Below are 144179 nucleotides of genomic sequence, written 5' to 3'. Positions count from 1 at the left end.
CACTGGTGTCCATGGCAAAACGAACCAACTCTAAACTAACCAGAGCCTGCGAGTTCTCCACCGCTCCAGCGATACCAACCACGCTCAAGGCGGGGCTTGTGATACAACAGAACAGGCGCAACGACATCAGCGAGGGGCTTAATAAACTGCGAGAAAAGCCGGCAATCTTCATCTTTCATCAAGCTCTGATCACGTCTATGGATAGGTCGCTGATGACCGTGTTGCTCTGCAGCGCTGCCGTAATGCCGCATATGTCTGGTAGATGATACTGCCTATATGGCCGCACAAAGTCCTTGATCGCGAGCCGATTCACTTTGCCTTTTGTCCTGATTACCTGAGCTAGGGCACTCATGTTGTTGTATCCTATGCCGGCGTTGAAATCATCACAGACGATCTCCTCGAACTTGGGCAGGGGCTGCACCACATCCAGCAGCTGCTGGCAAGCCGACGTCCACAAGTAATGCACAAGAACCTGCAGGTTTCTAAGGCCAGTACATTTAGCCACAGAGTCGTAGAAAACGTTTGTGTAAAGGATGTAATAAAAGACTCCCCATGCTTCCATCCGGACCGCCACAAGGCTGAGCGTATCCTTCCGTGTGTGTTTGCATACGTTGAACTAAAAGTGGGAAATGGGAGAAGTGCTGTAGCGTGCCGAAAAATACGTGCGTTTAGCGTACATGATAGTGCATACGCTTTTGGCACGTAGACAGCGTCAATTGTTCTTTTCTAACCATATCTGTGTACGTCGCGAGCGCCGACGTTGCTGCTAATTTCGCTCGCTGTCGCCGCCGAATGCCCGATTATGAGCGAGCCATCAAGCTGTACTAAGGCTAAAAAGTGAAACGTAGCGTCGTCCGACCACGTTGACATGTTAACAGTGGAAACAAAACTACTTTCGCTGATGTCGCCTCGACTGCCGGGAGCACCGAGCCGAGCCGGGAAAGACCAGTGTGGTGTAGTTGCCAGACTCGATGTGTGCGAGTAGGCTAAAAAGTCCGTGGTCCGCCGCCAGAAAAAATGCTCGCATTTCTCGCGCAATCCGACCCGCGGACCATGCGCGGATCTCGTAGACCGGAAGCGAAACCCCACGTGATCGCTAGTCCGCGGGCCAACACAGGTCCATGGTCCGTCGTCTGGATACACCTTTACCTCGGCGTCCCGCAATGACCCCCGTGGCCCCGCGGTCAGCCGTGAGGCTGCCTCCCCGAGGACATCGATTCCGAGAACCCTGGCTGCTGTAAACCCCAGCGCGGACCTGGCCTCTCCGTAGCCAGAAACCGTCGCGCCGGACGGACGGACGGACGGACGGACGGACGGACGGACGGACGGACGGACGGACGGACGGACGGACGGACGGACGGACGGATGGATGGATGGATGGATGGATGGATGGATGGATGGATGGATGGATGGATGGATGGATGGATGGATGGATGGATGGATGGATGGATGGATGGATGGATGGATGGATGGATGGATGGATGGATGGATGGATGGATGGATGGATGGATGGATGGATGGATGGATGGATGGATGGATGGATGGATGGATGGATGGATGGATGGATGGATGGATGGATGGATGGATGGATGGATGGATGGATGGATGGATGGATGGATGGATGGATGGATGGATGGATGGATGGATGGATGGATGGATGGATGGATGGATGGATGGATGGATGGATGGATGGATGGATGGATGGATGGATGGATGGATGGATGGATGGATGGATGGATGGATGGATGATGGCAGTTGCCACCGTGCTCGGTTTTTTCCCTTATTTTTGTTTAACTGTGTTGTAAACTGTAGTTCAGATTCGCCGTTGTCTTTAAATACATTTTCCTACACTTCTAACCTCATATTACCTCTCTGTTTTTGAGCCACCAATCTTCCAATCACTTTTTTCTAATTACCACCGCAGATTTATTTAGATGACTATTGTTCTCGCTAAACCCTAGGGCCTTATAGGAAGAGTGACTGTGCCTCATCGACATCGGGATAGATACCATCACATTTTAGTATGAGGTGCTCTATTGTTTCTACAGATTTACCACACACAGCACATGTGTCATCTTCGTTAAATTTTTTTTTATAGCTGCGCGTTCTAAGACATCCTGACCTAGCTTCAAAGAGTAGGGCACTGCCTCTTGAGTTATCATAAAACGCATCCTTCCTGATCTACTGTTTCCAGTATCGACATAGTTCTACACTATGTTTCTTTTCCATTCAATTATTCCAATTTTTACCTTCCGCGTTTTTAGCCTGTCGTTTAATGCTCTGTTTTTCTCCGGCCTCGTGCCTGGCACACTTACTGGTTAGCTTCCTATTCCTTTCTGCTTTTGTGAGTCAATGCTCTTTCTGTATAGGTAAATACCTTAGCTGCCTACCTGTTATCGTCGAATTATCTCAGGCGTTCTTCGTATAGTATTTTACTCTGAGCTTCCCGTGCTTCGAACGATGCCCAGCCTATATCCCCCTGTACTGCCTCGTTTGTGGTTTTCCCGTGGGCACCTAGTCCTAACCTTCCAACAGCTCCCTGATTTACTTCTAATCTCGACTGAATTAACTTCAGCCCCTAATTACAGAACCGCATTCCCAAAAGTAAGTCCCGACACAATTATTCCTTTCCAAATACCTTTCAGTACTTCATACCTGTTGTACCCCCGCAATGCCCTATGTTTCATTATCCCGGCCTCTCTTCGCCCTTTTGCTATGAGGGACTGTTCGTGCTTTTACAAGTACATCTGCCCTTTATTTACTCATACCCCGAGATATTTGTATTCGGCCACTCGGGTCATTTCATGGTCTTGTATTGTAAGCTTTTGAAGAGCTGTATAGTTGAAAATCATCACACCGGACTTGGCTGCGCTAAAACTAAAACCTAGACTGTCGCCTTCATCTCAACAGCAATTTACCAGAGTTTGCAAATTTTCCTGGCTTTCTGCAAACAGTACAATATGCTCCGCATACACTACACCAGGTAGTCGTTGCTCAAAAACCTTTCCGCCTAACCTGTACGACATATCATCACCTAGATTGCTTCCTGGTAGCCTTCTTTCCGTAACTATCATGTACAGCATGAACAGCTGTGGTGATAGAGGACAACCTTGCCTTATACCTTTGTGTACCTCCACAGTTGTCGTAGTCCTAATTCCTTCCCATGTTATTTCAACTTAAATTTACCGTTATATTTCTTGTGGAAAATCAATTACCTCATGACCGATACCTTCATCTTTTAATATGTTCCACAGGAGTTCCTTGCTCACGCTGTCGCATATATGTACCGCTTATGTCCAGAAAGGCTGAATACAGAGGTCTGTTTTCCGCCTTAGCTTGGACTGGGTAAGCACGAACAGGCTATCATCTTAGCGCCTACCACTTCTGAACCCGTTCTGAAGTTCTCCGAGTATTCTATTACTTTCTACCCATGACTGCATTTTTAATTTTACCGCCTGCATCGCCAGCCTGTATATAACCGGTGTTATCGTAACCGGCCGGAACGACTTTATGTTCGTCTTATCGTCTTTTCCTTTATAAATCAATTTCATTTTACTATGTTTCCAAATGTGCGGAATTTGCTTATTTGTTATGACATCCTCTAATGCTTTTATCAGCGTTGCCTTGCCGCTTGGGCCAAGATCACTAATTAACTTGATAGGAATTTCGTCTATCCCTGCGGAAGTGCATTTTGGAATATTTGCTTCCGCCTTTTTCCAGTTAAGATTAGTCAGTTCTAAGCTGTTTTCTATTGCGCTATCCTGTGCTGTTCTCTCATTTGGGGCGATTATACCCTATCGGCTTTCCTAAACGACTCAGCTATAACTGACGCAATGTAGTTCACAGCGTCATCTCCCTCTAGACATTTTCCCCCGGCATCGCGAATCTGTTCCTCTATACTATTTGTGATTCACTTGACCCAGCCAGCTTGTATAGTTCCCGAATTTTTTTCACCCCCTTTTAGTTGCATTGCAAATTTTCAGCCAGCCAGCGATCAGAGGACTGATTTATTTTAGCCAGGGCGGGGATGTGCACTTGTTGCTTTTGTCGATAAGATTCCCATTTTCGGTCTATTTCCTCTTGAGACCTGGCCGAGACCCCGCAACCGGTCGTCCACAGCGTCAAGGGCCCCCTGGAGACACTCTCTCACGCGAGAAGTCTCGCCCGGATGTCCCGAGCACCACAGTGCGACGTCGCCCGCGTATATGGAGATGTACACGCAGCCCGGCACCGCCTACATCGCCGCATTGAACAGGAACAGGGACAACACCGACAGGGACAACCCTCCTACGCGGACGCGAATAATGCGCGCTTAAAGGAAGCCCTACATATAACGCAACAGACGCCGGGCTAGGCGCGCCTCTTCCAGCCTCGCGAGAATTATTGCATGGCGAACGTTGTCAAACGTACTCGACACGTCTAGCAGGAAGACCAGTGCTACCTGCCGCGCCGCCACGGCGTGCTCGAGTGCGGAGACAAAGTCCGCGATTGAGTCTGCCGCGCAGCGCATCCCGCGGAAGGCCTGTCTGACGTTCGTCAAACAAGTCCGACTTGCCTCCGCGGCCCGCGCACGCAAGCGTTGAAGCGTGATGTGCTCCATCGGCTTCTGGCCGGTTCCGCTAACCTCCGTGTTCGAGCGGCCTGGCTTCGGTATCGGGCAGACGACCACTGTCAGTTGCCGCAAGAGGACCTGACGTTGCTCCGCGTCCAGGTTGTGCAGCATCTGGTAGCTAACCCAGACGGGCCCGGGCGCTGATGTGGCTGATGCAGCGGCGCAGCCCGTCGTTTAGTCCCGCCGCTGTGAAGAGAGCGTTGCACGAGCCGTCATCCGAGGCGGGGGAAGAGACAGTGGTGTCGAGACTGGGGCCCGATGTCGTCACTGCAAGGACAGCACTGCTCGCGGGGCGCTGTGGCGCAAACCGGTCAGCGAACTGCTCAGCCAGTTGTTGGTTTGTTTGACCGCTCGAGATGGCGAGAGCGGCCAGGGGCTGAGGGTTCGCCTGAGGTGTAGTGATCTGAGGTGGGAAAATGCCCTCCCTCACCCTCACTTATCAATCCATGGCCCTCCCTCACCCTCGCCCTCCCTTTTGAAAAGTTTTCCGGCCCTCCCTCACTCTCACTTCGAAAAATTTGCTGGCCCTCCCTCGCCCTCACTAAGAGTCGTTTTAAAACTAGTTATTTTTGTAGGCGGCAACTTCTGGCCGATATATTGAGTAATAAAAATTACAGTAATAAACATAAACAGTAGTAAGACAAGCCGTCAAGGCACTATTCGACGACAGTCTAGATGCTTATATTGTTGCGTGTGCGCGTGTACGTGTGTGTTGTTTGAGCCAATACGTGAGAGAAAACCGAGGCAGCTACCAGATGAGCCTCAATATACCACTCTGCCTTTACTTCTGGCACGCAGTGCATGCATACATGTGCCCTGCACCTATAACATTTCATTGTTATCTGTATGCACTGCTAAAACGAGACAACGCATTATTTGTGTATTTGTGTCTGTGAAAGAAAAGTAATGCATGCCAAAAATATTTATAAAGGAATGCAGTATCGTTTACCGCGACACTTGGATTAAATGCTGAGCACAGAATAGACTCAGAACAAGAAAAGTTTGTAGGTCGCTTAATTATCATTTCCCGATGACACTTCGATAGCACTAAGTGTTCTGAATTTCACTGCTTCTAATCTCCCGCCATTTTGTGCCGTTTACTGCATGCTCTTCTGATGACCCTTCCATGCGCACAGATGGAACATCATGAAGACCGCTCTTTCAAACTACAGCATGGGAGACTGGCAATTTAACACCGGCGAACGCGTATACGTGACAAAGATGAGGAGATTAATTAGCAGTTGTTTTTTATTCGAGATGTTTACCTTTAGGCATAATGAGAAAGGGAGAGAAAAAAGATGGAGTGTAAACAAGCCTCGCTTAAAAAAGTCGCAAAAGTTCTCTATAAAGCGATTATCCAAAGTCCACTTGCGATAGTCGTCTTCAACGTCCCCTTGCAGGCCTACCTTCCTTAGGAAGCGTCGTCTCACGGAGGCTGTGGGCGGGCAAGTCCACAGCAAGTGTTTTGCGTCCCACAGTTCAGGCGCAGCACCACAATGGAGACAGTTGTCAGTCAGTTCTGAGCGTTTGTCACGCCACCGATGACGCACAGAGGAAGGCACAGCCGCTCCTGCCCGAATCCGGAGCAGATTCCTCCTCCTTTTGAGTGAGACTACGAGGGAGAGGGTGCGAACACGGAGGAATTAGAGCGCGTGTTCGCTGACGCAAAGCTTGTTACTCGGAAACATGAGACAGGAACGGATCTTGGGGATGAGGGGAAGGGGGCGGGATGTCCGTTGGCTTAAGGTGTGTATCCACATCAATATTAAGCGGATCGTGAGCTTGGCTTCGAATCCAGTGTATACGCACAGGACAGGGGTATTTTTTGCCGATTTGGTGAATGAATTGTGTAATTTGGAATGCGCGCCGGACAGCCTTAAGCTGCATAAGGGCGGCAGTGGAGTCAGTGTAAATGTGAACAATATCGAAACTGGGTACGAGTGGAAGGGCAGCAATTGCACTGAGTATCGCTTGATGCTCCAAGGCAAGGGGGTGCAAATATCCGCGCCATATGTAGCGCGGGAGTTAAGATGAAAATGGGAGGGACTGCAGAGCTGCAGTAACTCCCTGCAGTGCTGTGTGTGATGCATCGGTGTATGTTATGCACCCTGGAGGTAGGTAGGCAAAGCAGAGGAGCGATTGTCGGTGAGTTGACGGTATGACCGCGGAGGAAGAGCCTGTAAACGGTGAAGCTGAAGCGACATCTTGCGTGCTCAGTTTGCCTCACGGTGGTCGATGATTCCACTTAATATATTAAGTTGAGCGCACTCTTGCAGAGTGGGTATGGGTGTGTTACGAGGCAGATAAGTTATGGAGTGCATGGCCTCACGATTGATTGCTTCGAGGGAGTTACACTGTCGACGGGTGAGGCGATGAAATTGGGCCTGGCACGCTATCCGCGGCTGGAGAATGGAGCGCACAAGCTGGCGGGCAGTATCAGAACCCGCTCCGCCTGAGCGCATAGCTACGCGTCAATAGGATCGAGAGTGGCGTGAGCTGATTTACATGTCGCGTTTAGTCACGGAGTCCCAGTCCCAAATGTATGAAGTAGAAGACCTGGAACACGCCCACTTTCTCCCTAGCAGTTCATACAGGAAGGATGTTAAGATTTCTCCCAAGAGGAAATTGTATGAACCGACCGACTTTAAATCGGAGTGGCATTCCCTCTTGGTGATGTGCTCAGCCCTAACTCGCGTCCAGTACTCTGTTGCTCTGCCTTTATGCGATGTGTTTCGGGGGTATTTCCTAAAAGCTTTTTAAATAATTTAGTTAATGTAAACAGTTAAATATTTTCAATGTAATAAATATCATGCTTAAGAAAGCTGTGGCGATGGCGTAGTGGTCTGATGCAGCGGCCAGCGGAACTGATCTTTAGCGCCGCCGCGGGTTCGGATCCCGCTCCCCCAGCTAGGAAGTTTTTATTCACGTCTTCCCACAGTGCGATGTCGGTTTTCCGCTGCAGTGAGGTTCTTAAGCTGCCGCTTGAAATAAAAAAAAATATCCAGGCGACTAGAAGATCAAACTGATAATTGAAATACAGAATATCGACTGAATAATCCATGGTAATCACTAAATCCTTGAGTCTGAACTGAACGATTCCCATGGATTTGTGAAGGAAGAGAATAGACCAAATCTACCGCAGTAAAAGTCTAAAAAGATGCAATAGACTCAAATTTACATCATATAATATATGAACCGAAGCGAGCCAGTACAGGTCGAGCAAAAGCATAAAGTCAAGGCACACGATGCAAAACTAGGACTAATGGTGCTAGCTTAGGGTTAACCACGACAATTCGTGGTTAACCCCAAGCTAAACCACCCGTAATTTTTTGCTTGCACGGCTACGCATAACCCAAACGCAGAGTGTCAATTCCCAACCAATATAATCAGGCGCGCGATTAGGTGGTCACACGTGTGACCGATAAAAATAAACCGAGAGATGTTCCTGTTATTTGGAGAGCAGTTCAACTATTCCTTTTGTAGCACCTCGTACAAGGCGGAGCGAGAGATGATACTGCCCAAGGGGGCTAAGATGCTGCTTTATTTCCATAGTAAAACTACAATGGTTGGCTTTGCCCACTCCATTGCGGCTATACCGCAATTCCAGCGAAAATAGAAAGATATACGACTGCACTGAACTCCTCAAAATATGAATGAAAAAATTCTACGCCGTGCAGCCAACAGGCTTCGATTTGACAGTGGAATTTCGCAGAAGCATTTTTTGCTCTGGAGGCAGTTCTTCGAAACCTAATTGAGCTGGAATCGCACTTCGTTCCAGGAAGCAACGCTTAGAATTTGGGAATTAAAAGCCTTAAAGGTATATTTTCTACATGTTTTACTATACACTTTGAGACTCGAGGCTGACAATGAAAATTATGACTGCGGTACCACCATTCCCGTTGGACCGGCGGCCGCCCGCACGGCCCGACGAGTGCCTCTTTGTTAGCACACTATACAGATTGCTTCACTAAAACTTTACACAATTTTTAAAAATCGGCTTTTTGAGTTTGAAGAGTTCTTGTTTTCGGCGCAGCATTGCCACTGGTGTAATAATCGCGGCGAAGAAGAAGGCGTGCGGCTCCCCGTCTTTTGTATTGGCCTCCTGTTTCTCCAGACTGCAGAAACTACGTCTTCGGCGCGTTTCACATGCTGCGGCTGGACCGAAAATATTCGGTGCAGTCGGTGTGGCCGCAGTGCGATCTTCGGTCACTGCTGTCACATGCAACACCGACGCAGCGCATTCGGTCGGAGGAACAGGCAAGGTTTGCAAAGGCAACCCATTATTAAACGCGACAGAAAGGTCACACGAAATGTGCTGATGATTTTATGACCAGCGTATTTTTAGATACAAGGCAATGTTTCGCACGTTTTGATTAGAATAAACAGTTTTTCTTCCACCGCGGCAACAGCTCCGACGTGACCCCACGTCGCACGCCGTCTCGGCGCTCCCCAATGGTGAGCCGCAGAGCGAACACATCGACGCTGCGACTGAATACCAACTAGACGGAACTCGATCGCAAGCCGCCTGCGACTAGACCGACTTCCCTCCCAAGTCGCAGGCCGACTGAATTCGCAGCGTCGCAGGCGAAAATCGCATGGATGTGAAATGGGCCTTCCCCGGGAACCTCCTCCCTAATAACTGGCCCTTTAGAACGGGAATCTATGGACCTCCTTCACCCCGCGACGTCACGAAGATGCGGTGGCGCTGATGTTAGCAGCGACTTTCGCATGGTAGGCAAAACAGGTTCCGCTTGCCCGTGCCTACCGCAGCTGCCGCAGCTACCGGCTGCTGCTTCAAGCCTGTGCACTGCAGAAGCAGCATATATTGACCAGCTGCGTCACTGCTGGATCCGCGTAGTAGCATAAAAAATATTAAATTAGCCTCGATAGGTTTCTCGCGCATAAATGCCGCATTCGGAAACTGGCTAACAGGCATTGGGCCACGGTAGTAAAGCGCGAAGTCTGGGAGTCGATAGGCACTGCCACTCAATGCACTTAATGCATGCAAGTTACTGCGTTCATTCACCTGAACTTCAGGATAGTAGGCTGATAATTGCTCAAGGAAAAAAAAGACATATGTAGCTGCACACGTACTTATCACCTTGAGCCGGAGTGCACGGGGCGCCGACAGGTTCACTCGCCCCCAAAGGAATGCGTTTTTTTGTTAATAGCACACCATGTTTAAATGGCGCGTTTTGTGACATTTAATAGTTACTTGAAACTGTTTCTTGATATGACGACGTAATTATTTCATTCGAGTAGAAAGAAGTCTGGTAAGTTGTGTCAATCTTGCGCGGTCGCGTTGGTGTGCTTAGAATAGCGTACCTTAAGTGTGCTAAACGCCATATGCTTTTTCATTGCATCATGCATGTGTCATGTTTTATGAGGTAATACATGATCGCGAAGCTTGTTTGGAAAGAAGCAGCCGCAGGCGTGCTACTAACAGACACGTGGCGAGATTGAGAGGGGACGCGGCATGAAAAGTGTTTTCGTTGTAACTAAACTTGGTGCAAATATGAAATTCCTACGCTAGTTTCAGTCATTTCTTTTATTTATAGCTATACCTGGCGCAGTTCTGGGTAATTATAATTAACACCGTCGTCAAGTCCCCCCAAGCTAGGTCTCTAATTGAGTAGATAGTGCGCAGTTTTTTTTATGCCAGCATGTGCATAAAGCCCTGTTCTGTATGATGACGCGATTAGTTGTTTTTCTATATGGTCAGTACTTATGCATGCATAGTTACATGAAAACGTTTCTTACAAAAAATAACTAACACAATACTGCACGTGTAGGAAAAAAAAATCGAGAGATTTATTACGCTCCTCAACGTCTCAGGAATAGTTTGCGACAAATGGAATCATTTGATTTTCATGCGAATTACGAAGGTGAGTGATCCAGTCGCAGAAAATGTGAGAGGTCAGAAAACGAACCTTAAAGTTTATTCCCTCGTTTATGGCATCTTCGCTTTCGCTTTGGTCAAAGAAATGCGGCACTGAAATCAAAGAAATTACCTCACAATTTTTGACGACCACACTTCTAAAAAGCGTAATTTATAAATTTGTGCTCAATATTTTGCTATAATTTTTCGTCACGAAACTAGACTTCAGAGCTAGGAAAGGAAATAATTCTAGAAATCAAAAATTTTCACCAAATCGACCAGCTTAACAAGAGTACAGGTCGGCCTGGCTGGTGCGTGGTCATGCGGCTAAAAACAGCGCTAAGCGAGACAGGAGATCGGGGACACGACTCTGTCCCCACTTTTCGCGCAGCGCGACACGTACGTATGTCAGCAGACGATGAGCGCATGTCTGCTCCGGCGAAACAACGCCAGCACTTCCCCTCACTAGTGTCCCGAAGTACAATCATTCCGGCTAGTGCAGAGTGTCAAAACTTGTTTTATTCAATGCCTAGCGCATAAATAAACGGCAGGAACGCTTTCTACATGTTTACTACTAACCATATATACAATACACAGTGGCAAACTATTTCTCTTTATAGGCCGCACGTGGACAACGCGAGCTCGTGTACTTCGACAAATTACTAAGTTGGAAGCATCGACCATTGCTGTGATTCGCAGAAACTGGAAACGCGCCTACAAGCCTTGAAAACCCGCTCACAACACATATCCGCGACGCCACTCCCCGACCTTTTGCCTACCACGAGCTTGCTAGCGACTGCAGCGCCACCTCGTTTGTTTACAAACATGAAGGAGGTCCATAACGGGCTGCACAGACAAAAAAATATTAGCTGGGAGTACGGCTCGGGCCACCACCCTCGCCCTCACACAGTGTATCTTGCCCTCCCTCACCTCACCATGCCTTTCCTCCCTCCCCCTCGTCGTTATGAATTTTCTTGCGCCCATCCTCCCTCACCCTCACCTCACCGAGCGAAACCCTCATGAGATGAGGACGCCCTCATGAGGGCTCGCCCCCGTGAGGATGCCCATCTCTGGTAGTGATACGCCGCAGGGTGGTGAAGTGCCGCCGCGAGCTGCGATCCATCTCCATCGTGTTGCAGAGAGAAGCCCGCTGCCGTCGGTAGAGCTTGTTTGCATGACGTGTCCTGTCCGTCCGTTGCGCTCGTCTCTTTTGTCGCGCAGATCGAGCAGCTTATAGTCGCGTGCGGGCTGGCCTGCCCGCACCTCTGCGCGACGCGTGGCTGCGAGGGCGCTCCGGACAAGACTGGTGAAGTAATCGGCGCCGGACGCAGAGGCGGCGTCCACCGTCCTGACGTCCCGTGGTTTCATTCAGCTCAAGAACGTGCTTTTAGCAGACCGCAAAACTCTTTACTGTCAAAATTTGTAATAAGGAAGACGGCGTAACTTAGGGGTAAGACAGAGTTCCGCTTGTTAATTCATGTTTTTCTTCACAAAATCGTTTAGCGCAGATCAAGGACTTGTTGAGAGCCAGCACTTAGCACACGCAGACTCGTTTCTCATGGCAAAATATGGATTCGGACGGGTTTGTCAAGGCATTATAACCACAGCCTACGGAAGAACACAGGCGCGAACACGGAATAGCTGACGACACCAGTGAAATGCTTTTATTTTTCATAATGCTAAAATAGAAGCTACTATCGCGTCATATTTTAACCGCTAGCAATTTCTTTGACAGAATATTTGCTGTGAAACGCGTGTCTTTCAAACAAACACAAAAAAAGATGTTTTCGACGTTTACCTATATTTGGCGAGATGAAGATGAAGCCCTTTTTCGTCATGGGTGAATTCGGTACTCATTTACGCCCATCTGCTTTTCTGCTCATTTATTGCAATGTAGTGTAAGCATGTTTTATCAAAGGACATATCTGTTTTAAAGACGCTTTTCCTTCAAATATACCATCTAGGGAAAATGTGTTAGAGTTTCTAAATATTACCTATGGGGGAAGCGGCGCCGCCATCTATGCGAGTTCCTTAAAGGGCACTTCATCCACTGTGCGAATGCCGGGAAGACAGCGGTGTCGTACTTGGATTGGCTAGTGTTGGCAATAAAACATAGCTTGTGGGCGCACATATGTGGAAGCACCTAGTGGAAGCACGAATGATAAGTTATACCGAAAGTTTAAACAGAAAGCTATAATTACTCCTATCGTGAGCGGCGCAGCGCCCCACATTTACTTCTAATCTGAATTTGTACATAGTGTATATAATGCCTTACCCCTGTCCTTTCTTACTATCGCTCCCTGCTTTCTTTCATGCACCCTGTCCTTTTATTCCCACTAGACGCAGCTCAGATGCTTCATGTTGCGATGGCCGATGCAGCGGCTAGCAACCTCTATTCCTTTCACTGTTATCTTTTTAATAAATACCCACTAACAACAACTATAATTCAAGAATGATCTAACTCTCAGCGTTATGCATGACCCGAACAATTAATTGGTCGTCTCATGTCAGCAAGACGTGCATATGCTGCGTGTTTCCGGAATATTGTTTTGTTTTGTTTTTTTGGGGAAACAAAATGACTCAGTATCTGTCTTAAATATCGGCGGACACCTGAACCGCGCAGTAAGGGAAGGGATAAACGAGGGACTAAGAAAAGAAAGGAAGAAAGCGGTGCCGTAGCGGAGAGCTCCGGAATAGTTTCGACTACCATGCATGGGATATTTAACGTGCACTGACATCGCACGTGTGAGCGTTTTGGGACAACTTTCCTCCGTATTTTCTATTTCGAATTTGGAGCAAGGGTATCTGAACTACTGCGCACCATACTGAGATAGATCACGAAAAGCGCATTTAATCCGTGAATCGAGTAAAAAATATGCGAATAAAGATAATTATTTTCTTCAATAAGAGCAGATGTTTGAAAACGCATTTTCAGTTCATTCGTGTAATTCCTAAGAATTCGTTTACGTAACAAGTGCACAGCAGCTAACAACAGCTGCTATTCACCTGTTAGCAGGAATGATTACGATCGAATTTTGTAGTTGCATGGTTCTCAGATATAGAATGCTGCATCCAGAGAATTGAAATTACCACGCAGTTTCTCGGCGTGTCCTTGAAACATTGACTGATCCGCGGATATTGCGCTGACACATCTGTGGGTTGCTGTTGAAGTCTCTAGAATACGAGCTCGATGCTTTCAATGTGATATTTCTCTCACTGTATTATTTCTCCGAGACGAATTATTCAAACACATTTAACAACTGGGCGCCGCTAGTAGCGAGCCACGTTATGGTTCAAAGCATGTTTTGAAAAAATTTGGAAGACAACTCCAGCTTTAGATAAGAAAAAGAAAGAAAACAAGTATTGAGGCATTTCTAAAGCACGAAGGGCTATGTGCTTGCAGGCTTGATTTTTTTCTATATTTCGGGCGCAAATATCGGTTCAACTTTTTACTCCCAATTCTACTACAACTAGAACTTAATCCTTATCTGACATGGGGTCGTGTTGGTGGTTCCCACAAAAGCCTCCCACACTAGCTCTCCCATTGGCTGCAGCCGCGTGACTTGTCGCCATCTGCTTATCTATCTCACGCGCTTCCAGGCCACAGCGCGGCTAAAGAGTGCGGAAGTCATGCCCATGATAATACGGTATTCCGATTAGAGTAGCGCAATTGTGCTTTTTAAGGTATTGCTCCCCTGTCTTACTGGCCCCTGCAGACTAACATCGCCTGCGAGCGTTGCGCTGTTCAGTGTCATCGGCCGCAGAGTGCAGTTACTCGGTTAAGCAGGTTTCTCTACTTCATGCGAGGACACTCGAAATCGTGCACAAGCGTCACTAAATAGCGTCATGTCATCGCTATCGAGACGATTAGCGGCAGCTCCTACGCAGTCGCCAACGCGACTACCACGTGATGCCCTGCACAGTGGTGGTCCAGTCATTTCAAGTTCTGGAGCAACTTTCGGAGCAGAAAATTATTCACTTTGGAGCCTCTTTGTATCAGTACGTAGCAGGGGGCGGCAGAATGTTGGGTGGGCGGATGAGATTAAGAAGTTTTCCGACAAAGGGTGGGCGCAGCTGGCAAAGGACAGGGTTAATTGGAGAGACATGGGAGTGGCCTTTGCCCTGCAGTGGGCGCAGTAAGGCTGATGATGATGATGACGTTTAGCTGACAAGAAAAACAAAACAAGAAAGGTGCTCGCAAAAAACAGTCACAAAATATTTTATTAATGCTGGCAATGTATCGCACACAAGTTCAGCCTAGCAAGCTTCACTAGAAGTCCAAACGACGCATTCACTTGAACCATTCTTTTTTTCACGTTGCCACTATCTGAACGCTTCCTGGATTTTTTTACAAAGTGATCAAGCGAGCAAAATGAATCAGCAAGGCTGACATTATCTTGTTCCAACAAAGCTTGACGTCGTTGGACCTGCTCCAAGCTTTTGTTCTTCAACCCAGAAGATATGACTTCTTCAGCCCGCTTCAGGGTTCACTGACATGCAACCTTTTGATGCAACCGACATGATGCCCGCACACGAAGGAAGGTAAATTCGGAAGAGGCTCTCGCAATCCGAGCTGCACGCCAAAAAATATGCCGCAAGTCAGGCACTTTTGCAAGGACTACGAGGAATCTTTGGACGAAGGTGCAGCCAACAACACTGGGCGCAGTAGCGTCGTGTGCTGCAATGCCTGCTGCGCATGCGCAAGCGCGCGGAAACGGCAGCCAAGAGGGGGAGCAGGGGGCAGCCGGCTTCAAAAAATATTACTTTACCACCTCTGCTGAGTTTTTCATTCCTCCACGGGGCGAATGAACTGCCTGCTAATTCCTAACGCAAGCCAGCCTACCCTGGATTGCCAAATGCGGAAACGGTTTTCTAGGTTGACATCTGAACGCCTGAATGGTTCCAAAAAAAAAATTGTCGTTTTCACGCGAGCACGTCTTTTTTTTTAAGGGGGGGGGGGGGGGCAGCTAAGACGCAAAAATGATCAATTTGACGCTGTTGTACCAGACTGAAGCAGCAACGTGCGAATGCATCATTATGGTGCAAATGGAGCAGCTAAAGCACCACTGCCTGCACTCTCGCTCAACATAGCGCGATAGCCCAGCGAGACCATGCCTCGTTGTAGACATCAACTTCTACTTGTGTTTCTGCCTAGAGGTTCTCATCCTCTACCAACCAATATTTTTGTTTGTGGCGATCATTCAGGAACAGCCGATCAGTAATTACCGACCATTCCGGCTTTTATTACTGCTAAATCTAATGTTCAGGCTGACAAAACGCCAAGATAATCTGTTAAGGACTTTTGCTTTGTTAAGTACCTCAGCAGACCCAAGTACATCCATGAAATTTTTGTTCATTATAACTGAAGGCTTTTTTATACCCTGGGGTTGCGTGAACACAGCAGAATTCCAGCATATTATGACCGCGAGTCACTGCGTATCACGTAGCTGTAGTCGGATGCAACTCAAGAACGAAGCGGCTTTTCCCCATCAACGGACCCCCTTTCCAACCAGAGGCGTCCACCGGTTCTCGCGAATCTTCTAGCATTACAATCCAGGTAGCGACGTTACAATGCAACAATGCAGGCTGCAACGTGGGCCAAGAATAGAAAGCGCGCCAGTGGCGGGCTTTCTTTGCTCGACCACGCTAAGCATGCAGAGTGACTCCCCCCATTGACAAAGCAGCACTGAAATGCACATTGCCGCCACGAACGTAGGTTTTTTCTGCGTGTGCAAAGGGAATAATACGTGTGATGCTGAATTAAGGAATAATCCAAAGCAGAGCGAGGAATCAGCATTTATTACCAGAAAAAAAACATAACGAGCTGAAATGATAAAGCTTCAGAAGCAAACGTTCACGTGTGCAGATTGTTATCTGTACATTGGGGACAGCTATAGAAATTACGTGGTGAAAAAATAATCGTAAAAACAAGCACTAACACCAAACATTTAAGACCACAAAGGATCAGTCAAGTGTGGTCCATCTTAGACGCCGTTCCTCGGAGTAGCTGGGCAAAAAAAATAAAAAATTACGAGTTTACAAAATGGCAGAACCCCGGCATATTGCAAGTGCGAAACCCCAATCAGCGCAGGTGCTGCGACGAAGCTGCGTCTCTTCTTCACGGCTCTTCTACAACGTCCGCCAGGCGCAAATATTGGCGCAAGTGGTGCCAGCAGAGCCACGGAAGTGCATCAAGGCCAGGGCTGCCGTCGGGGCTCTCTTTGCAGACGACGCTGTCCCGGACAACACCGGCAGCTCTCATGAAGGCGTCCATGTCGTCCAGATCACGAAGCCTTTTTCGGATCATGTCCTCAGCTTCTTTTTCATTCACTGCCGACATTTCTTGAACTCTTTCGACGAGCACAGGGTCCAAGCCGATTAATTCGAGTGCCTCTGCGCCAATTTTGCCGAAGGCGCGGCCGCTGACGAATCGTGCGGCGTGAACCAGCAGCTGGTTGTTGCGCGATAGGACTTCGTGAATAAGGTCTAGTTCCCTCCGTGGAGCAGCGAGTGTACCCGTAGTCATCGAAAGGAGGGTGACGTTGTTCCGGATAGACTTTGCGAGCGTAGAGCAGAACGCTCGTGATGTACTCACACTGATGTCTTCGTACGTAAGCGACCGAAGCTTCTTGCTCGAGCAGACGACATCTGCTAGAAGACGCCCTGCCCGCCTGCCGGTACGATAAAGCTCAATGAAGAGAGTCATGATGCTGGTGTTGCGTGACAGCCCGTCGAGCAGTAACATAAACTCCACGTGTTTCGCTTTCAAGCATATTGTCAACTCTCTGAGTGACTTGGTGAGCCTCAGGAACTGAGCAATAATTTCCGTTTGCTCGGGTTTAATCAAAGTAGTAAGTCTCACCGTCAGAGTTGACAGTTTGTGGAACGCGTGCAGCTGCTTAAAATGGCCAACGGTTAGCTCTTGTTCCCGATCCTGCAGGCGAAATCTTACAACTTGCGCCCACTCTGTTATCCCCTTCAACGGCTGGTCCTCTCTATAAAAGTCATCGATTGTTACTTGGACGCCAGTGCCTGCCTCACTGATGGCGCTGCATGAGTTGATTAGGTAAGAATTAATCTTGCACTCCCAGCGCACACTTTCGACTGAGGCTTCATTCGCTAATGCGTCGAAACACGCCCGCTCATTCTCCGTTGTAGAGGCATATAAAGGGAATCTGAGCCTCCGCAACGACTTGACATTACGCAGCATGTGGACAAAGGGCTGCATTGCCAAGGGAACCCTGCTGCGTGAGTCGCCTTCCAATTCTAATCCTGTGCTAGCCACACTGTTCGGCTCTGTGACGACGTGTCTGCAGGAGACGAGCTCCAGCTGCTGCAATTTTTGGGAACATGACAGGGACCTCGCCAGTGCCCAAGCATCACGAGTGTCGATGAAAAAACGAGTCAACTCTAATCTAACCAGTGCCTTCGAGTCCTTCACCGCTGCTGCGACGTAAGCCACCCGCAAGGTGGGGCTTATGTAATAACAGCACAGCCGCAACGTCATGAGCGAGGGCCTTTCTTTGATAACCTGCAAGAAAAGCCGGAAATCTTCTTCTGTCATCCAGCTCACGTCCATGGAAAGGTCGCTGACGGCCGCGGTTCTCCGCAGTGCTGCCACAATGCACCCCATGCCTGGTGGATGAAACGGGATACTTGGATAAGCACGAAACCTCCCAATCACGAGCCGATTCAGCTTACCTTTTGTCCTGATTACTTGAGCTAGGGTGGCCATGGTGTTAAATCCTTTGGCGGCGCTGAATCCTTTGACGGCGCTGAAATCATCACAGACGATCTCCTCGAGGTTGGGCATGCATTGCGCCGCATCCAGCATCTCCTCGCAAGTCGTCGACTCGAATCTCGCGCAAAACTGAAGGTTTTTAAGGCCAGTGCACTTAGCCACAGCGTCGTAAAAAACGTTTATGTAAGCGAGGCATTCAAAGACTCCCCACGCTTCCATCCGGAGCGCGGTGACGCACCGGTGATTCATCAGCAGCCAATGGAACAGAAGCACGGAGCGTGGAATGTGGCAATCGGTATACGTAGGGGAGATATTTTGGAAGCAGACCAAGGCCAGCTCGCCACAGCTGTTCCGTTCCCTTAGCTGCACGCCTATGATTCCCAAGACTCGGTTCCATTGTTGCAGCTGTCGCGGCAATTCGCAGCTGTGGGTGCTGTCTTGAACGCACTGCGCTTTCAGGTTGGCTCCGCGGTCGGACAGATTGGTCTTCAGCTCCAGTAGCCTGGCGTACACTTCGTTGGCGGAAGAGAAGAGCTTCGGCCTCAGACCACTCATGTAGGCCGCATACTGCTGCAGACTCGTGTCTTTCGGAGCCATCGTCGGCTGCAAGAAAGGATGGTGGGTTCGAATCATTCTTTCTCTCAACGTGTCCTCAACGCATATACAATGTTTTTTTTTATTCTTGGGGGCAGGCTGAAGCATCAGAATGCGAATCAGAAAGATTTGATTGTTATTCCATAGTTTTACGCCCTCCTCTAAATTTTAACTAGGGGAAACTGTGTACTTAGTTTACCGATATCGTCTTAATGCAGGATGCATTCTAAGCCTCCAGCCTCACAATTTCATGCCCCTGAGCTATACACGCATCGTGGTCGCTGGCTCGACTAAGCCTCCCGCAGGATAGAACCCTCTCCTATTGCGATTCAATCAACCCTGATCTGCGCCAGCTACGATCAGCTCACATTGGCACACATCCTAACCTCAACAGGCCCCGACTCTGTGCCATTCCCTGCTGCTTTTACCTTCTGGTCGAATCCACTTCACCACCCTAAGGCATATTCAGTTATATATGTATTCTGCGCACCACGAGCACTGCCAAAGTCTATTTGCTCTTCTTGACGTCCCCTCGGTCATTATGAACTAAACTACTCTCACTTTTTCCTGTCCTTGAGCATATCGCTCTTATTTTACTTTTTACAGCTCGCTGTTTTTACTTTCTATAGCTCAGCCAATCACAAGAGGGCGTTAAACGTGTTTCTCCTCGACTGGTTTTCTGCTCGCGGCATGCACAGATATGTTTACAAAATAGAATAAATCGACACTGTCTGCCTACAATAAGCATATGCAAGCTTACGTGTGCTAAACGCAAGAATCTTGCGGGATGTTGTGCCATTTGTCACGTTCGTATATGTAGCTCGGCTGTAAGCAAACGCAGACGCAAAGTTAAGCATTCCCGTTGGAGCCATCTGCTTTTTAAAAGCAAGCCATTTTTGTCAACGAACCGGTCCAGCACTTGGGACAAGAAGCGGAGGAATCGTCACTCTAAGTAAAAATAAAGGGAATTTATTTCTCATATATTTAGTTACAGGCGGGATGAGACGAAGCAAAAGTCCAGTGGCACTTTTCCGCCCAGTGAACATGCTTTTGAAAACCGCAGCAACAACGGCGTATTCTGTCCGAGGAGAGAGGTCCCGCTCCAAAGGGGGCCGCCATTTTGGAATCGACATTATGGACTGCGCAATAGTAGCACGTGCTAAACTCAGGAAATTGTGTTCGGAACGCGAGCCTGTGTTACGGCTCGATATGTAATAGCTTTTAGCGCATGTTCGCTTTAAAGTACGCATTTCCGTATACTCTATTATATGTTATCATACAATCCCATATAACCTATAATATACTATTATTCTATACTATTATACTATTAGCCAATTATATACTGGCATATTCTGCGGCGCCGGAACGTCGCATGTGCACTCACCCCAGCTTTAGTAGTACTGTAAGGAACTAATAATACGGATTTTTGCATTCTTATCTGCGTTCTGAAAAGTTCTCTACTTCCCCACTGAGCAGCGTTCCGTGAAAGTGATATCTCATGACACGAAGTGCACTTGGTGGATGTGAAACTAAATGTGCCCGTCTGGTATCCGCACCAGATGAATTCCCTAGCCAGTTCTAATGGCTCAGTGCTTAGCGCAGGAGCAGGTTTATGGGTGATTTTGGAGCGGGTGGCCCTATTTGCGTAATGCGTTACGCAATACATATTAGATGATTACGTAGTATATCCAAAAACATAATTAACCACGCGTCTAAAGCTGCAAAACATAAAAATGAAACAAACCTAAAGAAAACCGAATTTTAAACATGCCAAATATATACCCGAAATGGGGTAAAAGGGGCAGAAATTTTTACGTCCCATATATTAGCAGACAAAGAAATGAAATGAGGGGCTCGTTTGACATAATAAGGAAACCAACAGTCGCCAAAAACCTAGGCGCATAGGGGAATTTTTTCTATTTTTTTTAATTTCTAGTGCCAATCAATTTCCTTTAAAGAAAATTACTTATAAAGCAGCAGAAAAAACAACCATGCCGCCGGTGGGATCCGAACCCACGACCTCCGAATATCGCGTCCGGTGCTCTCTTGATTTTTCTGCTGCTTTATAAGTAATTTTCTTTAATGGCAATTGATTGGCACTAGAATTTAAAAAAAAATAGAAAAACTTCTTCTATGCACCTGGGTTTTTGTAACTGTTGCTTTCCTTACTATATATATATATATATATATATATATATATATATATATATATATATATATATATATATATATATATATATATATATATATATATATATATATATATATATATAAACAAAATCATGGTAAGCTTTCAACACTTTTGCAGCTACAAGACTCTATTCGGAAGCTCTCAAAGCATAGGACAGCGTAGCATCGCCATTTCGGTCAGTGTCGCAGTATTTACTGAAGCCGTACATGCTTTACCGTGGTTCGGAGAAATACCAACAACAAGGGGATGCAACGGTGATCCCTTTGCCACGAATTACTGCCCTCTAAGATACAAGAGCAGCAATTTAATTTGATATATAGCTCTCGTGCTTATTGTCCTGTACACGCACTGTGTTTACGATATGAGCAATGGTAGGCCCGACTAACCCGAAGTCTTCAGCTTGCCCAACCGCATACCTCTTGCATATCCATACACCATCGAGTTTAATCAATGAATCTACATTCAGATGCATAAAACCATCCACAGTTTAAGGAATGTAGGCCTCCATGACATCTACCATTGATGGTGGCGCTCGTAAAAGACAGCAGCAGACAACCAACCAGCGCGGGGATCGGCTCGTACTGGCCAGTTTTCAGTTCGTTGCCCTCCTGGTCGACAGTACCTCCGATATCAGGACTAGTAACAATACGCGCTATTTAACTGTAGTACTGTTTGATAGAAGGAAAATGTAACTGGTGATGAACAGCACAGACGTACATTCGTTGCGCGGTAGACCAGACCCAAGACAAATGAAAAACCCGCGTTCCGACGAACATGCGTTCTGTGCGCGCCGACGACAAGGGTGGCCCTTGTCGCCACTTAGCCGGAGTTAGATGTGCAGGGTGCCTAAAACGAAAGCTTTAGCATAAATTAAAGTAAAAAAAGGCAGTCTGCAGACATTTAGCGTCAAGAGCTTCGACAGGTGAGCTGTTACATTTTGCGAATTGCTGTCCCAATACTGAGCACATTTTATTGTGCTGAAGACGCGTTCTATCAAGTACCTACCGTACCTTCACTTGTTTAGCAGCCGCTATAAGTGTACACTCAAAGGAAACGCACGATCGGCACGAGAAATTTCGGGATGCGGCTGTGCGGAAAAATTTTTTTCTCGTGGGCGTCACGTTAGCCGGAGACTTAAGATTTTAAGAAGACGTCCGTGCCGAAACCACGATGACACGCCACTGGCTCGTGAGGCAAGGTACAATACGTTTTTTTCCCGCCCAGAGTACGCGTCCCGTAAACTTTTTCTTCCGACTGCTCAGTTCGTTCGTCTCACCATATTTGCCGTACGACCAATGAATGACTCACTGTTTCAGACGTCCACAAGCTGCGTCGACAAACGCTGCTCCCTGCACACGCTGGATGTGACGGCTGAGGAATGTCGGCTTCAGACAGTCTCGACGGTGAGCAGGAAACCGCCGGCAGGTTGCGATGCTTTTCAGCCCTTCATGGGCACGTCGCCTCCAAAAGTCCGCCTTTTTATTCCTTGCCAGGGACCAGCCAGGACGAAGGGACCGCCTGCGATTGTACAGGGTAGAGAGAATGCACTGAGTCCACAATGTGTGCATTTTTGGTGGAATGGAGCAAGGCATGCAGTGTCCCTTTCTTCGGATGGATTTCACCAATCTCACAGCGGTCGCGATGTTCGACCAGCTGTTTGAGACAACAGCACTGCAACAGCCTGTGTGCGTGTGCGTGTGCGTGTGTGTGTGTGTGCGGTGTGCGTGTGCGTGTGCGTGCGTGTGTGTGTGTGTGCGTGTGCGTGTGCGTGTGTGTGTGTGTGTGTGTGTGTGTGTGTGTGTGTGTGTGTGTGTGTGTGTGTGTGTGTGTGTGTGTGTGCCTGCCTGCGTGCGTGTGTAAATGTTTTCGATGTTTAGCAATATTTGGCGAGATGAAGATAAAGCCCTTTCTCGTCATTGGCGAATTCAGTCCTCATTCACGCCCATCTTCTCCTCTTCTGCTAATTTATTGCGATGTAGGGTAAGCATGTTTTATTCCAGGACATATCGATTGTAAAGACGGTTTTCCTTCAAATACACAATCTTCCGAAAATTTCTTGAGTTCCTCAATACCACCTGCAAGGAAAGCGGTGCCGCCGTCGATGCGAGTTCCTAGAGGGCACTTCGTCCACCGTGGGAATGCCGGAAGACAGTGGTGTCATACTTGGATTGGCTAGTGTTGGCAATAAACGTAGCTCGTGGACTTACATATGTGGGAGCACCTTGTGGAAACAAAAATGATAAATTCTACGGAAAATTAACAGAAAACTATAATTACTCCTGTCGTGAGCGACGCAGCACCCACATTTGTTTTCTATTCTGTATTTGTACATAGTGTATATAAGACCCTGCCTCTATCCTTTCTTACTACCGCTCTCCCTTTCTTTCCTTCTATATATTTGGTTTTTTGGGTAAGGGAATGGCGCAGTATCTCTCATATATTGTTGGACACCTCAACCGCGCCGTAACGGAAGGGATAAAGGAGGGAGTGAAAGAAGAAAGGAAGAGAGAGGTGCCGTAGTGGAGGGCTCTGGAATAATTTCGAGCCCCTGGGCATCTTTAACGTGCATTGACATCGCACAGCACACGGGCGCCTTAGCGTTTCGCCTCCATCGAAACGCAGCCGCCGCGGTCGGGTTCGAACCCGGGAACTCCGGATCAGTAGCCGAGCGCCCTAACTTCCTATCCTATTCTTTCCGCTTGTCGCAGGTTTCGATGACCGATGCCGAGGGTAGCAACTTCGTTTCCTTCGATTGTTATCTTTGTAATAAATATCCACTAACAACAACAACTATCAATTCCAGAAGGCTCTAACTCTCAGTGTTGTGCGTGACCCAAGGATGAATTGGCCGTCTCATGTCAGCAAGACATCGATATGCTGCGTGTTTCTGAAAGATAGTTTTGTTTTGATTTTTTGGGGGAAAGAAATGACGCAGTATCTGTCCTTATATATCGGCGGACACCTGAACCGCGCCGTAAGAGAAGGGATAAAGAAGCACTAAAAGAAAGGAAGAAAGCGGTGCCTTAGTGGAGGGCTCCGGAATAATTTCGACCACTTTGGGATCTTTAACGTGCACTGACAGCGCACAGCACATGGGCGCCTTAGCGTTTCGCCTCCCCAGCCTTCGCGGTCGGGATCGAACCCGGGAACTCCGGATCAGTAATCGAGCGCCCTAACCACTGAGCCATCGCGCGGGTTCGCCGGCGTCAGCCCTGAGTGAAAAATCTCTCCTCCTCTTCGCAATGTACGCCACTTCCCCAACCGATAGCGCGCGACGGCAGCGCCTCCCGCTGCGGGACTACTGTTCTGCGTATTTTCTATTTCTTTTTTGTGCAAGGATATCTGAACTACTGGACAGTATTATGCAAGAGTTCAAGAAAAGCATATTTGATCCGTGATTTGGCGACGAAAGGTGAGAATAAGGGTGATTATTTTCTTCAATAAGAGCATATATTTGCAAACTCCAATTTCAGCTCATGCGTGTAATTCTCTGAATTGCTTAACTAACAAGTGCACAACAGCTAAGAACAGCTGCTATTCACCGATTGACAGCAAACATTACAATCTAGTTTTGTAGTTGCATGCTTCTCTCATGTAGAATTCTGTGCCTAGAGAATTGAAATCATCACGCAGTTTATTCGTCTGACCTCGAAATAGTGATTTATCAGCAAATATTTTCCTCTCACATCTGTGAGTTGCTTTTGAGCTGCGTAAATTACGAGCTTGATGCTTTCAATGCGATATTTCACCGAGACGAATTATTTAAAAGCATTTAACAACTGGGCGCCTCTAGCATCGAGCCATGTTATGGGTCAAAGCAAGTTTTCGAAATTTTGTAACACAGCGCCATTTCCAGTCGCCAGCAACCAATTTTCTTTTTTCATAATCCCTTTGCACGTGCGGCGCGTGTGGCAAAGCGCAAGCGGCTATGTGCTGCAAAGCGAGCACGTACGCGGTGGTGCATTCGCAGCTGCACTTTTTCCTGGCGATGCCGCGCACACAGCGAACTGTGACGGCAGCTCTCTTGGCCATTTGAGCAAGGTCTTCCTACCACAGGTTGGCACGTGCCCTGTTCTCAGGAACCGGAGAGCAGTGGAAGAAAAGGAGAAAAAAAGCAAGAGAGAGTTCGTTCCGACAATCCTTTCGTTATATCTCAACCCTGGCATTTTATTTGAAAGTTATAGATTGTTCATATCAATCCATGACGCTTCATTTGAGCTTGTAGTTGTTTGCGCAACATATTTGAGCTGTAGCTAATTGTACGATCTGAACATTATGGGAGGCGCTGCAGGAGGTTCCGCGTGTACAACAAAGGGTGTGTACATATACAGTGTGTGACCAGGCAGTACGCCACCTGAGGGCACTGTGTGGATGTTCCTAGTGCACGCCTTTTACAAGGAAAGGCGCTTTCTTAATTATAGACACCCTGTGGGACCAGAATATTTCACCGGTCGTGACACCGGCATGAAAGAGTATCACCTTTCGCTGTGGCTCAGTGGTTAGAGCGCTCGGCTGCTGAGGCGGAGTACCCTGGTGCGAACCCGACCGCGGCGGCCGCGTTTCGAAGCAGGCGACACGCAAAGGCGCCCGTGTGCTGACCTTTGTGAGTGCTCTTTAATGATCCCCAGGTGGTCAAAATTCTCCGCTATGGCACCTCTTTCTCTCTTTCTTCTCTCAGTCCCTCCTTTATCCCTTCCCTTAAGGGCGATTCACACGACGGTCCGTTCGCCCGCGGCCCGCGCATCACGCCACTAAAAACTGGCCTGCGATCCGATGGCGTCAAGCGGATGCGACGGACCAAAAGAGCAGACGACGCGCTGGGTGTACCACTGTTGCCAGATTATTTTAAAGCGTTTGGCAACGCTGGTCGAACTGGTTTTTCCTCCCGAACCCATGACTGCGATTGAATGGGGCAGGTGTGGCCCTTTGTCCAATTCCTCAATGGCCTGGGCGCTCTTGCTAGCCCAGTCGATCAATTTGTCATGGTAGCAAACGCAGTGCAGCTTGTCAAAATTGCGCGCCAGCTCAACGAAATGCGGCAGCCGAAATATTAGCAAGAGCGGTGGTTGCCAGAGCTAACCTTCGCGCGCCGCCGCTAATTCCCGCGAGGGGAGAGGCACTTGAACTCCCTTGGTTGTCCTGTCCGCGGGCCGACAGCACGCGTCTCAATTTGGTGGCGCACGACTCGTGATGCGCAGGCCGAAGGCGACCGGCCCGCCGTGTTAATCGGCCTTAAGGCGCGGCTCAGGTGTCCGCCGAGATGCGAGACAGATACTGCGCCATTTGCTTTTCCCCAACAACCAATTTGCAATTTTTTTTTGTCATATTTTCCCACTGCCGGGAGGGGAATGACGTCACTTCCTGTAACAGTATCAATAGCTGCTAATGTTGTCACATGCCAACACATGAGAGATCTGGGAGTCTCCGAATTTTTTGTAGGGGCTGGTACAGTATACACTCAGCTGCCATACAAATTACAGTCCATAGATCCGCCCAAAGGGTCACGCGCGACAAGTGAAAAAATTTCCCCGAAAAACAGGTTTGGAAGCCATTATTTCTGTGAAAAATGTTCAAAGGAGCGCATGATGATAAAGGTTCACCTCGCCCCCCCTCTTTTTTATATTCCCATCCATGCCGCCCGTAAACACCCCCCTAATGAGGAATAACCACGCAGGTATTTGAACGGGATCACTAGCATTTGATTTATTAGCTACTGAAAGTAAACGCGGGGGGGAACTGGACGATGTTTTTCAGGTTAAATTCGGGTAGAAATCAGTGATTCAGAAAACAGTTCCACACTTCGGGTGCGGTTTTGCAACAAAATAGAATTCACTATAAGCGTTGATTTAGTACAGCGCTTCATACAATTATGCCAAACGATATGTCTGGTCATTTCCTGTGTTTTGGCATCTCGCTTTTAGAACGTATTATACGAACTTATCTTCATATTATGCGAATTTCACGGATCAAATAACGTTCTTACTTTGTTCAGCCGGTTTAAACCACTGCTAATTTTTAAGATGAGCAGCTTCCAGGAAAAATTCCTCCGTACCAAGCAAAATATATAATCTAATACGCCTAGAGTGTTTACAGCTTGCTCCAGGAAAACGTGCGTTCTCTAAAAGGGCTTTTCTCGGCTAGAAATCGGGTTGAACCCGATCTTTAAGAAAACAATTTTGGTGGGGCAAGAAGGGGGGGGGGGGTACAATCGGGCTTTATCCGAAAACGGAGAGCCCTGTTTATATTCGCAGCCACGTGTCGGCGACTGCAGTAGGACGGAAGACGAACGATGCAACCGGCATGCACTGCGAGAAGCTCGTGCACGCGGTGGTGGCCGGAACCAGAACGGGCGAGGCTCACGGCCGCGCCCGACATTTGAGCATCACTCACTTGGTTACTGGCCTTGATCTTTGTGAAATCTCTGCCCTCAAAGTCCAAAATGGCTGGTCGACGGTCCGCAGAGAGGGACTGCAACCGTTTGAGGTCCTAGGAAGGCAGCTCTGCGCACACGAGGAAGTCTTGTTCAGTTCGCATCATCATCTTAACTACGTCCACTGGAGGACACAGGAAACTCACACTGACCTTAAGTCAGTTAACGCTGCATGCGCTTTCCTTTGAGCTCTTTCTGAATTCGTGTCAATTTACTCAATGGAATAATGTGCGCGGGCGATAGCCAGACAGCTCGATATACACATCCAACAGATACCGTTAAGCCGTGATAAATAGAGCGGCAGCGATAAACTGATTATCTCCCTTCTGTTCTCAGCTGTCTGGCACGTGCTGCGATTACTGGCGGATTAAGCCCGCGATCAGGACAGCAGGCTTTTCTCAGCATGTTTCAGCAAAGCAGGCCACGTTTGCGTAGAAGCCTACTTTTAGTTTTCATTGTTTGGCGGTCTCTACTCAAACGCTCTTCCCAAGACAACAAAAGGTTAACAATCGCAATGAGGTTGAAAACAAGGCCCTCGCTTCTAAAAGGCCCTCTCAACGAAAACAAAAGAAAAATGAAAACGAGATTTTAGCTGCTCTACTGCGCGCTGAGTGCACTCAGATTTCGGTGTGGAGAACGCGAAAGCGCCGACGTACGAATCAACACGGAACAAGCGAGAAAACATAGGAAAAGCAAACATCGTCGCTCACGTACCACGCTTAAGAAGTATTCCAGGGCTCCTTTCGAGATGCAGTCGTGTAGTTCTTCCCAAGGCTGGTTGTAACCGAGGTCGAGATGTCCAAGGAAGCACTCCTTAGCGACGTACAACCACGTGCTGTATAGGCTGGCAGTGAGGTCTGCGCCACGCTGAAGAGAAAACTGATCTGACTCTTCCAGGCGGACAGGGGCGGTTATATAGGCGTAGCTCTTAAATGGAGGGGGGGGGGGGAGGGGGGGGGGGAGGAGTTTCTTGTAGAACGCAGTCTGTCAACATTTTTCATGGGCAAAATGTAGCTGCTGCACCACTTCCCCAGAAAATCTTTCTCAATGGGTTGGAGTTGTCACCTCCTTCACTTTCCTTGAAAAAGTTAAACTGCTGTCGCTTCAGTTGTCGGCGGGTCTGGGGGAGGGGAGGGGGGGGGGCACAGTCTGCAGATGTTTGTTGGTCAAGTATCGACGCCGATACACGTGAGTCGGACAATTGGAGCCATCGACGAAACCGGCCCATCTGCCAGTACCGGTTCTTCCACTTTTCTTGGAAAAACGCGTGGCTCTACTTGAGTCACCGGAAAGGCACGTGGGAAGTGGAGCCTCTAAACAAGCGCGCATTTCTTAACAACCCGCCACTGCCATGTAGTTCTGGGGAAAGCGAGTCTGAAGGCGAGGAGGACACGCCCAAGTCGAAGCCCTGTCAGTACTGGGGGAGGGAGACATGCGACTGTGAGCTGATCTCTGACAGTAGTTATGAGTCACCTCTCGACTAACCTGTCGAGGACGGGGATAGAGCTGCCCCTCAGTCGTCTGACTCAGACTGCAACCCCCCTCCCCCCCCCGTGCAGTCGCTGACGTTTCCACGAACTAGTCGGTCTCGTGTTCGCGAGGAAGGCCGCACCAGTGGGTTCGCAAATGGCTGCAAGGTGTTCATTCAGCGCGTCCCCAACAAAGGGACCCATGACGTCCCTGCTTCCCTTCTTGCAGCAGTCCTCGTTTCCTCCCGTTTTGAAGAAGCCTAACCATGTACAGCTGTCGACATGTGTGGGTCGTCAAGGGGTTGCCCAGGCTTCGGGAATGCATATAATACGGATGGGTAGGAGCCGAGTGACCGTGAAGCGCATTCTTCCCTTAACGACTGTCCTCTTTTTTTTATCTGTAAACAACTTCAGTCATCGTCTCGTCGGCATAAGTTTGTCTCGCATACACGTGTGCGAAGGGAAATCAGATGACGATGTTGGGAATGCAGTAATGGTGGTGCTGTGGGAAATGGTAGTCCTTGTTGGGATGTTTGTCCGTTTGATTGCAGCCTCTCATTTCCCAAATGTTTACTATGTTTAATCAGTACTCTTCCCCAATCTGTGATTAGGTAGCGGAAACCTTTTTTTTTTCGTTTCCCTAAACACTGATTGCTGAGGTTGGCCGCTTGTTATTTTAAAGGTTGCTGTCCTCGCTAAGGACGGATACAGAGGGTTTGAAAGTAAGCGCTCTGGGTTGAACCGTAGCTGAATTCTTCTGATCAACGGTTTAGTCATGTTGTAAATAGTTTTTTCCTTGCTTGTTTCTTCTTGTTCTATTTATGTTGTAAATAAATAGTTCACCATCTCCTTCCCTCGAGTAACGTGAATATTTGCGAATTAGAACCGCCGGGTTATCAAGAAACACCGATTTCACCATCAACAAGGTGGTTCCTCTCATTGCTTCATGAAGGGGATTTCAACTAGTGCAGTCTGAAGGGGAAACTCAACTCCTTCTCCCATATTTCTTCCGCTCGCCCCACACAAGCATGGCTTTCTCCCTTGTATTATGCACGCGCAATTGCCGCGGACTCACAACGGCGGCCAAACGAGCGGAAGTCGTGGATGTAGCGCGAAGCAAACGCATCGAGGTGTTAGCCTTGCGAGAGATGTAAGTCGCCATAGGCAGGAGCAAATTGCTAACTTTGACACGTCGTTCCGTCCGAAATGATACTGGAGTTTTGGCAATAGGAGTGGTGGGGGTGTCGCCTAAATGTTCCTTCGCGACATCGGACTGAAGGTGCCGCGTCATGACCGGAACACTGAAGGCCGCATCATTTCCGTGGATTTGAACAACGACATGCGCGTGCTAAATATTTACGCGCCTTGCCGCCATGATCAACTTCAGTTCTTTGAGGGGTTACAAATTAAACTGGTGGGCCCTGCCTGAGTCCTACTCCTTGGCGATTTCAATGGTGTCTTGTTTCCGGATGATCGACAAAACCCATCGCGGCACAGCACTCCGCCCTTATCGCGATCAAAAAAGCACGTGGGCATTGCGTGCTCTCGTGGACGAGCCTCGACAGACTGCCCTGTCTTCAGTTATTTCATCTAGCCCGACAAATATTTCTATTAAGAAATATCTCTATCGTTTGTCTTCTCTTGCCTCATTTCTTTTCTTTCATATCCGCGGTCACTCCGGAATTTTTGGAAATGAGTTAGCCGACCAGGCTGCTGGTAGTGCTGGGCAATATGACCATTTACACACTTCTACCCTTTCACGCCGTTGCGTGCGTTTCCGTTTACGCCACTCTTCACTTCTTTTATGGCGAGCTTGTTGGCAAGAAAATAATGGCGGCACAGAATTATTTAACTGGATCCCCGATACGCTCAATATTCCTTCCATCCGTCTATTTAGGAGTCCTCTTATTACTTTACACACTGGGCATATGGCAGATTCCCTTTCTAGTTTAAAGAAATTGGCTTATCTCCTTCTTCAATTTGCTCATGCGGTGTTTTGTGCGAAGATGTTAGTCATTACTTCCGGAATTGCTCCCTTACTGCTCCTTCAGTTTCCCGTTTAAAGTCTCTCTGCTCATCTGACATTGCACTGTCTGCTTACCCTCCTCTTTTGAATAACCCTGCTGCTTGTGCTGTTCTGATTCAAATGGTTCATCTCATCAGCAGCACAATTCCCACACATTCCCGATGAGTACCTTCATCACTATCATTTCTCCTGCACAAGCTCTGTACAGAGAAGTGCTCTGTGTTCCTTTGCTGGACAATTATGTATCTCTTTGTGGTCTGACATTGTGTTTGAACCAACTGTGCCTGTGACTTTATCTGTGCTGACATTTTCTGTGACTTAATCTGTGCTTCTGACTGTCTGTGGTGTCTGGACCAACTGTGCCTGTGACTTTATCTGTGTTGACATTATCTGTTACTTTATCTGTGCTTCTGTCTGTCTGTGGTGTCTGGACCAACTATGCCTGTGACTTCATCTGTGCTGAAATTCTCTGTGACGTTATCTGCGCTTCTGTCTGTCCTGCGCCTTTGGAGTTTGTATTTTTGTTTGATGTTTCTATTTTCCTGCTTTTCTCTTTAAATTAAGTTTTCTTTTTTGAGCGTTTAGCTCCTTTCATTTTTCTTTTATTGCCTTTAAGCCGGGTAAAGCGTTGCTGGCCCGGCTCCTTCTCTCTTTCATTTTTTTTTTAATTTTTTTTTGAGAGGACCAATAAAAGGGTGTACGTCTCGCCGAATGTCTCGTGCAGAATTCAGTCCGCATGTGTTTTTGCAACTGCCCTAAGCGACCACAGGTTGCTAGTCACCAGTCTGTGTGCCCCAGACATTTCAACACGCGCCAAGGGGTGCTGGAGACTGAATGTCAGCCTCTTCGATGACGACCGAGTAGCCCAAGATGTCGCACTTGTGACAAAACAGCACATCGTCCCGTTCGGGGGAGCACAATCTTTGGATCAGAAGAAGCAACGCGTTAAGGAAACTTTTAAAGAATGGGGGGGAAATCTAGCAGGGAAGAGTGAGAGGAGATTTGAATAGTGTCTGATAGCATTATCGCGCTATACGCCCCCCTCTCGCATGGACCGAGCATTGCTCCAGCCCTGACGGCGCTGCGCAGGAAACTGCATCACCTGCGCAACCGCCGCTAGGTCCGGCTCCTTCTAGGGCAAGTTCCCTCTAGAAAGTCCAGCGATGAGGCCGAAGTAGACGCGACCTGGATATTCGAGAACGAGCTTTACGCGGTGCTGCAATAATGAAGCTGAACTGCAGCCTGGGCATTGACGGACTTCCGCCAGCCTTCTATAAGATATTCTGGTATCTCCTGTCATGCGCCAATTTACGAACCTCCTACCCAAACTGGTAGAGCAAGGCGCGCTAATGGAGAGCATGAATGAAGGGCTGATTACCTTCCTACATGTGCACGGATAGAAGCAAGTCTACCGGCCTAAGACGTAGGCTGTCTATAACGCTGTTAAATAGCGATTATAAGCTGCTTACCAAGTGCCTCTCTTTTCGGCTAACGCCTGCTCTCTGTACCATCGTCGGGCAGCACCAGGCTTGCTGTGTCCAAGAGCGTTCGGTAGAGCTGCACGAACTGGCGATAAAGTGTTGTTGACGTTACTGAGGACCCGCGATCTGGGAGGCCTTTTGCTCATACCTCGGTCAGGACAAAGCTTTCCATCGGCCCAACCATAGCTACTTAATCAAGCAGCTAGAACGCACGCACGCATAGGCGAAGACTTCAAAAGCATGGTGCGAATTCTCTATGCGGCACCGCGAGCGGTAGTAATCGTCCAGGCACGCATCTCTGGGTGGTTTCCGGTTGCACGTGGTGTTAGAGAAGGCTGCCCGTTCTCTCCGCTTCTGTGCGTCCTAGCTATCGAACCTCTGCTGCAGCGCCTAGTAGCCGACATGCGCGTTAAACGCACTGTCCTGCCAGCGTGTCCCCATGCTGTGCCTGTGTTCGGATACGCGGACGATATCAACATCGTCGTCCCGGACGCATCATCGGCAGCAGCGCACTGGAGATAGCTGAGCAATATTGCGCGGCATGTGGAGCGCGACTCAACGAGCGCAAAAGCGCCATCATGTTGCTACGCGATGAGAGTCCTCCAAACATACCTCACGTACCAGCGGTTCGCGATACGCGGGTGCTAGGTTTTTTCTTTGATATGAAGGGGCCCTCGGCGCGCAACTTGAACCAGGTAGGCGGAAAAGTAGCAACGAAAACCGCCGACCTTGGTCAACTGCGGTGCCCGGCCACAGTACAAACTACCAACATTCGGACCCTGCTGATCGCCATCCTAAGTTTCAGCGCAGCATCTTGGAGATCCCCGCAGGAGTTAGAAGGCAAGCAGCGAAATTAATCTACCGATTTCTTTGTCAAGGAGTGCCAGACAAGATCAGGTGCGCGGTTGTCAAGCAACCTAGACTCTAGGGACGACTGAATATTCCTGACCTGGATGCCCTGGCCAGAGCGCTGCACGTGCAATGGACACTCTGCGTGGTCCAGTGCGACAAGCCGCTAACAAGAACACGGTATTCGTTCTTTCTTTCCACGTGGCTAAGTGCATTCACGCTGCAGCCGCTGCCGCACCACTCGCATTTTACAGCGCCTTGGCCTCAGACATGAAACAGCTTCGAACGAAGTTCACCGAGCCCCCGCTCGAGATCGCCTTCAAGAACATGCTGAGCTTCCTTACACCTGCTGTTCCCAGCCGTCTGCACCGGGAGCTCATAGCGGCCGAGAGACCAGCGTGGAAATACCTGACAGTGCATCTCCTGGACGCGCGCAGCGCTTCATTCATGTGGCTCTTAGCGCGAGGAATCCTGCCGATCAAACGCCGCACCTTTGTCTCGCGAAGCTCCGGACTCGTACACTCGTGCCCCCTACGGCGGGACGAGCGACGCACATTTTCCAGGACTGCGTGATTCCAGCAGCGCTTCTAGAGCATCTTCGCGATCAGTTCAGCCTCGCTGGCATCCCGTGTCAGACCATCCGATACTCTAACCCGATGCCCAGCGAGGCACGAAATCACTTCGCGCTGGCGCTAGCAGAGCTAAACTAGCATGTTTGGGTGGCTCGATACCACGCGGCTTACAGTGGTCGCATCCCCAACCTAATGGAGTTTTAAAAATAAGATCAGGAAGGAACTCTGGTTTCACCTCCAGCGACAAAGAAGACATCTCAGACGCAAAAAGTTCTGCGAAGGATAGGGACGGCCGATGGTCATCTTCGAAGAATGCAGCGCAAGATTAAGCATCAAGTATTATGGAGATCTGCTCGGATCGGGCTTCTATCCGCCGGTGTGGAATGAGTGCGGCGCACTTGTACCGTCCCCCCTTCCCGATGGCGACGCCCTCGATTGGTTGAGCCCATTGGATGGGAAACCGCCCGCGCCCCCAAAACAAAACTTCCCTCACCCGCATGGTGCGGGCGGCCTTGCCCGGGGTTGCGCTTGAGTGATGACAGTTGGCTGAGATCTGTATTCTCAACGGGGGACAGCACCTATAGGCCTGTCTTCCCTTCCATGTGACAAGGCAAAGCCCAAAGTTTGCCTTAGAACCAAATGTGAAAAAGCACGAACTCCTGGCTGCAGTCCACCCTGTTGCAGGAAAAGCTTCTGTCGAAGACAGGAGATGTATTTTTGGCGGAAGGGGGCTCACTGCCTTTTGAAGAAGCTTACCCATCGTGTTCACAGTGTAATTATCCTTCGTGATTTTACTGAGCACTTTCAAAGCCACCTTAGTTTGACGATGTCCGATAACGAGGGCTGTTTTGTGGTGATGCCCACCGAGGTGTTTTCCACAAACGCTAACGACGCTATCAAGACAAATTTCAAGCAAGTGTCCGCTAAGCCATCAAAAGTAAAAATCTGCGCTCTTCAGCTCTTGAAGAACCTGAAACACGAACGTATGCTGAAACAAGTGGGGATAAAAGAGAAGACTGATGTCCTGAGAGTGTTGTTTTCCACAAAAACGCACAAGACCGGCGGTCCCCTCAGGGTCATTGTCACCGAGGGCGATACGTCGCAAAAAACTGTGGGCCAATTCCACAAAAGGTCACTGGAACACTTGGCACCCGATGACCCATTCGCAGTCCAGTCCTCAAAGAGCGTAATGTAGTTCATCTCCAGTACCCCAATGGGTGCCACTTCTGCCGTATCGATGGACGGCGAGGACTTGTTCTATTCGGTACCGCAGACTACGCCTCAGACTTTTCAGGCTATGCGTGGCCTCATCGATAGCAGAGGTTCAGTTCCTTTTCAGAACAGTACGCGTCTATCTGTCGGCTCGTTTCTGGAACATTTAACGTATTACTTGTCATCTACTGTTGTGGGGCATGAGGATCGCAGATACATACATAAGCAGGGTTTTCCTATTGGCTCCAGCATAGCTCCTCTGTTGTGCCAAATATTTTTATCTTGTCTTAATGTGTTAGTTAATAAGCTTGATACTGACGTTCGGGTTATGACGTTTTTTAGATATCTAGATGATTTTTTAATTCTTTTAAAACAACTTCCTCTTGACAGAGTAGACGCTGTAGCCAATGGCATTATATCTTTCTTTCCTCACACTTCCACTGACCTGAGCATCACTCATGAGGTGCCACTTTATAACTGCATCCGGTTTTTAGACTTGCTTTTCACCTTTTCTAAAGACGGTCACGTTTGCTGGAAATACGCTCCTCGGACTAAGAAAGGCATTTTGCTCTACACCTCGCCACACGTAAAACTAGTGAAAAGGGGCATAGCCAGGCTCTTTCTAGGAAATGCCCTGCGAAAAAGCTGCCCTCACGTTATGCAGAACAGTTACTTTGAACAAGTTGGTGGTCTGCGGTCAGCCGTTTACACCGCACAAGGGTAAGTCTCAGTTGCATGAATCACTGTAACGTAAGATTAGGTTACAGCACGAACCTCACAACGAAGAAGCGTTCCGCCAAGAACTGAGGCCTGCTCTTATACCTTACATGCGCAAAGTCTGCCATAGTATCAAAAAGGTGGCAATGAAACACGGTGTGAATGTTGTATTTTCAGCACCCACAAAACTTTCGCCATTATGTGCCCGCATCTCTGCAAAGAGCACAGAAAAAGATTGTAAAGTCAACCACCAAACAATGTCCCCCAAATGTGCAACAAACGTTGTTTATTCCTTCTCGCCGTCATGTGGTAAGGCCTATATCGGCCAGAGTGGTCAATGCATTATTTACCGGTGAAGACAGCATCGCACATCGCTGAAGCCGGATAGTACGGCCAATCTCCAGAAACATTGAAACAAATGTCAAAACTGTGCTCCACTGTTCAGCAGTGTGAAAATCATCGGCACAGGCGAAACGCAGATGGAACGAGAAACCTTGGAAGCTTTTAGAATAAAAAAAGCCAGGCACTGATTGCGTTAGGGATACGTCAGTCAAGAGAGAGAGACGAACGGAAAGGCACGGAGGTTAACTATAGTCGGATACAATTAACTTAAGTCTGCGGTGAAGCTCCGCCCACATTCAGGACCAGCGAACAGAATTCCTCCACGACAAAAAAGTAGTACGTTGTTAAGACTTCTCTTATCACATAAACAAGAAGCTTACCACGAGAATAAAGTTATAAGCTCTAGAATTTTGATACCTGGATTGTTTAATAAAGGCAAACATTAAACAGCTGATTTCGTTCACTGTTGTGACTGACTAGCGAAGTAATACAGTACGCCGTGGACCGTAGCCAAGAGTTAACCACTGCTGATTTTTTTTAAAAGTTGTATGCTACACCCCACGTGGGAAGGGGAACGGAGGGGGAGATTTGAATTCATTCCAAGTTTCTTCTAAAGAATACCAATTCATGAATGGGACATATAGTGTCCACGTGCAAGATAGTAGTATTTTTTAATGACTAACCTTTTCTTTTAATTTCTTTCTTTTTGTCGCGTTGCTTGCTAACGCGCATATGCGCCTTAAGCCCTTAAGCCCCAACTCGATGCACACATCCTAGGCCTACGGCGGAGCGCCTACGCGCAACACCCTCTAAACTACGCGCCGCGACGGGTGTCGAAAAAAGGCATCCACCTCCATGCTCCCTGTGCTGACGAGTTCCCCCTCTCGAGCCGACCGAAGGAATTTCAAGCGTGAAGAAAAAGGATTTGTGGGGGGGGGGGGGGGGGGGGGGGGGCGCTGAAAGGACAACTTAAACCGCGAAGAAAAGTTCCAGGAACCTGAAAGAGCCTCAAGACACGAAGAAAAGAGTCCCCGAGCGCCCCGCGGTCCTCGTATTGTTGTAAACCGGACCTCGTTTCCGATGCCCGCGCAAGCGCGCGCGCTCAGGCGCGGATATCTGACATGGACAGATATCTGCCCCTGCTCGCGCCTGCGCGAGCGTCACGCTTTGCGCATGCGCTGACAGGATCCAGCGTACACCCGTGCGCGTAGGCGCTCCGCCGGTACGCGTAGGATGTGTCCATCGAGTTGGGGCTTTACTGTGCTCGATTCTGTGATCAAGTGAAATTTTCAGTGGTGTCACAGCGTTGTCCGTGTGAATCGACCATTTTCATCTGTAAGTCAGCTTCTCCAAAAAGGCATGTTTTCCAACCAAAAGTACGGCGCTCTTGCATTGTTTGCGGAAACGAAAAGAATCTAGTTCCCCCTTCTCAGCAAACTCAGGAATGTCGCCAGGTTACTTCAAGATGGTAGAGAGAGTAGTCGAAAGAGTAGGACGGTACAGTACAGAACAGGGGATTGCAGTCAACCTTCTTTAGCACTGCAGTAGAGGCTAGACAGGAAATATAAGGAAATGGGTATTTGTTCCTGTGCGGGCAGTAGAGAGCTACCTCATACTCAACATTCTATACATTCTCAGCTGAACAACACCCTCCCTCCAACTTCCTCCCTTCATCCCCCCCCCCCCCCCCACATTCCTAGCCATAACGAGGTACAACCCATTCCCTACAGCGCTGTGACAGTCTCCCTCCTTTTCCCGCCAAGACTCTGCGGAAGGCAGAGTGCGACCATCGGGAGCTTGCATTCGCTCGAGGAATGTGTGTGTACTCAGGGTTCGAGACCTTTTGGTTGGAAAGGAAAACAAGCCTTACAGAGAACACGACTTACAGGTTTCCGGAAATGGTTTTGTGTACTCGTCCTGTCATGCTGCTTTCTCTAGCTCGTACCATGCACCGACTGGCCCGACAAGCTAGGTACGTTTCCACAATTATCGCAGTCTGCAGATTGTCAAGTTGTGACGCTGCGGACTTCGACCAAACCGGCCGTCTACCGTTTCGGCTCCTGCCCCATCTCTGTGAAAAACGCATGGATATAAATCGAGGGAAAGGCACGTGAGCGGCGTGGACTGAATGTGAGAATACTATTCAGGAGGTATAAGAATGGGCTGAAAACAATCAAGAGATGGCAAGAACGGAAAAATAATAAACGCCATTTTATAAGCTCTTTCATTTAGAGACTCTAGCTACTTCCTTTCTGCTATATAGTTCCTTCGTCGTCATCTTCCTCGGCCGATCCCCTCCCCCCACACCTCAAGTTTTATCTCGCATATCTTACCACACTCAGAAATACATACACTGATCACCACCGCCATGAGATCACTACAAGCCACTGGGGCCACTTCTGACAATGAACATTAATTAATTAATTCATTCATTCATTGCCGTGTTCTTTATGAAAAAAAGTAATTTATACGACTAATACACACCACAGACATGCCCCTGGCTCTTAAGAAAGGAAGGATACCTTTAGTGACAGTGATTGAAGTTGTAACAGATTGAAGATTACAAGAGGAATGATCAGTTGTTTATACTGCCCGGGGTGCAATATGAATGTCCTTTTGCATGAAATGATCTCTATGCACTAATCTCTACCTGATGGCGTAGAAAAATGACGGCGGGTGTTGACGACAATACAGACTCTTTGCATTGGTCATGAGTTCATCGTCGCACGCGATCATAGCGCTCACATTTTTTTTACATGTCAAGGAGCATACAAAAAAAAATGCGATGGCGACCTTTGTCGACGTATCGCCTTGGGCGGAGAATCGCAGTCACCCGCTGCTTAATGCGAAGCTGCACAGTGATAAGTTCTTAAGTTGGTGTGGCGACAAGATGTCCACTATTGCGATTGTCTCTCAGATTGTACGTAGCAGCAGTGATCTGTACGCGTGCACAGTCCGTATCCACATCTTGACGGAGATAATGTGATGCTGGCTTCACGCAAACGGCACTCATTCCGTGTAGGGCCTCAAAAAGACGGCATAGCTTCGAGACTCAGAAATTACGTCATGACACGCTGCTCTAGCGACGTGTTCATGTAGTCCCCCATATTGTAAGGCCAGCTGTTTCGCGGCACTCGCATGAAACGACGTCGTCAACACGTGACCAGGTTACAGGCCGTGATGGCGCACTTAAATGGGCCACATAACCTAATCAACCTTTCACATGTGGCCATAGGGACCAGAGCATGGGGTGGCAAAGTATGCCCTTGTATATGCACTCCGTCTCAGTTGCCGTACGGTGTTTTTTTCTACACCGTTCGGAAGGTTTCGAAAGGCGACAACCACTCCGTTAGAGACGGCTGATGAACTATTGCGGACCTAGTTAGCACACCGTCAGTTCTAGCTGGTGTTGCTTCGGTGTTTATGATATCATGTGCCCCGTTTTACCGGTGTTCTCGTCTGGCGATGCGGTGTTTTAAAGCGGACGAACACCGCTAAACCTCCCATCTCGTGTCACTCGAGTTTAGTGTGTATCTGACCCTCTTCGCCTTCAGGTGTGTCTCATGCTCAGTCAGGCGCTGAGCTGCACTATTCAAGTGCACACACAGGTATTTTGCCTGCTCAGAGGGATGGATGGATGGAAGGTAGGAGTGTCCCCTTTGGAACGCAGTAAAATTTTATTGCTCTGTTTCGATTTCTTCTCTCTTTTTTTTCGCTTGTTGTTGTTGGTTCTTTCTTCTGCGTAGGTCCCGCTTCCCTGCTTCGCCGAATAAACCCCCGAGTTGGCCGGATTAACTTATTTAATTATACACTTGATTACAACAATAAAAAGGTACAGTGCAGTTAAAATGATGACAGCAGCATAGATACAGAATAACTGAGCTGGCCCGGCCTGGGACTTAGGACAGTCTGTCGTCCTAAGCGAGCATGCGTTAGGAAGTCCGCTTCCTACCGAGCTCCGACCTCAAATGCCGCCCTGCCCAGAGCTCGCGGCCGTCGCACGGTTTCTTCCCAAGAAACAATTGTTCTTTCGGCACCTCCACATTCTCAAAGGTACTTACCCACGATTTCGGGGAATGCATGTATATATATATATATATATATAGCAGACCGGGCTGGGATGCTCACTCGTCTGGGCCTTGGTCCGCCATGTTAAGACCCCGGTGCCATGTGGCCATGTGAGCCCCAATCCGCCATTCCCGCGGAGAAGCGCAAATTTACGGCAAGTACTCTGAGGTTCGGCAAAGAAAAACGCAGGCCCAGCCACCTAATGGCCGATTCACACGACGGACTGTTCGCTCGCGGCCCGCGCATCACGTGTTCGTGCGTCACCAAATCGCGAAGCGTGCTGTCGGCCCGCGGACTGGGCAACCAAGGAAGTTCAAGTGCATGTCCCCTCGCGGGAATTAGCGGCGGCCCGCGAAGGTGCGCGCGCCAGCTCTGGCAACCACCGCTCTTGCCAGTAATTCCGCTGCCGCATTTCGCTGAGTGGCGTTGAGCTGGCGCGCTGTTTTGACAAGCTGCTCTGCGTTCGCTACCATGACAAAGTGATCGACTCGGCTAGCAAGACGGCCCAGGCCATTGAGGAATTGGACAAAGGGCCGCACCTGCACCATTCAATCACAGTCACGGGTCGGGAGGAAAAACCAGTTTGACCAGCGTTGCCAAACTTCTGTTCGAGAAATGCACAGAGGCTCACCATGGTTCGCTCACGGGTGCGCGCACTGCCCTACAACCACAATAGCGACTTGAGCGAGTCTGGGAGTATTCCAAGCGCCCTGCAGGCCGCGAGCATATCTCGACGAGCGTCAGCGAACGCGGCACAGCGAACGAGCAGATGCTCAAGTGTCTCCACTGCAAAGTGACAAAGCGCCGATTGACTAAGTGGTGGGCGCTGGTTGGACACTAGAACTGTTTTCATTGACACTGTTTCCTCGGTATTTGTGTGTGTATTTGCCGCTTCGCTCTTGATAATGTGATTGTTTTTATGTGTGTGTATCCAGCCAGGCCACCCTTGTTAGGAGCCCGCCGGTAACAAAGGGAAGGCTACATCATCATATTAGAAGTGATTTGGGTGCCACGTTGGCCAGCGCAGGCGAGCGTGCATCAAGGCACTATAAGACTTATCAGTGGGTCTTTGTTTTGTGCCGGCGTTCAGCGTGCGTAAACGTCCATACACTGCATAGATGCCAGAATTTCTTATAGAAGGCTGGCGGAAGTCGGTCAGTGCCAGGGCTGCGGTTTAGCTTCATTAATTGCAGCTCCGCGTAACGCTCGTTCTCGGATATCCAAGCCGCGTCTACTTCAGGCTCATCGCTGGACCATCTAGAGGGAGCCAGTCTCAGCGGCGGTTGAGCAGGTGATGCAGTTTCCTGCCCAATGCCGTCAGGGTTGGAGCAATGCTCTGTCTCTGCTAGAGGGAGGCGGATAGCGCGATAATGCTATCAGACACTATTCTAATCTCCTCTCGCTCTTCCCTGCTAGCTTTTTCCCCCATTCTCTAAAAGTTTCCTTAACACGTTGCTTCTTCAGATCCAAAGATTGCGCTGCCACGGATGGGGCGATGTGCTGTTTTATCACACGTGCGACATCTTGGGCCACGCGGTCGTCATCGACAAGGCTGAAATTCAGTCTCCACCACGCTTTGGCGCGTGGTTAAATGACTGATGACTAGCAACCTGTGGTCGCTGAGGGCGGTTGGAAAAACTGTTGCGGACTGAAGTCTGCACGAGAGATTCGGCGAGACGTACACCCTGTCGATTCTGCTCTCGCTACCGCGGCCCGCCCAGGTGATGCCGCACGACCTGGCTGCAGCGCGCGCCAGCAGTCTCTCAAGTCCAACTCGTCCACGAGAGCACGCAATGCTCGTGTGCTATTTTGATTGCGATAAGGGCGGAATGCTGGGCCGCGATGGGATCGGCGATCACCCGGAAACAAGACACCACTGAAAACGCCAAGCAGTATGACTTGCGCAGGGCCCACCAGTTTATCTTATAACCCCTCAGAGAAATGAAGTTGGTGGTGGAGGCAAGATGCGTAAATATTTAGCACGCGCAGGCCGTTGTTCAAATCCACAAACATGATGCGGCCTTCAGTGTTCCGGTCATGACGCGGCATCTTCAGTCCGATGTCGCGAAGTAAAATTTGGGTGACACCCCCGGAACCCCTCCTGCCAAAACTCCAGTATGACTTCGGAGCGAACGACGTCTCAAAGTTAGTGATTTTCTCGAAACTCAACACCCCCCTCCCATATTTCCTCCGCTCGCCCCACATCAGTACGGCTTGTATTAGGCACGCTCAATTGCCGCGGCCTCGCAACGCCGGCTAAACAAGCGGAAGTAGTGGATGCGGCGCAAGCTAGTGCATCGACGAATATTAATAATTGGTTTTTAGGGGGAAAGGAAATGGCGCAGTATCTACTGCGCCATTTACCTAAAAACCAATTATTATTATTCGTCGATGCACTAGCTTCGCGGCGCATCCACTACTTCCGTTTGTTTTTAGGGGGAAAGGAAATGGCGCAGTGTCTACTGCGCCATTTACCTGAAAACCAATTATTATTATTCGTCGATGCACTAGCTTCGCGCCGCATCCACTACTCCCGCTTGTTTAGCCGGCGTTGTGAGGCCGCGGCAATTGAGCGTGCCTAATACAAGCCGTACTGGTGTGGGGCGAGCGGAAGAAATATGGGAGGGGGGAGTTGAGTTTCCCCTTCAGACTGCGCCAGTTGAAATCCCCTTCAGGTGGCGATGAGAGAAAACACATTGTTGATGAAATAGGGGTTTCTTGAGTACCCGGCGGTTCTAACTCGCAAACATTCACGTTACTCGAGGGAAGGAGAAGGTTAGCTATTTATTGACAACATAAATAGAATAAGAAGAAACAAGCAAGGAAAACTCTATTTACAATATGACTAAACCATTGATCAGAAGAATTCAGCCCCGGTTCAACCCAGAGCGCTCACTTTTAAACCCTCTGTCTCCGCCCTTAGCGGGAACAGCAACCACTAAGATTACAAGCGTCCAACCTCACCAATCAGTGGTTAGGGAAAGGAAAATAAGTTTTCCGCCAACTAATCACAGACTGGAGAAAGAGTACTGATTAAACATTTGGGAAAAGGAGAGGTTGCAATCAAAAACACAAACAGCAGAACCAGGACTACCATTTCCCACGGCACCGCATTCCCAACATCGTCACCTGATTTCCCTTCGCACACGTGTATGCGACACAAACTTATGCAGACCAGAGGATTACTGAAGTTGTTCACAGAAACAAAAAAAAAAAGAGAAGACAGTCGTTAAGGGAAGAATGCGCTTCATGGTCACTAGGCTACTACTCAGCCCTATCTCCTGCATTCCCGAAGCCTTGGCAACCCCCTGACGACCCACACATGTCGACAGCTGTACATGGTTAGGCTTTTTCAAACGGGTTATGCCCGTGACAGCGCGGAGGAAACGAGGACATCTGCTGCAAGAAGGGAGGCAGGGACGGCATGGGTCCCTTTGTTGGCGACGCGCTGAACACATCACAACCACTTCCGAGCCCACTGATTAGTCCTTCCTCGCAAACATGAGAGCGACTAGTTCGCGGAAAGGTCAGCGACTTTACGGGGGGAGGGGGGGAGGGGGGGGGGTGCGATCTGTGAGTCAGACGACTGAGGGGCAGCTCCCTCCCCGTCCGCGACAGGCGAGTTGAGAGGGGCGTCGAGAGTTGACTCATAACTATTGACAGAGATCAGCTCACAGTCGCATGTGTTCCTCCCCCAGTACTGACAGGGCTTCGACTTGGGCGTGTCCTCCTCGCCTTCAGACTCGCTTTCCCAAGAACTACATGGCAGTGGCGGGTTGTTAAGAAATGCGCGCTTGTTTAGAGGCTCCCCTTCCTACGTGCCTTTCCGGCGACTCAAGTACAGCCACGCGTTTTTCCAAGAAAAGTGGAAGAACCGGTACTACCAGATGGGCCGGTTTCGTCGATTGGCGTCGCAAATTGACCAACAAACATCTGCAGACTGTGCCCCCCCCACCTCCCCTCCCCCAGACCCGCTGACAACAAAAGCGACAGCAGTTTAACTTTTTCAAGGATAGTGAAGGAGGTGACAACTCCAACCCATTGAGAAAGATTTTCTGGGGAAGTGGTGCAGCAGCTACATTTCGCCCATGAAAAATGTTGACAGACTGCATTCTACAACAAACTCCTCCCCCCCATTCAAGAGCTACGCCTATATAATCCGCCCCTGTCCGCCTGGAAGAGTCAGAGCAGTTTTCTCTTCAGCGTGGCGCAGACCTCACTGCCACTCTATACAGCACGTGGTTATACGTCGCTCAGGAGTGCATGCCTTGGACATCTCGACCTCGGTTACAACCAGCCTTGGGAAAAACTACACGACTGCAACTCGAAAGGAGCCCTGGAATTCTTTTACGCGTGGTACGTGAGCGACGATGTTTGCTTTTCCTATGTTTGCGCGCTTGTTCCGTGTTGATTCGTACGTCGGCGCTTTCGCGTTCTCCACACCTAAATCTGAATCCACTCAGCGCGCAGTAGAGCAGCTAAAATCTCGCTTTCATTTTTTTTGTTTTCGTTGAGAGGGCCTTGTTTTCAACCTCATTGCGATTGTTAGCCTTTTGTACAGTCTTGGGAAGAGCTTTGAGTAGAGCACGCCGAATACTAAAAGTAGGCAGAAGGTGATAGCCTCTGTCTTAAGTCGTTGCGTCCGCGAGGCTTCTACGCAAACGTGGCCGCTTTGCTGAAGCATGTTGAGAAAAGTCTGCTGTCCCGATCGCGGGCTTGATCCGCCAGTAATCGCAGCACGTGCCAGACAGCTGAGAAAAGAAGGGAGATAATCAGTTTATCGCTGCCGCGTTGTTTATCACGGCTTAGCGGTATCTGTTGGATGTGTATATCGAGCTATCTGGCTATCGCCCGCGCACATTCTTCCATTGAGTAAATTGATACGAATTCAGAAAGAGCTCAAGTCAAGCGCATGCAACGTTAACTGACTTAAGGTCAGTGTGAGTTTCCTGTGTCCTCCAGTGGGCGTAGTTAAGATGGTGATGCGAACTGAACAAGACTTCTCCTCGTGTGCGCAGAGCTGCCTTCCTAGGACCTCAAACGGTTGCAGTCCCTCTCTGCGGACCGTCGACCAGCCATTTTGGACTTTGAGGGCAGAGATTTCACAAAGATCAAGGCCAGTTACCAAGTGAGTGATGCTCAAATGTCGGGCGCGGCCGAGAGCCTCGCCCGTTCTGGTTCCGGCCCCCACCGCGTGCACGAGCTTCTCGCAGTGCATGCCGGTTGCATCGTTCGTCTTAAGTCCTACTGCAGTCGCCGACACGTGGCTACGAATATAAACAGGGCTCTCTGTTTTCGCGTAAAGCTCGATTATACCCCCCATTCTTGACCCTCCAAAATTGATTTATTAAAAATCGGGTTCAACCCGATTTCTAGCAGAGAAAAGCCCTTTTAGAGAACGCACGTTTTCCTGCAGCAAGCTGTAAACACTCTAGGCATATTAGATTATATATTTTGCTTGGTACGGAGGAGTTTTTCCTGGAAGCTGCTCATCTTAAAAATTAGCTGTGGTTTAAACCGGCTGAACAAAGTAAGAACGTTATTTGATCCGTGAAATTCGCATAATATGAAGATAAGTTCGTATAATACGTTCTAAAAGCGAGATGCCAAAACACAGGAAATGACCAGACATATCGTTTGGCATAATTGTATGAAGCGCTGTACTAAATCAACGCTTATAGTGAATTCCATTTTGTTGCAAAACCGCACCCGAAGTGTGGAACTGTTTTCTGAATCACTGATTTCTACCCGAATTTCACCCGAAAAACATCGCCCAGTTCCCTCCCCCCCCCCCCCGCGTTTACTTTTCAGTAGCTAATAAATCAAATGCTAGTGATCGCGTTCAAATACCTGCGCGATTATTGTACATTAGGGGGGTGTTTACAGGGGGCATGGATGGGAATATAAAAAAAGGGGGGGGGGGGCGAGGTGAACCTCTATCATCATGCGCTGCTTTGAACATTTTTCACCGAAATAATGGCTTCCAAATCTGTTTTTCGGGGAAATTTTTTTCACTTGTCGCGCGCGACCCTTTGGGCGGATCTATGGACTGTAAGTTGTATGGCAGCTGAGTGTATACTGTACCAGCCCAGACAAAAAATTCGGAGACACCCAGATCTCTCATGTGTTGGCATGTGACAACATTAGCAGCTATTGGTGCCTTTACAGCAAGTGACGTCACTCCCCTCCCGGCAATGGGAAAATTTGAAAAAAAATTGTAAATTGGTTGTTGGGTAAAGCAAATGGCGCACTATCTGTCTCACATCTCGGCGGACACCTGAGCCGCGCCTTAAGGCCGATTCACACGGCGGGCCGGTCGCCTTCGGCCTGCGCATCACGTGTCGTGCGCCACCAAATTGAGAGGCGTGCTGTCGGCCCGCGGACAGGACAACCAAAGGAGTTCAAGTGCCGCTCCCCTCGCGGGAATTAGCGGCGGCCCGCGAAAGTTAGCTCTGGCAACCACCGCTCTTGCAAATATTTCGGCTGCCGCATTTTGTTGAGCTGGCGCGCTATTTTGACAAGCTGCACTGCCTTCGCTACCATGAAAAATCGATCGACTGTGCTAGCAAGAGCGCCCAGGCCATTGAGGAATTGGACAAAGGGCCGCACCTGCCCCATTCAATCGCAGTCATTGGTTCGGGAGGAAAAACCAGTTTGACCAGCGTTGCCAAACGCTTTAAAATAATCTGGCAACAGTGGTACACCCAGCGCGTCGTCTGCTCTTTTGGTCCGTCGCATCCGCCTGACGCCATCGGATAGCAGGCCAGTTTTTAGTGGCGTGATGCGCGGGCCGCGGGCGAAGGGACCGCCGTGTGAATCGGGCTTAAGTGAAGGGATACAGGAGGGGCTGAGAGAAGAAAGAGAGAAATAGGTGCCATAGCGGAGATTTTTGACCACCTGGGGATCATTAAAGAGCACTCACAAAGGTCAGCACACGGGCGCCTTTGCGTGTCGCTTCCTTCGAAACGCGGCCGCCGCGGTCGGGTTCGCACCAGGGTACTCCGGCTCAGCAGCCGAGCGCTATAACCACTGAGCCACAGCGAAAGGTGATACTCTTTCATGCCGGTTTCACGACCGGCGATATATTCTGACCTCACGGGGTGTCTACAATTAAGAAAGTGCCTTTCTTTGTAAAAGGCGTCCACTGGGAACACCCACACAGTGCCTTCCGGTGGCGTACTGCCTGGTCGCACCCTGAATATGTACATACCGTTTGTTGTAGACGCGGAACCTTCTGCAGCGCCTCCCATAATGTTTAAATCGTACAATTAGCTACAGCTCAAATATGTTGCGCAAACAACTACAAGCTTAAATGAAGCGTCACGGATGGATATGAACAACCTCTAACTTCCAATAAAATTCCAGGGTTGAGATATAACGAAAGGATTATCGGAACGAACTCTCTCTCGCTTCTTTCCTTCGTTTTTTTTCCACTGCTCTCCGGTTCGTGAGAACAGGGCACGTGCCAACCTGTGGTAGGAAGACCTTGCTCAAATGGCCAAGAGAGCTGCCGTCACAGTTCGCTGTGTGCGCGAGATCGCCAGGAAAAACTGCAGCTGCGAAAGCACCACCGCGTACGTGCTCGCTTTGCAGCACATAGCCGCTTGCGCTTTGCCACACGTGCCGCATGTGCAAAGGGATTAGGAAAAAAGAAAATTGGTTGCTGGCGAAAGGAAATGACGCTGTGTTACAAAATTTCGAAAATTTGCTTTGACCCATAACATGGCTCGATGCTAGAGGCGCCCAGTTGTTAAATATTTTTAAATAATTCGTCTCGGGGAAATATAACATTGAAAGCATAAAGCTCGTAATCTACGCACCTCAAAAGCAACTCACAAATGTTAGAGCAAAATATCGGCTGATCAATCACTATTTCTAGGGCAGGCGAATAAACTGCGTGATGATTTCAATTCTCTAGGCACAGAATTCTACATGAGAGAAGCATGCAACTACAAAACTAGATTGTAATATTTGCTGTCAATCGGTGAATAGTAGCTGTTCTTAGCTGTTGTGCACTTGTTAGTAAACCAATTCAGAGGAATTACACGCATGAGCTGAAATTGGAGTTTACAAATATATGCTCTTATTGAAGAAAATAATCACCCTTATTCTCACCTTTCGTGGCCAATTCACGGATCAAATATGCTTTTCTTGAAGTCTTGCATAATACTGTCCAGTAGTTCAGATATCCTCTCACAAATAAGAAATAGAAAATACGCAGAACAGTTGTCCCGGCAGCGGGAGGCGCTGCCGTCGCGTGCTATCTGTTGGGGCAGTAGCGTACATTGCGAGGAGGAGGAGAGATTTTTCACTCAGGGTTGACGCCGGCTAACCCGCGCGATGGCTCAGTGGTTAGGGCGCTCGATTACTGATCCGGAGTTCCCGGGTTCGATCCCGACCGCGAAGGCTGCGGAGGCGAAACGCTAAGGCGCCCATGTGCTGTGCGCTGTCAGTGCACGTTAAAGATCCCAAAGTGGCAAAAATTATTCCGGAGCCCTCCACTACGGCACCGCTTTCTTCCTTTCTTTTAGTGCTTCTTTATCCCTTCCCTTACGGCGCGGTTCAGGTGCCCACTGATATTTAAGACAGATACTGCGTCATTTTCTTTCCCCCAAAAAATTAAAACAAAACTGTGTTTCAGAAACACGCAGCATGTCGATGTCTTGCTGACATGAGACGGCCAATTCATCCTTGGGTCACGCACAACACTGAGAGTTAGAGCCTTCTGGAATTGATATTTGTTGTTGTTAGTGGATATTTATTAAAAAGATAACAATCGAAGGAAACGAAGTTGCTACCCTCGACATCGGTCATCGAAACCTGCGACAAGCGGAAAGAATAGGATAGGAAGTTAGGGCACTCGGCTACTGATCCGGAGTTCCCGGGTTCGAACCCGACCGCGGCGGCTGCGTTTCGATGGAGTCGAAACGCTAAGGCGCCCGTGTGCTGTGCGATGTCAATGCACGTTAAAGATCCCCAGGTGGTCGAAATTATTCCAGAGCCCTCCACTACGGCACCTCTCTCTTCCTTTCTTCTTTCACTCCCTCCCTTATCCCTTCCCTTACGGCGCGGTTCAGGTGTCCAACGATATATGAGACAGATACTGCGCCATTTCCTTTACCCAAAAAACCAATTATATAGAAGGAAAGAAAGGGAGAGCGGTAGTAAGAAAGGATAGAGGCAGGGTCTTTTATACACTATGTACAAATACAGAATAGAAAACAAATGTGGGTGCTGCGTCGCTCACGACAGGAGTAATTACAGTTTTCTGCTTAATTTTCCGTAGAATTTATCATTTTTGTTTCCACAAGGTGGTCCCACATTTGTAAGTCCACGAGCTATGTTTTATTGCCAAAACTAGCCAATCCAAGTATGACACCACTGTCTTCCCGGCATTCCCACGGTGGACGAAGTGCCGTCTAGGAACTCGCATCGACGGCGGCACCGCTTTCCTTGCAGGTCGTATTTAGGAACCCAAGAAATTTTCGGAAGATTGTATATTATAAGGAGAGCCGTCTTTACAATCGATATGTCCTGGAATAAAACATGCTTACCCTACATTGCAGAAAAGGAGATGGGCATGAATGAGGACCGAATTTGCCAATGACGAGAAAGGGCTTTATCTTCATCTCGCCAAATATTGCTAAACATCGAAAACATTTACATACGCACGCACACACACACACATACACACACACAGGCTGTTGCAATGCTGTTGTCTCAAACAGCTGGTCGAACATCGCGACCGCTGTGAGATTGGTGAAATCCATCCGAAGAAAGGGACACTGCATGCCTTGCTCCATTCCGCCAAAATTGCACACATTGTGACTCAGTCCATTCTCTCTACCCTGTACAATCGCAGGCGGTCCCTTCGTCCTGGCTGGTCCCTGGCAAGGAATAAAAAGGCGGACATTTGGAGGCGACGTGCCATGAAGGGCTGAAAAGCATCGCAACCTGCCGGCGGTTTCCTGCTTACCGTCTAGACTGCCTGAAGCCGACGTTCCTCAGCCGTCACATCCAGCGTGTGCAGGGAGCAGCGTTTGTCGACGCAGCTTGTGGACGTCTGAAACAGTGAGTCATTCATTGGTCGTACGGCAAATATGATGAGACGAGCAGTCGGAAGAAAAAGTTTACGGGATGCAATTTTTGGGCGGAAAAAAAAACGTATTGTACCTTGCCTCACGAGCCAGTGGCGTGTCATCGCGGATTTGGCACGGGCGTCTTCTTAAAACCTTAAGTCTCCGGCTAACGTGACGCCACGAGAAAACAATTCCGCACAGCCGCATCCCGTAATTTTTTGTGCCGATCGTGCGTTTCATTTGAGCGTACACTTATAGCGGCTGCTAAACAAGTGAAGGTACGGTAGGTACTTAATAGAACGCGTCTTCAGCACAACAAAATGTGCTCAGTATTGGGACACCGATGCGCAAAATGTCACAGCTCACCTGTCGAAGCTCTTGACGCTAAATGTCTTCAGACTGCCTATTTTTTACTTTACTTTATGCTAAAGCTTTCGTTTTAGGCACCCTGCACATCTAACTCCGGCTAACAGTGGCGACAAGGGCCACCCTTGTCGCCGGCGCGCACAGAACGCATGTTCGTCGGAACGCGGGTTTTTCATTTGTCTTGGGTCTGGTCTACCGCGCAACTAAGGTACGTCTGTGCTGTTAATCACCAGTTACATTTTCCCTCTATCAAACAGTACTACAGTTAAATAACGCGTATTGTTACTAGTCCTGATATCGGAGGTACTGTCGACCAGGAGGGCAACGAACTGAAAACTGGCCAGTACGAGCCGATCCCCGCGCTGGTTGGTTGTCTGCTGCTGTCTTTTACGAGCGCCACCATCAATGGTAGATGTCATGGAGGCCTACTTTCCTTCAACTGTGGATGGCTTTATGCATCTGAATGTAGATTCATTGATTAAACTCGATGGGGTAGGGATATGCAAGAGGTATCCGGTTGGGTAAGCTGAAGACTTCGGGTTAGTCGGGCCTACCATTGCTCATATCGTAAACACAGTGCGTGTACAGGACAATAAGCACGAGAGCTATATACCAAATTAAATTGCTGCTCTTGTGTCTTAGAGGGCAGTAATTCGTGGCAAAGGGATCACCGTTGCATCGTTTGACAAACATATTAAGGAAGCCAACAGTCACCGAAACCAAGATACATAGGGGAATGTTTTTATTTTTTTATTTTTTTTATTTGTAGTGCCAATCAATCGGTTTTAAAGAAAATTACTTATAAAGCAGCAGAAACAACAACCATGCCGCCGGTGGGATCCGAACCCACGACCTCCGAATATCGCGTCCGGTGCTCTTGCCAACTGAGCTACGGCGACGGCTGTCCAATCTGCTGCTTTCGTGGGTGTTTATGTTTACTGGGTGTAAGCGAACCTTGAGAGTGTTCACCAGCGCCACCCTATGCATCTTGGTTTCGGTGATTGTTGGCTTCCTTATATATATATATATATATATATATATATATATATATATATATATATATATATATATATATATATATATATATATATATATATATATATATATATATATATATATATATATATATATATATATTAGCAGACAAGTTAAAGGAAATGAGGGGCCCGTTTGACAAATTTATGAAGGGGGCCAACAGTCACCGAAACCAAGGTGCATAGGGGAACGTTATTTTTTTTTTTAAATGTGTTATGCTTATGAGTGGGATAATAATACTTAGATTAATAAATTGCTTAAAGAAAATTACTTATAAAGCAGCAGAAAAAACAACCATGCCGCCGGTGGGATCCGAACCCACGACCTCCGAATATCGCGTCCGGTAAGAGCACCGGACGCGATATTCGAAGGTCGTGGGTTCGGATCCCACCGGCGGCATGGTTGTTTTTTCTGCTGCTTTATAAGTAATTTTCTTTAAGCGATTTATTAATCGAAGTAATATTAGCCCACTGATAAGCACAACACATTAAAAAAGAAATAACATTCCCCTATCCACCTTGGTTTCGGTGACTGTTGGCTCCCTTCATATATATATATATATATATATATATATATATATATATATATATATATATATATATATATATATATATATATATATATATATATATATATATATATATATATATATATATATATATATGGTTTCGGTGACTGTTGGCCGAAACCAAGGTGGATAGGGGAAGAGAGAGAGAGAGAAGTATTGATCAGGTTCAACTCCAATTCCAAATATGTTTACACTTCCACAAAATTTGTATGCTGTTACCTCTGATAATGAGCTGAGCTGAAGTTCATATTTATTGGTGCGACTAATGCACCACCTTTCAGGCACCTTTCTGGACCCCATATGTGGGGCTTTTTTATGGTTGTTTCGCTTAATCAGCGCACACCTGATGCTTGAACTGGTCAAGAAATGTTTCCCCTGCAAAAGAACACCAAAACAACAACGATAATGGGAGGCTGTGCTGAACAATTCTCATGAATGTCGAAAAAAATATCATGACCAAGGAACCGATTTGATCATTATGATAAAACTAGAACTTGCTGCATCGCAACCACACAGTGTAAACACCCTCGCTAATGTTTTCTGGCGCACTAGAAACACTAACTCGATGCCATCAGTCTCCAAAGAAACGCCTCACCGCAGCGTGCCATTCGGCAGAAAATTATCGCACTCCAGACCATCTCTGGATTTTGGCCGACAAGTGCCTAACCAATTCAACGCAGCACCCAATTTGGTTTCCGCCATATGTCACCTCACCCCCATCCCCCAGCGTCCCGCTTCTCTCCACAAATATATTTTAACACGAGAACGATGAAAATCTTAATTTTTTGCGATCAAGAATATCCTAGAAATGCAGTAGGCAAATACGGCCACCCCGTTTCAAGAATCACCCATAATTCCCATGCTGCCCTAGACAATGAGGGAATAACACTAATTAGGAAACACGTTTAATACGTGTGCAAGACGGGCACGACGCGACATCAGACAGGAATGCAGATAAGTAATACGCAATTTTATTGTTCTGGTACCGACCCCCAAAATTTAAAAATGGTAGCAATGACAACTTTATCACCATCAGAAATTAATACGGTCGTAAAAAACAAATGTTTCTTAGTGCTCGATTCGCACGTGTAACCGAGCAAAAGCATGATTCCTCCTGGAATAACTTCCTGAATAAATATAGGACGTAAAAATTTCTGCCCCTTATACCATCCATCGTGTATATATTTGGCAATGTGTAAAAATCGGTTTTCCGTTGGTTAAATTTATTTTTAGGTTTTGCAGCTTTAAACGCATTGTTGAAATATGTTTTTGTATCTATTATGTAATCATGTATTATATACTGCGCCATGCAGTGCGCAAATGGGGCCACCCACACCAAAATCACCTACAAATCCTCTCCTGCGCTAAGCACTGAGCCATTAGAACTGCTTAGGGAATTCATCTAGTACAGATACCAGACGAGCGCATTCAGTGTCACTTCTAGCCAGTGCACTTCGCGGCATGAAATATTACTTTTGTGGAACGCTGCTTTGTGGGGAAGTAGAGAGCTGTTCAGAACGCAGTTAAGCATGCAAAAATCCATCACAGTAGTTCCTTCCAGTACTACCAAAGCTGTGGTGAGTGCACAGGCGACATTCCGACGCTGCAGAATATGCCAGTATATAATTGGCTAATAGTATGACAGTATAGAATAGTAGTATGCAATAGGGTATATGGAATAGCGCGCTTTAAAGTGAGCATGCGCTAAAAGCTATTACACATTGAGCCGTAACACGGGCTCGCGTTACGAACGCAATTTCCCGAGTTTAGCATGTGCTACTATTGCGCAGTCCATAATGTCAATTCCAAAATGGCGGCCCCCTTTGGAGCGGGTCCTCTCTCCTCGGACAGAATACGCCGTTGTTGCTGCCGTTTTCAAAAGCGTGTTCACTGGGCTGAAAAGTGCCACTGGACTTTTGTTTCGTCTCATCCCACCTGTAACTAAAAATATATGAGAAATAAATTCCCTTTATTTTTACTTAGAGTGACGATTCCTCCGCTTCTAGTCCCAAGTGCAGGACCGATTTGTTTACAAAAATGGCTTGCTTTTCAAAAAGCAGATGGCGCCAACGGGAATGCTTAACTTTGCGTCTACGTTTGCTTACAGCCGAGCTACATATACGAACGTGACAAATGGCACAACATCCGGCAAGATTCTTGCGTTTAGCGCACGTACGCTTGCATACGCTTATTGTAGGTAGACAGTGTCGATTTAGGCTCTTTTGTAAACATATCTGTGTATGCCGCGAGCAGAAGACCAGTCGAGGAGAAACAGGTTTAACGCCCTCTTTTGATTGGCTGAGCTATAAAAAGTAAAAACAGCGAGCTGTAAAAAGTAAAATAATAGCGATATGCTCAAAGACAGGAAAAAAGTGAGAGTAGTTTAGTTAATAATGACCGAGGTGACGTCACGAATAGGATATGGATATTGCCAGTGCTTGTGATGCGCAGGGTGGTGAAGTGGATTCGACCAGAAGGTAAAAGCAGCAGGGAATGGCACAGAGTCGGGGCCTGTTGAGGTTAGGATGTGTGCCAATGTGAGCTGATCGTAGCTGGCGCAGATCAGGGTTGATTGAATCGCAATAGGAGAGGGTTCTATCCTGCGGGAGGCTTAGTCGAGCCAGCGACCACGATGCGTGTATAGCTCAGGGGCATGAAATTGTGAGGCTGGAGGCTTAGAATGCATCCTGCATTAAGACGATATCGGTAATCTAAGTACACAATTTCCCGTAGTTAAAGTTTAGAGGAGGACGCAAAAGTATGGAATAACAATCAAATCTTTCTGATTCTCATTGTGATGCTTCAGCCTGCCCCCAAGAATAAAAAAAAAACATTGTATGTGCGTTGAGGACACGTTGAGAGAAAGTCTGATTCGAACCCGCCATCCTTTCTTGCAGCCGACGATGGCTCCGAAAGACAGCAGTCTGCAGCAGTATGCGGCCTACATGAGTGGCCTGAGTCCGGAGCTGTTCTCGTCCTCCAACGAAGCGTACGCCAGGCTACAGGAGCTGAAGACCAATCTGTCCGACCGCGGAGCCAACCTGAAAGCGCAGTGCGTTCAAGACAGCACGCACAGCTGCGAATTGCCGCGACAGCTGCAACAATGGAATCGAGTCTTGGAAATCATAGGCGTGCAGCTCAGAGAACGGAACAATTGTGGCGAACTCGCCGTGGTCTGCTTCCAAAAAATCTACCGAATGCATACCGAATGCCGCTTCAAACGCTCTGTGCTTCTCTTCCATTGGCTGCTGATCAATCACCGGTGCGTCACCATGCTTCGGATGGAGGAATGGGGAGTCTTTGATAGCCTCTTTTACATAACCATTTTCTACGACGCTATGGATAAGTGCACTGGCCTTAGAAACCTGCAGTTATGCTTTGCGTCGGCTTGTGAAAAGTTGCTGAATGCGATGCAATGTATGCCAAACCTCGAGGAGGTCGACTGTATTGTTTTCGACACCAGCAACGAATACAACAACATGACCACCCTTGCTCACGTAATCAGGACAAAAGGCAAGCTGAACAGGCTCGTGATCGATCTGTTTTCTGGTGTGGGGCATACTCCGTATCATCTACCAGGCATGGGGTCCTTTGTGGCAGCGATTCGGAGCAACACGGCCATCAGAGACCTTTCCATCGACGTGAGCTGGATGACAGAAGAAGATTGCCGCCTTTTCTTGCAGGTTATCAAAGAAAGGCCCTCGCTCATGACGTTGCGGCTGTGTTGTTGGTACATAAGCCCCACCTTGCGCGTGGCTGACGTCGCAGCAGCGGTGAAGGACTCGAAGGCGCTGGTTAGATTAGAGTTGACTCGTTTTTTCATCGACACTCGTGATGCTTGGGCACTGGCGAGGTCCCTGACATGTTCCCAAAAATTGCAGCAGCTGGAGCTCGTCTCCTGCAGACACGTCGTCACAGAGCCGAACAGTGTGGCTAGCACAGGATTAGAAATGGAAGGCGACTCAGCAAGCAGGGTTCCCTTGGCAATGCAGCCCTTTGTCCACATGCTGCGTAATGTCAAGTCGTTGCGGAGGCTCAGATTCCCTTTATATGTCTCTACAACGGAGAATGAGCGGGTGGGGTTTGACGCATTGGCGAATGAAGCCTCAGTCGAAAGTGTGCGCTGGAAGTGCAAGATTAATTCTTACCTAATCGACTCATGCAGCGCCGTGAGTGAGGCAGGCACTGGCGTCCAAGTAACAATCGAGGACCTTTATAGAGACGACCAGCCGTTGGAGGGGATAACAGAGTGGGCACATGTTGTAAGATTTCGCCTGCAGGATTGGGAACAAGAGCTAACCGTTGGCCATTTTAAGCAGCTGCACGCGTTCCACAAACTGTCAACTCTGACGGTGGGACTTATTACTTTGATTAAACCCGATCAAGCGGAAATTCTTGCTCAGTTCTTGAGGCTTACCAAGTCACTCAGCAAGATCACAATGAGCTTGGAGGCGAAACGCACGGAGTCAATGGTACTGCTCGACGGGCTGTCACGCAACACCAGCATTACGACTCTCATCATTGAGCGCTGGTGTACCAGCAGGCGAGCAGGGCGTTTTTTGGCGGACGTCGTCTGCTCGAGCAAGAAGCTTCGGTCGCTTACGTACGATGACAGCAGCGTGAGTACATCACGAGCGTTCTGCTCTAGGCTCGCCAAGTCTATCCGGAACAACATCACCCTCCTTTTGATGGTGACGCGTGTGCTTACTGCTCCAAAGAGGCAACTAGCTCTTATTCACGACGTCATAGCACGCAACAACCAGCTGCTGGTCCACGCCGCACGATTCGTCAGCGGCCGCGACTTCGGCAAAATTGGTGCCGAGGCACTCGAGTTAAACGGCTCGGACCCCATGCTCGTCGAAAAAGTTCAAGAAATGTCGGCAGTGAATGAAAAAGAAGCTGAGGACATGATCCGAAAAAGGCTTCGTGATCTGGACTACATGGACGTTTTCATGAGAGCGTCCGGTGTTGTCCGGGACAGCGTTGTCTGCGAATTGAGCCCCGACGGAAGCCCCGGCCTTGATGCCCTTCCGTGGCTTTGTTGGCAACACATACGCCAATATTTGCGCCTGGTGGACGTCGTAACGCAGCCCTGGAATAGAAACGCAGTTTTGTGGCAGGACCAGCGCTGATAGGGTTGGCGAACTTCCTACCTGCCGAGGTTCTGGCATTTTGTAAACTGTTTATTTCATTTTCCTCTCGGCTCTTTATCAGCTGCTCCGAGAAACGCCGTCTATATAAGATGAACCCCGCTTCAGCGATCTCTTATTTGTCTTAAAGTTTTTTTCTTTAGTGCTTCTTGTAACGATTCTTTTCCGCCACGTAATTTCTAGGGCTGTTTCGAATGTACAGATGACTTAATTTTTCTCTCGTGAAATTTTCTTCTGAAGCTTTATCATTTCAGGTCGTTATGCTTTTTTCTGGCAATAAATGCTGATTCCTTGCTCTGCTTTCGATTATTCCTTAATTCAGCGTCGCTCGTATTATTCCCTTTGCACACACAGAAAAAACCTCACGGTGGCAATGTACATTTTAGTGCTGCGTTGTCAATGGGTGGAGTAACTCTGTCTAGCGTGTTCGAGAAAACAAAGCCCGCCAATGGAGTGCTTTCTATTCTTGGCCCACGTTGCAGCCTGCATGGTTGCATTGTAACGGCGCTACCTGGATTGTAATGCTTGAGGATTCGTGAGAACCGGTAGACGCCATTGGTTGGAAGGGGATCCGTTGAGGGGGAAAAGCCGCTTCGTTCTTGAGTTGCATCCGACTACAGCTACGTGATACGCAGTGACGCGCTGTCATATTATGCTGGAATTCTGTTGTGTTCATTCTACCCCAGGGTATAATAAAACCTGCAGTTGTAAAGAACAAAAATTTCATGGATGTACTTAGGTCTGCTTAGGTACTTAACAAAGCAAAAGTCCTTATCAGTTTATCGTGGGGTTTTGTCAGCCTGAACATTGCATTAACAGTAATAAAGCAGAAATGGTTGTTAATTACTGGTTGGCTGTTTCCAAATTATCGCCACAAACAAAACTGTCGGTTGTTAAATGATGAGAACCTAAGGGACAAAGCGCAAGTAGAAGTTCATCTCTACAACGAGGCATATGCTCTCGCTGGGCTGTCGCACTCGGTTGAGCGAGAGTGCAGCCAGAGTACAGTGAAGTATAGTCGGGTACAACTTAAGAAGGCAGCGGCATTTGCCCCTCAAATGCGGATGCACACGAACCTCCGCCAATAGGCGCGCACTTCAGGTGACGTCATGAGCCGGACGGCCGGTGACCCCGCCGACGGAGAACATGCCTAACATAATAATAATAATAATAATAATAATAATAATAATAATAATAATAATAATAATAATAATAATAATAATTGGTTTTTTGGGGGGAAAGGAAATGACGCAGTATCTGTCTCATATATCGTTGGAAACCTGAACCGCGCCGTAAGGGAAGGGATAAAGGAGGCAGTGAAAGAAGGAAAGAAGGAGGTGCCGTAGTGGAGGGCTCCGGAATAATTTCGACCACCTGGGGATCTTTAACGTGCACTGACATCTCACAGCACACGGGCGCCTTAGCGTTTTTCCTCCATAAAAACGCAGCCGCCGCGGTCGGGTTCGAACGCGGGAACTCCGGATCAGTAGTCGAGCGCCCTAACCACTTGTGCCGCGTGCGTTTGTTATGAGCCGTGAGGCGACGAAAAAAGGTTACCAGCGAACATTGGTGACTGCGCTGCGCTGCGCTGCGCTGCGCTTCGTCTGGAAACAGGATCCCGCAGCGGCACACAGCTGCAAACAAACATCGTGCGTGTTTGTTCTATGGTGTTTTGTTTTGCTCCTAAGTGAAGTTACGAGGAGGAGAATTTGCCAAAGTCTGGTACCTACTGTGAGCGGCGGGTGTGTTGTACTGTGCCCCTGCGTTTCTCGTCGGACGTGGCGAAGTGATGGAGCAAAACCATTCTCAGGATAAATGAGAAAAGCGTGCACGGATGAAACCAACCTACGAGTTCCTCAACCGAAAAGATTTGCGGAAGCAACCTCCAACGCAAAGATTTGTTGCTGCCAGCTCAGCGCGCAAACGATCGATCGTTGGCAGCAGTATGATAAGATAGCCTAGCGTCTAGCAGGGCATCGTTCGAGTGTTGTGTAGCACTGTCGATTGATCACTTTCCACCGGTGCTAACAATCAGTGACTACTACGCGCTGCTTGAGCGAATGTCATTGGATTATTAACGGCCAGGCGTGTGGGAGCAGTGTTTGTTTCCTTAATGTCAGCCTTTGTACTAATATAAAATTATGACCGATACACTGGTGCCTTTACAAGGGAGCTTGGCATAAATTCGCGTCTCTGTATGGCTTAGAATTCTTCACTCACTGCTCGCGCCAGCTGTAGAATGCCTGCTGTGACACAATCGCACATCAGTTGTGCTGCCAGCGCTCGACTTGCTTTCCCACAACACAGCTTTGCACTGCTTTTCGATTGTTATGATATGTTGCTACTAAAACAATTCCAAGACAGTGAAGGCAACATAGCCATTATGTACATCAAATAAAAGTACGACAAAGTAGGCGCAGCTGCTTGTGAACTGACTCCTAATACCTCTACTCGCGTCTGCATTAAATGTGTGTGCATGTTTTCTTGCGTGTTTGTTTATATTTGTTATTTTCCCCTTTTTTGCATTTTAGATCTCAGTTTTCGCGCTCGCGTTTGTGTGCATGTTTGTGAATATGTGAGTGCTTCTGTGCGTGTATGTGTTTATTATTCCTATTTGTGTCCTTTTATTTTTGTGTTTGTTCTTGTAAGCATGCCGCATCCACCTCTTCCTTTACAATTTCATTAACTCGTCTCATGCAAAGCACCAAGTCCTGTGAATAGCAGGGCTGGCCTCTTCGATGTCATTAAATCCTTGTGATGACCCCCATAATGCGCAGGTCCACACGGGACGGAGAGGCAAAGAGACACCGTATGGCTCAGTTTAAACAAACAGATATATTCAATAATTACACATGTTAAGATTATACATGAGAGGCTGGGGCGTCCGAGCTTACGTGCCGACGACTTCATGGGGGCGATGGAGTGGCTCCGGAGTTGGGCTCGAGCGGTTGCTGGCAGAAGCTGCACGCCGTCGGGCTTCGGCGCTGAAGGCCCTCTTGGCGAACGATGTCGTCCTGAGCGTGCTTGTTCCGTACTGCTTCTCGATTTTTATATCCTCTTCTCCACACTCCCTAGGGTGAGGACGCCCACGCCGGAGTGGAAGGAGGGGGGGCTAGGGCTTTCACTTCGGCGCACAAACATACCACCGCACTTATTGTCTCGCCCCCCTCACGTGTTGAGTCCGAGGGAAAGAAGGTTGTCTTCGCGGTAGCGCATAGCGTCGGCTGTGGTACGGCGCGCTCTGGCCCGCTGACAGTTCCCGCGGGTCACCGGCCTCCATTCTTCATCCATCAACTGACACTCGCTCCTCAAGGTAAGGCGCGCTCTGGATCGCTGACAGTTCCCTTGTCCTGGAATGTGCCCGGGAGGGCCGCCCCCTGGAACCGCCACGCCAATTGGGGAGGATAAAGCCTGTTTCCCCGCGGCGGCGGCGGCGGGTCCGGTTGGGTCCGGTTGGGTTTAAACTCCTCCGTTCTGGTTGTCACTCTCAACGAGCATGGCTGGGTAATTGATGATGCCTGTCATCTGGGTCTCCGTCTACGCCGCGCCGTCGAACGTGGAACCTCGTAGCACACACAAGGAATGTACCTCGTAGCACACACAAGGAATGTACCTCGTAGCACACACAAGGAATGTACCTCGTAGCACACAAGGAATGTCACATCCTTACATTCTTGTCTATCTTGCCTCCTCAGTCTGCCATCTTGCTGTGTTTTCTCCTACTATTCTGACCTTGCTTCTTGTGCTGTTGTCGCAACGTGATTAACCAACTTGCACTGAAGAAACTTCTATCAGCTGTGACGACAGAAACATTGACCGATGCAAAATGTTAAAAGCATCACGTGGCTTGCGCAAGAACTTCGTCTCTTACCCCTGTTAATGTGTTTATGCATCAGTGCATACGGCAGCTCGCCAGGAGTGCACATGAAAGGGTGCCATATTGTGCAACAGCATCTTGCGATGTTGTTGCATTCAGTAGATGGTTTCGCTGCCCGTCACATGTGGGGGTACACATAACATTGTGCAGTGGATTATCATTTCCTGTCTTGACGCTTTCATCATTACAAATGCAGTTTTCTAGTGAATGGAGTCCAGCAAAGCAGTGCTGTGAGAGCTTTTTCAGCTTTCACCATTTATCATCTCACCAATATCACTGTCTGAATCTGGCCGTCATTTTGCCTACGGCTTGTAATGAACAAAGTGACTGACTAAAACACGGTCAACCTTGCTGAGCATTTTTCCGGTACGTAAATATGACAAAAAAATGCTAGCAAAGTTATTCACGTTAATAATTGTGCTTGCATTCGCGTTAATACCAGAGTCAGATAAATAAATTAAAAATTGGCTATGACAAAGCTGCGCTTTTCAGTGCATACTGCTAACAGAGCCACAAAGCGTGCTCTGACTACTGTTATTTCAACATGGGGCCCGACAAACTCGACGATGGCTATCTGAATGAGCATTTTGGGCCTCAATAAGCTAATGATGTTTTATATTTATTCTCTTGGCAGCAGCGACGACAGCTTGCGAGACACGCCTAACGCGCTCCCCTGCTTCCTTCTGCAGGTTAGTGCTCGTAGAAGCAAACTTACCTGACCCCTTTCTTTGTCATCGCTGCTGCCAAGCACAATTATACGAGTATTTGTGTGTGCGGGTGTGTGTGTGCTAGAATGACTAAGGATATTGCAAAATTAAAAGAGGAATTCCGTAATGAGTTCCTGAAGCTAAAGGAGGAATTTCAAAGAGAGGTGAAGACGTTACTTGAATCTTCCGAACGCGGCCTGCGGAACGAAGGGTGCGAAGTCAAAAAGGAGCAGGTGGAACTGACTCACAGCATTGAGTATACGCAGAAGGACATAGAGGAACTAGAGAAAAAATTGCAGCTAGAAGTGGAGAAAAATTCGAAACTAATGATCGAAAATCAGGAGCTCAACTCGCGATGTGCTTTCTTAGAAAAAAAGTCTCGAGATCTTGAGATCCGGCTTGTTCAATGTGAACAATACTCTAGAAACCACGATATCGAAATTCAAGGTGTCCCAGAGAATGAAGAAGAAAATGTGACTATGATTCTGTCAGAACTTGGTGATGCAGTCAAAGAACCAGTCACAGACTTGGATGTCGAGGAATGCCATCGCGTTCCCACTCGCAACTCCGGCAAATCTAACATTGTTGTTGGGTTCAAATCCAAAGCCAAGCGTGATGATATGCTGCAGAAATCAAAAAAGATGCGGCTTACTGTCGAGGATGTTGGACTGGAAGGCACGGCTTCAATCTATGTCAACGAACACCTAACGCCCGAAAACAAAAAAAAAAAAACTTCTTGCAGCTGCATTAGCAAAGAAAAAAGAAGTTGACGGGAAGTACATGTGGACAAGAAATGGGGCTATTTACGCACGCAAAACTGATGGATCCAACGTCATTCGCCCGTATCTGCACGATGATTTTCCAAAAATGGAATAGTAACTGGTCGCTCAGCAGACGCATCTTTTTCCGTTTTTTTACACTAATATGGAAGAAACGCCCCTTTTCACACCATGGGAGTTCAACTGCTCCCTAAGAAACAATAAGTGTGGTAAATGTTTGCAAATGCAACACTTGAACATGCAGTGTGCCTTAAATAAGACGGATCATTTGAACAGTTTTTTGTCAAGCCTTCAGTGTACATTCGACGTAATCATGCTATCTGAAACATGGTATCGCTTCGATAGTGACGTTATTCGATTTCCAGGCTATAATACATTCTTTCTTAACCGAAGCTCAAAACGTGGTGGGGGCGTCGCCCTTCTAGTAAAAGAAAGCTATTCGTGCCATATCTTATCTGAACACAGTCTGAGCGACGAGAATATTGAAATGCTTACAGTCCAATGTAGCCGTCAATCACTTACCGTCGTTTACCGCCCACCACAAGGCAATATGAATGAGCTCCTTCGTGTTTTTGAAAAAGAAATCACTTTTTTGTCAGATAATTTCTTATCTTGTATAGGAGGTGATTTTAATACAGACATGGGTGTTAACAGTCCTGCACAACAAGAATTCACAACATTGCTTCAAGCCGCTAGCTTCCAGAACGTTATAAATAGCCCAACACGTATAACTTCCACTTCATATACTATTATCGACCTTTTCATCACAAATTATGATGTGCCTCTCACCGCAGGGCGTTTTGCAGTAGACATCAGTGACCATCTGCCTATTTTTCTGCGCGTTCAGACTAAACCCCTCCCAACACAAACCTTTAATCCCCGTCGGCAGTGTATTTCCCAGAAAAACCTTGAAACATTTAGAAGTCGCATAGAGCTAGTAGACTGGGAACCTGTTTTCCTAAGCACCGACTCGGATGCTGCCTACACAGCTTTCTTGCGACTCTTTTTACCAATCCATCACGAATGTTTTCCTACTGTTGAAGTAAAACTGCCGAAAAACGCTCGCAAACCATGGATGCCCCCTAGACATAATTATAAGACTTGTAAAAAAGAAGCACAGGATGTTTGCTGAATTTATTAGGACTAGGGATACTTCACTATTGCCCCGTTATAAAGCATTTCGGAACTCGTTGAACAAAGAACTCAAAACAGCTAGGACCACTTACCACAATAACCTTTTTGGTAAGGAACTCTCCAATCGCCCTAAAGAAAAATGGAAGCGCCTTAATCTACTTCTGAATAGAATTACTCATCCAAATAACGTGACATGTTTAGTAGTTGATGGAACTAACCTGAGTGGGTCTCGTTTGGCCGGTGCTTTTAATAAATTTTTTACTACCGTTGGCAGTCGGTATCACAGCCCTGACTTCTCAAAATTTCTGGGTGATAAACTTTCACAATCCCTCTTCTTTGAACCTACAGATGAAAATGAAGTGTACTTTATTTTTAAAAACTTGAGAGACACGACAGGCTTAGACTCTTGCGATCTCCAGAGTCGCCCAATGAAGTATGTCCTGCCTTCAATAGTTCAATGCTTAACGCATATATATAATACGGCGCTCACTACAGCCCACTTTCCTGCTGATATGAAACTTGCTAGGGTGGCAGTAATCTTCAAAAAGGGGGATAGAAATAATTTAAGTAATTACAGGCACATATCGGTCTTACCTTTCTTTTCTAAGGGGCTAGAACGCGTAATTCATCATCGAACTCATAATTTTCTTCTAAAGCACTCTATTATAAATGACTGCCAATACGGGTTTACCAAGAACAAATCAACAGAACATGCATTACTTGATCAAAAAGAATATATATTAGGTAATAATGAATCCCAGAAGCTCACTCTTGGAATCTTCGTAGATTTCAGCAAAGCGTTTGATACCCTCAATCATAACACCCTCTTTGCAAAACTTGAACATTATGGTATACGTGGCCATGCCCTCAACCTTTTCAAGTCATATATGTCCTCGCGTTCACAATATGTTGTCATCAATAACTGCCGCTCTGATGTCCTACAAATTTCAAATGGAGTGCCACAGGGTAGTCTCTTGGGTTCTATACTTTTTAACTTATATATAAATGACATCACTAATATAAGCAACGAGATAAAATTTACTATTTATGCTGATGGCACCACTTTGTTCTGTTCCTCCACCGACATTAACCAATTAACCGATTCAGCGAACTTAGTATTGACTGCTCTGAAGGAATGGTCATCCTCAAACTCCTTGACAGTAAATAAGGAAAAAACAAAGGCGATAATATTTCATGCTAAGGGCAAGTTGGTAGAGAATGCACCGCGTATCTTTTTCAGTGGCGCACAAATTGAATATGTTGAATCATTCACATCACTTGGCGTAGACTTTACCCCGTCAATGTCATGGGATGCTCACATAAACAAGGCCTGCATCAAGCTCTCTAAATTCATAGGTATCGTCTCTCGCCATAAATATATCTTACCTACAAAGACAAAACTTGACCTTTACTATGCATTCTTTTTTTCATACTTAGGGTACTGCTATTTGGTATGGGGAAATACTACAGTGTCCAATTTGCAAAAGCTTTTTCTTCAACAGAAGAAAATGCTACGAGTCATTACAAATTCCTGCTATGACGCCCCAACTCGCCCCATTCGAATAAAATACAAAATAATTCCAGTTCCTAGGTTGTTTGAGTACAGGTTTGCCTGTTTTTATAAAAAACAGACTGCAAGAGATGACCCCTTTTTGTCCCGTATTGTGCAGCTGGTACCACACAACACGCCGTATACCACTAGAAACGCTGAAATGTTTTCGGTACCCAGATGTAGAACAAACTATGGTTTTGCTAAGCTGAAATATATGCTACCAAGATGTTTGAACTCTGCTCTTTATAACGATATAAACACAATGTCTTTTCGTGCACTTCGTGAAACTTTTATTGATTAGGTTGTATTAGTACTGAAATACATATGTCGACCGTTTTTTCTTTCCTTGTCATTGTTTAATATATTTATCCCCCAAACTGCATTATAGCACAATCTGTTTTGTTTGAGATGTGAATTGTTATTTTTATGCCGCAAGAACTGCCGCTGCTGTCATCGTCGACTTTTTCGGGTGACGAAGCCCGTCAAGCGGTTATTGTGAACCGCTTTTATTTCGTCACCCACGCTTTCTGTAATGGCAAAAAGCGAAATAAACAAAAGGTTCCGAAAAGGCTATTCTCATTACTTGTGTGAGCCAGATAACCAAAATAAACGATGCAACCACATGAATGTGCTTTGGCGTGCAAGCTGCTAACAGTGGCTGTCAGTTTCGTGTTGACTACTGGTATCGCAGAAGCACTGGCTATGACATGACTGCGGTTTCCATTGCATACTGCTAACAGAGCCATAAAGCGTGCTATGACTACTGTTATTTCAACATGGGGCCCGTCAAACTCGACGATGGCTGTCTGAATGAGCATTTTGGGCCTCAATAAGCTAATGATGCTTTATATTTATTCTCTTATTCTCATTACTTGTGTGAGCCAGATAACCAAAATAAACAATGCAACCACATGAATGTGCTTTGGCGTGCAAGCTGCTAACAGTGGCTGTCAGTTTCCTGTTGACTACTGGTATCGCAGCAGCACTGGCTATGACATGACTGCGATTTCCAGTGCATACTGCTAACAGAGCCATAAAGCGTGCTCTGACTACTGTTATTTCAACATGGGGCCCGTCAAACTCGACGATGGCTGTCTGAATGAGCATTTTGGGCCTCAATAAGCTAATGATGCTTTATATTTATTCTCTTATTCTCATTACTTGTGTGAGCCAGATAACCAAAATAAACAATGCAACCACATGAATGTGCTTTGGCGTGCAAGCTGCTAACAGTGGCTGTCAGTTTCCTGTTGACTACTGGTATCGCAGCAGCACTGGCTATGACATGACTGCGATTTCCAGTGCATACTGCTAACAGAGCCATAAAGCGTGCTCTGACTACTGTTATTTCAACATGGGGCCCGTCAAACTCGACGATGGCTGCCTGAATGAGCATTTTGGGCCTCAATAAGCTAATGATGCTTTATATTTATTCTCTTATTCTCATTACTTGTGTGAGCCAGATAAACAAAATAAACAATGCAACCACATGAATGTGCTTTGGCGTGCAAGCTGCTAACAGTGGCTGTCAGTTTCGTGTTGACTACTGGTATCGCAGCAGCACTGGCTATGACATGACTGCGATTTCCAGTGAATACTGAGCATTTTGAGCCCGCCAAAGATAATCAGAGTTAACAGTTGTGTTTCATTTCAGATATACCAGCATTTAAACATGTTTCTATGCCACTTCTTAAATCGAGCACAATGTGTGCTGGACGTTGCTTAACAGAATTGAGCTTCTATTATAAGGAATACGCCATAAATGGAACTGCTTATTTATTTCAGAGGTCACGCAATGGATGGTTGTCTGTTGCGAACCAACGGGAAAAATTTTGGTAGCCCTAATAAAGACTGTTCTTTCGTTAAAAGAAGTCGTTATGCTTCGTCGAGTGGCTCAATGCCAGACAGCTCGCAGTCGGAGTCGCTTTCTTCAGTGTCATCTTCACCCAGCTGGATGATGATGGATTGAATGTGCTCACTCCCAGACGTGTCAAGTCTGAACTTTGCCTCCAAGTCCATCACGTGCTGAATGCTCTTCGACCAGTCTTCCGCCGCTACGTGCTTGATTTTCTCCCTCAAGATGGCGTCGACCGTGGACAGCTTGAAGTCTCTGTTGTCCGCAGCGATGCCATTTTTGACCTTGGCCCAAACAAGCTCAATGGGATTAAATTCGCAGTGGTACGGCGGGAGCCTGAGTAAAATGCAACCGGCGCTTACAGCTGCATTGTCTACGATGTAGCTCAGAAAGCGTGACTTTACAGATGACACCAGCTCAAGCAGCTGCTTCTTTATCATCCTTTCAGCGTAGGTGATCTTCTTGCTTGTGAGCCACTCCTGTATCTTCTTCCAGGCCGTCGTTGGCAATTTCTCTTCTCGCCGGCTATGGTAAGGCGCATTGTCTAAAACAATGACGCTACCAGCTGGCAACTTCTGCAGAACGCCATTAAACCAGCCCTCAAAGCGATTGCCGTCCATTTCCTCGTGTTAGTCGCCTGTCTTTTGGCCTCGGAATGCATCCAAGCAGCCGTCGACGAAGCCATCCTCGCTGCCGATATGCGTGACGATCAGGCGCTGACCTTTCCCAGAAGGTTGTTTTAGACCCGTCGTTAGACCATTTGCTCGGGCGAACAGGCGTCCGCGCTTCTGCACCACGGTGTCTGTCCACACGATCGACCGAGTGTGTCCCGCCGTCACCCATGTCTCGTCCAGGTAGAAGATCTTTCGGCCTTCCTCTCGGTAGCGGTCCACGTCACGGAGGTAGCGATTCCGCCAATCGGTGATGTCATCCCGGTCGATAAGCAGCGAGTTGCGGCTTCTCTTTTCGTGCTTGAAGCCGATCTCGGCAAGCAGGCGACGCACAGTCCACCGCCTTAGTGATGGGAGTTCCATACGTTCCGAGAACTCTGTAGTGATCTTCTCGACCGTCGGTATCTCGTTGCGGCGAAAGAAATCGTGCACACATGACCTCAGCGCGCACAACGTGAAGCTGTCAAACTTCGCGCTGCGTCTTCTCTTCTCCGCATTGCGTGGGCGCTTTCGGGACGGCGTCGTCAGTTTGCCGCCCGAAAAATGCGAAGCTTTAACTTCCTTCCTCACCCTGAACACAGTCCTTTCGCTGACACCGAGCGTGTCAGCGACAAACTTGCTCGCCCCCTCTACGCTGCGTTCAGGCTCCCTGTTACGCCAAAACGTGTAGCAGTGGAAGATCATGTTGCGTGAATCGCTGTTCAGGATGCGGCCGCTCTTGCTCTTGCCGAGGCTCCTTGGTGGTGTGATCATCGATGCGACACAAGGCTCGTTCGGCAACAAAGGCTCGCGTTCCGATGTCATCTCGCTGGGCTCCATGGCGGAAAAGAGGTACGGAATGCCGTGCGCGAACGTGCGTGAACTCACAAGATTGTAGGTTCGCAGCCGCAAAAAAAAAAAGAAACAAGTAGCAATTAAAAAATAAGCCTCACACATTAAAAAAATAAGCTTGTGAAAACACACAAAAAGTACATATTAATCCTATGCTATTGAGCCAGACTGTTTTGTAATTACACGCCCGGTGCCGTCGATCTCGCTCCGTAGCAGACGACGCACAGCGTTGTAGAAGGCACGGGGTTATTTTTCTCTCGCGATCCGGCATGTGCTGAAGCATTTGCATCATGATAGTTTTACTAAACAACTCATCAAAATACACAAATCTTATTTATACAGAGAAATACGCGTTTTAGAAGCAGTCACAATTTTTTGAGCGGGACTATTTCTTTAGTCGCGGAGGCAATTGGCTGCTGCGCTTCGGTCATCTGGGCGGGGCCTCTCCTGCCTTCTAAAGTTGTACCCGACTATAGTAAAATGATAACGAAAACGTCCTATGGGCGTCTGTGGAAAAAGCTATGTCCGTCTATGGCCTTTTATGAACGTCTATAAGCACCCACAGAGGTTCTTATTGCCAGCTGTTGAAAAATATATGCCACTTAAGCTATAGCTTTGGAAACATACAACTGTCTCAAGCTCTCTATAGAAAAATATATCAGCCTATATATATAGCTATAGACAGAAATAGGAAAGGTCTATAGCTATTTGGGCCAAAATTCTATAGCCGGCCATAGGAATTTTTTGTATGGAAATCACTTTTAGGTTCTCCATTCATTTATTAAAACCTTAAACAAAGGAGCAGTAGCCTATTCCAACACTAAAACAATTCCAATTAGCGATATTATTAAAAAGTTATATCCAAGAGGTAAAGATTCCTTGAACAGCCTTCGGGGCACGCGGCATATTTGGGAATTTCCAGGGCTGCCGGGTCCAACCAGGATGGCGGAGTGTGCACTCGTATGCAAGCATCTACGCACGCCCGATGCCGAGGCTGCAGCCGGTACACGTGCCGGACTGAGACAGCCTTGGTGGAGGAAGCCATCGCTGGCCGGCACGCTTCCTCTAAGGTATACGGGGTCGCGTGCGCGTACTTGGCTGCCCATAAGTATACTTCTGTTGCCCCGCAGGCGACCGCCAAGTGCGATTCGCGCGTCACTGTATCGCTCCTCGCCACCTACAACCCCAGCTATAACGGGCCACCTGCCGCACACCCGTCCGTCGCGTCTGTCCGTCAGAGCGGAAGTCATCTCAGCGCGTGGCTCTAAAAATGTTCCATGGCGATTGAAGATCGCCGGTTTCGCTTAGTCGCAGCGGCAACACAATAAGCAATATCGCACCCATAAGGGTGCAAATCAGATTGTCCGCAGACGAACACCCATTGGAATCAACCAAAAAGGGTGCAGAGATCAACACCCTTAAGAAATGCTGCATGGTCGTAATGGTTGCACCCTACTACTTTTCCATAACACCTTTAAGACTGTATGTCGGAAGGGTGCTCCACATCGATTCATCCATGAAGCAGAAGCCTTGGATTGATGCACACCCTCTAAACTTTAATGCGGTGCACCCTTCCTGAGGGGGGCTGATCTCAGCACCCTTTCGCAGCACCCACAAGGTGACAAAGGGTGTTCGTCTGGGGACAAGTTGATTTGCACCTTTTTGGGTGCGAAATTATTTAGTTTGCACGCGCGAGAGGTTTTCAGCGTTAATGAAAGAAAAGTGAATTTGGTAGCCGCGGTCAGGGTGGTAGTGGCCGCAGGTTTCTAGGATATAGCGCCTACTACCTTTATAAATCAATATTCTGAAGCAGAGGGGGACCGTACATCAACACTTTAAAGATGATGTCCAGCCTTTTCTTGGACGCTGAACGTTTCCGCGATCCTGTCAAAGAACGGCTGGGGAGTGGAAGGGTAAGTCGAAATCTGACAAATCTGTAATAGCTCAAGCTGTAGCGCAACTGTTTTTTTTCTCCTTCGCAATTCCTCGCACTCCGCACAGTTACATCGAAAATCGAAAATCAGCTTTTCCTATTGAATAGGCATGTGTTAAACAGTGGCCGTGGACCTGGTGCCATGCATTTTCTGTACAGTGTGTTTCACCTAAGACTTTACACAATTTTTTTAAAAATAGGATTTTGAGCTAGAACAGCGCTTTTTTCGTCATAGCGTGGTCAGCGGTGTAGCACATCAGAATACTGCTAACAAGTACTAACTAGACTGCTAGTTAAAGGGGCCCTGCGACGTAGCCAAAGCACGAGGTCTTTATTTTTTGTATGCAGAATAAGTGACATTGTTGCGCCTGAACGCCCAAAGAGATCGCCCAAATCGTGATATTTATTATTTCAATCTTCTCCAGAAATGCTCGTTTCGAGCCGATGATGTCGCGCCGCAGCGGCTATTTTCGGCAACGGAAATGAGGGGGCATCCAGATTGGGCGCAACCTTTCTGATTGGTTGGGTGTCCAGTTTGAATACTGTTCTCTTATACTCGCGAAATGGACCCAAAATATTGTCTCTGAGTACTGAAAGCTTTTCGCATGCCACAAAAGCTGCAAAGAAGCAGTGAAAGCGAACGAAAACTGCGATTGTTGTCACTCTTGCCGAATGATGACTGTGACGTCAAAGAGTGGTTTTATGCCACGTGAGCTATGAAAAAACAGCAATATAATCACTGGTTCCACATTCGTTGTCTTTCCAGGAAGGCTGGCTTCAGCACTGCACTGAATTAAAACGATGAAGCAGCGATTATATTGGCGTATTTCCATGCCTCACGCGACATAAGAACCACCTTGATGTCACAGCTATCGTTCAGCTGTTGAAACCGGAAGAGCGTGACAAAAAAATACGAATATAAATTATTTAGCGGAAGAGGGCGAATACCACGTGATGATCACTACAAAGGAGTGTCGTCCGCATCATTGTAGAGAAGAAAACATGCTTAATGTCGCTGCAGTCAATGAACACAAGCCTGGCGCCTCTGCCTAGAAGAAGGCCCTGTCACCGGCGTACGCATCCGTATCTTTGGCGCCCGCTATTTCCTTGGGGTCCCAAGCCTTACGGCCCGTATTCTAGAACTCTCTAATATATACTTTTAGCATAGCCCGTACCGCTACAACTACTGCTAACCTAATACCGCGAGCAGGCACTGCGCAGGCGCAGATCTGCTCGATGCCTCTAGATGGCGCCACGTACCCGTCAACCGCGCGCAAACCTGCCGTGTCGCGTACGCAGTGGCGGAGCAGCAGCGGTACGCGCTGTGCTTCGTCCTGTTGTGTACCAAGAACACTATAAATATCTTTGTTTAATTAAGACTGCTCTTCGCTCTTCTGTGGCGTCCATGCTTAATTTCGTCGAAGCCAGCAATGAAAAACCGGCTCGTGCTCGGCAACTGAATTCCGCAACCACTGAACCCCCGTGGCGGATATGCTGTTCGGTTGCGCGGCTGCCGAGGTTGGCGATGGGGCCCTTATTACATCGTATTTATACTGTATATGTATTATGGGGTCGCGCTGGCGACAATTCTCTGCCGCATACGTAGCAAAAATATGCCGCATTATGATTCCTCTCATTTAAGGCAAAAAAGTGATAAGAAAATAGTATGTTGACACAGGTCTATGTTGTAGACTTCCTCCTGTGCGAACGCAATTTTTTGTAATATTTGCAACTGCAAACTCTTGTCTACTTTTAATTGTGATTAAATGTGGTTTCTCTTCCATTCTCTATTGAAGGCACGTCCTGCCAGACTGATTTGACAACAGTGCACATTCAGCAGCCGGAAGAAGTGGCAAATTTTCGTGCAGAGCTGAGAGGGGCCAACTTTGTTGCCTGGTGGCAACAAAGTTCACGGAAGAGGCTTTTCGTGGTGATGACGAAAGAGTCGCCTGCTACACACACCGCCATCATTTATGGTATTCTTTCCTTCTTTTTAATCTGCTGAAATACCGTGCAGCACACTCTTCAAGAAACATGCTGACAAAGTTTGAGGAGAAGGTAATGTTTCTGATGAGCATGAGGCTCAGAACCCAAACGCAGGATTAAGCAAACCGCTTTGGTGTTTCCCAGCCCACTGTATCTTGGGTTCGTGACAAGTGGTTGGACGTTTGCTATGATCGTCTTGGGTTATTTGTACAGTGGCCTGAGAAAGAAGAAACAATTATGGAGACAATGCCAGCTGCCTTTGTATAAAACTTTGGATTGAATGTCAGAGTCATTCTGAACTGCTTCGAGGTATTTATTCGAACGCCAAGCTCACTGCTGCCACGTGCAGACATGTGGTCTCAGCATAAACATCACAATACTGTCAAATCTTTGTTAGCAATCTCCCCGCAAGGCATTAATGGTCACATATATTTCCCAAACATTTGGTGGGCGTGCCAGTGACAAGCTGATCACCGAGGACAGTGGGATACTTAATCTGTTAGACAGAGGAGACACCGTCCTAGCAGACAGGGGGTTCCCCACTGCTGAAAGCGTTGGCATGTGTTGTGCAAAGTTGGCAGTTCCAGCGTTCATAAAAGGAAAGAGGCAGCTTTTGAGTTCCGAGGTTGAGCGAACACGAGGAATAGCTAATATTGGTATTCATGCTGAGCGCGTTATTGGAATGGTGAAGAAAAAATACACAGTATTGAAGGTAAGCCTTCCAGTAGAAGTTCTAAGAAAGAATACCAGCAATGAATGTGTAATCGACAAGATTGCTAGGGTCTGCTGTGCACTAACGAACTTATTTAGCTCAGTGGTGCCATTCGACTAATTTTTTAAATGGAATGAATGCAGGCCTGTGTCCCAAGATTGGTACGGGTTGGTCGTTCTCACTGCTGTGCGGCAGGGGTGGTTATGGTGAAAGGAAAGGTAGAGCAACTGTCTCACAGCGCCCACTTAAATCGTGCCATGAGCGAAGGGATCAGAAGGGGGTACAGAGCTTGAATCACCACAGGGAAGGGCAACATATTTTTTCAGCATTCACGGTTCTTATACATTGCATAGCACAGTAGCGCTTTTTCATTTTACCTTCATAAAAATGCAACCGTGGTAGCCAGCATTCAATTCTGCAACCCTTAGCTCAGCAGGCCAAAGCTGTACTCGCTGAGCTGACGAGGCAGTGACTGACATTGTGTAGGTGCAGCTATACATTTAGGTCGGAGCATACTGCAACTCGAGTACAACCCTGCTAGAGTAAAATCACATTGAGTACCGAAACAGGTGAATCATAAAATTGTTTATTTTTTTCGCACATAAATCGAGCTGTAAACTGTTTATTACTTTTGTCAAATGGTCACAACTGGTCTGCATCTCTTATTATTTTTCAGCACTATCTTGGAGAGAACAAGACTAGCAAAACCGTTTCTGACATTTTGGGGCTCTCCTCAGTCCTACAAACCTAAAATGAAACCATTTTGTGCCACAGTTTTCGTTGTCCCAGGCACTCATTTTGCCGCTTTCAGGTCCCCTACAGAGACAATAGATGTCATCAGATGCCACGTCACTTTGCGGATTCTGATGTGATCATGTGTTCAATGAAACAGATGTTAAGACAGCTGTCGGCTCATCTTCTGATGTGCTATTGCTGATGCTGCTTGTAGTCTGTGCCCCACCAATGTTTGTTTTTTCTTTGTTGGTAAACAATGTGCGACCAACTCTGACAGCAGAAATTTCCTGAAAGGCTTCTCTGCCTTCCCAACCTTTGGGACAATAAAACTGTCATCCTTTGAAACCCTGTAAATGTTTATGCCATCTTTGTTCCAAAGAACAAAGTCGCCACAGTCTGCGTTACATACAATCACCTGCACTTGCACTCGGCAGTAGTAACGGTGAATTTTCTTTAACACAAACTCACCGTCCCACACCGTCACACAATTGTTTGCATTGTTCAATAATTCATTGAGACAGCATATTCCTCACCTTCCATAGACACTTTATTACAACACTTGCCACTCAGCAGATGCAGTTCACCAACAAGTCAGGGGTGGCTGCCAAAAATAAACGTTTTGGGCAGATAAAAAGCCCAGCATCTCTAAATTCAATGCCGTCATGAAGTTCACGCACAATACTTCAATATTTTGCAAGAACCTGTGCTTCTCTCAGGCGACCGTACCGAACAGCAGGGACCGACAGCTTCTGGCTCTCTGGGGTGCAAATCCGTTTTACCAGAGTAAATGAAGGTGCTTCCAGTTTTGTAAGGAATATACACCGTTGAGGGAGTCACACGGCCGATTCTGAACGCAAACCATTTGGCACTCAGTGTATGGCTCCTGGTTCTTCTTTCTATGCTTTGGATGGCTTCCTCGTTGATGGTCAGGCTGCGGACTATCTCGTCGCACTTCTCAAGCACGGCGTCGTAGTGTAAAGTTTCTGCACTACTATTGTAGAACAGCCGAAAATCGGCACCAGTGCATGTTTGCACAACTGGCTTGTGCAGGTGGCTGTGCGCAAGGTCCGTGCTGAGCATAACAGGCCGAAGCCCAGACTCGACCATGCCGTCGAAGAAAGTTTTTAATTCTTCCTTAGTTAGAGGTGCAGTCGGCGTTCTCGGCGGATCGCTCGCTGCACGCCTCGCGGAAGCATCGCCGTCTGATCGGCGCTTCTTCATCGACGGCGAAGCGAAGTCCATCTCCTCGATGGGTCGCGCTTCAATTTTGCGGATATGCGGTGGAAGCCAGTGGTTGACACCGTCAGTGAATGAGCGTGCTTCGCGTAAACGCTGGGCTTGCTTGATGATGTACAGAGAAGCAGAGCTGCGACATGCGAACATGTCTTGCCATTCCCTGCCATGCACCCACAATGAGAAGCCAGGACGTCTCCGTCACTGTCCGCTAATATTCACACCTTCACGGGAGGGACCGACAGGCTTCGTGAATGATTGACCTGCGCAGAGAACAAGGCAAGCAAATTCTGCGATTAAAGAAATCGGCACCAAAGGGTCCAGCGCTTACCTGTGTTAAGACGATGACAGTGTTTTGGCCTACTTTTTTCACCCAGCCGCTGCCCTTACAAAAATTTCTTTACACAGTCCATACACTGTCCATAGACTTCCATCTTTAAAGTCTACAGACTTTGTATACGCAAACCCTATAGAACAGTATATAGGCAATACAAATCCTATAGATAGTCTATAGACAATCTATAGATTTATGGCCATACAATATTAGTAGACTTAGACAGTCTATAGACTATGATGCAGACAAAAATAAATATCTAAAGGAAGGCAATACACTCTATAAGAAGTCTATATACTCTCTATAGACCATTTCTGTAAGGGTGGTGACATAATTATGAGCTTCCAGCTATTTGTAAGCCTTCAGTTGCTTGCGAGTGACAAAACTTGTCTTCAAAAACCTGATATTCGTGGATGTCGCACATATTTTATGCGGGGCCACGGGTCGACGTCCACAGCGCATCCTCGTGCGTCGAGAGAAAAGGAATCCACTCCTCAAGCCTTGATTTTTGCGGCATATCTTTCCCAGTCCGCATCGCACAAACTAGGCAACTAGTCTGAACAGTGTCTCGGTCCACGGAAACTAACCGTCATCGCATCTGTGGCGAGATTACGAACGCGCACGGACAACAATAAGGCAGCACATGCACAGATAGCCGAGCTGACAGAGACGCTATATACTCTACTGACTCCCTGAGAACATCAAAACGGCACTGAGTAGGTGGTGACGTCGCTCATACGTCACACGCATACCTCCTGTAGGGCCCTTCGCACTAGTTTTGGAAAATGTTGACCACTTGCAGACAAGTGGAAAATAATCGAAAGCAGCTGACACTCCACAATGGGCAGTAAAACATAGGTACCGGTACCTGCTGCCTGAGTTCCAGGTGAAACAGTGTTTAATTGGCTTGAGACATCGCCAGTACTCAAGAAGAACACCTCAATACTCAGCAACGCAGAAGAGCTAGCTTTTACAGCTGTAAAAGCTAGCTGTAAAAGCCTGTGGTGTTTTTCGCGTTGTTGTTTCAAAACAGTGGATATTTAAAATTGAAAATAAAGTTGTGGTGTTCCAACCTAGAATTTTTTCTCCGCAGAGCCTTGGCCTTTCTAAATCATTAGCCTAAATGATTACGAGGTCATTTTATACTCATGAATCTGCCTGCGAAGCTTCAACTGTGATTTTGCTGATTAGAATCACTTCTAAGGCGTTATGGCTCAATGGTTTGATCTTCGACACGCTCTGATTTCTACAGCACGTGAAAGCGAATTTGCTAACGGGACTAAATGCATATTAGCTTTATCAATTGGTATTGCATTCGACATTCAAGGCTAAGTATTCGTATTCGACGCTCATCCGGAGACTTTCCCATTCGCATACGTTTACATATCATTTATGTTGTTAGTGGATATTCAATAATAATAATATAACAACGGAAGGAAAAGATGTTGCTAGCCGCGGCATCTGCCACCGAAACCTGAAGCAGCTGAGCTGCGACTAGCGGGAATAAAAGGACAGGGAGAGTTAAAGAAACGGGGGAGCGATAGCTAGAACGGATAGGAGTAAAGGGGCATCATTTATAGGCACATTCGCGTGTGTGGAAGCTTGGGTGCGTTGCTGATAATTCTTAATTAAACGCGCTTAAGCAGCGCAAACAGCCCATTTATAAATCCCTGCAGTTTGGTGAAGAGAACGCAGAAAAAAATAACAATTTATTTAAATGTTTCGGCTGAGGCCCGACCTTCAGCAAATAATACAGGAAACAGTCGGTATGTATGCGTTGTCCTTAAATACACGCATGGCGCGGGATCTCGAGCCAGCGGAAAGGCCCATGCACTTTCCTTTTCATTCCTCCCTCAGTCGCAACAGCCACAACAATATCAACAACAACGTGTTTTGCCACTTTAGATGGGAAGAGTTAAAAAGAAAGGGCAAGTGGGAACACCTACCGATCCCTATTTTTGACTCTTTCCTGTATTCGATGACAGGGCGGGCCTCGTCCGAGACGTTGAAATAAAATGTTTTTATTCGTGTGTCTTCTTCCTCCGTCAGAAATATCCTTCACAACCGCCTTCACCCAACCATTGCGACAGGCGCGGTACATTCTAATAATACCGCAAGGGCCACTTGGAAACTGGTGGAAGTTGGACAAATAAGGTCATTAGCGTCCACCCCAGCGTACCTATACTGCATAGGTACACGATCGAGTAATTACTCCCTTATTAAAAATCTACTCCACCTTTGGAGTCCCCCAAACAAATAACCAAGGTGGAAAAAGCTGCGAGAAACTTTCTATGCTTCCTGCAGCATCAACACTGCCAGATTTGGCACCCTCGCTGTAATCAGCTGGCAGGAATAGGGGAATCGAGGGTTCGTCTAAAATATACCGGGTGTTTCAAATTATTCCTTGCAGCTTCCGCAGGTTGATTGCGCGGCAGGGCGGCCAATACTTATTTCACAGACAGCAATTAAATGACGATTAGTTATGTAAAATTAAGTACCAATTTTTAATTATCAGTTTTATTGTGCAATAGTATTGTTACAGAGAGGTCTCTACAATGCACTACGAAGCATTCAACGACCTGAGGCTTGAAAAACACTCATGCGCACCCGCTCTCAGCGTGGTAGTCTTCAAGAGCGCCGATAGTCGTCGACTGTGTCACCGCTGAGTGCTAGGGGACGATGTGGAGTGGGATAGGGCTTGAACGGGGAGTACTCCGGATGGAGCGGTACACATTACCGTTGCACGTTGTCGTACCGTTAACGCGCAACGTTATCGTATCGTTACACGGTAAGGGCCTGTGTAACGGGGCAAAAGTTTTCCGCACAAGCCCACAGGGCGGAACGTGAGACAGAGTAGGAGGAGGGATCCTGGAAAACAGTGGACATAGTCGGTGGCGACTGTCGTAGCGGCGTTTTTTGAGAACCTTGGGAAGTAGACAGTCTGTGACGTCGAGCGTCGTCGGCCCGGGCTATGACATCACGATCATAAGTAGTAGTGATCGAGTAGGTGGCGGGCACTAATGTGCCAAGGGCAGTAAAGGGCGAGTACCCAGTGGTATTATGGCGAGAATTGATTTTGGTTTTATGGTTTTATGTAGGCTTAATGGAAGATTTGTATCGAATAATAGAAATAACCGCTATAAATTATAAGCCAACAAAATTCGACGCTAAGGTATGCACCGAGGATATGTCTTACGTAGCAAAGGAAGAAGAAAAGGTTTAAGAAAACGTTGAGGTTCATGACGTCAACGGTCTCAGCTCAGCCCAGATTGGCTTTCGTCGTGGATGCTCTATATGGTCCGCGCATGTGGATCTAGAGAGCAGAATTCGGCTTTCGCTACGCAGAAGGGAAGTTTCAGCTTTGGTGATTCTAGATAGCAAAGGCCTATGACAGAGTACACCATAATATACTACTTAACAGACTTGCTCAGTTACATCCTCCAACCTACATTTATGCGCGGATATCTGAATTTCTGAAGGACAGGCACTTTTACTGCACAGAGGGAAACCTATCTTCTAATACATGTTTTCAATAAAGAGGTGTGCAGCAAGGATCGGTGCTATCCCCGCTGCTTTTTAATATTTTGGTTAGTGGCATCCCCATTCGTCCTGATGTAACAGATGTCCTGATGTATACAGATGACATAGCTTCTTTCACTTCGGCCAGGGATATCCATTCCTTGTACCAGATTCTGCAGGGATATTTGGATGCTCTTAGAGTATGGTTGCACGGTATTAATTTAGCCCTGAATGTTGAGAAATGCGGTGTTTTGGTATTTCCTCCAGGCACGCCTTTGCACATTTCATTAGTCCATCGCTCTAACCAGATTCCACAAGTGGAATCCGTTAAATATCTAGGTGTTACTTATCACCAAGCATCATAATGGAGCCTTCATATAAAGAACAATGTGTCTAATGGAAAACGCGCTCTAGGCCGGCTGACAAGAATCGCCAATAAAAAGTTCGGGATGCGCCGCGACACATTATTGTTACTATACAAAGCCTATGTAAAAGCCTATGTAAGACCTATACTTGAATTTGGTTGCATTCTATCCTCTGGTAGTGCAAACTACAAGATTCAACCCTTAATCTTACTGGAAATTCGCGCTCTACGTCTCTGCATTGGTCTTTCAAAGTCAGTTGCAAACGCTCTGCTTTATCTGGAAGCCCGTATCCCTGATCTAAGTTCCCGCTTTCAAATACGGTGCGAACTTTCCTCAGGTCGTTGCAGCCGGTGACTGATGTCAGTAATCCTTTTTTCGTTTTTCAGCCAGCCTTATTCTTTTCTGATCATTGGACATCGTGTCAAATGCCACAAATTATGTTAATGCAGAACCTTTTAACACCGATTGGCGTTTATCTCAGTTCTTTGCAGTGGGTTGTTGACACGCCGGTAGCAGGGGAATTCAATTTTGACCACATCTTCCCATCTCATGGGAAACACATGCCAGCAAACATTTTAAACGGCCTTCTCCCTGATCACATAGAGGAATATCCCTATCATACGGTGCTTTCTACCGATTCCTCCGTCAGCTGCCAAAAAGCTGCAGTCGGCATCTTTCTTTCTTCTTCTTTGCAGATTTTTTGGCTCTTGGTTGGCCCTGCACAAAATTTTATGTCATGTGTCTCACGTTATTTGTCGCTGACTGTCAGTTTTAGTCTCCCTTGAAACATCACAAAAAGATTCTCTAGCCGTTTCCTGCGATTTTTTGTCCCATGCACTTCGCAGGAGGTCCGTTTTGTCTGGGTCCCTGGCCATGCAGGTATTCATTCAAACGAGATGGCTGATTACTTAGCAAGGTCGGCTTTTGACGGGTCAGTGACACATCCTGTCCGGAATTTCAGCCTCCTGGTGATTTCCAGGTTTCAGCGGTTCTAACACATATCAGTCAAGATTACGTGATTCCTTACTAAATACCACTGATTATCAGCACTTCGCTTATAATTGGAACGTCCGTTCGTGTAAAACCAGGCTGTGTGAGGTATAAATGGTGCGGTTGCGGTGCATGATTCGAATTTGTATCTATGCAGGCGTGGGTTGACACCGACAAACCTACGTGATGCATGCGGGGAAGTTGAATCTGTAGATCATTTTCTCCTCTACTGTCCACAGTTCACACTTCAGAGGAAGATTCTCCTGAGGTTCCTCTCTCCAGGTTAGGGCTCCCATTATCTCTGCCAGTGTTATTATCGTTCGGTGCAAGCGTCAAAGGATTTGCATTTGGTTCAATTTGTGGGATTCTCCATGATTACATAATTGCAACTGGTAGGTTGATTTGCTAATTCTTTTAAAATTCTTCGAGCTCTTCTTTTTTCACCAAAATGCTGTCTGTTATTTTACTTTAAATATTCTTCTATAGTTTTCATTTACATTTTTCAAAATTCACGATTTGCTAAAATTTTGTCGTAATCTCCTATGTAAATTTCCTTGTTTATGCCACTACACCTTTGCCAATCCCCCATGTGGGTTTGTGCCATGCCTTAAGAGGACGAAGAAGAAACGTTGAGGTGTCGAGAGGCCGTATTGCCAGGATCACTGCCAAGCGATTTTTTTTTAGAATTTGTGTACTTGCACCAGTTGTTTTAAATGCCTGACTGAAACTATAGGTGGTCTAGCGGCGGCTACAGTCAGCCAGGAAGGTAATTTGGGCAAGGAATTTTTTTTATTTTGACAATTAAATCTGAAAGAAATCGATTCTTACAACTCTGAAGCTGCACTTCGGTTCTGAAGCTCTTTTGCATTAATTACTTTAATCCGGGAATAAGCTTTGCGATATTTACATGTTGGGGGGGGGGGGGGGGCGGTTGTCTACTGAGCAATCAGTTAAACGTAATCAGATATATGTAGTCAGACATGCGCCCCTAGTATGTTTCTAAGTAACGGTATCAATGCGCGTCGCGTGCAGTGCTTTAACACGTAGCACTTAAGACTAGGATGTACCACACCCACACTGACCTATATGGTTATAGGGCCGGCTACTGCATTGAGTAAGGGAGTAAGCTGCCCTCTAGCGCATTTTTGTTTATAAAAGGGAGTGCACTAGAGAATACCTTACTCCCTTTTTACTCCCATATAGGCACATCCGTGTTTAGAGTGCACCCTTCATTAAGAGTACTCCTCTGTGCATTCCTTAGCGTACCTCTCACATTTCCCATATACTTTAACAAGCCGCTTAATGCCAGGTCTTAGCAATATGGTGCATAGGAAAACACGGAGCAAGAAACTGGGTGCCCCGCGAAGAAACACAATTCACAAACTTTTTTTTATCGGAGAAAGTAGACGTATAGCGTCGAGAGTATCTTTATTGTCAACGGTCACTCAAGAGTGGTTGCAGCTGGCGCATTTGTCAACAAGGATAATAACTGCATGAGGGCAACCACGGCCTTGGGTTTCTTTGAGGCCATTCTCTACCGAGTTGTTAAAATTCATTCACAGAACAACGGGTTAAGTACAAAGCCGAGAAAACACCTGGCGACGAATGCAAGCCGACACGTATGCGATCGACACTACGCGCACACACGTACTCACATACACTCTCGCTTTGTACACTTTGTCTTGTGGCTGTGGCAGCGAACAGCCGGTTATATGCTTGCAGCTTCAATGCGAAAACGAACGCTCGAAAGGAATAAACGAAGTTAGGGCTCCGAGTCATAAACAAGTCAAAGCGCTAGGAAAAACGACATGTGACGTCAACGAGTAATCACCGCCACAAGTGATCAACTATAGGCAACAGTTACCAATATGGCACTGCAAAAGTCGTATGCACAAGATGACTTCTGCGATGAGCGGTAGCGGAAGACAGTCGACAAAAAGTTACAGAAGGCAAGAATACACAACAGCCTTCGGCTCACTGTTTATTCAGGCGGCAGCCGCAAGCGGGACGTTTTTAAGTCTGAGGCGAAAGTAATTTTGACAAAGACATCAAAGGAAAAGTTGAACGCTGCATTGAGGAGAATGTGTGAGTGCTTTCATGATTTTAAAGCGCTTCGATGGCTGCCCCAACAGAACAGACTGCAAGTCAAGGCCAGCAAGCCTATTAAAGGGCTGCATTTAGCCGGTGTGGTTACCACCGCTGCTACTAACTGCAGAGAATGAATTTATGCCTGCCAGGAAGCGATAGATGTTCCCATGCGCACTTCACATAATTCTCAAGCTAGGAATTTACTGTGGCTATGAGCTCTCGGTAATGCAGTGGTCCATTTGGTTCACCGAAGAAAGGTCCATAAAGAAAATTTTAGAAGTAGGAAAAAAGTGGACAAAGCACATCTTGCAGCGTGTTCAGGAGGCACCCGTCAGCAATACTCTGCAATTTAAGAACCTTGGCTGCTCAAAGCATATCACAGGGGGAGAGAGCGTAAAAGTCGCAAGGTGAAGCTCTAAGATCACATTTTAACAGCGAATCTTACTTGTTGCCACCCACAACATGAACGGCTGATTTTAAAAGCGAACAAAGAGTCCATTGATCGGCGCTTGACGCCGACAGTTCGCTATCGCAACGACAGCCGCAATTTCGGTGGGGGGGAGCGCGAGGATCACCCTTAGGATTTTTATTTCGTCTTCATCCCTGAAACCTGGAACCCCTTTCTCGACTCTGTCAGAGAAAGCAGGCAGACAGAACGGCACTTTTCATGTTCGATAGGCGCCCATTCACCACTCCCAGTCTGTAAAGCCGGCCTACGCAGGTAGATGAGGGCCCCCAAAGTCGTGGGCGCAACCTGGGGTTCTCGCAACCTTCATTCCCGCCTTTTCAGACAGCCGCTACGCGAACAGGCCCTGCCTTCTTTTTCTCTTTCTATTTCGTTGCGTTTCAGGATCAAATGTGCCGCTCCTCCAATTTTTCCGATTTCCGTGACATCTGACAATGCATTACTTATACGTGTACACAAAAAAAAAAGAGGAAGAGTATGAGGGTAAGGAAACATGGTGCAGAAGCTAGCAAATACTATTCACTGTCCACATGCGTACATGTATCAACAAGATGACATGAAAGCACAGCAGGGGAGCAAGGGTGTGAGGGGGGAGGGCGTGAGAATGATGTGATGGTCGGTCCTCGGGGTGGCGTGTTCACTCTCGATGCCGAATAAAGTGCGGAGGCAGCATGGCGGATGTACGCGGCCCGGGGCTCTCGTCGTCGTCACTGCTGCTGCTGCTGCTGAGGCGTCCGGTCCACGTCCGGGGCTCGGGCGCTGGGCTCGGGGCGGGCCAGGCGGCGGCCAAACCGTCAGCCCGCGAACGTCGGCGCAACCGTGTCCGCCATGTACTCCCACAACCGCCACAGGGTGGGCCCCATATCCAGAAGCTTCCAGGCAGCAACGGCGAACAGCACGTTCGTCGCCTGCTTCACGACGTACAGCCTGCGACGCGAGGACACCGCGTGCAGCGTTGAAGAGACATTTCCTGAGGTGCCCGAAGCTGCGAGCGAAGCTCGAATGACACCCCTGTCATTCCGCGATTTTCAGTCGCTATCGAACTCGGGGAGTTGCGTCGCTGCTACATGGCAAATCTCAATGGTCACCGAAATGGTTCTCGGGTCTTACGCCAAGCTCGTGTGGCGCCACAGTCGCTACTTTCGATTTTGCGCAAGTAAAAAATATATTTACAAACCTTAACTGAGCGTTCAAATACACTTTTGCGGAGTCATAAGAGATATTTAGTTATTATTAAGGGCCAGTCGCGTTGTCTTGAAAGACACTAGCTTTTGTACAATTTGTTGTGGCAGTTTTGTAACGCCCTGGCCACACTGATACCGCTGTCGTTTGCTTTCTGCATCGAGGAAGGAAAGAGCAGACTAATATTTTACTGCTTGAATAAAGTTTAGGAGAATAATGTTTGTTTATGCTTTTGTACCGTGAAAGAACGCATCGTGCGCGAAAGTTCGCGTTGACGCCGCTGGAATCAGCGCTACCAACCTCGGGCAACGCTCGAAGGCCCTCGAAATCTCGATAGAGTTCTGCGCTGCTCCGTTGACCTTTGTGTCGATAGGCTATCGGTCTGCGGGCCTTAGAAATGCCTGTGTGGCCGGGGTATAACTCGCTTAGCCCGGGGCAGTCAAGGTTCCGCGTTCGACACTCATGCCTTTAGGCTCCGTCTGTACGCCAGCACTGCAATGTTTTTTTCGCCTTGCCAGAAGCTACCAATAATTGCTCAGTTGCCGTAGCCAGCCACAGCGTAAAAAAAGGTTTATCTGAAGGATCGGCTAGTTAAAACGAACCGTTCCAAGTGCTGCACGTTCGTACTCAAGGCGAATCTCGCGTTTCGAAGTCGTCACTATCTTTCACAAAATGGACGGCGTGTGTCTGCGTTACCACAATAAATATATAGTTCTATGTGACCAATAAGTGGAGAAGTCTCGTAATGGCCAACGCTGCGGAAGCGGTAATCCTCGAGATAAGCCTAACGCCGTCGGTGTCACGTCTCCGGGGTTGAAGGCGACCTACACTCGCGCTCAGTATAACTTTTAGAACGCGCCACCTTTAGTCATACCTCTGTTTGCAGTACACAGGGACAAGCCTGCGAGGATATTGCTGAGATTCGCGCAGCGCGCGGTCCGCATGCATCTTTAATGGAAGTCCGTCCTGATATCGTGTACAGCTTGTGATATTGGAATGCTGTGGTATGCGCATAATAGAGACAGCTTGTACTGATAAATGGCTTGAAGAATGCAAAGTGAACAGATGAGTGAGTAGCTAGTGACATCTGGTTTCAGTGGGCTGCACCACCCGCAGGAAAGCGCATTTTCCTCATACGGATACCTTGCTTCCCCTACAGGTCGCGCGATGCGCCACCACGTGTTCTAGGGCTTGGACGGCCGCCAAAAGAAGACGAGTTAATTGATGGCGGTCTCATTCACCGCATAAAACGCATGCGTACGCACGTACGCCCGCAAGCAAAACGAGTCATTCGCTTCTTGAATAACGCATCCGTAAGTGGATTGCAACACGAAATCGAACGCATACGCAAGTGTGACGAAATGCGTCTTATTCCTCGGCCGGAAAGTCAATTTCATTCTCGATGAGGCAACAGGCTAAGCGAAAAATAAGAGATACGAAGGAATGAATTATTGCTAGCGGTTGTTCATCGCGTATTATAGGGCTGATGGTCAGGCATTGAGGAATTGCTAGATGCCACATGGGAAGGTTTAAAGAAGGGCGGGCCATTTTAATTTGTGCGGACTACTAATATTTTTTGCGCAAAAAGTTTAAAGCAATGAACGCATTGTGTAAACAGAACCCCGTAACCGACCTCAGAGAGATTCGCAAAAAATCGTTCCTTAGTGGCCAGCGGCACTTTGCACGCAAGAACAATTTTGTTCTTAATTTCCTTTTTTTTTGTAATAACTGTCAAGTACGAAATACGACCAAACGGACACCCGTAACGTGTGCGAATAATGAGGCTGGTTACGGGTGTTCCCGAGACCGAAGATTCAAGGCGTTTGATCTCACCTCTGGAAGTTCCGACTTTTGACCTTGGAATGGTCCTCCTTGAGGAGGATGTCCCTGGCACCGATAGCGTAGTGGTAGAAGAACGGCTTCCATTCTAACGTGCTCACGTCGAAATTGAAGATCTGCACAGAGAAGAGTAAATCGGAGGTGAAGGGACTTTGCTGCAAAGCAGCCCCGGTGTGTGCTTCCACATGCGTTCTAAGTTCTGCAAATCGGGTACACCTGCGAGCGCGTGTGCTTTTGTCGTTCCTTAGTTTTGGCGAATACCTGAAAGTAGAAAACAATGCACTACAGCAGGCATTTTTCTCCCCACTTCAAAGCAAACTAAGCCTCGTCGGCCTTCCCGGCCGACACCGTCCAGCACGCAGATCAACACGAAAGTGCAATGACCGATGACTTGCCGCTGCAACACGAGACACTGGGAGCCGGTTGAATTTTTAACTATAATAAAACCTCGTGAGGGCATTGCTTAAGGGCACAGGGTAAGCCCTATACTTCCCATGCATTTTAGGCCATGTTGAGGTACATGTTTCTCACTAACTAATAACAGTAGCCCAATAATACATATATCATTGTTTGCCAAATTTTGTGCTCTTTTTACTGAACTAGAATATTTAAAATGTGTTGAAAATTCGATTTTAATAATTTTGCCCCGCCGCGGTGGCTCAGTGGTTAGGGCGCTCGACTACTGATCCGGAGTTCCCGGGTTCGAACCCGACCGCGGCGGCTGCGTTTTTATGGAGGAAAAACGCTGAGGCGCCCGTGTGCTGTGCGATGTCAGTGCACGTTAAAGATCCCCAGGTGGTCGAAATTATTCCGGAGCCCTCCACTACGGCACCTCATCTTCCTTTCTTCTTTCACTCCCTCCTTTATCCCTTCCCTTACGGCGCGGTTCAGGTGTCCAAAGATATATGAGACAGATACTGCGCCATTTCCTTTCCCCAAAAACCAATTATTATTATTAATAAAATTTTTTCCGGTAGTACACAAATCTGGCCTTTCTTTGCGCATTTCAAAATTCATAACAGAATAACTGCTCAGTGAAATTGCTTAATTCTAGTTCAGTAGTTGGCAACACTTATGTAGATGATTGCAAGAAAAAAATCAGCCGTCTGTCTTGAAAGGCATTGGAAATAATGGTACCTTTGTAAGAAAAAACATTGTTTTGAGATAATAGAGCGTAAAGAGAAAAAAGATGTGAAAAACCATTTTTTATTCGCAGAAACGCCTCCATAGTAATTGGTTTAATAGCCCCCTGCTTCGTAGTCACTGTCGCTGTCATTTTTTCGCTTTTCGGCTTGTCGTTTTGACTGTCGGGCCTCTTTTGTAAGCTGTCGTGTTGCTCGGTCCGCAAAGTACATGCGCTTATGGTCAGCTTCCCTCAGCCACTTGATGGTGTTGCTCCCTGGGCTCAATCCACACGCCTTCAAAACGTTGGCCCGTGCGATGCTACCATCATTAAATGAAAGAACAGCATCCAGTGTTGCCATCCGTAGGGTCCGAAGCCTAACAAACACATTCTTTGGCGCGCGTTCCCAAACAACATGGCTGAACGACTCATTTGCATTTTGAGTTCGCCCATGCAGGCACTTCTCTAGGAGCTCAGCCTTCGATAGCTCCCTATAAATGGGTTTGATAGCCTCCAAGACATGCAGGCAAACTCTCCTTGTGGAAAAATGGCTTGCCCTCTGACTGACTCCTGTTGAAGGCACACCACGTATCAGGTCCCTTTGGGCAAAGTCCATGGCATGGGTCATCGTCTGTGGCCGATAAATGGAAGGAGGTTGCCCAAACGGCCTTTCGCATTTCATCCAGGTTTCCTACATTTCTTCTGATGGCCAAACCATAGTACGTCTGGAGCTTGTCTATTACTGCATCAGTCAGTCGGCCTCGGCCCGAGAGGCTCTTTCCATCAGAGAGTTTTCCTGCTTTGTTTCCTTTTTTTAGCCTTCGTAACCTTGTGCCCATCCTTTTTTGCACGTGCCCTATGCACTCAGCCTTGGATATTTCAACGGAATCACCATATGGCATTTGTGCCTTCACAGCCATAAAAGCCTTGCTGTCACCACCCCAAGGTATTTGACGTATCGAACGCCGTGAAGCTCCTCACTCCTGCCGAAAATTTTCAGTGCTCCTGCGACTTCCATTCCACCGCTGGTGCCTTGGTAGTTGCTTTGGCACACCTCTCTATGAAGGGGGTCACTGTTTGTACCCTTGATGCTGCACTTTGGACAACGTTTAGACAAAACCTCCACATCCAGCACTTTCCCAGAGTCTACACTGGTCGCAGAGACTATGCCGTTATTGGAAGTATGGCCTCGCTTCTGCCAGCTTCCATCAAGAGCAACTGCGATGTCTTTATCCCCCTCATTCAGCTGCACAGCTTCGTCAGCTGCCCTTTTCATCGACTCCTGAGCAGCAGCTTCGATGTGACCTAGAAGCTCTTGATTGTATTTCGCAAACTTAGTCGGCGACTTAGGAAGGTTTAGCATAGCACAGAGTATATTTCCTGCAGCCATTCCCTTACTAATGGACCTCAAGGCATACACTAACCTGAGGTTGGCTTCATAGAGGCCAGAAGTAGTTTTCTTCGACGTCTCAAATCGTTGTGCGGCACTACACACTTCACAGTTCAAACTGTAAACGCTTGCAACACCTACCCGTTTTGTCACAATTTCGATGAGCTCAACACTTCCACCGCACTCTCTGCACACACAAATCTGTGTAATTGCGGCACAAATGCCATCCATGTCCATTAAGGCATATTGGCTGCTGCTCTGTAGCACATCCTCGTCCTGGAAGCACAGAGAAAATCTTGAAAGCTTCGATGTCGAGGAGCTGGCGCGTTCGGCGTTCGGGATCTCATTCGGTCGTGGACATCCTTTTTTCACGATGAGCGTAGCGGTTGCCGTGAAATTCACGCCTGACGAAGGCCTTCTTTGCCCTGGGCATCTCAACTTATCAGCAGCAACCAACACCGGCACAATTTACAATACTGATCGAAAGGGATAGCACTCGGACGCAGCTGCATGAAGGTTGCAGAAACGTGGAAAAAACGTGCAAAGCGTCTCAGGATTGTCTTGGCTGAAAAAGAGCTGTACAATAGTTGCCAGACAATTTTTTATATGTAGCTGATTTTAGACAAGTTTTGAAATCAGGTGGTGGACTTTTTGGTTGAAAAAATTGACGTTAATCCTGAAAGGGGGCGTGGCCGCTCACTACTTGGTTTCGGAAAAAGCGTTTTTCAGCCGTAAATATGGCTTTCTGAGGAAAGTGCGATCATGGAACATGTGTAGAAAGAATTGAACTTCTAAAATTTCAAAAGAAAAAAAAATTATTTTTTTTCTAATTTTACCTTACCCTGTGCCCTTAAGCGGTAGTTCCATTTTAGACGTAGTCGCATGAAATCCCCGACTCAGCTGCCGTCAAACCTCATTCATTTGGAGCCCGCCTATTGCGAACGCCTCGGTTAGTACCTATCATTGCGTACGAAGACTGAATAGGTATCTCGTAAAGCGTCCATGAACTGTGCCGTGCATCGCAAGGAAGCTTCGCCGGCGCTCCTAACGGCTAGATCGCGGCGAACGTCGATACTGATACGGCACATCGCGTGACTAGCACACGTGCAACAGCTGACACGCCCGTAGATAGAACACCCTAGCTATCTTGCGGAACGTACTCTATCCTCTCGTTCTCGGTGGGAAAGGGCGCCAGCATATTCGCCACCATTCCGTTCACGCAGGCTCCGGCGTCCTAGCGATCCCAGTGAGATGTCGACATGTCGATATGAGGATAGGAACTAAAATGCAATGTTTAAGCCTATAAAAGAGCAGGCGTCTTTATCGCACCAAACAACCGATGCCCAGTAAAATATTCGGCTTAAAATGAAAATTTTGAAAATGCGACGTTTTTCGTGGCTTCGAGATTTGTGTTGTTCGTACAAAAATTTTGTGTGCGTCCCAGCTTCACGTACCAGAGAAAGGTAAGTGAGAAGTGAGGAAGTGTTTTGTCGAGGTCAGTGTCATTAAGGCACTAAGTTTGCCCTCGCGGCTGCATAAATACATGACGCTAAAACGCAAGGCCAAAAAATTCGCAGGTGCATTATGTGTTGGCAATGCAATAGCATCAGCAGCTGTTGACCCTTTAGAGGAAGTGTAGTCACTTCTGGTCTGGTGACGTCACATCCCTCCAGCCAATAAGAATGCTCCGGTCTGGTGACGGCACTTCCGTCCAGCCAATGGGCGACTTTTAAGAGCAACGACGCATTTTGGCCCCATGGGGCTTCTAACGTTATGGCATGAAAAGCATACTGCCGTCAACTTTTTGCTGGGCAAAAAGCAAGCTTCTTTATACAAAGTGGACAGCCACTAGTGTCAGGAGGCTGCTGTTCCGGACATCGATCCATCATCAATATGCCATTTAATTGCAATTTCGTGATTATGCAAAATCATTATTTTTAAAGAGACCAATGTAAAGTTAATACAGCAATGAAGAAACTAAGAAAACGCAGACAAGAGTATAGCAATGCACGCACTTGAAGTATTTACGGCGGTCTTGAACCTCATTTTGTGAGTACCCCTCATTCTGCTTGTTGAGCAGCTTGCGGGTATTCAAGTTCTGTGCACGTGTTACACCTGTCGTGAATGTTTAACTTATGTTTCACGCATTCCTTGTTGCTCTGCTAAGAGAAAATTGAGTATTTATATGTGCGGCAACAAGAAGGAAAATGACATACGATCATTAGTTCAGTAGTTCGGTACAATTGTTGGAAGGGTGGCCTGGCATACTTTGTTTTATTTATGTTTATCGCACGGTCACATAAGATATGATGCCCGTCGGCACCACTTGCCCAATGGGAGGCAGTCAACAGCATTATACATTTCCTTGTTAGCATTTCGTAATGCCTGTTTTGGGCCGTTCTTCCTCATGTGGCCATCGAGGGCTACCCATGCTCTAACGAGTGGCTCGGAGCGGAGCTTCTACACGTGAGTGCTTAGAGTCCACCCTCGGCAAGAAAACTAACGATGGGGGGGAGGGGGGGATGATACGCTTCGATTAGCTGCGCAAAGGCTCATCTATGGATCATCATGCTAGAAACCGGACAGTATGCAGGCCAAAACGTAGGCGATGGCACGATCTTAACCATTAACGGCCACCGACATGCTTCCTGTTTATTCTGAACTTATGCGACTCGGCACACGCTGCAATGTGACGCGCATTCCATGCCGCCGCGCAAGACGCACGAAGCAGTAGTAATGTCAGCCGTGTCTATAAATACCGGTCGGGTCGTCAGTGAAGTGCGGCGCAACACTTTGTCGACAAGCGAGCGGCCGAGTTGACGAAGACATTAGGCTTCATAAGTACACCATTCACGTCCACTTGAGTTGCCGCAACACTCGACTGTTGAACCATGCCTCTCCGTTTTCTTTTCACTTCACGACGAAGCTCCAGTGCTGAGAGCAGCAAACGGTATGCCTTCAGAAAAATCGACCAGTTTAGAGCGGGCGAGTCGAGCTTTGGTTCGCAATTTTACGTAAGGTCATTTGGTGTAGCAGGCAGGCACACAGTTAAGCGCATTGAACACGTACAAAGATAACGAGCACGCATTAGCATATTCGTCGCCGACTATCGGCGAACATCAGTTGCGGAAGGTCGACTGCTTCGCCGCCGAGTGCGGGCTGCAGCTTTGACTTTACCAAGCGCAGAAAGCAAGCACGTTTTTTTTTTATCGGGGGACAGAGATAAGGTAACAGCAGAAAAAAAAATGAGAAAAACAACCACTTTGTTCGTTATATTTAACTGAAAGCCACTGTTGCAAATGCTCAAGCTCGGAGCAGTGAGCTAAAAACGAAATATAGTAACGTCCCGGGTAACTGCTCAGGAAGCACGACAGAGAAGACTTCGCCTTCCATCAGCAGAAAGCTGCCTAATCGGCATTATAATCGTTTAAATTATCTGGCCGCAAACAGCGTTTGAACATGTGACAAATGTCACTTAAAACGAGCGGACGACGCCGTATCATAACATTATAAATTTTAACCTCGCGTACAAACTACCATAGAGATTGGCCTCTTGTTGTGGCTTTTTTTTAATTTGCCAGCGACTGATATCACGCCACTGAACAGTGGGGAGCTGCAAGAATCTCGCGATCTGCATATTGAACGAGTTGGCGCTGAACCCTTATACAAATGGTCATAGAGTCTCCAAGGACTTCTTATAAATTATACTCTGTCCCCTTCCTACAGACATCTCGTTTTGCCCATTTAGTTTATAGACTGTCTATTGAAAAGTTACTACAAGTGTATGACCATAAATGTAGATTGTCTATAGACTACTATATAAAATTTCTCTATAGAAAATCTATAGACCTTATAGACAGAAGTCTATGGAGAGTCTATAGACTAAATTTTTGTAAGGGAAGCATTCTTTTTGTGAAATGCGTGAATGTAACGAACTATTCGGCGATGTAGCAGTACTCTGTGTAGTTAAGAAGTCTCAACATTAACCGATGTTTCAAAACCGTGCAAACCGAAATTTGTGTGAGCAGTTCGTCACCACTCAAAACATGATCACGACCAATGCGCGGACCAAGATGAAGGGACAAGAAGCAGCACACACACCTTCTTTTCCTCCTCGGAGAGATGGTTGTATATGGACATCATGTTGTTTGTCTCAAACTTCCACTGATGCGTTGTGAAATAGGCAAGAGCCTCCAGAAGCATCTCCAGCTTGTAGTATGTCTTGACTAACCTTCAAGAGTAAAAAAAAAATCAATAAACACCGAAATTACGCCCGAACCGACGTGATGCGAGAATTGTTGGAGTTACCGCCGAAAACGCGAAGTAGAAGTTTACAGACTTCGTTCATTACTTGAGCACGAACCTGAACAAGGGAAAAACTAAACAGATTTCGTTGATTGAACAAGCAACTGCGAATAGCAAATTATGATCGTCAGAACTCAATACGACTGAAAAACGCCCGATCCAGCCTGCGCCAAAATTAGGTTATGCCCGCGCGAAGTAGCTCATATCTCGCAGTAGTCGGTATCGTCAAACACAGTTCACAGCTTCTCAGCCTGCTAAACGTAAATGTCCCAGAATGCTGTGAACTCATCGCCGACCACCCATTGAGCTTTATTAGTTTTATCGAAAGAGACTCTTTTCCCTGTTAACTTCATTACATGTGCACAATTTGCTTCCTCTAGCAAGATCAGCTCAATTGCTCCATCGCAACGAACAGTAACCAACGTTCTATTAATAGTGAAAGTGCACAATGCGCAACACTTTCATGCATTATTCACGAAGTGAAACGGTGCCAAGTCGCCCTGATCGCTCGCCGTATTTACTCCTGGAGGCTACAGACACAGCCCACACAGAACGGAGCACTCTTCATAACCACCAGCAGAAGCAGGGTGCTTTAGCATTCGTGACACGAGTCGGCGCGTACCATTGCTTCTTCCCGACGCAGGCGAGGACGGCGTCTCCAATGCGGGCCGGCACGTAGTGCTGGAGGAACATGGAGGTCCTGTGGACGAGCATGTTGCGCCGTAGGTTGACAGACGGGTAGCGGATGGCGCTCTTGAAGTTCAGCTGGGTCATCAGGGACTCCTGGATGGTCTTCATGTCCCGCCAGCGGAGCTGAGGCGAACGCCCGCTGCACGCGCACTGGATCACTCGCACGTCGGATGGCCTGCGCAGCGAACGAGAGGATCAGCTCCGTCGTCTGTGTGGTCATCCACGGATATCCACAGATATTCAAGGATATCCACGGACATCCACGGACATCCACAGATATCCACAGATATACACGCACATCCACAGATATACACGCACATCCACGGATATCCACGTACATCCACGGATATCCGCAGACATCCACAGATATACACGCACATCCACGGATATCCACGTACATCCACGTACATCCACGTACATCCACGGACATCCACGGACATCCACGGATATCCACAGATATCCACAGATATACACGCACATCCACAGATATACACGCACATCCACGGATATCCACGTACATCCACGGACATCCACGGATATCCGCAGACATCCACAGATATACACGCACATCCACGGATATCCACGTACATCCACGGATATCCACGGACATCCACGGATATCCACAGACATCCTGCGCGGATATCTGTTCCGTTCCTTTCTGCGCCACTTGATTGAAATTACTTCCTAATTACTCAAAGCTATTGTGCGGCGTCTAACAGAACTTGAATGTCCATTCAATGAAGAAAAATGAACAAAATCGGCGTAAACACACACACTGTACACATGCAGGTATCGCTGAAAGTTTTGTTCGGTTACTCCTTGCTAGTTTTCTATGAACATGTTTCTGAAGAACGCGAAAGCAAAAAGCGGCGTAATAGATATGTTTATACGAGAAGTCGCTTTTTGTTTTCAGGTGGTTTACCTAAGTCGTTATACCTACAGCTCTCTTCTCACGCGCTTCAGATTTTTTTTAAGCGAAAGATCACCTCCCTAGCCAAACAGCGTGCACTTATTGCAAATGCAAATATAACAATAGTCAATACGGGACAACAAACATGGGAGAGACACGACACAAGGCTAACTTGTGCCGTGTCTCCTCCCTGTGTGTTGTTCCTCATTGGCTTTTGTTATATCTGCGCTATAAACCAACTAGCTCAGACTGCGACTATCCTGCATTGTTAATTCCTGCTTACCGGCGACTGAAAAAACACTGTCGCCATGGGTCACCATACATGTTAAAAGCGAGCAGACCGAGACGAGAATGCCACCTGACCTCGTGATGGCGACGTTCCATGCCGATGCCAGGATGCAGTTGACGACGACGTCGACTGGGACGAAATCGGTTTCCATGTCTGGGTCTGTGTACACACTCTTCAACACTCCCGTGGCCACCTGTGGTTTGCACGCGTTGGCGAGGAGCACTCAAATGGCGGTGCTGGGAAAAGCGATGCTCGAGCTCCCGGACAACTATACTCGGTGCTTGAGATAGATATGGGCTTCAACTCGATACGAGAAACTACAGGCTGCCATAACTTGTGAAGTTTCTGCAGTTTCAATTTTCAGGCGAAAATCTTAGGCTACATCGCAAGTTATCACGTTGTGATACGCAGGATTACTTCGAATTTACGAACGCAGGTGAACAATACTGATCGATAACCATGGAAAATCGCTAGACAGGATTGAAATAACTGACGCACAATTGCCCTAATACGCCAGGCACTAAATCAGTATTTCTGAAAAGTTACGTGAAGAAACGAAGACAAGGGTTAATTTATTCCTAACAAAAGTGGTTCGTAAAACTTAGACCGTTTTTTCGCCGCGGAGGTCGCGAGCTGAAAAAATTACGGTTCAGTGCTTTAAAATCCCGAGTTTTCCAGTCTATTCCGAGCTTCATTTTAAATAGGGCCGAAGACATTCAAACTAGTGCAGCAGTTGTCGATTGGGAACACGTGTTTGTGTTTTCTGATTTTACTACTGTCGAGTGAAGCACACAAGCAGAAACAAAACGCTTGTAATCTAAGCCCAACGTAGACAACGGAGAAGGGTGACCGTACGGCCATTTTCTTTTTGGCCTGTTGCCATGTATGTCAGACTTCGTAAGACTAATTTTTGTCGGTACCATATTGAAACAGCCGGAGAGAGAGATACAAAGAGGATGCACACTCTGGTGTAATTTCTGACGTTTTTAAATTTTCACTGGTAAGGCCGAACTTAAACCATCGCCGGAAAAATCCGAGCGCGAATTGTTGAAGCAAAGTTTTCGAATATGCAATATTTTTCTTTCGCCATTTTAAATAGAAAAAAAAACATCGCTATCGTTGTACATAGCTTTTTGTGCTTTTATGTGATGGAGATGAAAGGAGCAACGCAATGTGAACTTACGGCGACGATCAGGCCCGTGGGTCCGTTGAAGTTGTCTACCCAGCCCTGAAAATATTGCAAGTTGGAGTTAAACTCGATGGGAATCTTTATAAGTCAAGCTGCTTGTGATTCTTAGAGAAGTCTAAGATTAAGCAGTGAACTTGTAAGAAAAACACACAAACACTTGCAATAGGAGAAGACTTGTTTTCAATTCAGCAGCCCCCTTTATAAGATAGTGCAACATACCATGTCACTCGTTGATTTAAATAGTTACAGACAGTAAATATGGGCCCAAAATTCACTCATTTCCTGCGGCTAGTTTTCAGAGGTTGTCTAACCTGGCAAAGCATAGTGTCCCTAATGGGCAATGACAAACTATCGGCGGCGACCTGGAACTATATCAGCACCCGTGAGCCCCGAGGGGGCGTGACAATGTGCAAATTGTTTGGTTAATCAGCGTGCGCTTCATTGAAAACTCTCCACTCGTGCTTGTGCGTTGGCAGCTGGATGTGTATATAGCTGTACTGTTTGGTTTAGAACTCGAAAGTTCCGGAACACCGCCGGCAAATGGCGGTCAAGTTCACAGGTGACATCCTCACTGTTCACTTTGCTAAGTCGAACCTCGTTATAACGAAATGGTTTATAGCAAAATAATGAATATAACGAAGGTATGACGATTACCCTTTGAAGCGCTGTCAACATGGGCTGTAACGAAGCTACGGCTATAACGAAGTGAACGCCGGGCCCATTCAGCTTCGTTATAACGAGATTAGAAACTGAATAGGACGTAGAAGAGGCGTTGAACCAACTTGTGCATGGTGTCATCTTGAGAGAAAAAGCATATGCGGAAGAGGTAGAGGGGCCGGGCAGCAGCGTCTTACCGGGAAGGGCTCCTTCCAGGAGCAGACAACGATCGACGGCCGCACGATGGCGACGGGGTAGCCCCGGCTCTCTCGCTGCACGAGTGTCTCGGCCAGCCCCTTGGTGAATGTGTACGTGTTGGGCATGGAGCCGAGAAGCTTGGACTGGCAGGCCTCTAGCGTCTCCGTGTCCAGCCAACTGGAAGAACGGTGAAGAACGGTCTACCTCAGCCCCCTAAACCTTAATACCATCTGCGGCCGGACGGCCGGAACTCGCACGAGGGTAACAATAGCTTTCGATGCTAAACTTGCAGCCAGTTTGTGCGCCAGTTTTCAGATATAAGAAAATTCAGACTGAACAGTTGCGGTCATTCTTCAGTCAAGAACGCCAGGAAAGCAATTTGATACTGTGATGACAGGTTGAATAAACCAATGCGGCGTCGCGACGAGCTTCCATATTCGTCATGCTGCTGCTGGGTCATAGGTTATGTGTGTGATTTCATGTAAATAATGACGAAGCCTGATGCTTCGAATTCCCGTTGTATTTTTCGCGAGAACGAGACAGGTTCTGCAGTTGGTTTTGTTAGTCGCTATTTATTAATAAAATAGCAATGCAAGGAAAATATGTTGCTAGCCGTGGCATCTGCCATCGGAACCTGGCGACTAGCGGGAATAAAATGACAGGGAGAGGGAAATAAAAGGGGGAAGCGGTAGTGAGAAAGGATAGGGGTAGGGGGTAATATGCACTATGTACAAATACAGAATATGGAAATAAATGCGGGATGCTGCGCCGCCCATGATTGGAGTAATCGGTGCAGGGGCGTGCAAATGCTCAGGGGGGGGGGGGGGGGGGGATGGCCGGTCGCGGCCCACGCGCTGTCTTCCACGCCGGCACAAATGGGTTGCCCTGCGCCAGGCCGAACGTCACGCGCGACCATTGTCTGCGTGTGGGAGCATCGACTCTCGCACACTCTTGCATTTCGGTGGCTTCTTGAAGGGCTCTCGAAAACGCCGTGCCGTTATGATGCGTTACGCGGGGCCCCATGAAAGCTCGGCAGTTCAAACGTTTTCAAGTCCTTGATACGCGTCGCTTTTCTTGCCAAGAGCCTCTTATGTAACGCACACGACGCACAGTGTTAAGGAAAAGAAATACGGCATTCCGCTGTTCGACATATCACCTTACAAGTTGTTTCAAATGAACCGCTAGTTCATGTGTGTTACCAACCTTTCATCTTTTTTTCCAGCCTATGTAAGCCCTCTATTTGCTAGCTTTTTTATTTTTGCAGCGGCATTTCACTCATTTTCATAGCTGTTACCGAACGAACTTCAGAAGCAACCAGAAGCTTCCAGTTAGTTGGTGCTATCGAATCACAAAGCTCATTTGTACACTGCCGGTGTAAATCACTGCCGGCATGCGTGCGTGCGTACAAGGGGAGAAAAGTAGCAAAAATTCCATGGTTTTCTCGACAGACATTTGTGAGTGTCAAAGAGAAACAGACAAACTGGCTATGTTTTAAAATCGTTTGATAAAGGGGAAAGTTTGAGACGCATACTCACTCAACTACTTTGATTATGTGATCTGGATCCTGAATGGGTGGGTAAATTTCCTCCCTGATTTCTCCTCTGTCGCAATTGCAGTAACACGTTGAAACATGAACAAGAACCTGCGAAAGGAACGGAACAGAGAAGACAATTTCAAATGTGCGCGTCTTTCACGCAGATGTGAATAGGACGAACGGCAGGCTGAGACGTTTACATGCAGCTAGAGAGTTTCATGCGCTATAGAACCGCATACGATCAATACCTATGCAACGATGACGCTATCTCAGAGGAACAGGAGAAATTAGCTGAGAAAATAGCTAACATTAATCACTGTCCCAGTGCGAGAATGTGAACCCATACGCCTACTTCTTAAAGTAAAATATTACATAAATTCAAGCATAAACATTGCTACAAAATTGTGTAAATTCGTATAGAAAACTACGCTCGTGTCAATGAACGACACTCCTTTCAAAGATTCTCAAAAGTGATCACGTTCATTAAGTCAAGTTTAAACATCACTAATAGCCAAGGCAAAGCTTCTCCGAAGGAGTGTCGTATATCATGGCCATGACACCTACAAAAGTTGTTCAGCTCATGGCCGTGTCTGCAGCTATAACGTGGTTTCAGTTGTAGATACTTTCTAACTGCTACACAGGGCACTCACGCAAGATAAAAGAAGAGAAAGAAGAAAACAGTGGAGGGTGAAAGAGAAAAAAAATTCTTGCCTTCAAGTCTTCCATCTCGTTGCAAAGCTCGACTATTCTTCTCGTACCACTTAGATTCATTCTGACAGCATTTCTGAAAGCGACAATGATGAACATTTAGCAGATAATGCGGGCATAACAAACAAATCGCTTCCTTCACTGCTGTCCCCGATCTAAGAGCTGTGGCTTTAAAGCATCACCAGCACCACTCTGAAGCTTGGTATTGAATTCTTTCTTGCGTTCCCAGTGTCTTCGAGTTTTGTTTAGTATTGAAATGTCCAAAGTGCTGTATTTACTTGGGAAACCCCGAATACGCATAAAAAAAAAAGCGGAATGGCCGTTAAGCATGCATGAGGCGGAATACACAGAACAAGGAATAAAGTAGCGACCACGCCGAATGCTTTTACACGGATTTGTATGACCAATCCCCCTGGAAACTGACGGAGCCGTGCTCCATGTGTATCGTCAGATACGAGGACTATCGTGTTACTATGCGTTCGTTGTCTCGGTAGTATAGTATAGTTTTGCTTAGACGCCTGTAATAAGTAGGTGTGGCATTGGTGTTGCAGCATCTCCTTACATCTGAGTTAAACCAAAGAAAGGAATTTTGCTATCTGTTGGTGTGTTGCAGTTACAACTCTAGCTGTGCATAGCGTTTTATTTCAGCCCATAGTGAATTCGAGGCTTTGAAAAGCATGTTTTGCAGACTCACTTTTTTTTCTTTTTGCCTCCGCCGGCGTCCGAAGGCAACCCTTTTAGAACAGTTTTCGACGTGTGTCGCCGGGTACAATAATAGGGCATACTAGAATATATTACTTTAATGAGTGAGCATTATCGCGCACATCGTCGCATGCTCAAGCCTGTCCGGCGGTCTCAAAGGAAAGGGAAAAAGAAGTAAGGAAGCGAGAGCATCACGACGGAGTGTCATGTTGCGGCTGGGCTGGGTTGGGGGGAGGGGGGGGGGCGGACGGTACTACTCACTTAATAGGCTCATCGAACTTAACGGTGGCGGCGGAGTGGATGACCACGTTGACTGTGGCTACCAGCAGCTGCCGGTCCTTGGGCTTGAGGCCCAAGTCGGGCAGAGTCAGGTCGCCCTCCAAAACCACGATCTTCTGAAAGGCCTGTGGCCGCTCTTGCCTCAGCCTCTGGAACAGCTGCGAGCAACGTCCCCGAATAACTCAGTCAGCGGCTATGCATCGAAAGCACGTGTGTACACTATCGATCCTGGGGTACTGAAGAGTTGGCACACTTGTACCATTTGTACATTGTCAGTACGTTGTCCATCACCCCTTTTTCAAAACGTTGACTCTTCTAATAGTTTTTGGCTCGAAAGTTGGAAAAGAAAATTCGCTAACACAGAGTTCCATTGATACGGGGATCAATACTCCGCACCTCCACAATTGTCACGACCCAAGGAGGTCGCTCTTTTAATCCCATAGCCACGTGTAGCCCCAGCGCACCTCTCGAGCCAACCGCCGGTTCGTCGTCGTTTCAACTAAGCTCGGAGGCCGCGCGGTGCTAAGAACCTGGCAATGTAAACTACGGGAACGTTTCTTCAGGAAGCCTACCAGACGGACACTTAAGAGGGTGTTCCATCAACAAGTGGTCTTTGCAACTCTACGTAATTTGTTTCACATGTTAAGGAGCGTTCCTGGGTACGACATAAAGCAATTGCTATGTTTACACGCAGCAGTGACACTTTACATGACAGCCCCGCGTACCACGCTACATATTAATTCAATTCAGTTTCAATTTATTTCACATTTCTATTATACAAAATACGAAAACACTTTTTCGGACCCTTAGCCAACGGCTAGTTCGGGTCCAAGTCCAAGTAAAAAAAAAATGCGCGAAACAAGATCTACATCCTCTCTCTCCTAAGTTTCGAGACCCCATCCTATCCTTTCACCGGGCTGTCTCTAGTAGTAGTAGTAGTAGAAAACATTTATTCCAAAAAAGGTAGGATAGAGAGGCGAAAACACAGATTTTGGGTGGAGTCCTTATTTCAGGACCCCAATGTCCACCGCAGTTGCTCTTGCTAGGGATATCAGCTTTCGCTGCGTCGCCAAGTCAGAGCTGAGCAGGGCAGACTCCCACTGTTCCTCGGAGTGATGTTTGTCTAGTTCGGGGGGCTTGGGACCGGAGCAGCCCCAGGTTACATGGTATGTTGTTGGAATTCCGCCACACCAGGGGCAGATGCTGTCATATATGTCGGGGAAGATGATGTGGTACTTGTGTAGGTTAGGAAAGGTGTTCGTCTGTAGTTGTCGCCATTCCCTCGCCTCTGCCGCCGTTAGCTTACGGTGTGGTGGGTCTAGACAACAGCGGCTGTCGAAACCATCGTAAATCGATGTGTTATTTGCCATTTAACAAGATGCTCGGCTGGTTGCATGCCTCGCGATGTTTAGATGCCGCAGCATTGCGTCTAATCTAGCGTGGACGCACGGCAGATCCTCGTTCACGCACGCTACAACGCCGGACGAAAGCCTCCCATAGAATTGTAAAGCGGGATCTTGACGTCAGCCACGCTCGAGGAGCACGCTGTCAGCCCCAGAGGAAAACACTTCAGTTGGCTGCAAATGACAGAGCGGCAGGGGCGAGATGGCGTTCGTGCCAGCGAGTGACGAGCGAAACGTGTGTCCACACAAGGAAAGAGGCCCCGTCAATAGTATTAAAGGGGCTACTTAGAGGAACGCAAGAAATAAGGCACGAAAGGCGCGTACTGACTACTAGGTTTATCGAGGCAAACTCGCCCGTATTGGCGCTCTTCTCTCAATTGTAGTTGAGGAAAAGAAACGCCATGCACAAGGAAGTTGTTGCAGTTATTCGCTTTCGTGCTGTCGAAGAACACGATGGAGAAAGCATGCATGCATGCATGGGTGCCTTTAGCAGCCTCTGAACTTAAGCCTAGTTTTTGGAGTAGGCCAATCCGCCTCTAGAACACCTTTCCACAGCGGCTGTGAGGACAACGCGCCGTCATAGAGAGAAATCGGACCTGCCACCTCAGATAAAAGGACTAGTTTACCGCCATCGATACCCATTCCCGCAAAAGATAATGATGCTGATTTATAATACCTTATTATCTTCTAGAATGAAATACTGCCATTTAGTTTGGTAGTCCACAACTCAATGAAACTTTCAAGAAAATGTGTTGCTACAAGAAAGGTTTTTGCGAATCGTTCAGAATGAACCAACCTGCTTCCACACCTAAGAACTGTTCATTAAATACGAAGTAACGCCAGTCGCAAAGCTACGTGACTACCGGATTTGTAGGACACTCAAACAAGACTTGAATATCGAATCTGGTTTTCTGGCAGCATTAGCCAGTCTGCAATCAACAGCCCCCATATCTACATAATACGATATAGCGAATCATGGCGAGCAAAAGCATATAAAACTACATATGAACATCAAATGATAGAAAACAGACTGCCAACGTTACTTAGTTGGGTTCAAAACAATATGTGCCATTACTAGGAGTTAACTCCTGCAAACAGTGAGATTTAAAGACCGTATGCTGTCTTGTTCGGTTTGTTTTCGAACTGTGTTATGTGCATTATCTCTGAATTGTTTGTGCACAATTTGCTTTCAGTAATTTGCCAAGTGTTGCCTATGCCTTTACGTTTGGCTCTGTTGCGCCGTATGCTTATGGTTTATGAGGGAGGGGAGGGGGGAGGGTAGCGTCTCAAAGCGACTCAGGCTACGAGGGACGCCGTAGTCACTCAAGGGCTCCGGAAATTTCGACCCCCTGGGTTCTTTGACATGCATTCACATCGCACAGTACACGGACCTCTAGAATTTCGCCTCCATCGAAATTCGACCGCCGCGGCCGGGATCGAACCTGCATCTTTCGGGCCAGCAGCCTAGCGCCATAACCACTGAGCCACCGCGGCGGCTATGTTGCGCCGTATGCGTACCTATATTCTTTGTGAATGCGTTATTACTGTCATTGATGTGTTTTTTTCTGCCACTGCGCTGTTTTGCCACTGTTGCGTAATGCCGCTATGGGAGCGTGGGGCTTTGTCAATTTGTCGCTGAGACTTTTTCCTCGCGCTTCCAGTGTCATGTGATGTGATGCAAATAAAATTCAATTCAATTAACACTTCTATGTACGCCGATGTTGCCTTCACGATAACTATAGTCGGATACAACTCAAGAACGAAGCGGCAGACGTCCCTCAAAGCAGGCCCTCCAGGCAATGGCGACGTCCGATTTTCAAGACGCCGCGGTTAATTCCCTTTCATCAGCCGACCCAAATGATGTCACGCAAGCAGGTCCACGGAGATCAACCATTACGTCATGAGAATCAGTTTACGCCATTGGCTGGAAGGCCTACTTTGAGGGTCGGTAAAATGTTTAGGGGAATCCCCAAAGCCGCTTCGTTCTGGAGTTGTATCCGACTCTAGTCGCGTACACTAAGTTAGGTGGCTATAGTTAGGCTGGTTAATACATTTTACAGCGTCCTGATCTTTGTCACGCATTCCCTTCGTGTGAAACCGAGTTTGGTTTCTTCCTGGTGATGCGACTGAGTTTGGCTTGTTTATCTGAATGTCTGCCTTATCCTTGGTTTGATTCATAATTAGGACGTAGGAGACTCCGGTGAGCGAGCTGTTTTCCTCGACCTCAGCGAAAACCGAACGTGCTATCCAAGAGCAACGGGGGGAACGCATCTAGTCAACCTATAAGCACCATTTATCTTAACATCCGCTAGGTCGGAAACCGAAAAAGGAATAAATAAAATTTTCCTTCCGGCATCATTTATATCTTAGCAGTCGCTCCCTGAATTTAATGTCGCAGTAGTAGGGAGCTCAAAGTGCAAGGTGAAACGCGAACGGACGTTCAGGAAGTTTTGTGCGCGACGAGTGTTTTGCAGCGCAGTCGGCTGGCGACAATCGGAACGCGAATAAACCGCGCGTTCCGTGCAACTTTAACCCGCGTACATACGCACTTGCTCCGAACAGCACTGTAGGTCCGTTGCTGCCAACGTATAAGTCTCTGCTGAGAAACTGCAAGACCATCTTGATGTGAAATAGGAAGTGACAGCCATAGACTCGGGTGATTCACGCGTGAAGAAGAGTGCCGATGAATGACAAAACCAAAAAGTCACTAATTAACTGTGTGCACTGTTGATACAAACCGAATAAAGATACAAACCGAATAGAGATACAAACCGAATAAAGACTAGAAAATAGAGCTTGCGCCTGTTATCGTACACAATACAGATCAGAACTCAAGTCTTCCAGCGTATTGCACATTTCTAATAATTCAAAAACCCGACAACGGAAATAAGAACGCGTTGCTCCCCTGGGATTCTAGTAAGCTCGAGCCGACTATATAACTGCAAGCCACTTGAGCAATGAATAGCTGCAGAACAGTGGTGGTGGTAGTGGTTTTATTAAAAATAATAGTAAAAAGGAAGGAAAAGATTTTTGCTAGCCCCGGCATCTGCCATCGATACTGAAGCACCTGAGCTGGGGCCGCGGAAATAAAGGACACCAGGCAGAATGGAGAAATGAAATGAAAGAGGTGAGGGGACAGGAAGAGAGGATAGGGGGAGAAGTAATATGTACAAACTATTTACACGATAAGAAATGTGTCCAGGTTGTGCGCGTGATTAGTTCATTTTAGAGGAATTAAATCCCACACGCGCACAGCACTGTGATGGTTACAACTGGAGTGGGGCGTCCAGTTATTAATCGTTCAAGGTAGACCTCGCGGAGCGTTCGGTCACTGCGTGTAACTACCTGACGGAGAACAGACGGGACGTCAAGATCGTGTGTTCGAGGAATGCACAGAGGCTCACCAAAGTTCGCTCACGAGTGCGCGCACTGTCCTGCGGCCACAATAGCGTCTTGATGGAGTCTGGTAGTATGCCCTGCGCCCTATAGGCCGCGAGCATATCGCGTCGAGCATCGGCGGACGCGGCACAGTGAAGGAGCAGGTGTTCTAGTGTTTCCACTGCAGCGCATCCGTCACACACATCACTCGTAGCGATTCCGTCGCGATGCCATCGGCCATACCATGCTGAATACGCCGGTTCTCGTCCGATCGCAGAACAGTGCCGAGAGCGTTTTCGCGCATAACGACGATAACCCCAGAGCGAGACCGCACACCTGCTGTCGATCGCGGCCAATCCTCGACCCGATCACACGCATATATGATTGCGCGTTTACACAACTCCACATCGGGGGTGATGTCGGGGTGCCTGGTGAACGACGCTTGTTGGCAAGCCGGAACGCACGACATATATAGCGTGACGCCATCTCGCTCAAGGCCATCGATTCACTTTCCCGTACTCGGCAGCCTCTGGGAATGAAGAAATGCACCTGGCCGTCGCACCTCACGTATCGTGCCAACGCAACGTCACCGCCCACCCAAGTTTTTTTTTTACCTTTTTAGGTGCAAGGCTGCGACAGATAGACCGAACAAAAAAGTAGAACATAGCGATGGGGTTGTGGACAGACGAGCTTAGATTGCAGTGAACCGAAGGATTCGCACTGGTCAATAGAAACGCCGGGCTGTAGTAGCGGTGTAGGCGTGTGTCGCCTTCGCAGGGTGACGAAAAGACGCGGGGCAACACCTGCGCTTGAGGCGTCAGAGCCTGCCGCTTTGTTGATCGACCACGGCGGCGAAGAAGACAAAACGCTCTTTCCAAGGGATGCGCTTTGCTCCCATCATGTAACTTGACACGCGAAGAAGTTTGGTTTATAGGGGGTTCAACGTCACAAAGCGACTCAGACTATGAGGGACGCCGTAGTGAAGGGCTCCGGAAATTTCGACCACCTGGGTTTCTTTTTTAACTTGCACTGACATCGCAAAACACACGGGCATCTAGAATTTCGCCTCCATCAAAATTCAGATTGAAGAATAGGAGTAAAAAAAAACTACACGCGATTTCTCCGAGCAAGTGGAAAAAGTTGGAATGGTTTTTGGGGAAAGAAGTGGTGCAATGTCTGTCTCAGACCTCGGCGGACAACTGAACCGCGCCGTAAGGGAAGGGATAAAGGAGGGACTGAGAGAAGAAAGGAAGAGAGGTGCCGTAGTGGAGGGGCTCCGGAATAATTTCGACCACCTGGGGATATTTAACGTGCACTGATATCGCACAGCACACGGGTGCCTATGCGTTTCGCCTCCATCGAAGCGCGGCCGCCGCGGTCGGGTTCGAGCCCGGGGCCTCCGGATCAGCAGCCGAGCGCTCTAACCACTCATCCACCACGGCGGGTAAAAGTAAGTGGTATCCTTAACGTATAGAGCGCAACCACGCGATTAGGAAGCTTGTCTTTTTTTTTATCCCTTACAATAAATCGTGTTCAAATTCAGTACCGATGGAATGTATTGTTCATTTGCTGCCTTCAGAGTCTGTAATGCTTGCCTGGCAGTGAAAGAGCCGTCACGTGCATCGTTTAGAGTCACGAACAGTGACTCTAGAATCGAAGTAAGAGCTCCGCCTAGAAGTTAACTCGAGCAGTCGCATGCAGTGGCTGGAACTAGGGCGGACCAAGCAGTGGACACGCCGAATAGATTGCTGCCTGCGCTTAACGCCAGCAAACGCAACTACACATTTGAAGCACATGACTTCAATTCTTCTTGGAATGTTTTTTATTTCTGTACACACAGAACCTCGCACTGCATCTCGGACACTGGAAGGCACACGTCTACGCCGCGCCCATCCACGTGGAAGCAAATGCACCGAATGTGTGCATCAAATAATGCACTTAACTAGAACCGAAAACAGGGCGAGTTGGAGAACGACTGCACCGCTGGGTTTGAAGGCTTTATGACCACGAGCCTTTCCTAATAACAGTTCCGTTCATAGTGAGCGCTCCGTTTGTGTGCGTGTTTCCTGCTTAATAATAATAATAATAATAATAATAATAATAATAATAATAATAATAATAATAATAATAATAATAATAATAATAATAATAATAATAATAATAATAATAATTGGTTTTTGGGGAAAGGAAACGGCGCAGTATCTGTCTCATATATCGTTGTACACCTGAACCGCGCCGTAAGGGAAGGGATAAAGGAGGGAGTGAAAGAATAAAGAGGTGCCGTAGTGGAGGGCTCCGGAATAATTTCGACCACCTGGGGATCCTTAACGTGCGCTGAGCTTAGTCGTCGTTTCTTCGCGGTCTTCAAATATGCTCAACTAATGCGTCGATGGCAGTCGCCTATCCACGACATCCATCGAGCAAATGTGCCTCTAGTGACCAACCGCTTAACCAACCGAAATGTATCAACCTATCGCGTATAGAACGATCGCAGCAGGGCTTTATTACAAACGCGTTCCCGAAGCCTTCACTGCACTTTCGCGGCGAGACCTTCCAGAGTGTAATTGATAACGTCGTCCTTGCAATGCAGCATTGTGCGCTGCCGTGGTATCGCTGCTGTTCCCGACACTTGGCGGCCGATCGCCCCAGGCCGCGGAACTTTCCAGTAGCGGATGCGGCCTCAAGACACCGCCGCCTCCACCGGACTCGCCCTTCATGGGGGGTGACGCGGCGGAGCGCGTTCGAGGGGATTTTCTCGGTCACGCCGGCCGAGAGACAAACATACCAACAGACCGGCGCGGCTCGCCGGCGTCTGCAGCCGCCGTCAGCCGGCCGGCCCTGACACGGCCCTGAAAGGGGGCCGCAAGGTCCGCCGCGTTCGCCCACCGCCCAACCTGCCGCCGCTTCCGCAGTTCGCTCCCGCCGCAACCTTGGCCAAGGTCGGCCGACGCCAGTGAGGAGGAGGAGGAGGCGTCATGTTCCCAAACGGACTCACCGCGGCGGCGGCTGCCTCGGATGACCACTCTCTCTAGGTCCGTTCAGTTTGTTTACAATCGCGAGTTCGTGGCGGGCGCTCGTGGCGCCGTTGTCTGCCACGTGGAAAAATAAAAGGGGATGGTGGGGGGACAAAACAAGCGCACGGCCGAAGGCTCTGCTGCGGGGCGCGTTGATGCGGCGCACTCGCTGAACTGTGGAGGCGAGTTGCGGGGCACATCTTATTAGTCGAAGCTCGTTATAACGAAATCGTTTATATCGAAATAATGGATATAACGAAGGAATGAAAATTCCCTTGGAAGCTCGGTCAACACGGGCTGCAACGAAGTAATCACCGGACCTCTTCAGCATTGTTATAACGAGGTTCAACGGTAGTATAGCGAATATAGTGTGTTGGTGATAGACAGCGAGGCTTAACCCCCCTTTATGTGTAGCCTATAGTCCGGGGCCCCATGAGCAGCGGCCCCCTCATCGGCACAGTACACCAGTGATCGCTGGCCAGACGCTGTTTGTCGATGGTTCACCCCTGTCATGAAACGAAGTGAAATTGGCTGTAGTGATGAGGTGATAGGATGACCAGTCATTGCGATACCACGTGGAGAAGCATGCGCTCTCGAAGTCGCTGCGGGACAAATGCTAAAGTAATCTACAACAAGCCAGACTTCGTGAAAGCTAAGGCTAGCCGTTACAACGCGCATAAAAGAGCGATTGTGCTGGGTTGCCATTAGCGGCGAAAGCTATCATGCGGTATATCGAGTGGACAGAAATGTCGCGTGTAGGTGACGTGGCTTGGACATGAAGGTCTTTAGCGGCACATAAGGGTGCTGCACAAGAATAAAAAAGGTGCTGCATAAGAAAAAAAAAAGATGCAATTTTCACCACTCAGTAAACGTAGACCTGTGAAGCCCCATTCTGGAGCGGCTGCGAAGGACTAACCTGCATTTTGAGGATGTCCGCAATGCGGTCATCGGCGCGGAGTCCCCTCTTGCCACGCACGATCAGGTAGATCGAGCCAACGTCGGGGCAGGAACGGAGTATCTTTTCCAACAATACCTGCGACGAGAGATAGAAGAGGCACATATATCCCCACACTAAACTCTGGGACCACACAGTCAACGCCATAGCTGAAAAGCGCGCTGAGATCCCCCCCCCCCCCCCCCCCCCCCCCCCCCCCGCGCGCGCTTCTGCGCAACAAGGGTAAACCCTCGAAACAAGTTTAAGCAGGTGGTAAGCTCACACCGACGACTATTATAGCAAACCACTCGACACTACACGCCAGAAGACAAGACCGCCTAGTATAAATCATATCTTCAATCCATCATAGGCGGAATGCCCTGATATATACTCCACAACAAAGCATCCCAAGTTTGCAGCTCGGAACTACCTTTAAATTTGGGATCAAGGCTGCAGGATTGGCAGTGTCATGCTGACGACATCACCCAAAGTATTACTCGTAAAGCAACTGCGTTCAGCCTCTCCATTAAATTGTGGTACAATCTCGAATAGGTGAGCAGAGGCGTATGAGCACTTAATGAATCCGCATACACTTAGCGTCTGGGGTGTGTCATTGCAGTTAAGAGCATTTTGTCAGCAGCCTTACAGAGGGAACAAATAATGCACGCTGTTTCTCTTTTCGCTTCATTATAGTATATGAATGACAATTGTTCTTTCACAACGCAGTAATGAAGTATGGTATGGTTTATGGTAGTGAAATTTTAGGAGTGGTTGTCAGTGCACTGCAACAACACTACAGTAGCGCCTTCTGGACTGCTAGAGTGGAGTAACCAGATAAATACGTAAAAAAAATTAGTGTAGACGAAGATTAAACGATTAAAGGGCCCCAGAAAGGGGCTCTCAATAAAGTTGCGATATGACTGGGATGTTAAAGGTCGCCGCTTCATATCCTCCAGCAAGAATTTTTTAATGCATTTTGTGGAAGCTGACTTATATGGAGACAAAATGTGAACTTCCGCGTCTTCGCGCCTTTCCCTCTCCTCCGCCGGCTGCGGCGCTCGCGTAGGCCGCGGCCGTGGTGAACCAATGATAACCCCCGGCTGGTGACGTCACTTGCACGACTTGACGTCGTATGGCAGGTTTTCGCGCGAAAGGCCGGCACCGCGCGTCGCCGCGTGGTGCGAAAGCGGGAATTTTTAAATATGTATTGTGAGTTTCCCGCTCGCTTTTGAGGTCTCGTACGCGGCATGGACGCTCGGTGGCCTGTACTCTACATAGTGCGAGCATTTTAAAGCTAAGCTCAAACACCCCTTTCTGAGGCCCTTTATGAGTATGTAGTAAGAGGACGAAAAGCATTGACCACACTGCTCTAACATCTCAATAAGTGGTAATGCTAAGGGATAAAAAATTTTCTAGTACATATTCGTTGCGTATTTTCAGTTGAACTGCATTTCATTGAACTGATGACCACAAGTTATGGAAAAAAAAACAAGGTGCTAAGAGAAAGACTCGGCCAATCAAGCAATGACGGCCGGCTTTGACGCACAAAACGTGTCTCTTTTCTGGGTACCGTTGCATAAAATTTCTGCAAGCGTGACCCTTATCAAAGTATTCGAGCATTTATTTTTTTAATCAGATCGGACATTTACATTTTGGGAATGCGTTTATTTTATTTTTATTTATTTATTCTCCTTTCGCGCTGAAGCCGTGCCACTTGACGATTCTATTCGTGGCCGGGCGACTGTTTTAAGATGCACGGCCGGTTAATCCATGCACCGTGCGGCGCAACGGTTGCTGCTTTGCGTCATACCGCGAAACGAGCATCAACTTGGCGATCTGCCCAACAGTACTGTACTCACCCGATTTCCAAGTAAATAACATTTTGGATGTTGCAGCTTCTCTTACGCAAGTCAGGAAATAGTGTGGAATAGACTGATACAACCGCAAGCTTGCATAATGTTTACATTTAATTAAAAAGTTCTAGCAGCCTCTTTTACTGCTGTTCGCAGGTGGCATTACCTGGTGACCGGCTTTTGCTTTACTACTACTAGTTTTGCAACGATAGCACTAAAAGCCTCAGCGGGGAAAAAAAAAGAATGACTCTTCGATCATAAAAATCACCCACTGCCTAAAGAGAAGTGACGTCACTAGACAGGAACTGACCTCACTTCCGCTAAAGGCATCAACAGCTTCTAAAGTTGGTGCATTGCCAATCCATGAGGCAACTACGTGTATCTGATTTTTTTTTTCTGAGAGGTAATATACCTTGCCTGCTAGACAATCTTGAACAAGCCGGAAGGTATCGGTGCATAACTGAATGCAAACCTACGAGTCTGCGAGTCTGCGCAAGCACACTTAAAAAAAGCAAAGAAAATGCACAAAATGTCAAGAAAATACTTGTAGAGACAAACGTAATAAAAAGGGCTAGTATAGAAGCTGTTGTGAACTGCCACAATAGCTGGCCTTCGCCTTGCAGGCATTGTGGTTATAGTTATAGGTTACGGGGCTTTACGTCCCGAAGCGGCTCAGGCTATGAGGGACGCCGTATGGGAGGGCCCCAGATAATTTCGAGCAACTGGGGTTCCTGGAATTGCACTGACATCGCACAGCACACGGGCCTCTCAACCTAGCATTTCGCCTCCATCGAATTGCGACCGCCGCGCCCGGGATCAATCCGTTTCAGTAATCTACGATTAGAGCCAGGAATTTGTATCTGTGTAAACGCGTTGAATGTTTACAAACTTTTCCGAAGCAGCGTGCTGTGCGCCAAGCATATTCTCAATTTTTGCGGGTTGACTGTCAAGAGCGCACATAGCAGGCGAACGCATTCAAACAATTTCAGACAATATACAGTCCGAATAGCTGTTGAAGTGCGCAGAAAGAAACAGCTTCCCAGCCACCCACCTGACGCCCGGAAAAAGCACGCCTGGTGCTTGGCACCAATGGCAGCTGCCCGACTGCCCAAATCGTTTGCGGCTGATTTGGGACTTGACCAGTGGTGTACGTACAACAGCGAACAGAAAATTCTGACAGCACTCGTGACATCACTGAGACGGTTAACTGATCCACTGAACGATAGAGCGGACAACTTGGAATGCGCACATAAGAAAAGGCGATATATATATATATATATATATATATATATATATATATTCATGATAGTGACGATTCGATCCTAATGGCGCAAGGAGATATTGGCACGAGAGCGCTTTGGCTAATGTATTTTGTCCGAATAGGGTAATGATTTGAAGATGGTGCCGTATACACAGAGACAAATGCGTAGGACGAGGAATATAAAAGCAGGAGATGAGAAGATGAAACGGGGAGACTGGCTGCCCAGAAACCTAATTGATAACTCCTTACTTTCGAGTGGGGAATGAGGCCCGTGTCAGGGCTTGGTCATGGCCTCAGTCCTGAAGGCATGAATTATTGCATGTTACATGCGCATTACGATTATTGATTGTGACGAGATACACAAAGATAAAAAACTTGCCCCAGATAATCCAGATAAAGGAATGAAACAAGGCCAAACCTAATCAGGGGTTCACTGTCAGTGCCAAATAAGGAGAAGACACCTAAAACTAGGCTTGGCACCTCGGCAGAAGATACAGGAGTTTCTAATATCTAGTGATCACAGGTGTGAAAGTTTGGTTTATGGTTTGGTTTATGGGGGCTTAACGTCCCACTGCGACCCAGACTATGAGGGAAGCTGTAGTGAAGGGCTGCGAAAATTTCGACCACCTGGGGTTCTGTAACGTGCACTGAAATCGCACGAATGACGGGCAGAGCAGAACGATGGGTCTAAAAATTAACATGCAGAAAACCAAGGTAATGTTCAACAGCCTAGCAAGGGAACAACAGTTCACAATTGGCAGCGAGAGCCTAGAAATTGTGCCGGAATACGTCTACTTAGGGCAGGTAGTGACAGCTGATCCGGATCATGAGAGGGAGATAACTAGAAGGATAAGAATGGGGTGGAGCGCATATGGCAAATTCTCGCAGATCATGAGTGGCAGTTTACCAATTTCCCTCAAGAGGAAAGTGTACAACAGCATAATCTTACCGGTACTCACCTACGGGGCAGAAACGTGGAGGCTAACAAAAAGAGTTCAGCTTAAGTTAAGGACAACGCAGCGAGCCATGGAAAGAAAAATGATAGGTGTAACGTTAAGAGACCGAAAGCGGGCAGACTGGGTGAGGGAACAAACACGCGTTAATGACATCCTAGTCTAAACCAGGAGGAATAAATGGGCTTGGGCAGGGCATGTAATGCGAAGGCAAGATAACCGCTGGTCCTTAAGGGTAACGGAGTGGATTCCAAGAGAAAGTAAGCGTAGCAGGGGGCGGCAGAAGGTTAGGTGGGCGGATGAGATCAAGAAGTTTGCAGGCAAAGGGTGGATGCAGCTGGCAAAGGACAGGGTTAATTGGAGATACATGGGAGAGGCATTTGCCATGCAGTGGGTGTAGTAAGGATGATGATGACATCGCACAGTACACAGGCCTCTAGAATTTCGCCTCCATCGAAAAGATGTGAAAGTGAAAAAGACCGAGCTCCCCAAAACTGCCGATCATACGCCACAAGAAATGTATTATACCCTGATAATTGTTCGTTTCGCATTCAGGCCCGTATATAAGACATTTGCATGTAAAAGTGTGGTTATCTGGCTTAAGAGAGGGCGGTCTCGTATAGGCTGCGTTGAGACTGTTGCTGCTACCTCTTCGCCCCATTTTTTGCCATTTTTAATTAGTAAAACGTACATTCATTAACATTCGCAAGATATACAAGAGGTGGGAAAGAAAAATCGAATCGAGTTTCTTTTTTTCTTCTTTTGCGTGTGTGTGTGCGCGCGCATCTAAATTAAGGCGATATTCGCGCTATATAACATGTGCCGAGAAATATAAATGTGTGAAAAGTACAGCCGCGGGCAATATAAGAAGGAACAGTGAGTTTAACCATTTCATTTATTTATTACTCATAATTATGTGTGAAAAGCTCAACTTTTTCTTTTTTCCGAATAGTTTTCCTCTTTCCGTATAATATCCAAAAGTAGTTCTTAAATTTAGTGCAGAAATGAACAGAAAACTTGCAATTTGTGCAGAACATTTGTTCCCTCTCGTAATGCTGAAGACTATACGTGTACAGGAGTACAAATATCACAGAAAGAAAAAAAAACTGTCGGCCTCTAGGATCACTACAAAACTGATCAGGAATCAATTGTAATTTTAAAGGAGAAAATGTTGAATAGTTTTCTAAACTCGCATCTCAGTCCGACTCTTCCTTTCCCATACGACTACGTTCTTTTTTTCTTTGCATTCAGCCGGTGTCCCAGAGGCTACGGGTTACACGTCCTGAGCAGCTTAAGTTTCCTCAACTAGAGTTTGTTCTCTAACAATCGCCGATTTCTTTTTCCTGCGAGAGTAACACGGGCAATTGAGCTAGTTGGTACATCTTTGAAAACTTTCGAATGCGCTGCGACAGGGGACACAAAGAGAAAGACACGAAGGACAATCAATGTTACACCGATCATTTTCCTTAGTATTGTTGTCTAGCCTTTTTGTTAGCCTTCAAGCTAATTACAGGCGGGACGGTTAATTGTTTTCTTTTCCAGGACTGTGACTGAGGTGTTATGCGCAGATTGGAAGACAGCAAGAGCACTCGGCCTCCTTTTCCTTTGCCTCCCAATGACTTCCCTGCAAGCTGCACCTTCCGTGATTAGTTGGCCTGTATGCGTGATTATTCCTTGGCTACTTCCAATGCCTTACTGTCGTAAATTGTCGCTCATTCATTAAAATAATTGCTTTACTTTATACGCACCAGTTTTCAGACCAACCAATTACACTTTACCTCACAATGTCCACAATCATACCCTTTAATTCATCCCTTCAGCTACATACAGGCTAAGACAAAATCTTCAAAGGGTTAAAGGTTTATAAGAAATTTCTCGTTACTTCGTGCAAATAATTCTAATCTGACGTCCTGGATATACTTTTTAGCCATGCACGAAACGACAGCGACAAGAATGGGTCTATTTGTCCAACATCTCTTTAAATTGGTGTCTTCTCTCTGCTTTCAAGCAGGATTCTGCGTATTTTTAGGTCACCTTTGTTGCTTAGAACATGCATTACCAGGCTTGTTTACAAATAATTAAATGTTTTTTCATTGTCTACGGAGACCGTATTTCACAATATTTATGCCATGAATGTGAATGAGTGTGACCTCATGAAGAGTAACCCTCCTGGGAAACCAGCTTTTTGTTTCAACTGGTTAAGGTCTAGCGTTGTCTTGATTCTATGAGAGCACGAGTTAGGTGTTTTGTCTCCAATGATGCTGAAACAAAAAGCTCTCGAAATGCTTTTCAACCAACCACAATGTTTGCGCGATCGCTGTGGCCCTTCCGCTTATGACAGAGAAACAAATTTTAGCTCCGACCCAACGAGGTCCGGGCACTCTTTGTCCAGACCCCCGTGGGTCGCGTTTTCGTAATAACGGGTAACTTCGCATAACGAAAACTACAAAACTACTCAGCGCAGGTCAAACAAATTTCCCGTACATAACGAAATATGTACGAATCACAAATGTGCGATATATGATTGCGTTTTGCCAATTAGAACGGAACGGACTGAGCCTCTAATATGAGTCATTTTCGTCATTTTTTATCTTTTTCCGAGCACCCGATCGAAATAACTATCCACTTGAGTTGAAGTCGCTTTTCTGTTGCCGACAATAACATTCCATTTAAACGCTGCAGGAACAACCCTCTCTTTAGTGTAGTATTTTTCCCTAAACACTGCACGCAAGCAGGCAAGTCTAACAAAAGGATTCTTTTATTCAATAAGTTTTTTTGCTCACCCCACGTGTCAACAGAAATTGCTATTAACAACGTATACCACTAAAAGTAAATGCATTTCAGTTTCTAAAGAGATAAAAATTGTTTTTTTTTTTTCTATCATAACCAGAAGGGCTTCAGCGACCGCGCAAAATTTTGAAAATGGCCAGAGGCCGCGCAAGCGTAGGACCCCTGTCTTAACGGCACTTTCGAGCGTCCTTTCAAATATATCCATTCCCGACATTAGGGAGTTTTAGAATAGCGCAGCCCAATCGATTAGGGAAGTAGGGGAACAGCAGGGCGCCAGTGCGCATGCGCAGAACAAAACCGTTCCTTAGGTTATTGTTCTGCACTCTAAACAGAAAAAAGTAAAAAGCTGTCTTCTCGCACATCCTTTTAGAAAAGGGAACGCGCTAGAGGACAGCTTACTCCGTTTTTACTCCCATATAGGCCTATTCGTGTTTAGAGTGTGCGCATGCGCATTGGCGGCCCCGCTGTTACCCTATCCCCCCAATCGCTAGGGTCCCCCTATTCCAAAATTACCTATTAGCTAGGGTACGTCATGTTTGGCAAGCCGTGGCCTTAAAAAGACGGACACCTTGGCTGGAAGACGCTTCGAGGAATGTTGTGCGTGACAACCTCTTTTGTGTATGGAAAAGTTACTGCGTCGAATCGGCGCGCTAACGATACATGATTTATTGCGCTCGCTTGCAGCTGTCCCGGGCGGTGGCACGTGAAGATGACAGCCCGACGAACAGATAGGAGAGAGTGCACGTCTCTAGACTGCCGAGGGGCGTCTGCAGACAACTCGGCCCGCTCTAGTGTGCCGAATTCTTCCTTGTTATGGGCTGCTTTGTAAAGGGGGGATCTGAGGCACGAATTCGCGTTCGCCGCCTACGCAAGTGCAGATACACAGTGCGCATTTCGTAGCCGCAGGGGAATGTTAATTTCATCAGCCACGATGATAAGCACTGAACCCCCCCCCCCCCCCCCCCCCGGCCCCCAACTTTCCATGGAAAGTATACATGTAAAGAAGAAAGTTCGCCAAAAGCTAGCTTTCCACGAGGAAATTGAAAAGATAACACACGGAATTTTTTTTTCTCGAAGAAATGTGTTAAGAAGCCAGTTACACCGACCGCAAAGCACGTGACGCCTAATAAACAAAGCATCATTGCCATCGCACCATATTTTAAGCACGACAGGCTAACAGGCGAGCTACTGAGTCACCGTTCGGCATGTTAAAAGTGGCTCTGTGTGCCAGATGAAACCAATTGAAACACGGTGCCCACCTGCACGGACACAAGCAAGCCTTGCGTGGAGAGAACTGCGCGTGTAAAAAACTTGGAAATAGATTGGATTGCGCTGTCAAAAGGAATGGTGATGGAAAAGGGGTTCTGACGCAAAAAGGCACACACGCCCGGGGCCGAAAAATCAACACGAACGCCTGAGTGCATGACTCATTTGGAGGCGTAATTCTTTTTCTAAGCATCTGCCAAATATCACGGCAGCAATTAATTCTAATGACGATGGTACTTAATGGATGGGGGCTACGAACGGTGATTACAGATTTGGATAGTTCTCGTAATTAGGCCTCCAACCGGCAACACAAAAAAAACATTTATCGTGTTTTATTTTTTGTCTTGAATGGCTGCCAGGAACCAATTAATTGCCGGCGTCGTTTATAAGATGACGTTGACCTGCGTACAAAGTAATTATCGAGCGTGAAGGCACGATTACGTCATTCGCGCGCTCGCATCACGCCGACGCTCTTTCTGTGCTTGCGCCCCCATTTCCTGACTTTTGTTGTTTGAGTAGCCACCCGCACACTGTGCGGGATGTCAGCTGCCCATGCTCCCTGCTTCGGGCGGCGGTTGAATTTCGGTGCAAGGAGCGTCGACAACAGCGCAAACTGGCCGAGCTTGCGTAGTGCGGGTGTTGTCTGCCTCACGATCGAGGCATTCTCGTAAACAAGACGCTGCTATTTTGAGCCTCGCGAGAATACTTTACGCGGCCTCTTTCGTTGCTTTATGGAGTCTGCTTTGTGCGTTGACGGCGTGGAACTTGTTTACTCCGCGAGCAAAGCGCAAAACGAATGATTGCCCCCTCGGCGGCCTCGAACGTTGGCCAGCCGCCAACACAGCGAGCACGATGTCACGCTCGTAATGATGATGATTATGGATTTTTATGGCGCAAGGTCATCTGTGGCCAAAGAGCGCCATGGCAAAGGTATTTTGCATTTTCTCAAGGTGGGGTCAAATACCCATTTGCCGAGCATTTCACCCTAGATAAGCCGAACACCAGGCCAGGAGAAAGTTTGTACCCATTGTATCACCGGTGGGTACCCGGCGGCACTGGGGATCGAACCCCGCACCTCCCGCATGCGAAGAGGATGCTCAACCAATTGGCCACCGCTGCGGTATATCACGCTCGTAATGAATTTCGAAGAAAGGCGGGAACATGGCTTCCACGCAGTGTTGTTTGCAGGGAAGAGATGAACACGCAAAACGAGAACTGTGTGTCTACTTTACTAGAAATCGATTCGTTCATTAATTCTGTTGGTAACAAAACACGAATGACGAACACATTGGCGAGCTGCAGCAAAAAATTAGCACTGCTGATCTATGATAGTTACGTTAGGTAACGGTGCTGCAGGCCTCGCGCGTCGGGGGAGGTAAACGAGCGCTTTTGTGCGCGGCAGCCTCAGCTTGAGCAATAAGTGTGCGCGAATGTTAACCAGAATATAGTTCTTTTTTAACACTGCGTGGGCATTTGAATACTTACAACTAATATTTGCGACCACGCTGCATTAACGGAACATTCGAAAAAGAATTCAGTTTTGAGAGGCGGAAACATACTTTGTTCCAGTCGCTGCAATGCCACTATAGCATCACAGTAAAGCCATCCTAGACTTTCATCGTCTTTCTCAGAAGCTTACGATTAATGCCAACAGGGGAATTAGCACAAGTCTCCCCGCCGATTTTGATACAAAGTACACACACGCGGCGCTAAAATAGGGCACACCCCTCAAGCGTGACGACGCATTGCAATTTGAGCTGTCCGGAGGTCGCCGAAAGCTCCCACGCTGCTTCTGAACAAAGATGAAATCTGCTTGCTCAGTGTTTTATCTGAACCAAACAAGCGCGCAAACATGACTTGATATATGGCGGTTAACGTCCCTAAGCTGCACGCGGAATATATGAGGAACACCCTACTGGACGGCTCTGAATAGATTTAGAACCGCCCTGGAGCGCTTCAACCTGCACTGGCACAAGACAAAACACGGCTGTTAAATTGCATTTCGATCGCCCCCATCAAAATGCGGCCGCCGCATCTGAGATTCGATACCGAAACATATAAAAAGCAGCATAACTAAGCCACTGAGCCACCGCGGCAGGTAAAAACGGACAGACAGCGAGATAGACCATTAGGTTGCCATAGCATAATGCCACTCTAAACGATCCGCAGACTTATCTGATCCGCCTACAGTATACTATTGCCTACAACATGTGCCAGTCGTCTGCGCTGAAATCGTACGCTCGGAAGAATTACGAGCGGGAACAGATGAACTGCTTTTCCTCTCGCCGCTGTGACAAGGAGCAACCGAAGGCCGCGAATCCACTCAAGGTGAAGCGCAGGCGACGACATGGCCAGGATTCTGGCACACGCGCCCCTAGTTTACAAAGCCGCCACCACGCGCCGCATGAGGTTGAGATCCTCCTCCTCTTGCGTTACTCCTCCTTGGTTTGGGAGATTGGATTGCAAAACATTTAATTCGTCAGAAAAGGCAGAATGCAGACGATCCGTGCTAGGTGGCTAGCAGTCCACGGCTGACTAAGCGGACGGCTTGGGAAAAAATAGCGCACGGTTTAGGATGGATATGCGCGGAATACCGTGCATTAGCACGTTACGGTGGGCACAAAAGGTCCTTACGTGCTGAAGTCAATTGACCTAAAGGTCTTTGCCATAAAGGCTTTTGGCCTAAAGGACTTATAGGTCTTCACTCTAAAGGACTCTGACCGAAAGTCCTTCACTTGATCTAAAAGCCTTTACCTTGAAGGCCTTCACCAGGTTAGGCCTGCCAGGTATGCATACCTGGCAGGTTTGCCACAACCCGGTGGGCAGGTGGAACGCCTGCCACAAGGCAGGCTTCAGACACGTACGTAGTACGCGTGCCCTAAATCGGAAAATGCGCCTAGCAGTGCTACAACACTAAAACCCCCTCGGAAGTTCTTCTGCATCCCTCGGATAAGCGGCCTCAAGCACAGTATACACGGGCGGCATAATTCATCGGCTGTCGTGCACCACAGATTGTGGTGGTAGTCTATAGACGGAAGCGATACGAAGGTTATGAAACCTTCCGCGCGATACGTGGACTTGTTCCAAAAGAAACAAGAAGAGAATAAATGAACACCCAGATCAACTCCATCCAACTATTGTTCTCGGTGATAATCGTTTCTTTGACTCTTTCTCGCTATTTTAACGTTTGTCCGGCAGCCAAAGAATTGAGCACTCATCGTCGAGAAAATTGTATTTAAATATCTTTCCTCCGATCGACTCAAACTCGCGACGTCGTTATCGAAAAGGCCGAGTTGCCATCGTTTTGAAGCGAATGGCGGTAGAGCATAGCCTCAGAGATAAGTGAAGAAAATCGGTGTCAACGCACGCATTTCGCTTACGAAATATGCCTGTGATGGCCGATTTCGGTTTTTAGTGTTTTCTAGCTTATAAAAAGCTATGCTTTCGTTAAGAGTGGTCTTTTGTGACACTAAGGCGGTAGCCAACTGATACAGGTCAACTCATTTTCGTCCACAGTGTCCCCCCTTAACGACAAAGGAAGAGATATGGCCCACAACTGTGCAAATAAAATTCCCCTCAGGTGCTAGCAATGTAAAAAAAAAGAAACAGTGGTTCGCAACTCGGAGACCAAATTTATTTCTACTGCTGCACGATACTCGAAAAAAGTACTAAGGCATGTTCATTTTTTATTGCTTCAGAGGAACGCTGTCTAGATACGCAAACGTGTGCTTAGCTTATATGCTGGAGAAGTAAATGCTGGCTGCGCGAAAATCGAATGTTTTCTTTTACACTGCTTTAATCTGTGGCCATCACGAGATTGACCCAGACGGCCCTCACCTGATACTATCACCTGCATATAAAGAGCATGTGTCTGTGACCTCGGTTATACAGCTGAAATATGGGCGAACACTGCAGCCTCGGTCAAACGCAGTCGTTAACGCGACATTAAGAGCCGAAGTCCGAAGGTATGAGAGGATATGCGGGAGGCCAGATAAACGGATGGGTGCGAAATACTGTCGATCTCGCTGCAACAACGCACGTGATGCTAATGCACCCAGCTGGATGCGTGGTAATCCGCTAGGGTGGCTCTGACAGCACTGCACTCAACAAAACCGCGCATTAACGTTCACTTAGATCAAGATAACGCGTAGAAAAAACTGCTGATAAGCCCCCCCCCCCCCCCCCCCCTCCGCCTTTTTATTTTTTGACATCGTGCTCGTGCAACATATCCGCACCCGTGTGCGTGCTTGACTTTTCAACGTGCTTCTGCTTGATTTATTAAAATATATCAGATTGTCTTGATCGAACGCGTGCCTTCATATGAGTTCCTTATGAAAGTTCGCACGCTTTCTGAAGCTGCATAATAAATAACAAGTGTATAGAACCGGTTGAAACCGGTTCGCGCGAGTATCTACTCTGCAAAGAGACGGTGATAAAAGAACCACGGCCGACAAGAAAGCGCAAATACCCCCTCCCCCCCTTTCCTTTTTCTCACGCTAGTCAAAAAGTTCCATGGGTAAGATCTGAGCAGATTGTTATTTTGACGGAATGCTGCCACATGCCGTGGACGTTTCGGCCAGTCATTGCCATCTAGCAATAGCCTGAAGGTGACATCCACGCTGCGACAATTGTACGACTTAGCAAGAAAAAGGCGCTTGAGTTGCAAACAGTTTAGATTCGTAGCGGTTTTTTGATGCATATCTACTATGCGCGGGCAAACAATTCACGTTAGTTAAGACCAGTTCGCGCCACCAACAACTCTGCAGGTATATGGGCGAAATCGCAATAGGCACTTCGTACAAACTTATTGCTAACACTGCCTCTTCGGAACATTGAGTGGGCAGGAGAAAAAAAAAACAATGATCTGCCTGCAGTCTTTCGGAATAGGGAGAATGAACGCGTCCGCGCGGAAGGAGCGGTGAAAATACTCTAAATAGAGGCTTTATGCATTTGCGTGCTAATTACGAGCTCACAATACATTTTTGTCTTGCCAGGCACATCCTGGCTTTACTAGAGCCTGCGGCTGTCGTCGCAGCTGAGGCGCAGCGCGATCGAATGTCCAGCTAGTTGCGGGGCCAACTCGGTGAGACGTTTCGTAACTAAAGCGAATGCGCGTTTAGATATTCTTTGTCCAAGCTTCTTAACAATAGCGCTGAACAAAAATTGCTCTTGGTTGAATCCGTCCGTACGTACGCTGCGAATTACGAAGCTCAACAACGACAAGTAACTAGCAACTATCGCCAAAGTCGAGCACCACGCTAGTTGGCCGCAGATGGCAAAGCACACGTTCGACATGCCACGCACTGCGCCTGCCGATGACACGAGGGACTGCGACATCGGTCGAACAACACGGCATCGCTGCTGAACGACGGGCGGTGGACTGGGCGGCAAAATGCGCTCGGAGTGTGCCTACCTTTCCCAGAAATCCCGTGGCGCCAGTGAGGAGCACATTCTTGCCGCCGAAGAACTCTCGCATGTCCGGTCGAGCAGGACTCGACATCACGGAACTCATGGCCGCACCAGGTGCAGAAGCCTGCGTGTCGCCGGACGACGCCTGCCGATGGTGCGCGCGAGGGCGTTGGAGTCCCGCGGAGGGCCGCTCGGTGGTGGGCGGAGGAAGACGACGACGTCTAAGGAAGGCGTCTGAGTACTCAGAGGACGACAAGAGGCCGTCGAGCACCGCACGCTGTGGGTGTGCGCCGAGAAAGACCGTGCGGCTCGACTGCGGGCCGACTCTTGAATGAGTGGCAGTATCCCGGTAGGCCGGCAAGAACCTTGCACAGCGGTGACGTCAGACGGTTCACCCGGCGATCGCCTTGGGAGGGCTGGCGACGGTTTCGGTTGTTCGGAAAGGGGTCGAACTTCCGCGGCTCACCGAAGGACACCCGCGCCGCGGCACAGGAGGAGGAGGGAAACGTCGCGATAGCCTTCTGGCCGCCGCCGCCGCTGCTCTTCCAACCGCGCGCAGAGAGGAGGCGACTGATGGCGGTCGCCGCCGCAGTGCACTCTATGCACACTTCGCCAGACAGCGGCTGCCGCGCGGTGCGCACAACGCCGGGAGAAGAACGCGCGCTCGCCCGTCGTCGGTGCACTGTCACGGCGGAAGGTGTGTAGGGGGGGGAAGCAACACGAGTGACCCACTGCAGCCGTTATCTGGGCAGCGGGCCGGTCACCGCGCACTCTCTTCTATCGCAGATTGCGATCGTCGCTCGCGCCTTTTTGCCGGGACACCGAAATTCCGCAGGCGGCCTGCGAGTGCGGCCATGTGTCGCTTCGTGCGGCTGACAGACAGGCCTGGCGGGAGAGGGACACCGAGGGGCGACACCCCCGCCAGCGGGCGAGGGGGAGGACGACAGCAGCAGCTGTGCCGCGGTGGCGACGACCAAGAACGCACTTTGCAACGAGAAGACGATGCAAGCGAAGAAGTGGCGTATGTGCGGTCGCTTGAATAATATGCCACCTTCTCTGCTATTAATAAACCATGAGGAGAGGCGCTGCGGCCTTCCCTGAATGCCACGCGGACGCCAGAGGCGGTAAATGATCCCCCGGATTATGTCGGGCCCGAGGAAGTACAAACAAGACGCATATTCGCGCGCAGCATCACAGCGCCAGACTCAAGTTCAAGGTGTCGCAGCCACGCGGCAGGGCCTGAATGGCAACAGGTCAGCCTGTCAACAGGTCAGCCTGGACTCCCGTGTTTGCATCCCCTTGAACGTATTCGCGTGCTGACCCGGAGGGTAGTGTCTGGTCGAACACTCGAGAACTGTGTTGGCATCAGCGGTGCGGTTTATGTTGGGGGTTGAATTGGTGTCGCATATTTGGGGGGGGGGGGGGGGGGGGCGAAACCGGAGTAAGATGAGACAATAGAAGGAACGGGCAGCACAGTGTGGATTGTGGATTGTGGGGTTTTAGCGTTCCGAAGCGACTCAGGCTATGAGGGACGTCGTAGTAGAGGGTTCCTGATTAATTTAGACCGCCTGGGGTTCTTAACGTGCTCTGACGTGGCGCAGCACCCGGACTTTGTTGTACAGCACGGTGCAGTCGGCTTTATTTCAAGCATTCATTACAATGGTGTACGCGGGTTTGATCCCGGCCGCGGCGGTCGAATTTCGATGGAGGCGAAATTCTAGAGGCCCGTGTACTGTGCGATGTCAGTGCACGTTAAAGAACCCCAGGTGGTCGAAATTTCCGGAGCCCTTCACTACAGCGTCCCTCATAGCCTGAGTCGCTTTGGGACGTTAAACCCCCATAAATCAAACCAAACCATTACAATGGTGTACGGAGAGGCACGCATTCCTTTTTGAGATGGACACAACACATAGCACTGTTTCGCGCTAAGTGTTCCAATTCCGAAAGATTTCATGTTTTTGGCGTGTTAAGCTCTGCATGCGCCAGCGGTAGCTGATACCCATTTTGTGGGTGCTGTATTGATTGTGGCCCATGCGTGTGCTTGTCTACGAGGAATGAAGTTTGCTGCAAGACCGGCGCCCTCGTGTCCGCTTCTGTTTTGTGGCGTCATTTTACGCTGATCTCGTACATCAGCTAATAGTTTTGCTAGGAAGACGCAAACGATTCTCATATCTGTTTTAAAACAACTCGACAGTTTCGCAACTGCTGCTAACCGGCCGTTCTGTTCTCACAGCTTAGCGCCAGTGGAACAGCTTCGCTTGGCGCCAACGCTAAAATTAACTTCTCTTCGCTCCAAGCGCTTAGCAGAAGTCTTCGGCAGTTGTTAGTTGCTTAAGTGTGCGTTCTGACGTCTCTTCTGGCATTCACTGGGTAATGTTTCTCCCCGCGATAACATCACTATCATCGAGACTTAACAAGCACGCATTACGTAAAAAGTAAAGACTAAAAAAAACACTCCCTAAAGGAGCCGGCTGTTCATTGCATCCATGTTGTGTTCTTCACTCCGTAAGTCATTTTCAGATCCGCTGCTCTTTCGGAAAGGTTGATGTACGGTAATCGTAAAGGGTTACCGTATCGCTCCAGTTAATTCGTGAATAGAAAGGAGAGCAATCATACCAAACCCCCAGGTCAGCAGCCACGCATTTACGCTCATTGGAAACTCCGAGCGCTTTCGAATCAGTGCATGAGGAAAACTGGATCAGTTGTTACGACACATCTAGAACTGGCAACGAATTTAAATAAGTAGTTTCCGTCACAAAGGCTTCAGGTAATTAATAATAATAATAATAATTTTGAGGGGAAAGGAAATGGCGCAGTATCTGTCTCATATATCGTTGGACACCTGAACCGCGCCGTAAGGGAAGAGATAAAGGTGGGAATGAAAGAAGAAAGGAAGAGAGAGGTGCCGCAGTGGAGGGCTCCGGAATAATTTCTACCACCTGGGGATCTTTAACGTGCGCTGACATCGCACAGCACACGGGCGCCTTAGCGTTTTTCCTCCATAAAAACACAGCCGCCGCGGTCGGGTTCGAACCCGGGAACTCCGGATCAGTAGTCGAGCGCCCTAACCACTGAGCCACCGCGGCGGGGCCTTCAGGTAATGGCCGTCTTCGTTTTATGCTCACACGAGAGGTCTACGACATAAGCTGTATTTTTTTTTTGTAGCGATAGCTACATTGCGGTAGCATTTCGAGCCTCCTGCGTGGCGGCGCCGCCACGCTGTCACGTGGTTGGTCACGTGATGCGGAGCAGCTACCGGCGACGCGGCGCCGTGGCTGATAACTTGGTTCGTCACGTGGCCAAGTTCCACTCGGCCAGGTGTAGCTATCGCGTCACTCCAGGTTTAACCAGAGCTACACCACCGCCAATTATTTTGTTCTTGCTGTTTCTCTTAGCAGCTCTCCGGTGACAGAGCTTTCACGCGGGTGCTGAACAACACAATCTGCGTTCTTCTCGCATTCTCGAGAACCCTCGAGACAGATGCCGTTCAGCCATGCGTGCTGAGGAAGTCGTCGCTCGGCAGAAGGGGCAGCGTCAATTATGCACTTTCGCATCGCGATACTCTCTCCCATGGCGCCTCGTAGGGATGCTTGACTCTTGCAGCACCTCGCCGGTCCGTGTAACAGGCGGCCAACAATCGAAGGAAGCGAAGCGGAGCGCGGATATACAACGCGTCTACGAGCGCCTGTTTCCTTCCTTTGTCGGTTGATTATTAGTTGCATCCTAGTGACAAGAATGAACGTCTTCCTGGTTGGTGCGCCTGCTCTGACGCCGCCAGCGCTTTTTACTCAGCGTCAGCTGCTTGGAAGGTCACCCTTGGGGCGTTCGGGGCTGGTTAAACGAAGCACCGGAGAATGCGCCACGAGCTGTCATTTTGTGCTGTAAAACAGACGTATGCTGTCTTGAGAAGGTTGCAGTATAGCCAGCAATCTCCTCCTTGCGACCGTAACTTGCAACGTAACCAACGTGTAACGTGTAACGTACTGTCGCGACTCGATGAAATCGCGACAGTACGTCTGTAAAAATTTATTTCCACCACGCTTACGCTTGGTTGGTAACAAATACGCCAGAGGCATCTATGATACAATAACAGACCATTCTAGGGTCTTTTTTTTAGCATCAAGGTAAAAGTGCACTTAAAATAAATTCTAAAAGCAAAGTGCGTTGGCGCCGCGTTGTTCGCATTTCTCTCTATCACCCCTGTGCAAAGTGCCAAAAGAAATCTCTGTTATAAAAGGAGGGGATAGTGGAGCGTGCGACCATTGTGGGAGCAGCACAGGTTAAGAGGCAACGCAGCCTAGTTACATGAGCCCGGTCACATTGAAATCAGAGGCCCACTTTTGTACTGTGGCTGAACGCACTAAGCCTTTGTATGTCTTCTGAACTGGCGGTGTTTTCGCGTCTTGGCAACAACTTGAACGGAAATCAGAATCGGCAACGGAGCCCTACCCGCAGCGGTGGCTCAGTGGTTAGGGCGCTCGACTACTTATCCGGAGTTCCCGGGTTCCAACCCGACCGCGGCGGCTGCGTTTTTATGGAGGAAAAACGCTAAGGCGCCCGTGTGCTGTGCGATGTCAGCGCACGTTAAAGATCCCCAGGTGGTCGAAATTATTCCGGAGCCCTCCACTACGGCACCTCTTCTTCCTTTCTACTTTCACTCCCTCTTTTATCCCTTCCCTTACGGCGCGGTTCAGGTGTCCAACGATAATGAGACAGATACTGCGCCATTTCCTTTCCACCAAAAACCAATTATTATTATTATTATTATTAACGGAGCCCTCCACTAAAGCCCATCTTTCTTCCGTTCTTCTTTCACTCCTTCCTTATCCCTTCCCTTACGGCGCGGTTCAGGTGTCCAAAGATATATGAGACAGACACTGCGCCATTTCCTTTCCCCCCAAAACCAATTATTATTATTATTAACAAGAACGCAAGCTGCTTTGAACGTTTTGTCCTGAAATCCCGTCCACTTATCTGCCGATCGCAGACACACACCACGACGCAGAGTCGAAAATAGCATCAGTATACACAAGGCAAACACTGAACTCGTCGACAAAAAAAAAAGCAATGCTTGCCGTATCCATGCTCTTAAAATGCACCTCTGTCATGAAGAAGTGGGAATTTGACCTCAGAAATCTGGACCTCACCTCAACCTCGAAAAGAATTTGCCGACCTCACTCAACCTCAGCCTCATCGGTTGGGGTCTCCTTAGACGCCCTCACCTCACTTTACCTGAGGTTACTGCTGACCTCATTCAACCTCACCTCAACCTCAAATTGTAAAGTTGAGGTCGGCTGCTCGACCTCAAAAAACACACGAAAAACAAATAAAAAGCGATTAAGATGTTTTTCAGTTAAAAACAATTGAGAATCCTGTGACAGGAAAGCCAAATGATGATATTATTTAATAAGGTGTGTACAGACACTATTATTGTGCACGCACTAGAAGAGGCTTATAATCTGGGATGAACCCTCAGAGAGTATATGGCCGTCGGTCAGGTGTGTCCCATACGCGGTTACCACCAGTACGTCGGTGAGTATACTTTATATGTCAATATTTGTCAACCTGCTTCGAGTACACTTGTTAGTATTGGAAGCCTCTCGCTCATTTACGCACGAACCGGCATTTGATAAACGCAGACCTTCTGCACCATCTACCAGAAATTCGTAGGAGGAAATGGGAAAGGGGGGAGGGTATTCACGATACTCAGATGTTCAGGCGTGAGAAAAGTTGCCGAATGTAAAAAAACTGGTCGTTGATGTAATTTCCAATGCGACGGTTATGCAGACGCATATCAGTATATTTCGATTTTCTATCTCTATCCGGCATAGCGAGAATGCTCTTTTCAGTCCTCTGTATGTTGCTTTCGAAAACACTTAACAAGCTGCGACTGTAGTACACCAAAAAAAGGCACGTTGTATTTATGTCTGTGTAGAAGCAAGCGGCTTTTTTATTAATGCGAAAGCATTAGATGGCTCACTTTCAAGGTCATATCCGCAAAAAAGTCTCCCCAAGAAACGGCACCACGTGACGTCACGAGCCACGCGACGAATATGATGACGTCGCATAATTAACTAATTGTAATTAATATAATTAGGTAACGCTAAGACTAATTAGTATAATTAGCGATTACATCATATGAATGTCACGTAATAGAAGGTCACGTGACAGCGATGCAATGTGCCATCAAACCTAGTCACGTGACGACGCTGTAATATGACATCACACCTACTCACGTGACAACGATGTAATTTCTCGTCATACGAGGCCCTCATCCGCCCCCTTCCAACCCAACCCCATTTAGCGATCCATGTGGATCCCAAAATACTACACATGCGCACATGACGCATTACAAAGAGTGCCCACAACCTGGTCCACATTAACGACATCCGGATTGTCCAGCAGGTAAACGCGCCAGTTGTCATGTATGACATACTGCAAAGATCATGCAACGACACATGCCTTTGACTCTCGAGATTATGGCGGTGATGATGATGCTAACAGTGTATTCTTATGAGCCCGGGGAAGTCTGATATACCTCTACCAAATAAAAAATAAAAAGTTGCCAGAATATTGATTAAATATTTTACATTACCCAGCAACCGAAGACAATTATTGCGCCGGAAAATAGGGATACCTGCAGCTAATAATTAAGAATGATGATGTTCATGTTCCTGGAAGGAACAGACCCTCCCCCGTTTCCACCACTTCCTTCCAGGTGGCGATGGGAATGGTTTCGAAATCCTGGGCATTCTCCGATGACTCGGTGATTCCGCGGCGTTATGCAAGAAAGGGCTAGATTACGTCTTCGAACAATGTGCCAACTATTAAAATCACACAGGTCAAAACAACTGGCCTAGAGTGGGTAACGTGAACCGCTCTCTCTGTTAAGAGCACCATGGCTCTCCGCTCAAGTTTCCCCGCAGCGAAATCTTTTTCCCAGCCCCCCCACCCCCAACCCCCCCCAACACCGGGGGAAAAAAAACGGCTAAATACTCATACGCCTGAACAGAATTCTGGGTACCATTTCGTCAACCAGTCTGAGACAAGCTTCTTTAAGTCAATCACTTGTTTTCCTTCAAAACTGAACTAATCAATGGTACGCCAGAGTCCTCGACGTTTTTTACACACGAGCACCACGCGAGCATTCTGCGAAGCCGTTTAAGGTGAACGATGGGTCTCTGCAAAATAGTTAAAGGAAAGATAACGTGTAGTGCCTGGTCGTCTGCAATGCAGGCCGCCAACCTAACTGATCGCATACGAGAAAAAAAAAAAAGAGAATGATTAGAAACATACAAAAATCGCACACTGAAAACAGAAGGCAACAACAGTGTGCCCCATTAAACGTCATATTAGAAGCTTTGAAACAGCGACTCAGCAGCACAGCGCGAGCATGTAATCAGTTCCATTCACACATCTTCACTAAAAAAAAAGGAAAAGGAATGAACTACCACATCTCCATACATTCATTATAGTTTTGCATTTTTTCGCCGCTGCAACACCGCTATGCTGGTGCGCTCGCCTCGTGTTGTGGTGTTTCGGCATAATAAGTGAATTTCCGAGAAGGAACAAGGAACACGAGACCAAAGAGAGGTTATTCGGAAGGATAAAAAAGTGAAATTTTATTTGCATCTGCTTGCATTACGGAGCGGGAATACACAGAATTAGTGTGAGATTTTGAAGCGGAAGTCACCGATGAAAAGCTTCGAAGGTGTTATACAGATTTTTCTGACTTCGTGGTTTTTTAATCAAATCAGAAGGTGTCCTTGTTAGGAACCACCTGAATTACATTCTCTCGCCTGTGCCGACTACTGCAGTTTCTGTTAAATCAGCTTGTAATGTACAGCAGGATCCCCTTTATTCGACTGCAGGGCAAGAGCCGTGACGTCTGCGCCTGCAACGAGCATGAACACGAAGCAGTCTTGCTTGGGGCCATCCGCGCCGCGACGAATTTATTGCGTGCTTGTTGAACTGAAGTTATTTGTTTGTGGCATCAAACAAAGATACCGCGGGTCAATGTGAGTTACGTGCTTTGCGCGCTGCGGGAGTTTGAGCCGACCGGCAGGCAGCCGGGTGCTGCGCCAGCGAGGCAAGGGGGAGGGAGAGTGGCGTGCTGTGACAACAAATAACACTCCTTCCTGGAATACCAGAGGGGTGCGTCTTCCTGTAGGCTCGGACTGAATGGACGTTACGGCACAGCACCGGAAGCTAGGAGGGAACTGTGGCATCCGGTTGTACAAACAGGGGAAACCGAACACCAAGCATCATGGCATGAGCACTGCGGTGATGCTCTGCAACAACTCCGCTTCGGAAGCGGCACTCGTCGGAGTAAGACGTGGCAACTGCAAAAAGTCTCGACCTCACTGAAGGACGACCTCACTCAACCTCAAACTCACGCGTGAGGTTGAGGTCTGATTTGCTGACCTCACTCACAAAAATTTTGAGCCGCCACCGACCTCACCTCACGGCGTGAGGTTTAGGTCATTTTGAGGTTGAGGTCGACCTCATGAGGTCGAGACCTTAAGAGGCCGAAACCTCATAAGGTTGCCTGCCTCTGCCTCTATGCAAGAAAAAAATAGACACGACCTTCCACCGAGGCCGTGTAGCGATATTTGTAACAAGACAGCTTGGTCGTCGCGAGTTTTTCCTGAGTGAGTTATGAACAAAGGTCGACCGACTTGCGGTGCCGTGATGCAAAGTATTCACTGCGTAGCGTAAGCAATGGTGTGTCAGTTACGAGCCGCTGTAGCGGTCACGTGCTTATCGCCAAACGCCGACGCATGCTTCGACGTTAGCTGAGCGAGCAACGGGCACGCTACGCTGACATTTAGCGGAGCTTATTTCTATTTGAGTGATTGCGCAGCCAGAACAAGATTGTAACAGCGTAGCGCAACGCGGTCATTGCGTCGTGCTCAGGATCTTCACTCTCCATCTTGCAGGCCACGTTACGAAGAGAAACGATCGACTGCGTTGTGTCGATATTCGGCAGGGTCTAAACCTATTTCTTGAGCCTTGACTAAATAAGGAATGACAAGTGCTAGTTGATGAATCTCTTGTGCATGGAGTGCTTGTGTGTGTTGTCTCCGTCCTTTAGCGCTTGTACGCTTTTCGCGTAAACCATGTCAGACGTTACAACCGACAACACATTGGTAGCCGGATGGCCTTGGGTCTCGATTCGTGGCGATATTTGGACGCAAATCGCTTTGCAACGACTTCATCAGGCGAAAGATTGCGTAGCACACACGTATTTTGCGTACCATGCCTTCGTGCCCCTGCCACCGGCGCATACCAGAGAGTAGGAGCGGCTCTGCGGGCGCTGAGTTAGAGGCTATTTGCCCCCTCGCCGCGAAAACGGTGCACAGGAAAACGGCTCGTACCCGCGTCTTGCGCACATAATGATTCAACTTGGTTGCTACCTCCTCGAAGATGTCTCCGGTTTTCAAATTCCACTTAAATTCTGCTAGACGCTTCTTCTTAAATATTTTTTTTTTCATCCACATATGAGCGAACTTAGCCAAGACGAGCGAATTGTACTGCGATGATTGCCAGTCTGAGTCATCTAGTCTGATACATCCGCATAGTGACTCCGCGTATTGTGGGCCAAGAACACAGTTTTACGTCAGCTGGTTTTCGGCCCTCTTCGTACGAAAGATCCTTCCAGCATTCGTGCATTGATTCTGCGTTCATTTTGATCGCGCACAGCAACTTGCAAGTTCCACGGTAACCGCCTTTTGTACAATGCCACGCGAGAACGTGTAGAACAGTTGTCTTGCAGGAAACCGGCCAAGTTTCGGCTGTACCTTTATAGCTTTCAATTTCACCGAAATAGCACAGATCCTTTGTCCTAGCTTCCGACCGCAATTCCTTGATCACACGGACGTTATTCTTCAGGAGCGTCCTTTTCCTGTAATCCTCCTGCAGAGCACTTGGAGACTAATACATAGCTGGGAAAGGGTCTTTCTAAACTTTATCATTTTTCTAAGGTCGCAAGTAGCGTTTGCGGTAGAGTTACCTCGCGCAAACTCGAAGTGAAAGAGTGTTTAAATCTTCCCATACTCTGGCAAAAATACTTAGATATGTCTGCAACGCGCGGCACTAGCTCGAGAACGCAAGCGTCATTCTCAAGCGCCCTTGTCACTTCCACTTTTCTCATAAAGTTGCGTCGACATCAGGATTGGTCATTTCAGTAGGGCTAAAATTCGGCTGGACACAGATAAAGGCTCGGCGGTGTCTGTTGTCCCGTTGTCCGTGCTTTCGAACTCACATTCCAGCACCAATAACCTACCGCACTTGCAGACATGTATCGAGACTGGTGTCTCGGTAAGGCAACCTGCATTACACCTTTTTTTAATACAATTAGTTACAACCATCTCGCCCCTTGTTCCCTTTATTTTCTTTGTCAGTGCAACATAAAGAGCAGTAAGTAACCATACCCAACAAGTATGGACAAAAGCATTTTTGAACACGAAAGAGGATATGAACGCAATTTTTTCATACATTGTAAGATTTCCCTACAACATTCCATATAGATTCAGTAACATTAATATAACATTCAATAGCGCGTGAGCAGGCTTGTATTTTTCTGCTATTAACGTTTTTTGCTATCGGCAAAAGCATTTCCCAATGGGTTTCTACGGCAGTCCTAACTGCTCGATACGAGCGATGAAAAAACTTGGAAAGAAATTTTTACCACGCGATGCAAGAATTGACCATTACGTTCAATCCATAGCAGTGCCCAACAATTTTCCCATATTCAAAATTTTTGTCCAAGAATGTTCGACACGATGAGATCAACACATGCCTCATATATCGTTGGACACCTGAACCGCGCCGTAAGGGAAGGGAAAAGGAGGGAATGAAAGAAGAAAGGAAGAGAGAGGTGCCGTAATGGAGGGCTCCGGAATAATTTCGACCACCAGGGGATCTTTAACGTGCACTGACATCGCACAGCACACGGGCGCCTTAGCGTTTTTCCTCCATAAAAACGCAGCTGCCGCGGTCGGATTCGAACTCGGGAACTCCGGATCAGTAGTCGAGCGCCCTAACGCTACCGCGGCGGGTATATATGAAGTATGCATTGCCAGTTTCTGGTTCACGCGTGCTTAAGGCAACCACTGGTTCTGCAGCCGTTTCCACTGATGTTCTTGCATTAGCATTATGTCTTCTCGCTTAAAGACTGTGTCGAAGTCCGAAGTACACTTCTGCAACGTTCGTGTTAGAGCCAGAAGCTGATAACCACTTCGCCGCGGTGGCCGCACATGTGCGCATTTTTCGCACCAGCTGTTTCGCAAGGCGTCGACGACTGCAACAAAATCCCTTTCTTTTCGTGTTCCTGATTTATGCAAACAAAGAAAAATCGGCCAGATAACGAGAAAGTGCTTGAGTAGCTGCAGCTATGCGGCAGAGCTGGTGAACTTGTCCGCAACACTACAGTTACTCAAAACAGCAAGAAAACAAACACCACTGCCTGTTTACGCACAAACTTCATAGTGAACGAGGTTAACTCAGTGCCGATGATGAAATTTTTTTACGGACTAGGGAAGTGCCCAATGATTTTCCTCAGCTTCAAGCTTCAGCCTTTCAGCGACATCAGTAGAACACGAGGTTTCATCTTTTTTTCCGTTCTTCCCCAACAGTACCTGCACAATGTCTAGATGGCTGTCCCGAGTTCATCACATAACTTGGCCTTGCTGCGAAAACATGACCACAGTCGTGCAACGGAGTTACACTGCAGCGGAGCTGTTTAAAACAAATGCTCATAGATGTTTTTCGGCGATAAATTTTTCTTCCAAACTTGGTGTGCTGTTTGAGGATCAGAGCGTCACGAAGAAAACATAACATGTTTTGCTAATACTGACGCGTCAGACGCTCTCACAGTGGTGTAAACGGGAAGCTCTCTCGTTCGCTACCGAGCTTAAAACAACCGAAGGAAAAAAAAAAGATCTCACCGTCGCCAGTAAAATATCCCGCATAAACAGAACATAATGCGATGGAGAAGCCGTTTGCGAAAACCCCCTACTGCATCGCATAGAAGAGCGCTCATTACAAACACTGCTCAGACGCTGATGCTCGAAAGCGCCGGCACCGCATCATGGCATGCAGTGTATCTCAACGCCGGGCAAAGTAGCAGCAGGAACGAGCGCGTCCGCAGCCTCGATGCATTGCGAAGGCCCGAGAAACAGCGTGCCAATGACACGGACAAGGTTTCCGACACGGCGGTGCTGAGATGAGCGATAAGATGCGAGCGCCAGTTAATAATGGCGGGTGAGAACAGGTATCCTTCCGGGAACTGGTTATGGCTTCCAAAACCGATCAAGATTTCGCGACCGCCGACGACCGCCGTGCGCCCACGTCCCTGGACAGCGCGGGGCGCGATAGGGCGCCCTTGCGTATCGCAAGGTGATTCTTTCTTCCGCTGAGGACTGCCGCTCTTCGGGAAAAAAAATGAATACCAACGCTGGCGCGGCGGCGATCGAAAGGACATCCACCTTCCAGATCTGGGACGAGGTCGAACGCGATGCGGACCACGATTGGTGGACTAACCTGGCAGTGCGTCAATGAAAATTTGCCAACTCCTGCACTTGAACAAGAGAACCCGAATCTTCCAGGCTGCCCCCGTCCCTCGGGGCGGTCGGCGAGTTACGGGCCATGGGCGAGTGTCTGTATTTGCCAGGAAAGCAGACGCTGGTGGCTACACGATTCGAATCGCGTCACAAGCAGCCCCTGTCAACAGCAGGGTCACCCAGTCTGCGAAGGATGTGGGAGTGTTTTGTGGATTTCAAGTCGTCTCCTTAAAAAAAAAAGGGGGGGGGGGGAGGAGTCAGCACACTACGCATTATTGCTGCCCCTTATGTCACTGTCCAGGCACGGGTGAAATCACGTCGCCTTACGTGTTCGCCTATCGATGACCGTGCGATTCGAAGGCTTCTAACAACATAAGCAGGGACAGACTTCAAGGTCAAGGTGGTCAAATGCATAAATAAAGCGTGTACGGAAGCGGAGCTTGTGGTAGAAAGTTTCGTTTTGTTCAAATCTGGAGGCTGCTGAAATCCTATCTACCCGAAATAGTTTTCTTAATTTGTTTTTACCAGGCTGCTCTGCTTCCCATTGACAACTGACCAACGACATTGGTAAACGTCTATCCAGATTACACAGAATAGGTTTGTGCTTGGTTACGTCACAGGATTGCCTTGCCACGCGTAGCTCGAAACCCTTGGACGCTCAAGTAGAGATTATGCAAGTTGGTTTGAAATAAACCCCGCTTATGCAGGAAAAACGAAGGGACGAAAAAGATTAATTCGAAGTGCCTTCCGGAGAAACCTAATATCTGCAAATAAAACAGATTCCGAAGCTTATAGAGACACGTTGCTTCTAAATTATCTTAAAATGATTGACACACTCAAGAGATAATACTTGCACCTCATTGCTCTACCTGTACGTTTACCTACACACGTATTTAAAGTTTTACATATTTCTTTGTGATGTGATATGATATGCATTCTTGGCGACCTCTATTATGTAATATTGAACATTCTTTGTCATATGGGCGATGTGATAGCAATTGTAGTCCTTCTTCGGTAATGTTATGCATTCAATTTGTATTGCTCTAATCTATGTACAAGTTCTACGTGCTGTTGTCTCATCTGTAAGTTCCGGCTGTTTGTTTTCTTTGAATTTTGTTCATTGGTATGCTTGCGAGTGTCAAGAAGGATAGTTAGCAGATTTTAGCGTTTCTTGTGAACTGTTAAATACAGGCGTTTATCACTCTAACAAATGGTTCGCTTCAATTCATGTGCAGCCTTTGTCAAAAGTTTGGAGCCCAAGGGCTTTGCATCTAAGCCATTTCGTGTGGCTCGTAATGCATCTCCAGCGTTCCAAATTTCCTGAAGGCAAGGAGATTTCTAGTCCTGCCTACTCCAATGGGTAGGACTTCCACGGAAGCTATAGGAGTACCAGTACAAGGCTTAGAAGAAAACCCACTGGGCTCTAAGCTTTTGACAAAGGCTGTACATTTCTGTTAGACCCCTTACTAGCCGCTGCTATGGGTCCAAGTTGTGTTTGCGTATATGATGTAGTGCGTATATGATGTAGAAAGAACTTTGATCACCTTTTTCGTTCGTTTTTAACATGCTCTCGGAGCGCTCAGCACACAAGCGCTTTTGGGTACGGCTTCTACCAAATCGTAGCCTCCATGAAACAGCAGAACGCTTTCGCCGCTGCGTCATCGCGGCCGGTGAGGCAAATGACGCAGAAATTGACAGCAGCAAATGACTGCAGGGGCTCTTGCTGAAGACTGCCTGCCCGCCATGCAGCTGTACAGCTGTGACGGTCTGCACCTGATTCTAGCTTTTTTCTCGGCGTGCTTTGCGCCGCGCGCCAGACTTATTAGTTCATTAATTCTATATTCACCTCTTGTCTGCTTCTTGGCAGCGCCTAATCTATTAAGGAAAGCGCCAAACCTTTTCTTTCTTTCTTTTTTAGCATTTGGATTCGGCTGAACATGCCGTCCGCATATAGCACGCCGCAGCACTGAGCATGATATCCAAGGTGAAGCATATCATTCAGGCTTCCTCGCGGCATGCGAGTCACGAAAGTGCCGGTTCCTAATGACGTTCAGGGTGGGTGCGGTATAACGTAAGTGAACTCGACCGGCGTTATGCTGCGCCCTCGTCAAGGACAACGATACACGCGCGAGATGTTCCCTCGGTCGTCAATGCCTCGGGCGCCAATAGACTGACCGGGTGCCAGATGCCTCGTTGATCGTGCTGCCGCATTCGCGCACGTATTAATGGTATTGCGAACTTTTGTTCTTCGTTAGTAGGCAGCAGCTCAGAAAAATAAGCACCACAGTCCGGTGCAATGCATTGAAAGAGAGCGCGGGTCCCGTGGTTTAAAGCAATGGTCAATCTGGGAAGAGATTCAGTTTACGGCAGCATCATTTATTAGGCGCTTGTGTTTTATAAAGCACGGAAACAGTGAAATCATTACGCGATAATAAATGGATGAATCTCGACACAATGTCTGCTGCATTAGGATGCGAAAAGACGGTATTCAGCAGGGGTATGAGCAGGCGTCTTTAGTTGCTAATGGATGTCTTCATACACCACGTTTTGTGAACGCCGGCACCACCGTTACTGAGAAGGACTCCGCGATGGATGGCGTCTCTTCCCACAGCGATGCCGTTACCACCGTTGTTTGCTCGTTCTTAGTGGTTTTTTTGTGGAAGCATTGTATGTCTCACCGACAACGAAATCCCGCGTCGTCACTGTGTTATCAAATAAAAAAAAATTCCTCCCGAAGCTGGGGAGAAAGGAGATCAGCACTGTCAGATCGCCAGGCGAGTACAAAGCCCATGGGCCTCAAAACCGCGTCGCTTCTTGGTGAACAAGAAATAACTGCGTTGCCTTACGACTGTATGCTAATGAGTAGGTGTGTCATTAGAAGGTAAGAATAAGATAAACAAAAAGCAAAAAAAACAATGTTTTCGCATTCATAAAACTTCGGCAGTATTAAGTGATCTCCATAATTTTGTGAGAGTGCTGAGCAGTACACGCAGCCAAATGATTGGAATGCAAGCAAGGATGTCCACCGATGGCGCCAGTGGTCTTTCGAGAAGGGGGGACGAAATAGTTTAGTTTATGCGGGTCTGACGTCCCAAAGCGACTCAGGCTATAAGGGACGCCGTAGGGAAGGGCTCCGGAAATTTCGACCAACCGGGGCTCTTAAACGTGCACTGACATCGAACAGTGCACGGGCCTCTAGAATTTCGCCTCCATCGAATTGCGACCGCCGCGGCCGGGATCGATCCACCGTCTTTCGGATCAGCAGCCGAGCGCCATTACCACCGAGCCACCGCGGTGACATGGGGACGAAATGCAAAATCGTAAAAGTTGTATTGCTCTGTGTGATGTGAATGCACCATAAAAAGTGGTCGAAATTGATCAAGAGCCCTTCCCTGTGGCGGTTTTCCATCTCTCTTCTTTCATTCCCATCATCTCTTCCGCCACGGCTCGAGCCCACCGCGATGGCTCCCCGCGTCAGGCAGGGGTTAAGCGCTTAACTACTGAGTCGGTTTACCCAGGTTCGAACCTGGCTGCGGAGGTCGTGTTTCGATGGAGGATAAATGCAAAAAAGCCCCCCTGTGCTGTGTCACTTCGTTGAACGTTAAATATCAACAGGTGGTTGAAATTAATCGGGTGACCTTCATTATAGCGTTGTTCATGCAGTTGAGGTACAGCTCCGAGATGTTAAGTCCTATATAACCGGTACCCACCTCTATGTCTACGTTACGCTGTAAATAAGTGAATATATCATGATTCCGCTGCAGGGATCGAACATGACCTTGATTCGAAAACTGGTCGGCAGCTGCGGTATGCTATTGTGAGGTCTTTGCAGCATGAACATCGTTAACAAAGCTTTGACTCACATGCGCTCTGGACAGCATATTCCGCCATCATGAAACCGATCCGGGAAGTATTGATAGTGTGGAGGAAAAAAAAACTCACAACCAAGTTTCTGATTCTTCCTGCAACATCTTGCAACATACGCATGGTTGTTTCGAGATAGTCATCGCCACGTTTGAATTTAATGCGAACCATTACGGAAATGCGTAACAGTAGTGGAGGGCTCCGGAAATTATTCCGGAGCCCTCTACAAAATAAACCTCTTTCTTTCTTCCTTTCTTTCCTCAGTCCCTCCTTTATCTCTTCCCTTAGGGCGTGGTTCAAGTGTCCACCGAGATGTGAGACAGATACTGCGCCATTTCCTTTCCCCAACAGCCAATTCAATTCAATTCATAAGGTGCTGCAGAATTTGAGCTCTACTGATATGGCGCATAACTTGCATTTCTAAACACCGTCTGCCGTGTGAATTCTTGGCGCACGTCCGTCGCGGGCTGCAAGTGAGGAAATAAAGAAATGCAGCTGAGCTTTCAAGCTTTCGCAGATCTTGTACTCTGCCTTCATGTAGTTGCAAGCTTATAAAGAAAATCGCACGCAGTTGTCTGTTCTGATACTTGAAAAAAATACAGCGCTTTACTGAAATCTGTAGCGAGTTTTCAGCTGTGCCGTGTAACCCTGCCCACATTACATGATCCTGCGTCAACACTTGAAGAAGCAGAATAGCTGCGTCATTTTCCCCACACGGTTTTCATGGAAACCCACAAAACATTCGATGACCCCTCCAGTAAAGATATATAGACTTTCATCTTCAACATGTTGAAGTCTGCGAAATAGAATGCCTAAATTTTTACGTACTTTTTTCTTATAATGAGTCACCGTAGTTAACGTAGGCGGATACCCCAGTTCGCCTAGTCGTCCTGCTTACCATGTTTTTTATATTCGCATGTTATAAACTATTATGTTGGGTTACGTTTATGTGCCACCTCCTGTGTTTTATATCATCCCCGATTACGTAATGCTTTCTGGCTCATTAAGGGCGTTATAAATGATGATGATTATGAAGATGAAATCGACCTGTGACATGCTAGCCAGCTACTCGTTAACGTGTTCATTACCATCCCTCCGCGATGTTTCCATCAGATGACTCAAACACCAGTGTACACAAATCTTAATGCGGACAATGTCGCGATTTTGTCAGTGACCCTTGGTTGTCTCGGGATTTCTAGACAGCAACTCACACTGCATGAATTAGGCAGCTGCTACCTGGAAGAAGGTACCTTAACTACCAGGAATATGTGTTCATGGTCTGCGGACACATGATATCTCATTACTCGCATTGAATTTTTGGTGTGCCAAAAAAATATTGCACTTCGTGGAAGCGGTGAGCGAGGGACACTATTCAGCAATGTTGCCGACCCTTATATGGTGCTCAGCTGCTGACCCGAAAGACGTGGGTTCGATCCTGGCCGCGGCTGTCGAATTTCGATGGAGGCGAAATTCTAGAGGCCCGTGTACTGTGCGATGTCAGTGCACGCTAAAGAACCCCAGATGGTCGAAACTTTCGGAGCTCTTCACTACGGCGTCCCTCATAGCCTGAGTCGCTTTGGGACGTTAGACCCCCGTAGACCTAAACCAATCTTCCGAAGAATCAGTCACTCCCGTTAATAGTTTTTGATATCACCAACGATGCACCGTCATTACGACAACCACCACAGTACCAGCCTCGAATGTGCCAGCCGCCACCGTTCCCGGACGTAGGCGCGGATCAGAAGTGCTTTTGGCAGAAGCGATATGTTTTGAAAAAGAAAATCTTGAGAGACACTTGAGCGTGTACCTTAAGAGTATCCCGCGATAGCCTTAAAGGGATGACACTCTTTCGCAGACATCGACATGCTTGTTACTGTCACATACTGATTTATTACACATCATCGTTCATATTAATTGTTTATGTGACCTTAATTAGCAAAAAGTTCCTGTGACGCAATTCGCCTACTGTGCGGTGTGAGGTACTCGTGCAGAGCCTCAAATTATTCCATGATCGGACGTTCCTCACTGATGTACAGGTAGCTTGCCGGCTCCCGAGCCAGAGGACAGCGGTTCGATTCCGCTTGACCTCCTTTTTCTTTTCAGTGAAACTGCTTTATTACGTCACTATCCTCTCGACCAATCAGGATTTTCCAGTCACGCCGACGCCCGGTTTTCCTCCAAACGGGACCTTTAACACTGTCGCCCTAAAGCTTCAAGCACTGCAGCGATCCGCAATGTCTGGTACTTGACTGCTTCCTTACGGACAGTGTAGTTTTCGAAAATATCCAACGAAGTAGACATCAGATATTCAATGATTCTCATCAAACCATGAATAATTATTCAAAGAAACCTTGTATCGCATTTTTCATCCAAGTGATTCATGGTAAGATAGTTCATATATCGATCGCTATGAGCACTCGCTCTTGGGCAACCGTTGTCATAACTGTCGTTTGAGCGGTATAACCACATGATGCGGTAATTCACGGCGACACGCCGCGCGACGGCATCGCGCGATGGGCTGGCAGCCGCCGAACCACTGTCGCTCATCGCGTCTCTCAGGTTCTGGGCTTGCAAGAAATCTTGCTCGCCGCCCGGGGAGCAGCTCGAGAGACTAGCTAATAACAGAAGGCTTTGTGAGTATGTATATTCCGATCTTTCGTTCATTTCAGCGAAAAAGTTTCCGACGCTGGCTTCGTCACGAGCCAGGCATCGAAACAGTTCATTAAAATTCTTTTAGGAGTTGCAGGAAAAGAAATGACGCTACGGCATACGTCGCACTTAAATGCTTCTGAAAAGTCCCAGCACCGTAAAATCTGGTTTGGCACTATTGTAAATTAAATTATAGAAAGGGACATATATCATCGTTTAAATCGCGCTTCCTGCCATTAAGTCCTAAAAATGGGGTGCCAGTTCACTTATATTTCCCTGATAGCGCAAGGTGACATGTACGTTTAAGCTGCCGCAACCAAGAAACGCAGAAAATGTGTCGTTCTATCGCCAAGTCTCGTCCCTTCGTGTGGATGTACAGAGGGCGAAACACGTGTCTAGAATGACCACACCGTGTGTCCCTTAGCTCCCAAAAATGCCGCGACCAGGAAGGCAAAAAATGACTATGAAATCCTGTGAGCACACGCTTGCATCCAGAGCATTTCTAACCAAATGTTATCGCTAAATATCGCGTGTTAAGCCCGAAACACGCCCAAAACGTGTTCTAGGCATGCGTTTTGTCACCTGCACTAGCGGCAGCGGGAGGCGACGGCCGTCACCATCATGCTTGGCACTACGAAGGACATCGCTTCATGAGCTTACCGTCAAGACTGCGCAACCACGCAAGCACCTCGTGCATTAGCATGATAGATACGACGAGAGTTGCGAAAATCGGCGCGTAACGTCATATTGACGCCCGCTGCAATTGCGAGTGGTTTGTCTGCCCTGCGGCGGTCATAAGGCTCGAGAATGATTTCCTTCAGTTCACGTCTCTCAATACGTTTGCGCACACTGTTCATAGCAAATTTAGCAGATTGTTTATTGGGTTTATGGGGGTTTAACGTCTCAAAGCGACTCAGGCTATGAGGGACGCCGCAGTGGAGGGCTCCGGAAATTTCCAACACCTGGGGTTCTTTAACGTGCACTGACATCGCACAGCAAATTTTTGTAAAGGAGTGCTCTTGAGGAACAATGGTGACAAGTTGCATGTATGCATATCTTGTATCATTTACAAGGTACCCAAGATAGATTCTTTTGTTGCAGAAATAGTGGCGGCATTTAAGTCGCCACATATGCAAGAAGTAAAGAAAGAAATCTCGTGTATGCGTCGCCTTGCTTTATAAGAGGCGTTGACAAAAACATGCATAACATTTCTGTCCGCGTGTATTATAAAGTAAGGTGACGCATATATGAGCTTTCTTCCTTTACTTCTTGCTTATTTGACGTCTTATGCATGCATGCAAGATATGCAAAGAACGGGGCTGTGCATGCGGCGTTTGTAATATTTTTTTGCTTGACTCCTTTCATGCTCCTGTGCTCGTCAAGCTGTCGGCGCCCATGTTTTCCGGCTATAAAGTCGACCTCTCCCACGTCTCTGTGTGCACATTCTAACAGCCTGAAAACCTCCTAAATTGTTCATTAGCGCCCGTTAGCTAATAATTACCCCGTGAACGTCCAATTTCCGTCACACATCCGCCTGGAAACATTATTAATTTCTGCATGCAGTTCAAGAATAACACAGTTTTCAAAGCCTGCCATCTTTTCACTCTTTCTGTTGATAGACGAAATATATTGCAGCGTACTACCCGATGGAAAGAAACGCGAACAACCTGGTGCCAACGTGTTCCGCTGTTTTAATTTCTTTCTACCGCGCTTTTACTTCGGTGATAGCAAAAAGACCCTTGATTCGTCCATGATACATTCTATAGGACGACTCTAACGTCTTTTTCGCACCACCCAGGTAAAAGCACGATGAAAATAAATTCCAACAGCGGGGCGTGTTGGCGCAGGGTTGTTCGCGTTTCTTTCCATCGAGGTATAGTGCTTTGTCCGCCCTTCGCCAGTCGTCCTTGTTGACGACTTACATCGACGCCATGAGCACTGATAAATTCGTCCTAAGCGTTGCGCCGTGGATCTCCACTCTCGGAACATATCCAATGTAGTTGACAACAACCCGAAACACGTGCGTCGATCTCGATCTCAGCAGGTGGTGCAAATGTAAAGCGTATCACGTCCATATGCAGGCATTTCCCTGACCACACGCATTATCAGGATGCAGGAAACTGAGGCGGCAGCCAGCCGATGGACGCAGGGCCCTAAGGCAATAATACGTATTCTTGTTGTTTTGTGATTGACAAGTAATGCGAAAGCCACATTACAGCAACCATTACCAAACGCGTTGTGCATTGCGGGACCATTTGCTCTATCATTCCGGGAACCAGCCAGCGCTGATCACTCGCCATGCCATAGGAGTAAGCGTCCGTCAGTTTTCCTCGAATGGTTATTAGTGCGCAGCAATGCTGTGTTACGGCAAGAGCCGCTGAAAGGTGCCTGCCCCGAGTCCTCGTGTACTTGAGGTCCTTTGTAGTCGCGAGAGCTGTTCTATCTTTGGCCCACCGCGGTGGCCCAGTGGTTAGGCGCTCGGCTACAGAGTCGGACCTCCCGGGTTAGAACCCGGCCGTGGCGGTCGCGTTTCGATGGAGGCGAAACACAAAAGGCGCCCGTGCGCTGTGCGATGTCGGTGAACGCTAAAGATACCCAGGTGATCGAAATTATTCCGAAGCCCTCCACTACGGCACCTCTTTCTTCCTTTCTTATTTCACTCCCTCCTTTATCCCTTCCCTTGCGGCGCGGTTCAGGTGT

The 144179-nt window shown here is 47.7% G+C and overlaps 2 protein-coding genes and 1 long non-coding RNA gene across 3 annotated transcripts; 1 reads left to right on the top strand and 2 right to left on the bottom strand.

Annotated features, from left to right (window-relative positions):
* Positions 1–22321: 22321 nt before the first annotated feature.
* On the bottom strand, positions 22322–28295 carry LOC144130499 (uncharacterized). The gene is made up of 3 exons (XR_013314113.1): positions 28161–28295; positions 27407–27516; positions 22322–22534 (listed from the first exon to the last, which is right to left on the bottom strand). It is a non-coding gene; the product is annotated as an uncharacterized LOC144130499 (long non-coding RNA).
* A 16924-nt stretch (positions 28296–45219) lies between these two features.
* Positions 45220–57675, top strand: LOC144130498 (uncharacterized). The gene is made up of 3 exons (XM_077664413.1): positions 45220–45310; positions 50045–50253; positions 55128–57675. Exon 3 carries the CDS (start codon positions 55134–55136, stop codon positions 57360–57362), a length of 2229 nt encoding a protein of 742 aa, XP_077520539.1. The 5' UTR covers positions 45220–45310; positions 50045–50253; positions 55128–55133; the 3' UTR covers positions 57363–57675.
* Positions 57676–82004: 24329 nt separating this feature from the next.
* Positions 82005–123251, bottom strand: LOC144128883 (putative fatty acyl-CoA reductase CG5065). The gene is made up of 12 exons (XM_077662658.1): positions 122408–123251; positions 108854–108970; positions 100125–100300; positions 99165–99237; positions 98455–98561; positions 96919–97096; positions 96059–96103; positions 94950–95068; positions 93609–93851; positions 92783–92912; positions 86163–86284; positions 82005–84074 (listed from the first exon to the last, which is right to left on the bottom strand). The coding sequence occupies exons 1-12, from the start codon at positions 122504–122506 to the stop codon at positions 83942–83944; spliced, it is 1542 nt and encodes a 513-aa protein (XP_077518784.1). The 5' UTR covers positions 122507–123251; the 3' UTR covers positions 82005–83941.
* Between the last annotated feature and the right edge of the window lie 20928 nt (positions 123252–144179).

Source organism: Amblyomma americanum, chromosome 4 (assembly GCF_052857255.1).
Source record: "Amblyomma americanum isolate KBUSLIRL-KWMA chromosome 4, ASM5285725v1, whole genome shotgun sequence".
NCBI lineage: Eukaryota > Metazoa > Arthropoda > Arachnida > Ixodida > Ixodidae > Amblyomma > Amblyomma americanum.
This window is presented reverse-complemented; position numbering and strand designations above follow the sequence as displayed.

What these genes read in the sequence shown, in the direction of transcription:
- LOC144130498 (XM_077664413.1), top strand. Translation starts at nt 55,134, where the DNA reads ATGGCTCCGAAAGACAGCAGTCTGCAGCAGTATGCGGCCTACATGAGT.
- LOC144128883 (XM_077662658.1), bottom strand. Translation starts at nt 122,506, where the DNA reads ATGAGTTCCGTGATGTCGAGTCCTGCTCGACCGGACATGCGAGAGTTC. An exon ending in CGGACATCCTCAAAATGCAG is followed by an intron (nt 100,301 to 108,853) that starts GTTAGTCCTTCG and finishes CGTTGCTCGCAG; the next exon opens with CTGTTCCAGAGGCTGAGGCA. An exon ending in CCTGGAAGGAGCCCTTCCCG is followed by an intron (nt 96,104 to 96,918) that starts GTAAGACGCTGC and finishes CAATATTTTCAG; the next exon opens with GGCTGGGTAGACAACTTCAA.